Source organism: Myiozetetes cayanensis, unplaced genomic scaffold (assembly GCF_022539395.1).
Source record: "Myiozetetes cayanensis isolate MyiCay16 unplaced genomic scaffold, myiCay2020 scf20-37, whole genome shotgun sequence".
NCBI classification, from domain to species: Eukaryota; Metazoa; Chordata; class Aves; order Passeriformes; family Tyrannidae; genus Myiozetetes; species Myiozetetes cayanensis.
Genome location: NW_026087412.1, coordinates 14,814,625 through 14,934,914, shown reverse-complemented (window position 1 = coordinate 14,934,914; position 120,290 = coordinate 14,814,625). Strand labels below are relative to the sequence as shown.

The 120,290-nt window shown below is 54.2% G+C and overlaps 4 protein-coding genes across 14 annotated transcripts; 1 reads left to right on the top strand and 3 right to left on the bottom strand.

Annotated features, from left to right (window-relative positions):
• Nucleotides 1-756: 756 nt before the first annotated feature.
• Nucleotides 757-48,373, bottom strand: LOC126641199 (syntaxin-binding protein 4-like). 5 transcript variants are annotated; one of them, XM_050317649.1, is made up of 22 exons: nucleotides 48,235-48,373; nucleotides 38,376-38,449; nucleotides 32,985-33,080; nucleotides 32,115-32,184; nucleotides 30,983-31,057; nucleotides 22,846-22,931; nucleotides 22,014-22,134; nucleotides 19,226-19,367; nucleotides 18,936-19,042; nucleotides 17,994-18,147; nucleotides 16,390-16,462; nucleotides 13,722-13,819; nucleotides 11,994-12,090; nucleotides 9,958-10,085; nucleotides 9,412-9,504; nucleotides 8,828-8,893; nucleotides 8,543-8,731; nucleotides 7,995-8,111; nucleotides 6,741-6,790; nucleotides 5,781-5,911; nucleotides 4,452-4,509; nucleotides 757-3,709 (listed from the first exon to the last, which is right to left on the bottom strand). In XM_050317649.1, exons 1-22 carry the CDS (start codon nucleotides 48,300-48,302, stop codon nucleotides 3,607-3,609), a joined length of 2,196 nt encoding a protein of 731 aa, XP_050173606.1. In that variant the 5' UTR covers nucleotides 48,303-48,373; the 3' UTR covers nucleotides 757-3,606. The 5 variants fall into 5 exon arrangements, with proteins under 5 accessions (XP_050173606.1, XP_050173609.1, XP_050173610.1 ...); XM_050317652.1 differs by having other exon boundaries at nucleotides 32,115-32,173; XM_050317653.1 differs by lacking the exon at nucleotides 48,235-48,373 and adding an exon at nucleotides 47,508-47,577 and having other exon boundaries at nucleotides 32,115-32,173.
• Nucleotides 48,374-56,287: 7,914 nt separating this feature from the next.
• Nucleotides 56,288-84,497, top strand: PPL (periplakin). The gene is made up of 22 exons (XM_050317602.1): nucleotides 56,288-56,418; nucleotides 66,394-66,493; nucleotides 67,142-67,296; nucleotides 67,759-67,879; nucleotides 68,378-68,503; nucleotides 68,798-68,839; nucleotides 68,969-69,130; nucleotides 69,568-69,675; nucleotides 70,138-70,233; nucleotides 71,220-71,342; nucleotides 72,147-72,293; nucleotides 73,019-73,170; nucleotides 73,649-73,746; nucleotides 74,008-74,165; nucleotides 74,993-75,171; nucleotides 75,621-75,759; nucleotides 77,077-77,270; nucleotides 77,605-77,755; nucleotides 78,053-78,136; nucleotides 79,070-79,186; nucleotides 79,819-79,911; nucleotides 80,918-84,497. Exons 1-22 carry the CDS (start codon nucleotides 56,357-56,359, stop codon nucleotides 83,600-83,602), a joined length of 5,292 nt encoding a protein of 1,763 aa, XP_050173559.1. The 5' UTR covers nucleotides 56,288-56,356; the 3' UTR covers nucleotides 83,603-84,497.
• A 687-nt stretch (nucleotides 84,498-85,184) lies between these two features.
• UBN1 (ubinuclein 1) lies at nucleotides 85,185-112,596 on the bottom strand. 7 transcript variants are annotated; one of them, XR_007629213.1, is made up of 19 exons: nucleotides 112,484-112,596; nucleotides 111,265-111,678; nucleotides 109,550-109,636; nucleotides 108,602-108,697; nucleotides 107,924-108,058; nucleotides 107,375-107,478; nucleotides 105,826-106,264; nucleotides 102,408-102,478; nucleotides 100,324-100,453; nucleotides 99,990-100,108; nucleotides 99,401-99,529; nucleotides 98,426-98,569; nucleotides 95,521-95,571; nucleotides 94,411-94,453; nucleotides 92,904-94,112; nucleotides 90,853-91,105; nucleotides 90,464-90,553; nucleotides 86,485-87,597; nucleotides 85,185-85,877 (listed from the first exon to the last, which is right to left on the bottom strand). XR_007629213.1 is itself a non-coding variant. In XM_050317624.1 (18 exons), the coding sequence occupies exons 2-18, from the start codon at nucleotides 111,502-111,504 to the stop codon at nucleotides 87,545-87,547; spliced, it is 3,393 nt and encodes a 1,130-aa protein (XP_050173581.1). In that variant the 5' UTR covers nucleotides 111,505-111,678; nucleotides 112,484-112,596; the 3' UTR covers nucleotides 85,185-87,544. The 7 variants fall into 7 exon arrangements, 6 of the variants coding, with proteins under 6 accessions (XP_050173581.1, XP_050173582.1, XP_050173584.1 ...); XM_050317624.1 differs by having other exon boundaries at nucleotides 85,185-87,597; XM_050317625.1 differs by lacking the exon at nucleotides 112,484-112,596 and adding an exon at nucleotides 112,088-112,148 and having other exon boundaries at nucleotides 85,185-87,597.
• Nucleotides 112,597-114,156: 1,560 nt separating this feature from the next.
• Nucleotides 114,157-118,603, bottom strand: NME3 (NME/NM23 nucleoside diphosphate kinase 3). The gene is made up of 5 exons (XM_050317761.1): nucleotides 118,509-118,603; nucleotides 117,905-118,035; nucleotides 117,451-117,552; nucleotides 116,869-116,981; nucleotides 114,157-116,129 (listed from the first exon to the last, which is right to left on the bottom strand). The coding sequence occupies exons 1-5, from the start codon at nucleotides 118,552-118,554 to the stop codon at nucleotides 116,012-116,014; spliced, it is 510 nt and encodes a 169-aa protein (XP_050173718.1). The 5' UTR covers nucleotides 118,555-118,603; the 3' UTR covers nucleotides 114,157-116,011.
• Nucleotides 118,604-120,290: the final 1,687 nt, after the last annotated feature.

Below are 120,290 nucleotides of genomic sequence, written 5' to 3'. Positions count from 1 at the left end.
CACAGTGAGATGGCAGAGATCACTGGCAGGGACGAAACTGGAGACCTAATGAGCTCAAGCCCAGCACATTTAGAGCAGATCGGGTTACCTGGCCCACGGGACTGCAGATAAACAGCGTGTTAATGGCTCTCTGCTACATTCACCTTTCAACACGATGCTGAGGTGACTGCCTGCCCCTCCTGCACTGCTTTTGCAGCTGTTAAAACAGATACTCAAATCTTGTTTTGGTTTATTTTGCGAGGAAAAGAGGTTCCTCCAACCTGGGACTCACCAATAGTTAAGAACTGAATTTCTCTTTGCATAAGAAAAATACAAAATAAACCCATCACACCACTGATGGTTAACCCCCAAGTCTTCCAGCTCAACAGCTGACCCTGCTGATGCTCTTTAAATGCATCTTTATGAGTTTATCACTTGCAGTGTGTTATTTCCATTTACGGGGACTCTGCATTTTCTCACGTGGATCATAAAATATTTGCCATTTTCCATCTTACCATAGAATCCCAGAATTGTTGGGGTTGGAAGAGACCTTAAAGATCATCCAGTTCCACCCCCTGCCATGGGCAGGGACACCTTCCACCAGCCCAGGTTGCTCCAAGCCCCGTCCAACCTGGCCTTGGACACTTCCAGGGATCCAGGGGCAGCCACAGCTTCTCTGGGCAACCTGTGCCAGGGCCTCCCCACCCTCACAGGGAACAATTCCTTCCCAATATCCCATCTAACCCTCCTCTTTTTCAGTTTGAATCCATTCCCCCTTGTCCTATCACTACATATTCTTGTGAAAAATCCCTCTGCATCTTTCTTGTAGGCTCCCTTCAGGCACTGGGAGCCACTCAGGATGATCTGACACCGTGCAGGACTCATTTTTATCACAAACACTCCTCATTTCTGTGCAGTCACGCTGGGACCCTCAGAGACAGATACTCCGAGACAACCACAGCACACTGCCACAGCAGCACATCTCCCCAGCCTTACAAGCAAGCTAAAACATTGCAAATGAATTCAGAATTCAGCTGCCTTGCAGTGCCAGACAGGCCCTGTGTAAATAAAACCCATCCTGTTCAGTGACGTTCTCCGTGACTTCTCCTCGAGTGCTCTTTGTTCCTTCAGCGCTTCCCCTTTTTGCCTCTCGGTCGCTCCGTGAGGAGACGTCAGTCTTGAGTTCTGCCTAATCCCACTTGCCTGGGAGTAAAGCATGACACAGGTTTGTTATTCTGGGTCACTGGAATCAGCAGCACCTCCAGGAGCTCAGCAGAGCTTAGCTCTGAGCGTTGCCCTGAGAAGGGAGTGGTTGGTAACGACGCTATTAATAGAGAGCAGAAAGTTTTCTGTGCTCGAAGCAAAGGCAAAAGGAACGTGATAAATTCAAAGAAAATGTTGGAAACCAGAAAAGAAATATGAGAGCTTTGGAAAGCACACAGTGTGCTTGATCCTTGCTCCACACGAGGGTCTCCAGTGGCTGATGGGAACATGGAGGATTTCTTTTCCAGAGAGCACAGAACTGTCAGGGCTTTTTAAAAGGTTCGTTTCTTGCCAACTCCTCTGCTGACAGACAGCTCAGGAGACCCCAAAGCCAGCGGCCCTGGGGCAGCACCCTGTTGTTTCCACCCCTTACCAGGTGCCAGCACCAACTGCAGGGTGCTTGTCTCATCCAGGCCCTCACCCACCGGGATGCTTTGATACAAAGGGACATCCAAATGCAGATCACTTGACCATGGAAGCAGCATCAAGGATATTCTCTTTTAGACCATGTAACTGGTCCCTGCTGGGACAGGACTGGGCTGTGCCTCTCCAGCACTCAGGGTGGTGGAGTTCAACACTTGTATTTTGAGAAAATTCCGTGATTCTCACAGTTGGAATTAAAACTTCTGTTGATTCCCACAAGATTTAAGTTCAGCCTAAACAGTTCTGTTTCCCTCATGACTCCTCCCTTTTCTACCAAGGGTCTCAAGTGCCATTGGGTGGATGGAATGACACAGCACAGCCCAAAACCTGCCACTTCCCAAAATCTTGTTGGTGCTGTTGCCTGCCAAGGGCGAGCAGTGGCCACAGACATCTCCCAGGATGCAGCTCCGGGCCAAAAGCTTCTGAAGACACTGCCAGGAGCACCCTGGGATCCTCCCCAGGGGAACTGGAGGTGTTTTTCCAGAGTCAGGGGACACCAAACTGGTGGGACTAGATTTTGCTCTGTGCACCTCTTCCCTGTCTGTATAACACAGGGGCTGAGAACAAAGCCATAGGGCCAAACCCACAGGTAACACCAGTATTTACTATCATTCCATCGAAGCAGAGAGCACTGGGAAATGAGTTATTAACCATAAGCTATCCCAAGATGAATATCTTTTGAAAGTATCTTCTCCCTGGGAATATTCCTTGTGAGTGGTCCAAAGAATTATGTTTCCTTTTGAAGGAAGTCCTTTAAATTATATTTGAAGGCATGGACTCACAAAAGTTATTTGCTTCAAGCTATGAAATTATGTTTAACCAACATTTCAGAGTGGTAATTTATATGATATATTCCATCACACACTTACTGGTTTAGCAGTGTAGTGATATCCCCAAGTGCAGTAGATGCTGGTGAGGGTCACGATTTTTCCTAAGCCTTTAATTTGGGCTATAAAGGATCCACATGCTTTGAACCCCCACAAAGGAGATTTGAAGTAATCTTAACAAATTATTTGTAAAAGCCAGATTGCACCCCATTTCCCTGCAGCTTCTCAGTGCATCTCACTGGGAGCTGCCCAAATCAGGGGCAGGGAAAATGGACTCAGGCTGTGCCTTTGTCTCAGGGATGCTGAGCACAACCCCTGCAATCACAGCCCAGAGAGCAAACGCTCGTGAGAAGCGTTTCCATTTTATTTTCCAGACCTTCTGCTCATCTCAGCTCTGTGCCCCATTCGTTGCCCTCTCACAGTACAGTCTTGCACTGGGTGTATCTCATTTCCCAGTGACACCACGGACCTTTACTGAGCTATGTCCACTATGTCCACTATGTCCCCTCTCACATCCCGGGAAGAGGTGTCCGTTGTCACAGGAGTGTCCCCTGGATATCTCTGCACTCTTGGTCCAACAAACTGGCTGCTGGGATGCTGCTTTCCACTTCAAGCATTGCAGCTGGGATAAGCTATACAAAAAGAATAAAAAGAGCAGTACCTATCCCAAGACAGCTAGGATGCTACAGACTAAGCTGCTTTGATTACAGTCGCTAAAATAGACTTTGGTTTTCCATCTGAAATACCAAAAGGAGTCTGTTGGAGACCCCTGAGTCCCTCAGGGGAGTTCACGCTCCTCTTACTACCCAGAATACAAGCTCTAAAAAGGCTGCCACTGAAATCCAGGCCCCTGGAGCCTCTTGAGAATACTTTTCCTATAAAGCTGCAGAACCGTGAGCAAGTAGCCTTGTGTGGTAACTCGGAGGTAGACGCGCAGGGGAGGTCGCTGAAAAAGTCTGGGAGGGTGAGGAAGAGTCAGTCTTGTGTCAGGAAGCTTGTTCTCAGTCTGCTTTGCCTGGAGAGGTGCCCATGGGGTGTCCTTCCCCTCTCCCAGCACAGCAGCCCCGGTGGTGTGGGCGGTCGTGGTGCAGAGCACGGCCAAGCCACGGGACATTTATGTCGGCTTCTTGGGCAGCTCCGTTGGACTCGGTGGCTGTGGTTGGTCACTCTTGCTCTGGCTGGCAGGGGGGGGCCACGTGGTCTTCTGATGGAGATGGCTGAAGAGGAGAAATAGGGGTTAGGTGGTTTGGGAGGAGGACACAGCGTGAAGACAGCACTGGTTACTTGGGAAAGAAGAGGAGGCCACGGATTTGCCTGGCTAGTGGTCTGTACTGGCCATCTGTCTTGCCTGAAAATGCTTTTTATAACCTTGAAATCGTGGTTTTCAAATGCCTTGTTTTGTACCTAACTGAAGAACTGTGCTGGCAAGTCTTCAGTTTGAGCTAAGGAGATCAGCTCAGACATTAGTAGGAGACATTTAGGTCTTAAAGTGCCCTTTCAGCAGATAACTTTAGGATACAGCTGTGTTAAATATAAGCCATTTAAGAGGTCTTAGGGAAATTTAAGGCTCAAACAAAACCACACCATCCTGCTCTCCTTGGCCAGGGCTTCACAGCATCCTGATACCACAGCATAAAAGATTAACACATTCAGTGATGCTTTTTCCCTTATGCACCATAAAAATGCCACAGAGCCACAAATCCCCATCTGGCCCGAAGGAAAACCAACATTTTAGAAAGCAAAAGAGAGATCCAGGAATTCACAGCATCCTTCACTGTGCAGGACAGGAAGGCTCTTGCTGTCTAGAAAGGGATGCATTTCTCTGACATGGCCATCTGGAGGCCTCTATCTGATTAAAAGTTGTCAAGCAACAGTTTTGATTAAAAAACCCCAACAAACCAAACAGGAATTTTTAGTATGTGTGTTGTCAAAATTACAGACCAGGGTTCTGACACCTACTCCTTGTAATTTGGGATTCCTTCAGCAGGCAGGCACTGGTCCCTGTCCCATGGCAGAGCTGCAAATGGAAGCACACAGCCAAGTGTAAGTGCAGGCTTAGAAAACATGCCCGACGTGCTGCTACATTATTACAATTCCCCTGTAAATGAGGCAGGAACTTGGAAAATGCTGACACCCTCATATATCAGAGGTGCTCCCAAAAGGCTGCAATTATTTCCCTGAGACAAACCCAGTGCTGGGCCATGGCCATGGTGAGTTGGTGAAGAGCATCCAAGAGCAAAGCCTGGGCAGCTGTTCGGGGCTGTTTGCTCACCTGGCCGTGACACGGAGGAGGTCAGGAACTCATTTTGTGTGCAAGGAGAAAAGTGGGGCCAAATAACAGCTGCCAAAAATTGTTTGTGGCTCAGGGACTAGCTCAGAGTCCCAGGCTAGGGAAGTTAATCCAGACTCCCACGGAGCTGGATGCCTTTTCTCTGATTTTCTCATCACTGAGGCTGCTTTGCACACCAAGGAAACGGGGAGCTGACTGTTCCCTCTGCTCAGCATCGCTGCAGCCCTACCTGGATGGTGCAAGGAAGGGCTGGATCCCTGGTTCCAAGCTATTTGGAAACTGGATGGGGTCCAGCAAGGGGAGCCCCAGGGCTCATAACCTGCAAGGAGAGGCTGTGGGGAGGGCTGAGGGAGCTGGGTGTGTTTAACCTGGCAAGAGGAGAGGCCACGGCGCTGCTGCTGCAGGGGCAGTGAGGAGGATACTGGAGCCCAGCTGTTCTTGGCAGTGCAGACACTCTAACTGGGGGCAGTGGCCACATCCTGCCCTGGGGCAGGTCAGGCTGGGTGCTGGGAAAGCCTTCCTCAGTGAGGGAACACGTCATCCTGGGAGGCTGTGGATCAGCATCCTGGGAGGCTGAACTACAGCTGGCTAAAGCCACCACGGATCCCATCTAGTGGGGTGGTCCTGCCTGGGGCAGAAGATTTGACTCTTGATCTCCAGCAGTCCCTTTCAACCAGCATTTCTACCATTCTGTGAAACCACCCTCCTGCCTGATAGGTGTGTTTTTGGGTTTTTTTCACTGAATAAATGTCTTTCCTGTGGGCTTGAGCACAAGTGGCACCTCTGACTCCTTACCCTTCCAGTCTGCATTTCAGATTCCAGGATGAGTCACATGGATAGGGGGAGGGCAATTCCATCTCTGTTTGCATGAGACAATCAGGTACATGTATGGCAGGGATGGCAAAAGTGATGGAAGGTCGTGGAAACTGTCACTGGCACTGACAGACATCCCTGAGACCTGCCTGGATTCAGGTTTCTCCAGTGAATTCAGTGCTTACCATCCTTGCTGGAGAGGATTGGTGCTAACAGTTCTTTAGCTTCTGATAGCAAGAGGTCAACAAGATCTGAAGATGGAAGAGATGTGTCTGAGACTGCATCTGTTTTATCCTCTTCTGCTGCGTTGTCGACGCTTATAAACACGGAAAGTGCCATCAATACTTCTGTCATGGAAGGGTCATTGAAAATCCCAGCCAGCCTCTCGTGAGGGAGGTGCTACATAAATTCTGGCTGCTCAGGGGGGATTGCATCTCAATCATCCCCTCAGCAGCACGGGACACTCTCTGTTAGACTTGCACTGTTTTGTTACAGACAGATATCAAAGTATTCTTTAGAATTTCTCTAAAGTGTTCCCCCCTCATTACATTAGAAATAACCATCCTGGACACTTCAAAATTGTTTTCCATCCTTCCTAAAACATGGGTTTTTTTAAAGGGGCTGGTCATTATCCATGGGATAATGAGCTTTCAATGATTTAATCAGTTAAAACCACAGAGATATATTTATTCCCACATGGTAGGACATAAGTTCAGGCTGGGGGGGGAGTCCAGGAGCCTGAGCTCTATTTCTGCAGCCATTCATGCAGTTGAGAGCCATGTGAAGCTCTTTGCTTCCACTCATCTACTCTAACTGCTGCTAAATAAGGATGTGCTCCTGGAGCCAAAACCTGGTTTCTGTGTGGAAAAGCAGGTGGGTCAAAATTCTGAAATGACCTTCTTAAGGTCCCTGCTAACTGAGCAACTTAACCAGAGCAGTGTTTCAGCAACTCACTGCCCAAAAAGGCCTGAACTCCCCCCAGCACCAACCCACCCAGATCATCTTTCTCACATGGTTTCACTTCCAAAGCAACAAGGCATGTTTAGAAACTCTGGGTAGGTTATGTGTGAAGCACCTTCCCCTGAGAAAGGTCAGAAAAGGACATTTCATGTTGCTGTTCACCATTCCCAGGAGCCATCTCCTACCTTTTCTCATCTGGTAAATGACTGGGTGTGCTCAGGACCTTGTGAACATTCTGCCATGCAACAAAAAGAAAAAAAAAGAAAAAAAGAAGGAAAAAAGAAAAAAAAGATATTTCAAACTTGTAGGAATGAATAATTCCTGAGAACAAACCCCATGGGTTTTTCCTGATGATCAGATTTAATATGACAGTAATCAGCTTCTGCTTATTCATTGCCCTTGAAGGGAATATCTCAAGGCCTTTCTCAGCTCAGGCAGCATTGGCAGCCTATGCAAATCCACAGACACATCTGAATCCTGCATTTTAATGCCAAGGCTAAAATACATGAAACGCAACACAAAAATCCTCTGCCAAAGAACACTTTGGCAGGCTGTGTGTCAGCAAGCCTTGATCACTGCTGCCAGCAATCCCTGGATCCTGGCTTGTACCTGCACGTGGAAGCTCTCATTGCATTCACGGGTCATGACTTCTCAGACACTACTGAGGGGAGGATAAAAAAGGAAGATATTTTGCTCCAGTGCTCAAAATCCTGTGATGTTTGACCTGGGGTCAAGCTGAATGCATTCCCAAAGTCTGACCCCAAAAACTGCCCAGGCTCCAGCACGTACTGCTGCAGTCTGGAGGCATTTTCATTCTTCCTTCTCTGGAGCAGAGGACGCAGCATCCACATTTCCTCTTGTCCCACTGTTTCCTCTTCATTTGAGGAGCTCTTGGGACAGGCCACCAGAAGCCACAACACTGAGGATTAGCGCCTCTCATACTGGCCAGTTTGCTGATTACACTCACTGGTATTGCCAGTACAGAGAGTGAAGTGGAAGAACAGCCAATTAAAAGACTAAACCAGTTACGTGTGAGATTCTTCAGGGAATCTGGGGGGTCGGGGGGGAAGCACTGGGAGAACAAAACCACTCTTCAGGTTTCTAGAGAAGCAAAACCTACCAAGGGAAGGTTTGCAGGGATGATTTGGACAGCAGAGCTCCTGGAACAGCCTCAACCAGAACATCCTGGTGAGCCAGGGAGAGCAGAGCCACCAGCACAACCTGCCCCACAGAGCTGACATCGCTCGTAGGGATATGAAGATATATGAGTTCATCCCCTGGTTCCTCCCAACCAACAGACAGTGTCTTTTTGAGGGTGAGAGAGGAAAATAAAAACACCCTCTTGCTTATGGAGCAGGAAGTTCATCGGACTTGCAAAGTGCCCCTGAAGGTGAGAGGCTGCAGTGATGGCCCAGCACCGAGGTGGCTCCTCACCTCACCTGCACAAACAGGAGCAGTTTCCTGTTGCAGATCTCCAGGCGCTTCCGTGAGACTTCTGATTTCCGTAACTGGCCATCAGCCAGGGACAGCTGCCTCTTCAGCTCCAGGACGTCCTCCTGACACAGGGACACAGAGGGAAGAGAAAGCTGGTGGTGATGCTGCAGCCTTGGTTTCTGGAAGCACCAGTTTGTGACATTTGTTACACACACAACAGCAGCGTCCTTTGGAAAGGGACGGTGGAAATTATGCAAATTATAACACGGACCCAGAGAGCACGTTGGTCACACACAACAAATGATCTCTGTGCTATTTCATTTTCTCCTGTACAAAAAGATGGAGGGGAACCTCAGTTGTGGCTGCCCCGTCCCTGGAAGTGTTCAGCACCAGGCTGGATGGGGGTGCTGAGCAACCTGGTCTTGTGGAAGGTGTTCCTGCCCACGGCAGGGTGGAATGAGAGGAGCTTCAAGGCCCCTTCCAGCCCAAACATGCCATGACTGGAAGGGTCTGTAAGGTTGGGGGGCTTTCCCAGGCTGGGGGTTTGTGTTACCTCTATTTCAGAGACGTGTTTTGCTTTCTTCCCCGCCAGCTGCATCTTCAGTTCTGCAATTTCAGCCTCCAGCAAGTGGATCACTTCCTCGTAGTCCTGCTCGGCGCTGTGGGCCTGTCTCTGCACCACCTCGGCCATCTGCAGCTTGTTGTGCAGCGTCCGGTTCTCGGAGAGGAACCCCAGGGCTTTCTGGAAGCAGCGAGAAGTTCTGGTGAACTCACCACATCCCTCTCAGTTGCCAACCACCAAACCCACCCTGAGGGCCCCAGAAACCCCTTCACTAACCTGGTTCAGCCTCTGAAGCTCATCCTCCATTGACTTCTTGCTGTTCTCCACCTCTTTCAGGAGAGACTACGGAAAATATTTTCACCGTGTTAGAAGCAACAAGTGACAGGACATCCTCTAGAAAATGCCCTGCTCTTGTAGCCCCTATCCAGCAGAATATTATTTTACAAGTGGAGCTCTGTGCACTGTCCACCCCACAGGGAGAGCTTTTTTGGGCTGTGAACTGCTGGTCTGCAGAAATCCCCTTGGACACAGCCATGGTGCTGACGGCCCCGCCAAGGATCTGCAGCCAGGAGAGGGTGGGAGCCCAGGTGGTTCCTTCTGTTTGATTCCTGAGACACTCTTTGGTATTCCTAAATACATTAACTCTTCTAAGAAGGGACTGCAGGCTTTGAGTACAAACAAGTTCTTGTTTGAAGTTGAGAGCGAGAAAGAGGCAATTAAGGAGAGCGGAGGGTGAGAGGCTCCTTCGTGACGAGGAATGCCCAGAATGCACACTGGCAGCTTCTCAAGAGGAACAGGCCACACCATTTACCCCCATGGACAACCTCAGCAGAAGGCCCCAGCCAAGAAATCTGCTGCACCTTTAGCCTTCGGACTTCGTGCCGTAGATCCGTCATCTCCAGCTGCAGCTGCTCCAGGTCCTCGCTGCCGTTGCAGTTGAGAGAGTCAAAGGCCTGCAAGGAGAGGGACAGACTCATCACACATCCAATCCAAACCCCTTCAAGAAGGAGTCAGTGTTTTTATGCAAAGGATCAACTAATTCAACACCAGGTGTTTTTTTTTTCACCCCACAGGATTTCACTCTCTGATCCCTGTCATTGCTGAATAGCTCTCTTACAGTGAATTTTCAATTAGTTAATAATGATTAATTATGGCTGGTTTTCCTTCTGCATCACTGCCAGGCTGCTTCCTCATATTATCCCATAGATGTTATTATTTCCTTATTAAAAATGAGTAGTTTGAGGTCTCTTATAGAATTTCCTATAATCAAAATGATTAATGCATAGTTCTGCCTTCTCTTTATAGCTCTAGGACAATCAGAAAATGGTAATTTAGCTTTTCCCATCTCAGAATTCCATGGATTTCACAAAGAAGATTCCATGTAGAAGAGCTTTGGACTGACTGACCGGGGAGTGAAAAGCCGATGTATCCAGCAAATTGGCCACTTCGTGCTGTGTGAAGAGCATGGAGCTGGAATCCAGACCAGCCTCTTCCAGCTCCTCCTGCATCAGATCCCTGAGTGCTTGGAGAACATCTGTGAGAAACAAGCAGTTTTTACCAGGTTAAAAGAGAAAAGTGTTTTGTGTTAGGAGAAAATGTCACCGATTTTGGGGCACCACTGATGCCAATCAGAGAGAGTTTGCAGATACCAAAGAGTCCTCTCTAACACTTCTGGCTTCCTCAGCAATCCCATCAGGCTTAAATGAGGGGTTGGCAATTTTTATCAGACTCTTGTTTTTTATCCAATTGAAAAAACCCCCTACTTTTAAAACCCCAAGCCCCCAGATATTTTCAGAGAGGAATTTTCATGATTGTGACCTGCACCTGCCTCCTGCTGCAATTTCTCATGTTGCTGATTTAAACATAAGGACAACTCAGTGAGTTCAGTGCTCAGAAAAGGTGTTAAATTGACAAGTCTGAAAATCCAGATTCATTTTGCTTTCAGACATGAAAGAAAGCACAAGAGGGGCTGTGTGGGACAGATGGGAGCCCTGGATCCCAGAGCCTCCAGTCACAGAATCACAGAATCATGGAATGGTTTGGGTTAGAAGGGACCTTAAAATTCATCCCATTCCACCCCTTGCCCTGGGCAGGGACACCTTCCACCAGCCCAGGTTGCTCCAAGCCCTGTCCAACCTGGCCTTGGACACTTCCAGGGATCCAGGGCAGCCACAGCTTCTCTGGGCAACCTGTGCCAGGGCCTCCCCATCCTCACAGGGAGGAATTCTTTCCCAATATCCCATCTAACCCTGCCCTCTGGCAGTGGGAAGCCATCCCCCCTTGTCCTGTCCCTCCATCCCTTGTCCCCAGTCCCTCTCCAGCTCTCCTGGAGCCCCTTTAGGCCCTGGCAGGGGCTCTCAGGTCTCCCTGGAGCCTTCTCTTCTCCAGGTGAACCCCCCAGCTCTCCCAGCCTGGCTCCAGAGCAGAGGGGCTCCAGCCCTGGGAGCATCCCCATGGCCTCCTCTGGACTCTCTCCAGCAGCTCCACATCCTTCCTGTGTTGGTTCCCCCATATCTGGAGCAGCTCTGCAGGAGGGTCTCACCTGAGGGGGCAGAGGCCCACGCTGTGGCATCAGCCCAGGGCAGGGGGGTTTCTGGGTCCCAGCACTGGGGCATGTCCAGCCCCTCACCCACCAACACCCCCAGATCCTTCTCCCAGGGGTGCTCCCCATCCATTCTCTGCCCAGCCTGGATCCATGCTCTGGACTGCTCTCACCCAGGGCAGGACCTTGCACTTGGCCTCATGAGGTTTGCACAGGCCTCGTGTGGTTCTGTGTCCCCTCCCTCGCTCTGCACAGAAACTTGGTCCAAGTTGCCTTGTGCCTGTTCTGTCTGAGGTGGGGACAGGCTGATGGCTTTGGATTTTTGATAAGAACCTTCTGGGGAGCAGACTCTGTGGGTCAGGCACGCTCTGGCAGGTCACAGAAAGCAGAGCTCGCTTTTATTTTTTGTGTGTCCTCTGGTCAGCTCCTGCTAGGAAAGATGGGATTTTAGGTGAACCCTTGCACCAATTTTATTTTAGTCTGATTTTACATCTGATAGGACAAGGGGAATGGCTTTAAACTGCCAGAGATGAGGTTTAGATAAGATGTTAAGAAGAAATTCTTCCCTGTGATGGGGGTAAGGCCCTGGCACAGGTTGCCCAGAGAAGCTGTGGCTGCCCCTGGACCCTGGAAGTGTCCAAGGTCGGGTTGGATGGGTTTGAAGCAACCTGGGCTAGTGGAAGGTGTCCCTGCCCATGGCAGGGGTTGGACTGAGGTGAGCCTTATGGTCTCTTCCAACCCAAACCATTCTGTGATTCGACCAAATGCCTTTTTTTGTGTTTGTGACTTTCCTGAACTGTTTTGAGGCTCCATCAATGCCCAGGCAGGGTTTCACCTGCCACCTCTCTCCTTCCTTATCTGCCAGCAAAGCTCCCCAAACCCAGCCAAGCTCCCCCTCACCTCCATAGGCCACCGTCCCCTGCGAGTCCGTGGTCAGGCTCTGCCGCAACTGCCTCTTCTTCTCCTCGGTCACATCCAGACCAAGATACCTCAGAACCTTGAGAAGAAAGAAGGAGCCTTTAAAAAGAAAATTACTGGAAAAACAACTCTTTGGAGTAAGCACTAGGAAGACACTTGGTGTTGGGTTTTTCCTGGAAGTGGCTCTCCAGGAAGCATCTCCCAAAGGAACAGGTTTGGGCTGGGTCTCCAGTCTCTCCTTTCCTACATGTGTGCAGAAATGGCTGTTCCTGAAGGCAGGGACACGTTCACATCCTTCCAAGAACATTCTCTACGGACTGCAGTCAGATTTGCAGCTCTGATGAGCTGTTAGGACTTTTATTCATAGCCAGTGGAGTTTAACAAGGCTCATCTGCCAAGAGCTTGGCCTCTCCTCTCCTTTCTCTTGTTGCCTGGGAATTGTGTTTAGGACCAAGAAGATAAAAGCTGTTCCCATGGTGAGAGGAGACATTCAAACATGTTGCTTCTCTGCTTCATCCTTTGCTCTCTCATTACTCCTGATGCCCTGACTTCTACTGATATTTATCAGTTGAACCCCAGGGCAGCACAGAGAGCAGATAAACCTGTGCAAGCCCCACTTCACTGCGGGCAGCAGCAACTAAAAGCTTTTAAAGGACAAAGTGGAGCTCAGCAGACTCTGGGAAAGAGCCTGGATGAAACACTTGCCTGTCTCGGGCTGCACACACAGCTCCTGCTCCCAAATCCTCCCACGAGGTCCCCTGGGAACGTTCCCATCACGGGTCCCTGGGACCCCTCTGCTCTCTCCTTCGAGCCCCACCTGCTGCTCCTCTGCCCCCTGTGCAAGGCAGCGCTGCAGGATCCCACACTGGCTCCCACACTTTGGGGTGCTGGGTGGGTTGGCCACCCCAAAACCACCTCAGGTTGTGCCTGTCGGTGCCACACCCGACCCCGTCACCGCTGCAGCTGCCCGTGTGTAACACGGGCTCTTAAAAGGGGAAACCCAGCGTCACTCTCCTCCTACCCAGAGGAGATGCTCTGTACCCACGACGAGCAGAGGTCGCTGCAAAACGCGGGCCTAAATCCCGCTGTAGGAGAACTAGGCAGAGTTAGAAGAGTCCCTGCCCTCCCGGGAGGCGGGAGCAGCCAAGGGCGAGCCCTCGGCTGCCGTCGGGTGGCAGCAGATGTTCGTCACATCGGAGCCACCGCCGTGTCCCCCGGCCCGGCACGAGGGACCCTCTTCCCTCTCCCCCTCAAACGCCAGCAGAACCCGGGGGGAGGGACACATGCACCCCAAAGCCAGGCAGGGACGTGGCTCCCCGGAAAAAACCTATGGAACAGGTTTTCCATAAAATGCTGGAAGAATTAGCGGTTCTAGCTGGATCCTCGGTGATGGATCTCCCATCTCAGCCCCTCCCCACACCAGGCTGCCCGTGGTCACCCCAGCAGCAACAGCAGCACCAAATAGCTGTAGTCCAAGGGAGGCGTGAATGCCAGGAGAAGACTTCCGGAGCCCTCCAGAGCACGAGAAATAGCCAAGAGGAGCCAAGGTGTGTTCAAATTCCCCTTCAGACACAGGATATTCCACTATTCCTTCTCCCTTTTTACCTTCAGAGGTTGGACTCCACCTGCAGCACTCTCAGCTGAAGAGAGGAAGGGCTGTTTTCCTGCACAGCTCACCTTGCTTTGGGAAGAGGGACCCATTCCACTCACCAGTTCCAGTTTCCCATCCTTGAGCCGGATGTGGGGATCCAGTGCTACTTTTGGTTTGGTGCCTGAAGCTGCTTTGTGATTGGATGCTGAAGCAGGTGCTGAAAAAGCAAAAATAAATGCTAACTGGGGAGCATTTGGTAGAGGAAAGAGGTGTCTGCAAAGCAAACTTAGAACTCTAATTATATGAAATATTATGTGTGTGCAGCAGGACAAAAATCAAAGTTCAGGATTGATTAAATCCAGTTCTGGAAGGCTGAACTAGGCCACTCTTGGGAAGATAGGATACTGGGGCAAACCCTTCTGAAACTGGGCTTCTGCACGGTTTAAAATGGGATGTTTCATCCAAGGACCTAGGACTGCAAAAATAGCACTTTGGAAATTTCCAGTCACAGAGTTTTGTGGAGTCTTGGGGCCTGCAGTTGTGGTGAGCTGCAAAAAAGAAAAGAATTAAACCAAATCTGCCTGGTTCTCATCTACTCTAACTGATTAAGCAAAACTGAAACAATTCATAAAACCCATGGGAATGGACGGATTAAAAGCCATGTGGAAAAGCACCAGACTCCAGAAAGGTGCAGGATTGCTGTGCCTGCCCCTGCCCACCCTCAAACCCTCAGCCCAGGTGATAAAATGCCCTCTTATGCCAGTGGCCCGAGATTTGCCCAGGAAACAATTAAACAATTGCTTTTGTCAGCCTGGGATCTGATTAACACCACGGGAAGCCACTCTTGGCCGAGTAGCTCCACTCCTCTGGAATCTCTGGAGCATTTCTCCCCACACCCTCCTGACCATCAGGGCAAGGGGGAGGCAGTGAGGAGCAGCAGAGGTGCTGCACAGGCATAATCCTCCTGATCCAGGGATCCATCCACTCTGCCAGAGCTGGGAGCAGCAGCAGGGAACAACTGGGTTTGCTGGATTGGCCACCAACACTTTGCTCTCCAAGTTCAAGGGCAGAGCCGTCGCCTTCCCAGGCTTGGCTAATCGGGATTAGCTCTGGGTGGCTTTGCTGTCAGCCCTGGACACTGAGATATGCAGGGCACCCACCAGGCACCCAGAGACAGGCAGGCTCTGGCCCAGGCTCCAAGCAAGTTGCCTGTTTTCAGGGGTGCCAACACTGACACAAAGCCTCCTCAGCATTTCACAGTAAAAACCTGCTGGGATAAATTCCCCAGCGAAGTCAGGCAGTGATTAGGTCACTGCCATTGCTGGATTGCTCTGTTCCCATCCCTGGGAGTGCTGGCTCTCCTGGTGGCCACCTGAGAGCCCACCTGACACCTGCAGGATCCTCTGGGCAGGGAGGGCAGAGCAAATCCCTGTCCCAGGGCCTCTCCAGAGGAGCATGGAAGACAGAGCTGGAGCCTGCTGAGCTTGCCCAAGGTGGCACAGGCACCCCTGGAAGCAGGGCTGGCACACACCCAGCCCAGACACCGATCCCAGGTGTGGACTGAACACCATTTACCTCCAGTGCTTGCTCTCAGCCTTCCAGGTGGGAATCGCAACAAGGCACAAGGATTTGTGAGCAGAGCCACTGCCCTAGCAGCGTGTGGGGAAGGATTTGAGGCTGCAAGAAGGATGGGCAGCACTTGCTGGAGGCTCGGTGGGAAAGCCCATCTTTTGCTCAGGGCAGGAGAACATTCCTGTCACGGGGATAGGGGGGATCCCGGTGGAGGTTGTCTCCCTGGGCTCTGGGTCACAGAGGTTCTGGAGGTTTCCTGCCATTCCCAAGGGATCTGGGAAGCTGCAAGGGTGATTTGAGCCCACCCCCGGTGCTGCCACCCTGCTGGGTGAACAGAGTGGGTCTCTCCAGAAAAGGTAAGAACTCAGTAGACTCAGAGCAGGGAGAAAAAACACAGCATGGAAAACGAGCAAAAAGTGACGTTTGGATGTAGAGAGAAGTCGGATTTAGTCACGTCTAGAAGCCTTTTCCCAGTTTGGCCAACCGAGGGCGTCCTTGCTGCCTGTTCAGCGCCAGGGCTGGTGTGTCACGACTGTCACCGACCACCCGGTGCTGCACTGGGTGTTGAGGAACCCCCATTCCTGTCAGAGGGAATGTGGTGAGACCTCCTGAATGCCAGGGCAAAGGCGCTGCTGCAAATGAACCAAAGGCTGAGAGGAGGGGAAGAATTTGTGTCCTGTGAACACCTCAGCCCTGGAGTGCCTTAGTAAAGAGTTCTGCTACTTTGGGCAAACACGGACATAGTTACTGCTCGTTGAGTAAGCCAAGCTGCTGCCTTCCCCCTCTCTGAGCAGGCTGAGTCTCGTTATCACCCCATTAAATTCCACTAGAGCAGTATAAACACTGATAAAAACATGTAGTGATAGGACAAGGGGCAATGGCTTTGAACTGCCAGAGGGCAGGGTTAGATGGGATATTGGGAAGGAATTCTTCCCTGTGAGGGTGGGGAGGCCCTGGCACAGGTTGCCCAGAGAAGCTGTGGCTGCCCCTGGATCCCTGGAAGTGTTCAAGGCCAGGTTGGATGGGGCTTGGAGCAACCTGGGCTAGTGGAAGGTGTCCCTGCCCATGGTAGGGGGTGGAACTGGATGAGCTTTAAGGTCCCTTCCAACCCAACCAGTCTGAGATTCTGTGATTTTATAATTTCATCATGCTCAGCTTGAGGAGCCCCAGCTGTTTGTCCCCCACACAAGGAGAAGGGTTGAGCAGGACTCTTACCTGAGACCGTAAGCTCTGGAGGGCAAATGTCCGGTGACAAAGAAGGCACAGGAAAAGGATTTTCACGTCTATTCTAGAAAAACAAGACAAAATAGCACAGACAGTCGCTAAGAAGAATCTGCTGGTGTTAATAAAGAGCAGAAGATGGAAGTGTTCAAGAGAGAGCCACCCAGCTGGCCCTTGAAGGCACCACATGTGCAGATGGGCCAAAAGAGACTCCGGGGGTTTCTCTGGGAGCACCTGGTATAGGAATGTTCCTGGGCCATCCCCAGACTTCTGGTCACTCACAAACGAGTCTGTCCTTAATGTAACTGTGATTGAGAGCTGATGCTGAATGTGGCCTTGTCTGGTTTCTGCACAGAGGTTGTCCCTAAAGCTCTGCATCCAACCCACCGGTGAGGCCCCGAGTAGTCCGACCACAGCAGGTGGAATATTTACCCCAAACACAACATTACCATGGTGAGCTGTGGGTAGAGGATCCAACCACACCACTCAGCTACAGCTCTAGGGGCTGCTGCTGCTTTTCATAAGCCCTTTCCAGCCTGGCACACCCAGAAGAAACACGCAGATGACATCTGTGCGAGTCTGTGTCCCCACAGGGCTGGAAAGAGATGTTTTGTGAAGGATCTTGTATGAAAGGAACATCCAGCTGGCCTCTTCCTTTTGCCAAAAAAACCCACAACCCTCTTTCCTCACTGTTTGCCTGCTTTTGCATTCAGACTGTACTTGTGAGCAAGAATTGTGTCTCAGATCTATCGAGGCTACAAGAAAATGAAATAAAATCAGACTTTCCAAAGGAAATGTGTGGTTGCCACTTATGTCCACGGGTAGAAAATATTCTGGATGGCTGGAAAACAGGGGATTAAGGAGTTTGGTCGCAGAACTTTAAAACTTTTTTCTTTAAAGGGGTTTTGTTGTTTTGCTCACACATGAGGGGAAGGAAGTTCTAAAGGAAGCTTGTGAGGAAGAGGGCAGAGGATACACCCGGCACAGCACCAGTCCAGGAGAGGAGCAACAAGTGCAGAGAATCCAGACCTAGAGAATCATGAGGGCTGTGTGTCCTCACACGCAGCTGGAGCACTTGTCTCTGCCCACACAACGTGGAGCTCAGTCTCCCAGGAGGAACGAGCCTGGCTGCTCATCAGAGCCAGCAGAGCAGCAATGGGCTGTGCAGGAATGCTCGGGATTCATCCTCATCACAGGGCTCCAAGAAGAAAGGGTTGTTCCTGCCTTCGGGGAGGAGACCAGATCAAACTGACTCCAGAGATCCCTTCCAGCTCTGTGACTGGAAGTGGAATGAGATGCAGGTTGCTATCCACAGGAGGGTTTTGTTTTTGAAAACCTGAGACTCCTGAAACAGATCTGAATGCAGGCCCTGGAGATGAAATTCCTCTCATTACCTCCACACATCCTTCTCTGTCTCAAACTCAAGAGAGGAGAAATTATTTCAGATTTAAAATACCTGCCTGCAAAACAGGGCCACGTGTATCAGCATTACAGCCTTCCCACTGTCCCAAAATATTGCCAGGGAGTCCCTAAAGAGGAGTTCTCTGATCAAAGAAAGATCACAGGATCTGTGCTGTGAGATATGAACTCCAACCTACCTCTGGGGACCTCACGTGGACCTTGAGCCTGCAGGAGCTCAGGCCATTTCCCACAGCCTTCAGAGGTGGTGATGGGATGTTGTTGTGCACTGACAGTCCAGGGTGTAACCGTCCCCTTCCAGGAATAAAGGCCACTTCTGTGCTTCCCTCGTGTCTTAAACAAACAGCAAATACAGGAGATTTATTTACAAAACAAAAGGTACAAAGTTGCAGAACTTCCATGCTCTGGTTCTGTCTCCAGGGTAATCTCACTTAAGGCCGTGCAGCAGTGCAGCTGGATCTCCACCAGCTGTGTTCCATAGGTTCATGGAATCATGGAATCATTAAGGAAAACACCTCTGAGATTGTTGAGTCCAACCCTTAACCCAGCACTGCCAAGGCCACCCCTAAACCATGTCCCCAAGCACCACATTTACATATTTCTTGAACACTGATGGTGTTTCCAGGGATGGTGATTCCATCACTGCCCTGGGCAGCCCGTGCCAGGGCTTTACAACCCCTTCCATGAAGAAATTTTTCCTAATATCCAATCTAAACCTCTCCTGGCACAACTTGAGGCCTTTGTCTCTTGTTCCATCAGTTGTTACTTGGGAGAAGGCACCAACACCCACCTGGCTCTCCCCTCCCTTACAGATCAACAAGGTCTCTCCTGAGCCTCCTTTTTCATGGTTCTTTGAACTTCAGTTCTGTTGCAGAACTCTGCTGGGCAGTGACAGGAGATATTCACGAGGTCCAGAACATTGGGAAGCTCTGGATTACACTTCAGCTCTGGATTACACCCCATGCCTTCAAGATTTCCTTATGTGACCACCTATCAGGACTGTCTCAAAGCATCATTTAAGATTAATGATGTTCTTGAAGACAAATATGAACATAAAGGGTTTCTACCTGAGACTCAACAGCACCCTGATGATGACAGCAGGAAATATGTTTGATGCCTACCTGAATTTGGCTTTTTCAATTATTTTTCTGGCCTCTTCATGTGTGCTGCCCACCAAAGAGTCTCTGTTGATGGCGATTAGTTGGTCACCGGGTCGGAGCCGACCATCCTAAACAAACAGGGAGAAAGACACAGCATTGGGAAGGAATGTCAATGCCCAAAGCCTTCTCCTGCAACACAGATCCTCATTAGCCTGTGCATTGTCCATTTACTCTTAGAAAAGCTGTTTCAGAACAGCTCCAGCCTCCAGGAGAGGTCCCCAGAGGCCACCAAGGGTCTCCACCCGACTTACCTTGTAACAGTCCCCATCTGGCAAAAGCTCCTGGACATAAACCATGGGCCCATCAGGCCTGTTAGATCCACCACTGATGGTCAGCCCTAGGCCCGAGGAGTTTGCTACAGAAATGCTCTGGATTCCTGAGTCAATGGAGCAGCTGCAAGGGAGAGACATTAGCAGGTGACTCGAGGTGAGCCAGGTTATTTTCCCACGTCACTGAACGACCTCTGCCTGGATTTCTTCCCGAGCATGATCCTTCCACCTTCTCCCACCCTTTTCCCTGCATCCTTTCTTCCACCCAGTCTTGGGAAGAGGAGGTGAAGGCTCCTGTTCCTTGGCAGACACTGTTCAGTGTTATGAAGGTGACTGGCTCACATAATTCCAAGTACCAGGGAATACTCACAGAACCACGGAATATTCCAAGTTGGAAGGGACCCACAAGGATCATCAAGTCCAACTTTTCAATGAATGGCCCATACAGGGGTCAAACCCACGACCTTGGTTTTATCAGCACCATGTTCTGACCTGAGCTCATCTCAGGGTTAAAATAGAGAACAAACCAAAGGTTTAACCAGAACAGATTTGGCACTCCTGGTTTTTATAGCTAAAAGCACATGAAGGATCGACATGGTTGTTGCTTGAATCCAGCTGAAGCACCAGACAGCAATTTACAGATTGGTCAGGAATTAAGCAGCTCTCAGGAATCATCCAAGGAAAGCTTGGGATACACAGCTGAGTGTGTCTAAACTGAGGTTTGGAACTTGAAATGTTGGAAGATTCCCTAAGAAATGGGCGTCCTTTGCAGCAACACCCACTGCACTGTGAGTGCTGCTGGGGCAGGGGGAGAGATGGCTCTCCCAGTGAAGGATGTAAATGGAGCAGCAACCACCTTGGACCTTTCTCTCCAAGAGTGACTAGACAGGACCCAACAGGCCACCAAGACCTGGCCACAGCAGGTAAGGGTTTGGGGCAGCAGAGATTTCACTGACCTCCCACGGGCTGGAGGGCAGCACTGCAGCAGGGAGGTTTGGGGAAGGGTTTGGTGGGGTCTGAGCATCAGCAAACAGTTTTCTCCAGATGGGATGGATGCAGCTGGCTTTTCACCTTTTCCATGTATTTCCATAGCAGCCAATCCCCAAACAATCTGAACTTTCTGGTCCTCCTGATGTTGTCTCATAACTTAAGACACAATGACAGGCTGTGCCCCACGGTGACACCAGCTTGTCACCACCCTGAGCTCCCCAGTGATGCCATTCCTGGAGGTCAGACACTTCACTGAAAGGGGTGCATGTGCCTTATTCTTATGGAAAAGTGCTTTAAGGTAAATGATCTTACGAAAATGATGTCATGAAATAACAGCCTTAAAGCCTCCACTCAAATCAAAATGTCAGACCCTGTCTGTGGTGACTCTGAACTGCATCTGAGTCCTGCTGCTCAGGGGGGTGGCAGGGCCTCAGGTGACACCACGATGAGAGGTCACAGCACTGGGACAGCCTGGGCAGAAGGGATGGCAGCCACATGCATGAAAAGACCCAAATTACATCTCTCAGCTGACCACCAACACTCAGCTGCAATCAGTGGTCTGTGATTCCAGGAGAAGACCACTGGGGCCTGACACTGGCATGGAGACAAGCAGAGCATGGCACAGCAGGGCAGCTGTGAGGAGGCCACCAAACCAGGCCCTCTCCACCCTGTGTACCCATTTCCCTGCTCACTGCAGGGGGGGTGGAATGAGATGATCATTCATGAGTTGGTGCCTTCCAACCCAAGCCATTCTGGGATTCTGTATCTCAGCCTGGGGGGGGGTTAACAGCACAGGAAGGATGTTTTGTCCAAACCAACTGCCAAGTAGATAATCTGGCCTCTCCTCTGTGTGGGTCTCTCACTCCACGCAAGCAGCTTAAACCTCTGGTGCCAAATATTTGTCCTCTACAAATCCCTAATAAGCTGGTATTTAGCAAGAGGATTTACTGGTTCTGCAGTGAGGGCTGATTCTCTTTACCAGCAATTTGGCTTGTTTACGCTGGCAGAAGGAGGGAAGCTGCAAGCCCTGGGGACAAGTGGTCCCCATTCCACGACTGCTGAACACCCTCCGAGCTGTCCCTCTGGAGAAGGACAACCCCGAGCGCCCCGGAGATGGAGCTCTGCAGAAAAACAAGCTCTGCCTGTCCAAACCTCTGAGCTGTGCAGTGTGAAAGGGACAGAGGACCACATGAAAACACACGCTCCAGGAGATGCTCTGGAGGCCAAAGCATGTGGTGACTCCTGGCGACCGCTGTTGACCCCACAGCAAAGGGCGTCAGGAATGTTTGCAGGGAGAGGTGCTGGTGCTCTTGGTGCACGGGGTCAGCGTGCCAGAAGCAGGGCAATAGGGAAACAAGATCCCAAAACACCTCCTGAAAAGCAGCGCTGGCTTTGCAGGAACGCTCTGCTCACGGCATGTTTTGTGAAGGTGATGTGCAGGGTCCTCTCAGCTGGCTGTAAACCAGCACCTTTCCCTGGGATCTGGAGGGGAGGAAGAGGAGCTGTTGCATAGTTAACCACAGTGCAGATGTACTGAATGCCTCAGCTGGGAAGCTTTTCACCTCTTGGGCCCAAACTTCCCAGGAACAGCCAAGATGCCACCACGACATCTGGGAGGTGCTGTGGTCATTGGGTGACAGATCAGTGGAGGGGACAAAAGGATGAACAAAGCCATTCTCCAAGCACTGGAATGATGTTCTGGCTCTAGGACAGTGTCAGACATTCCGTGATGTCTCCCCATGGCCCGGCAGGGGCCAGGCTGGGTGGGGTCTGTACGTACTGTGCGTGAGGGGCGTGCGCCGCGGTGCCGATGCAGGGCCCGTGGGAGTTGGCGGGGCTCAGCAGCAGCGGGCTCTGGGAGCGCGAGGAGGAGCCCGAGGATGTGCTCTCCAGGTATCGACCTGAACAGCAAAGCCAGAGTCAAGGCCAGGGCACACAGACCCAGCATCACCCTCCTCCCCTGCTCTGTCTTTTTTAGGAAAATCACGTTTGTTAAAATCATCGGGATACGGTTTATGGAGAGGAAACATTCAGTCCTCTCAGCACAATTCCAGAATGTCACCCCTCTGGCAGCCCCACATACCCCTGCCATAGGGGAAGGCTTGGCAGCTGGCTGGTGGGATGCCAAGCCAGAGGGGACAGCTGCCTTCCCCATGCACACACGGATTTGTGTGCTGGCACCTCGCTTACGTCAACCTTCTTGCATCTCGTGGAACATCTCCCATTTGCAAATAAAAAACAGTGCTCGTTGAATGAATTCCCGCTGAGATGCTTTGAAATGCAGAGCAGAAAGCTAAAGCTGTCCCTGCAGAGGTGGGTACTGATGGAGTCACCTGCACAACACATCAGTTGAGCAGAGTCTGGGGATCTGGGGAGTGATTACAATCCCAGCCCAAGCATCCCTCGTTCCCCCCAAGGAGGTGGCTCGCTGTCTCACTTCATGCCTGCCCTGTGCTGACCACGCTGCTCTGCACCTGGGCTTGGAATAAGGATGAGCTTCCTTCAAACCTCCACCCAAACACCTGCCCAAATCCCATCCCAGCTCCTTCAGAATTGCACTGGGACAAAGGAAGCTCTCTTTGGTCCCCCCCGAGACACGCTGGGTCACTCACTGCCGCCGTGCAGGACCGGCGAGCTCCGCGCCGAGCCCGTGTTGCTCTGGGAGCCGAACTTCTCCAGCAGCTCAGAGAACTCCCTCCTGGAAACAAAAACACGGGCAAGTCAGCTGCTGCTCAAGACTATCCCCCACCTGATTACCTGGCAACGGTGCCTCTGGTGGCAGTGACTTAGTACCGAGTCTGCGGGGCCGACGCCCTCCAGCAGTGGGGAGCAGACAGGGCTTCCTCCTGCACAAGGGAAACACCCTGGTTTCAGGAGCTTGTGCAAGGCTTCAGCTCTGTAATCAATCTCATGGCACAGCAACTTCAGTGTGCTCCTTCCCCGTCCTGGAATGTGTTCGGGTGAACTTGGGCAAGAGGAGCTGGGAAGGGATTTATTCTTAAAGGTCTTTTCCAACCTGACTGATTCTGTCATTCCACGGACGGGCTCTGGTGTTGAGGACTGTCATTCCTGAGAGAGGGCAGGTAGGTGGACATTGGAGCCCTGCCTTGCACCCAGGCTCATGGACCCTCCCAGGAATCAGGAGAAATATTTTCACCCCCAACTACAGGGCTCAAAATTTTGGAAACACACCACACAAATTAAGCAGACCGTCAGAAGGAGCTGTAACTGTGCAAACGTAGAACAGGAAGGCTTGGCTTGCTTGTGACTCTTTCTAGAGCAGTTAAATAAAGATTAATCTCTGTTTGTTACTCCTCCTTCCTGGACAGAAGGCAGATCCTTCTAGCTCTTGCTGGAGTGAGGATAGGATGTGGCTTTCTGCAGCACATGCAGAAGCAGCTGCCATCTCTCAGAATCCATCCCTGGTGATGCCTTCCATGAACATCTCTGGTGAAGCTCTTGGAGCATAACACCTTAACAGAGACCTGCACGAGATCTCATCCAGAAAATCCCCTGGAGAGCTGGCTCCATGCTCAGGCACCTTCCTTAGTGATCCTTGTTCCCGGTGGAGTTTGACCACCAGGTGAAACAACCCCAGCCCTTGATGAGCTGTAACGACCTGTACACCACGGGTGAATTGCTTTGTGGCCTCCCCTTCGCCAAGTGTGACATCTGGGGTTTATAAACCCCGCTAAGAACCACCATTATCCATGTTTACCAGTGTCTGCCTCATTCTGAAACCTTTCTTTGAGCTGCCGTGAGCCTCTCACACCCTTTTGGATGAGGGGACATGGAAAGGGATGACATCGTCATGTTCATCTTCATCAGCCTCCTGATCCACGTTGGCTCTTTGCTCCCAGGAACATCTGTCCCTCTGCAACTGAGAGGGTCCCCTCCCTTCATAACCCAACCTTTCTAACCCCACCCTACCTGATCAGTCCGACCTTTGGCAGAGAGAAGAGCCTCAAGCATGACTAATTTCTTACACATGCCAATAAATAAGCAGCCAGGCAGTGGAAGAGACCCTGAAAGTGTTTCTGTGGCCACAGCAACACCATTAGATGTCCTCTTTGAAGGCATGAGGGAATCCCCATGGGAAGGTGCCTTCCTGATGCCATAGCCCCAGGAAAAGCCTGGCTATGAGTGGCTCGCTCTCAGGCTTGACAGTCAGACAAGCTCAAGTCATAAACCTGCAGGAGAGCAGCCACAGCAAAGTTCCCTGAGCGAGGAGACAGCTCTCACACACACACAGACGCTGTGTCATCTGCGTTCCTCACCGGCACACAGCTTATATATTATTGGCTAGATTAGAGCCAACAATATTAAATGATGAATGAATCATCAGCTCCTCAGGTTCCTGCTGGAAATGCTCTCCGTAATTTACATCTTCCCAGTAACAACCAGCTCATTAACAAACTTCAAAGACCAGCGCATGCCTTATCTAATATTGCCATCAAATTTATGCCTTATTCATTCCATCCAATGCTAATTTAAAACCCAAGTGTCACACAATACTCGATGACATGCCTTGGTGAATCCCAATATTTGCATCAACACTATTGTCTTTATCAATTAAACCCATGACCTTAGAAAAACACAATGACTTTGTTCAGAAACCCCACCTCCCACAAAGCTGTTTTAGTTTTCACCTCTCGGGCACAAACTTCCTAGGAACAAACAGTCAGGATGGCACCACAGCATCTCCCAGACGCTGTGGTCTCCAGCCATTGTTGTGATCGAACAGTATAAAGGATATAAGGATGATCAAAGCCATTCTCTAAGCACTGTAATTACCCCTTAGAAAGTGTTAGACATATGGTGATGTTTTCACGACCCACCACATGCTGGGCCAGCCCTGTGTGACCTGTGCCTACTGTGCATGTGGGGAGTCAAGTTTCATAAAGTTGGACACCAAAATGTATGTAAAATATTAGGAAAAAAATTCTTCACTGCGAGGGTGGCACTGGAACAGCCCAGGGAAATGGTGGAGTCACCATCCCTGGAAATGTTCAAAAAACGTGTGGATGTGGCACTTGGGGATGTGGTTTAGTGGTGGCCTGGGCAGTGCTGGGGGAATGGTTGGTCTGGAAGACCTCAGAGAGCTTTTCCAACCTGAATGATTCCACAAGCACTGGGAAAGTGGAAGGACGACTCAGCTCCTGCAGCAGTTGGACAGCGGTTGCTGTTCTGTGGTTCCCTGGGCTGAGCCTTGGGTGGGTCTTACCCTAGCAGAATTTTTCCACTTTCCAGCAAAGCTGTTGTGTTTCTACAGGTGATTCAGCCCAGTTTCACTGGTCACTCGCTCAGCCATGACCTTACCCCTCCCTGACCCAGTGCAGGGGCAGGTCAAACACTCTGGAATCTGGTGTGTTATTTCCAGTGCCTCCCAAGCCTTCAGCAGCTGGGTTGTGTTTTGGGCTGGGTGTTTCTGTGGTCACCTATTGTTACATTTTCCTCAGATAATAATCCATCAGAGCACAGAACAGGTTATGAGCCTAAAACAATGGCTAAAACAGTCTTAGTCAATGCAAATGTGACCTGTTGGGCAGCTCTTGTGCTCCTCCGACCCTGCGAGCCCGGTCACGGATCCGAGCTGTCCAGCGCTCTTCTGAGCGAGGACACGCACGGTCCGAGCACCCTTTGTTGTTGTTTATTCTGTGTTGTTCGGTTCCTCCACAAAGGGGTGTTTAGCATTATTGGCTCAGAAGCCTGAACAACGAGCTGGGAGCCCAGGGCTGCCCCTTGAGCCCGGCTCCAGCCCAGGGACGATGTGACTCAACGCTACGTCATGCGCCGCCGTCCCAGCTCCGGCTTTGTTGGGCAGTGCTGCAGGTCTGGGTTCCAGCAGGGACATAAACACATGACTAACTGGAGGTACACGCTTATCCCAGCAGGAAGCAACACAGTTTCTGGTGTCAATCTCCTGGGAATTAATTTTGTGCTCGGTGCTGTGTTTGGAGGAGTTTGCAAACAGGCAGACGGTGCCCAAACATTGCCGAGTGATGAACACGCACACCGAGGGAATGCCAGCTCTGTGCTTTCAGACACCAAGACACTTCAGAAGATGTCTTTAATATTTAAAATTTGACCCTTGCTAAAACATTGTGAATTGTCAGGTGCCTGCAGGACTAAAATGCCCAGCTTTATTAAAAAACAACAACCAAGGCGTTCTATTAGGTGGAAAGTTCATTCTAACAAGCCTTCTCCAGCTTTTTTTCATTAGGATGCAAACATTAGAGGTCTGGAGGATGCCTGTAAAATGTAAAAGAGCTCGGTCCCACACAGCCTTCAGGATGGCAGGGTCTGCCAGCACAGCCAGCTGGAGGATGACTTTGCTATAGATTAAGCAGCAGGAGGTCAATCTTTCTGCAGAAGATATTGTTGTTTTATCTCATAATGCCTCTTTGTCCTGCCCTTTTGTTCTTGGGAGAACAAAGGGGGAATCCTACATCAAAGGTTATGAGCGCACAGCGTCTGGAAACCTCAGCTGGGAGAGGAGGTGGAGCCTGTGACATCAGAAATGAATAGTTTGCCTCAAAAGAACCAAACCTGCAGGTGAGTGGGAGCCATGAACCCAAAGCTCAGCAAAAGCGTCACAAAAGCAGATTTTCTCACATGCAGATGACAGCAACAATGGGATCAAGGGCAGCCTCAGCCAGTTTGGAGCTGACAGAGCTGTGTGTTGAGCTCACACTCTACAGGGAAGGGATGGGGCATCCCGAGGCACCTGAGCAGGTCAGAGAGGTGGGACTGTGTGAACCTGATGCAGATCCACAAGGCCAAGTGCAAGATCCTGCAGCTGGGTCAGGGCAGTGCCAAGCACAGATCCAGGTTGGGCAGAGAATGGGTGGAGAGCAGCCCTGGGAGAAGGATCTGGGGGTGTTGGTGCCTAAGGGGCTGGACATGCCCTGGCTGTGTGTGCTGGGACCCAGAAACCCTCCCTGCCCTGGGCTGATCCCACAGCAGGAGCAGCAGGGGAGGGGGAGATTCTGCTCCTCTGTCCCCCCAGACGAGACCCCCCTGCAGAGCTGCCTCCAGATATGGAAGCCCAGCACAGAAAGGATGTGGAGCTGCTGGAAAGAGTCCAGAGGAGGCCATGGGGATGCTCCAAGGGCTGGAGCCCCTCTGCTCTGGAGCCAGGCTGGGAGAGCTGGGGGGGTTCACCTGGAGAAGAGAAAGCTCCAGGGAGACCTGAGAGCCCCTGCCAGGGTCTAAAGGGGCTCCAGGAGAGCTGGAGAGGGACTGGGGACAAGGGATGGAGGGACAGGACAAGGGGCAATGGATTCCCTCTGCCAGAGGGCAGGGTTAGATGGGATATTGGAAAGGAATTCTTGTCTGTGAGGGTGATCAGGCCCTGGCACAGGTTGCCCAGAGAAGCTGTGGCTGCCCCATCCCTGGAAGTGTCCAAGGCCAGGTTGGACAGGGCTTGGAGCAACCTGGGCTGGTGGAAGGTGTCCCTGCCCATGGCAGGGGATGGAACAGGATGGTCTTGAAGTCCCTTCCCACCCAAACCATTCCATCATTTCCACCACTGGCAAGGGTGGGATGGAAGCAGTGACATGCACAGGTGCATCTCAGCTGCTCTGGGAAAGGATATGTGTTTTTCCCAAAGCACATCCAGGCTTGCTGGAGTCAGTCCCAGCCCTCCCTACCAGTTTAGCCCCAAGTGGTGCAACCAACAACACAAGGGCCACACCTCAACTCTTGTGTCCAGTTCTGGGCTCCTCACAACAAGAAGGACACTGAGGGGCTGGAGTGTGTGCAGGGAAGGGAACAGAGCTGGGAAGGGGCTGAAGCAGCAGGAGCAGCTGAGGGAGCTGGGGGGGCTCAGCCTGGAGAAAAGGAGGCTCAGGGGGGACCTTCTGGCTCTGCAACTCCCTGACAGGAGGAGGGAGCTGGGGGGGTCGGGCTCTGCTCCCAGGGAACAAGGGACAGGAGGAGAGGGAACGGCCTCAGGCTGTGCCAGGGGAGGCTCAGGTTGGACATCAGGAAGAATTTCTTGACTGAAAGGGTGGCCAAGTGTTGGAAGGGGCTGCCCAGGGGCATGGTGGAGTCAAGAAACAACTGGCTATGGCACTCAGGGCTCTGGTCCTGTTGACAAGATGGAGATACTCAAAGGTTGGATTTGATGATCTTGGAGGTCTTTTCCAACCTAAATGATTCTGTGATTCTGTTCCTGCCTGTTGCTTGGGCACTTGCAGAGAAGCTGCCCACTGTCCTTGCTGCTCTCTGTGGGAACCCTGTCAGTGCCCAGCCCGTGTTGCCCGAGCTGACGCTGCAGAGACACGACGTGTTTAGCATTTTATCATGCGAGGACGAGGAGGTGCAGCTCAGACTGGCTTTCTCACAGTGATAAACCTGAAAGACCAGGATGATATCTGTGCAGTGCAGAGAAACAGGGACCTATTGTAACTCCCAGGCTGAGAATGAATAAACAATAATTACGTGTGTGCAATAAAATGATCCTCGTCAGCCGAAGGTGAGCAGAGGTAAAAATGGGAGATAACCATCCCCCAAACCCAGCATGTCCAGCTCCAGATCTGAATGTTCTGCTTTAAGCTCTGGCACTGCTGCCCCTCTGTGCAGCAGGGCTGATGTGACAGGCTGAAAACATGCATCTGATACATGCCAGGCCTGAGTTCCATGAAAAGCACAGGTAATTTGGGCCTATAATTAACTCCAGGGACAAATAATAGCATTTATGAGTCAAATTCACCCGAGGGCAACCACAACAAAATGCTATTCAGCTGAGTCACTGGGAAAATTGGCAAGCTGGTTGGATCATCGTCCAAACCCAGAGCCATGATGTTCCCTCCTCTGTGCACTCTGTGTTTCTGAAGGATCTGAAAATACACTGATTTATGGCCCTCCCTGTGTCCTTCTCAGCTCTCAGGCCTCGTGAACTGCTCTGCTGGGCAGTGGGAAGGTTTAAGTTTGCCCACAACTCGTGGTGTGGCACCTGCAGGGACATCACCTCCAGAGCTGAGCCCATTTCAAGCCGGCTGTCTGCTCACCCCCACTCAAGGATAGACTTAAAAGATAAGAGGGCATCAACAAAAGACAAAACTAAGGGGGAAGAAAGAGAAAATAAAAAGTAAAGAGCAGAAAAATCCTTCCCCTGTTCCCTTAATCCTGGAGATATGTATTCGTGTATTAAACAGTTTGCGAGATGATTACGTAAGTGAAATCTCCGCAAATCTTTTAAAATAAATAAATAAATAAACTGATTGCTTCCCCCCTCTCCCTCCGGCTAACCTTTTGCAGATTTAACAGATAACCCACAGCGAACGGAGGCCAAATAAATTGCTTAAAGTTTCCTTGCCCCGCCGGCCTCCCCCGGCTGCGGGCGGGGCGATTGGGGACTGCCGGCAGCTGCGGGGGGAGCCGGAGCCGGCAAAGCCACCCGTGCGTGTGCTCGGAGAAACATCTGCTGCAGTTTAGCATATTTAGCGAGATGCCCGAACAGCTGGGAACAGATCAGGGTGAAGGCAGAAAACCTGCTCTGGGGGCCCTGGCTGAGAATTAAAGTGTTTGCTGGAACAAGCGCTGCTGCCGATGGATGGGCGGTGGATGCTCCTGCTGGGAGGGACGGGATCCTGTCCCCCAGAGGTGCCCACTGTCACTTCCCAGGGAACTGCTGTGGTGCAGAACTGCATCCTGAGCGTCCTTACTGAGACCAAAGGTGACCTGCTTGCTTCACCCCGTGCTTCCTCAGCAGCTGCTGAAGGACTTGCACTTAATAGAATAATTGGAGATGTTATTTCCAGTGGAAGAGGGTGGGTAAAAAGCAGCCTGTCATTAATAGCAAATAATTCTTCCACCAGTGTATTGCTGTGTCAGAATTAGTCTCACCTCTGTCATTACAGCACTCTCACTCTCCTGTCGAGGCAGGAACTCTCCACAGCCACTGATGGATAAGGAATGAATCCATCACCTCCCCACTAATGGGATGTGGGTGCATTGAGCAGGTGCCTCTGTAACCTTCAGCCACCCACAGCCTGTGCCAAGCCCTGGTCCTGCAGCCTGTGGGCCCACGGCCACGCTCTGCTGAAACCCACCCTCATTTCTGTGGCTCCTGGTGCACCTCAGCTTCCAGACCTGTGTTTCTATTCCAGGGAGAGGATGTGGCACCACATTGTGCCAGATCTTCTGGGCAATGCAAGGAAAGACCCTGCTACTCCTGTGTGTTGGTTCCCACAGCCCTGCCCTCTCTCTTGTTGTCCCACACAGCCTCATCCAGCCAAGACAAGACTGAACTCTTTCCTTCTCTTTATGAATCTTCCAAGCCTCTCCAGAAGAAGTAAGGTTTTCCAGGGGGCACCAAGGGGAGAGGTTTCAGGGAGAGGAATCCTCTGGACAAAGGAAGACTTTAACATGTCCAACTGGAACGGAAAAGGAAGATCCTGCTGTCCCTGCATATCTTCATCTGAAGCTCATCACCACACAGCAGAGCTGAGGGAGCTGTTCCACCCTCCAGCCAAGGCTGGAGCTGCCCTGGTCCTGCCTGGGAAAAGGCCTGTGGAAATCTGCTCAGGTTTGGAATGTCCCACAGAGCCGGTACAGCCAGGGCTGGAGCTGGGAGCCACCAGCTTGGCTTCCCTTCCCATTTCAGCTCCGTTGTGTTCCCACCAGAACAGAGTTACCAAAACCCCTGGGCCACCTCAGTGGCCCCCTCAGCGCTCCCCACTGCCAGGCACTGTGGCCAGCGAGTGCCACGGTGCCCTCCCCGGTGTGACAGGACCCCCTCACCTGGCGTCGTCGTCGCGGGCTATGAGAAGGCGCATGTGGCTGGTGGCTGACGCCGTCCTCAGGATGTCCACGGCCCTGGAAAACATGGACATGTCGCTGGCTCCCAGCGCTGCCCCACTCAGCTCACCCAGCCAAACATCACAGCTCCTGTAAACTGGGCAAGCCCCGTCAGCGACTGAGGGGCCAATCCCAGGGGGGTGCCCGTGGAACAGACACGCTCCCTGTTCCGGCTGAGGGGCCGGAGAGCGGCCAAGTCACATCCTGATTTTCCCACTTCTGCAGTAAATGAGAAGTCCCTGACAACAAAACTCAGGAGATGCCCGTGGTGATGAGTAAATACCTCCCAGCACACCTGTGGCAGGGGCTTGGAATGGGATGGTCTTTAAGGTCCCTTCCAACTCAAACCATTCCATGATTCCATAATCCCCTGCCTGTGGAAGTTTCCATCTCAGGGAGGGCCACTTTCTGGTTCAAAAATACAGATATTCCCATGGGAGCCAGAGCAGTTTGCCAGGGCCAGGCATAGCCAGAGAGGTGTCCTCAGGGACTTCCATCATCAAACTCAGCTGCTCTGGGGCTCTGGGAGCAGGACAATTAGGATAAGGACAATCCTTGTGCTGCTTCCCAAGCATCCATCCAGCACACCATGCAGGAATTAAAGGCAGACAGCAGCCTAGCCCCATCTTTAATGGGAAAGGGGAGCCCCAAGAGTGTTGTTGCTCCTCTGGAGCAGTGAATTATTTTCTTGGTGGGGAGCTGAGGGGTTGGATTGTGGCTCCACAGGGAATCCCCCACACAGAGCAGCGCTGTCAGGCTTAGGCTCCAGCAAATCTCCTGTGCTGGGAGCTGCAGGGCTGGCTGGGAAGCTGGAGCAGATGGAGTGGGGGTGCCAGGAGCTGTGTAAAACCCCGGTATTTGGGGGGAAATGTCTGAATATCTCACAAATACTGTTTGGGTTCACCGGTCTATTTTTACATCAAATCTTTTTGGTCTGAGAATTCCCAGCTGGGCTGTTGGGAACAGCACAGACAGAGTGATTCCCTGGTGCCCTCCATGCAACCCGCAACCCGAGCCACTTCCCAGAATGACACAAAAGCAACAGGAAAGCCAAATTTCCATTTGGATGTGGTACCTCTCACTTGTAACCCCAATTAGGGAATCTCCATTGACCTCCAGGATCAGGTCTCCTGGCTGCAGGCGCCCTGGAAAAGAAAACTAATGGATAGAAAGTGCAGAAAGTACAGCTTGGAGGGACTGGGAGAGGCTGGGCAGTCGCTGCCTTTGCCCAGAGACAGGATGAGAAATGCTTTGGTCCTTCCAGAGATGCTCGTCCAACCTGCTTTTCAAGATGTCCAGAGATGAAGTTTCTGCAACCTCCCCAGAGCAACCTGTGCCAGTGTCCCAGCACTTCCTCTGCTCCGGGAAGTTACGAAAGTAAATACCAAAAAATGCAATAAAGCTTTTGCTTAATTCACTCTGAGGTCACAAAGTTCAGCTGGAGGTCAGGTGGAAAACCATGACTGGCACTTCCACCTGTTCTGGATTTATTTTCCTTTATTGGATGGGAAAATGATGTAACATTTGGAGAAAAGTATCTTTTTTTGGCTTAAGTTCTAACAGGTGAACTCTGCAGACCCCTCTAATACCTACTTATCTGAACATATTCAGAATTAAATCAGTGACCCAGAGCAGAGCTGAACCTGCAAAAGGATCTCAGGTCATTTTGGGACTACAGGCAATGAGTGGCAGGTGGGGAAGCACAGGCAGCCAAGTGCAGTTGTGATGTGGCAGAGATGGGAAAAGCTTTAGAGACATGAAGCAATTGAACATGCGCTGAGAAACCAATCCAAGGCTGCCACTGAATGTCAGAACAACTGCCACGCTAAAAAAATACCCCCACCACTGGAAAATCTCTGGGGAAGCACCTAAAACATCTAAGATGACAATGTATAAAATAAATGGGCTGGACTGGGGCTGTTCCCAGACTCTGTGTTGAACTCACCGTCTGCATAAGCAACACCCCCTGGAAGGATCCGCTTGACATAAACTCCGTATTCTTCTCCAGTGAGTTCCTTGATGCCACCGATGACCTTGATACCTGCAGGAGAAGCAGAGCCCATGACACAAAGGGAGGAGAATCAGTTTCCACGGGCAATCCCAAAGGGATGCAGCCCCAACCCCAAGTTCATGGAATCATGGAATGGTTTGGGTTGGAAGGGGCCTTAAAGATCATCCAGTGCTACCCCCTGCCATGGGCAGGGATACCTTCCACTGTCCCAGGTTGCTCCAACTTGGCCTTGGACACTTCCAGGAATCCAGGGGCAGCCACAGCTTCTCTGGGCAACCTGTGCCAGGGCCTGCCCACCCTCATAGGGAACAATTCCTTCTCAATATCCCATCTAACCCTGCCCTCTGGCAGTGGGAAGCCATTCCCCCTTGTCCTGTCCCTCCATCCCTTGTCCAAAGTCCCTCTCCAGCTCTCCTGGAGCCCCTTTAGGCCCTGGCAGGGGCTCTCAGGTCTCCCTGGAGCCTTCTCTTCTCCAGGTGAACCCCCCCAGCTCTCCCAGCCTGGCTCCAGAGCAGAGGGGCTCCAGCCCTGGGAGCATCTCCATGGCCTCCTCTGGACTCTCTCCAGGAGCTCCAGGTCCATCAGTGACAGGAAAGGCTCTGCTTCTGCCTGTGCTCACTTCTCTGATAAGAACTGTCCTACAAAACACTCCTGGTGACAAGGATTTCCTACAGGAGACCCACTTCCAGGTGCAACATCTGGACAAGCCCCAGGTTCACTGCAGTGGTGGGGACACCCCAGTGCCCACCCTCCTGCCAGGCCCCAGCAGCATCTACACCACAGCCTTTGATGCTGCCACCGATGGCAGAGCTGAGCATCAGGAGCAGCCATTTTTATCAGTGTTTGGATCCAGAAGGAGCACCAGAGGCCCAGAGATGACCCTGGTGCAGCTCTGAATCCCTTCATTGCAGCAGCACAGCTCAGCTGCCCTGTGGCACTTGGGCAAAGGGCTCCTGCTCCCCACAGCCACCGCTCCAGCCACGGGACCTTTCCCTGCTGGAGAGCATAAGCTGGCTGGCAGGAAAAGGTCCAAGAGACTTATTTACCCAGGGCTCATTAAGTCCTACTTCGAAGATCCAGGCTGTGGACAGAAGGATTAAAAAGCCTGGCTTTAATTAACAAATCTCCCCCCAGAGCCGCCGGTCAGGCACTTTGCTGCTCTGCTGGGAGGGCAGGCTGGGGACAGGCTGTGCCACGGAGAGAGGCACTGCCAGTGCCAGCCCAGTGTCCCCCTCCAGCTGCTGATGGGCTGATGGGCTGCCCTGAGCCTTGGTGAGGTCCTGGGTGCCCAGAGTGACCCCGTGCAGGACACTCCAACCCCCCAGGGGAGTAGAGCACGGCTGTGCCCCAAACACGAGACCCCTTTCTGGAACAAGCAGGAAGGAAGAGGAGCAAACCCTGGATCGGGATTACTCAGGACACAGAACTATTTCCATCCCTTTTTCCCTTCCTTTTGCAACCCAAGCTCTGCTTTAAGGCCCCTCACAGTTTTCATCTGTCCCTAGGGAGAGCCTGTCTCTTAAATCACCTTTATATTAGAATTAGATTGTTACAATTTTCCACTTCATTCCTACGTGCACCAATTGCTGCTCTTCCCAAGCTAAAAATCCCAGCTCTGTCTGAGTGCTGAGTTTATTCTCTGGGCTTCATGCATTCACCAGGCACCTGTGAGGAGCTGTTTTACTGGTGGAACAGGGAACTCACAGCAGAACCCCTCAGGAATAGGCACTAATGTTGTTCTTCACTGCATTTTAAACGAAATTCACTCAAATTGGAAATATTGCCCAAAAGGAGTATCCCCAGCAACACAAGGCTCCCCAGGGCACGGGAGCAGGTAAACCAAAACAGAGAGGAGATGCTGCAGCCCCAAAGCTCAAGGACAGAAGGCAAGACTTGCTTATTGCCTGGGATGCTCAGCTGGAAAACTTCTCCGTTCCCAGTGGGAGCAGGGTGGCTGCTGCTGGGCTTTGCAGGGACACCCTGGGAGCAGGGTCACACTCGGAATGGGTTTGGGAAACCCTTTGGCATTGGGGGTCTTGCAGAGGCAAAGTCCCATCAGTCTCCCTGGATGGGGAGAACGCTGGAAGTCCAGCCCAAGCCAAGGTGGTGACTCAAGAAGTCATCCTCTGTCTTTCTTCACATCAGAACACGAAGTAACTGGGAATGATGAGGCCCGTTGACAAATGGTGTCAAAATGTGCACCTGCAGAGGCTCAGCCTCAGCATTCCCAGCGGGACCTGCGTGTGAGCGGCGCCTCCGCCGAGGTATCAAACCAATAATGACTCATTCCCCTTTTGTGGCTGCAAATCAATTGTAATAATGCCTTAATATAGCTGAAGTATCTCCAAATCCTCCTTTATCCCCAACGATGTCATGAGAAAATCCGATCTTGTTATTAAAATCGGCGATTACTCACAGTATTGCTCCAGACACACTCAAACTTCCAGGGGGGGAGGGAAAAATCCCAGATTTTTGCCTCCCTCGTTGGGCAAGCAGCTGGGTGGTGCCAAGCTCTGCCCACACTGCCCTCCCCCCCATCTCCTGGCCAAGGAGGTGCTGTGGGTGCCAGTCCTGCCCCCTAAAATGCACTGGAGAGTCCCCACCAGGGCAGGAGGTCTCACCCCTTCCAGGGCTCAGGCCAAGCCATGGGACAGCCCAGGACTGATGGCAGCAAACCCGAATCATCAAGGAATTTGGTGGCAGCACCCTGGGAGTATATTTTCTTATCCATTTTATTAACACTTACTTCAATCAAATTTCTCTTTGGGACCCAGTGTAGGTAAATAATGGCTCTCTCATTGTCAAAGCATCAAAGTCCCGGTATAATGCTTATTAAGTCATACTTAGGGCCAGATAATCTAGCCTATTTTGGATCCCTCTATTTAATCTTTCCTTTCTGGCAAAGGTCCTGGAGCTGGTGGCCACGTCCCCGGTATTTTCTCTTTTGCAGAATAAAGTTTGACAGGAAAAACTCCAGATGAACTTACTGACCAAGGCGGGGTTTTCTTTAGACTCTTAAGGATCCTATAAATTTCCTAAAGACCCTCAAGCTCCTCTGGTGCCTCTAATCCCGCTCCCACTAATGCCATAGTCGCAGTTCTCAGGCTATAATCTCACCTGCTCCAGGCTCCCTGTTCCACAGGTCAGGGGGTGTCCTGGCTAATCTGGTTGTTTAGCCCAACTGGGATCATCTCTGGAGCATCCTGACCCCACCGGCTGCCGCCCGGAGAGGCTGCCCTGGCCTAAGCCAGCAATGTTCAATTACATTTCCCTTAATCCCTCTGTTGATCTTGTGGCCCTGGCCAGCTTTTTCTGTCTGGAGGAAGGGACAGATTGGAGGTGAATCACTCACTGCCCTGTCCTAAGAAGATGAAGGTCAAGATAATGGGATCTCTCTCAGTGTTTCTGAGAAATGCTTCTTAATCAGCACTTCCCTTTGATGGCTATTCTGTAATTCCAGGTGCAGGTTTTAGGAGCTGCCAGTAACCCCTTTGAACTTCTGCTGAAGTTCACTTGTGGGTTTCTACCTAAAGCCACAGAGCAACAGACCCGGGGCCAAACGCTGACCTGCCACGCCAGCACCGAGCGGGTGGTGCTGCTCCAGAGGAACTCTGCTGGAAGAACACCTGCAGCTAACCAGGAAACTCAGGAAGGAGCTTTTTTTCCCCAAAACCCCATACTCTGAGCAGCTACACCTACAGCAGACACGGGGATCCTGCACATCCTCAGCAGACATTGATGGTCAAGCTACCCGAGGGCAGGGTTAGACGGGATATTGGGGAGAAATTCTTCCCTGTGAGGGTGGGGAGGCCCTGGCACAGGTTGCCCAGAGAAGCTATGGCTTCCACATCTCTGGAAGTGTCCAAGGCCAGGTTGGATGGGGCTTGGAGCAACGTGGGACAATGGAAGGTGTCCCTGCCCATGGTAGGGGGTTGGAATGAGATGAGCTCTAAGATCCCTTCCAGCCAAACCAGTCTGTGATTTCTGGAGGAGGATCCCTGTCTTGGGTGTTTCAAACCTCACAGAAGAGGATGAAGACAGGTGATGATGGCATTAGAAAATCCACATTGTTACACCTTCCTGCAGCACATCACAAGATGCTGTAGAGGGTCTGCAAGAGCCTGCAAAGACCCTCTGGCCACAAACTGGGGGAAAGGAGAGCAGTTGGAGCATGTGAAGGGGCTCACAGCTTTCTTGGGTCTTCTCCTTTAACAAGCTAATCTAACCCAGCAGCTAAAATCTCATCAACTCAACCAAATCCACCTCTGGAGATTAAAATATCATATTCACCGAGAAAAGACATTTTCCTGAGCTCCTGTGAACCTCCTGAACCTCCTGACCAAGGGAAGAGTCAGCAAAGCCATTTCTCCATGGCAGAAAGTCCCGTTAGCCCAGAGCTGGAAACAGCCAATAATTAATCTATCGTTAATCTCAGGTCTCAGGAAACCTGAAGTTGTTTCTCTGGTGAGTCTGACTTCTCAGCAAGGGTCCCCAAATGGTCACAGAGACCTCACTGAAGGGCCAGCAGCTGCTCTGCAGGAGGATGGGCTGCACTCACAATTGAGTTATGGGGGAGTCTGCAAGGTGGACCCCAAGAAATTCTGATGCAGAACAAGAGATTTTTATAAAGTCCGTGGCAAAGCACCAGTATTTATGCTGCTGGATATATAGAAATCAGATGAGATGCTCTGCTGGATTCCTTTGGGCTGAGTGTCATGAACCTGGGACTTTCTGCTGGACAGAACCCTCTCTTTTCCTTTCTCTTACACGCTTTGATGTTCAGAGCACTGTGCAAGGACACCTGACTCACTGGGTGCTCATACTCTTCACCTCTGGGTGAAACTTTCCTGAAACAACTCATACATCCCAGTCCCCAGGAGAGCTGCAGCACCTTGCATTGTCCATCAGGGTGATTTCTGGGGGGGGGAAGTCTGCAGCAGGACAGGGGCAGGTGACTGGGAAGTGATGGGGATTCTATTTATTTATTTAATTGATATAATTTTTAAGTTTTTTTAATTCAGGAAATCCTGTAAAGCCTTTCCCCCCATCCTGCTCAAGGCAGGGGCTCTGGCCCTGGGCTCCTGCACAGCTCTCAGCACTTGAGCTGCTCACCCTAACATGAAACTAATTGGGATTTTGCTATGGTTTTAACATCCCAGCTGCCAAAGGTGCTCTCAGATGCTTGGCACAGGCAGGCCCAGCAACCAGTGCTTTGGTGAGAGGTCAGACTGTCACATGGGGAGGCACATCACAGCACAGGGACCGAGGGGATGCTGGAGCTGCCCCAGCCCACCCTGCTGTCCCTCGTGGAGGGTCTGCACTCACCCAGCCCGTTTGCACAGTCGTAGAAGTCGAAGCAGTGCACGGTTCGGTCCATCCCATACGGTCCCATGAGTGTCCTGGGAGAGAGAAGAGGAGCATCTTTCTGTCACAGGCTACAGGCACCCAACCAACACACACAAGCACATCCTCCCTGCCCCCCCAGGCCTGCTCCACACACCACTGCACACACACAGTGTGAGGGCCACGGCCCCACACGTTACACCCACACTGTGGCAGAAATCACCCACCCCCTCCCAGCCCCCCCCCGAAGTTTACACAGATAAATGAGAGAATCTGTGCAGGGCTGGGCATCATCCTCCCCACCCAGCAAATCTACTGGACCTGTCTGTGATTCATTACCTCAGATTATCGGGGCTGGACAGCTGTCCAGCTCCCGGGAAATGAGATCAGAGCTCGGACCAGTGTTCTGGGAATAAACCAGTTTCACAAATACAGGCAGCCTGGAACGAAGACAGCCAGGCTCAATCTGCTCCTCAGGGTTTGTAATGTGGGCAGGGGGTCTGGAAAAGGGGGATGCAAGATCTGCTGAGCCGCTTCAAGACCCTGCCTGGCCGAGTGGAGGGTGGGAGCTCTTCTCATCACAAGCCAGAAATTACACCTGAGATTCCCCCGAGGCAAGAAAGTCTCCCAAACACTCCACAGTCTCCCCCTAAACGCCCTCAGGCGAGGGGGGTGTCCCAAATGAATGACCCCAAAAACAATCAGTCCCACTCTACCCCAACTGGGGGTGTCAGACTCCAAACCCTGGACCGCTGGTGCTTCTCCTCCTCGGGTGGCCCGTGGTGGTCACCCCCATGAGGATGGTGAGCCTTCATCTGAGAAACCCAGAGCCAGGCAAGCCACAAGAGTGGCTCCCAAAACACTCCCCAGGATTTAAGTTGCAAGAGAAAAGGTGTTTCCAAATGAATATGAGGTCCCAGGTCTGAACACAGCTGAGGAGGAACAACGCCATGGGAAACAACTGGATCCTCCGAGTCCAGCAGGACTCGGGATAAGAATAAACTGTGAGGACTTTTCTTCTCAGGAATCCAAAATAAGACCCAAAACATCAAGCTACTCTGCAAAGCCAGCAACACCCCCCTCTAAGATTCGGACTGGAAGCTTTTTCTCCATGTTAGAAAAATGCTCCTCCTTGATATTCTCGCACTGTTTCACTTATCCAGCACCAAACAAACCACTGGCCACGTCTGGCTGTCAGAAAACGGAGCTTGAAGACATCCCAGGAAGCCAGAGCAGCCCTGGGCCCAGGCTGGTTCAAGTAACCACCCAGGATTTTCAGAGTATTTGGAGTAAATCACCGAGGAAATTCCACCGGGGGTGAACAGGAGCAGCGCGAACCGGGCTGGGACGCGACAGACGGGCGGCGGTTCGGCGGAGCAGATGCCTCCTTGATACAATCAGCTCTTATCCCGGACAGATGCACGGACAGGGAGCAGCAGCAGCAGCTTTGCTAATGCCAGAGACGCGCAGACCCAACCCCAGGGGCTGGGGAAAGTGTCCTTGGCTCCTTGTGCTGCACACACGGCCCCCCTGCCACCCCACCCTGCTCCCGGAGAGCCGCGGCACAGCAACCTTGGCTAGAGGTGGCCACGGGCCCCCCAGGGCTGCCATTCCCTCCCCATTCCTGCCCCAGCCAGGGGGGATTACCTGCTGATGATGATGGCTCCCTTGTAAAGGATAGAGACTGCGGGCATCTTGCTGGCGGTGGCAGCCCGGCCCTGCCAGGCACCAGCCCCTGGGATTTGGCAGGAATCCGTTAAAGTGATGGGAAAAAAAAAAAAAAAAAACGGGAAAAAAAAGAGGGAGGTCGGAGGGGGTCACGTGGTCTCCCTGTATGCATGTTAATTCCACCCAACACTAACACAGATCAGCTGGAAACATCCCCAACTTTAGATTAAAGCTTACGCAAGCCAAAGCCAGGGTGGCCCATCGTGAGCGCCTTCCCACAGCGGGGCAGGGGCTCGGCCACCACCCCCCCCAAGCAGGGCTGGCCCCTTCCTCGTTAGCACAACGGGCTAATTATTTGGGTGCATCGGATGGAACACACCCCCCAGGGATGGAAGGGCAGCGTTCCGTGCAGGACTTGTGTGCTCTGCATCCCTAAAGGATTAAAATCCGCAGCAAAGCTTTGGAAGTAATAACAGACTGTAGCACTTAGGGGTTTAGGGTTGTTGTTGTTGGGTTTTTTTTTCCTTTCAGCATCTTTTCCAGCCCACAGCATTTCTTTCTTACTGCAAAGCAAGTTCAGCTGTTCCACTGTCTGCTGGGAGGCTGGAATCGGGATTTGCCCTTGAACAGCCTCTTCTACCCCCATCTCGATGCACATCATCCAGGGAGAGATGCAGGACCCCCACTTTGTGGGATGTGGGGATGGAGGGATGATAAAAGACTATTCAAGGTTGGCCAGCGAGCAGGGACAGACCTACAACAACCTCAGGGCTTGGCAGGAGCTGGGCTGTGATCTTGGTGGCAAAGGTCTGGTTATCTTCCCTGAGAAGACAAATCATCTGGAAACACATTCCCCTGGAGCTGCAGGAGGACACAGATCCTGCATCCCAACCAGCTCCTGAGGACATCTAAGGTCACAGGAAAGCTCTCGGCCCTGACTCCATCAACACTGTCCTCCTTGTGCTGTTCCCACACCATCTCCACAGGCTCCTGGCCAGGCCCCATTAGTGGCACTTGACCTCGTTAGCTGAGCATCATCAGATGTGGACGTGCTTGCTTGGGACTGCAGACCCTTTGCCAAATAATTCCTTGAGTGTGATGCTGTTGGATGGTACTTTTCCCGTGTGTGAACAACCAGTTTTATCAGCAGGAGCTCCCCTGATGGCCGTGTGAAGCCTCACAAGTGCTTCAAAAGAACGATAAATGGGAAAAACTCTCCTCCATTTTAATTACTTTTTTCTTTTTTAATGGCTTCCATTGAAGGCATTCAGATGAAATATTAAAAATCTGAACTAAATACTAAACCTTTAGGTGACCAAAACTTACCTAAAAAATGATGCCACCCAGACATCAGACATAGACGTGTCTGGTGATGCATTTACAGCCCCCCACAGCAAGACGTGACCACACCTAGGCCATGCCTGAGTCAAGGCTTTGGCCAAGCCAGGCCAAGCACGAGGGCTGCAGGTGGGACCGTGTCCCAGACTCTTGGTTCAGCCTTCACTGCACCAAGAGCCTCAAAACCTGCTCGTCCTCACAGCGACCCGAGGTCAGGGTGATAGATGTTCTTTCTCCTGCCATCCTGTAGACAATGACCAGGGCACAGAGAGCCAAAAATTAAGGCAGGAGGGTCCAACACCTGCTGACCTCTAGTTCTGGAGAAAGTGACTCGTTCAAGGCTCACCAGGAGGTTTTGAGACAGAGCACAGACATGAATTCAACCCTGGGGTGTGGTGACCTTCCATCTGTGCCTGTTCTGTAGGAGCTGCTCCACACCAGGGCACAGCTCCTCGAGGGGCAGGAGTGTCCTGGCACCACACTCAGCGTGGGGTGACATTTTTGGGCAGCTAAGCTATGAATGGATGCCCAAGAAGCCCTCACCCACCAGCCTCCAGCCACTTACACTAATGATCACACCCCAGGTCCTCTAATGAACCAACACAGAAAGAGACAATTTCCATCCCACCACCAAAATACAACGTGCAGCCTTCTGAGGTCCTTGGAGGCTCTCCTGATGCATGGTCACATAATTACACCTTTGATTCATGGGACAGAGCCTTGGCTGGAATAAATCAGGGCTGCTGAAGGGAAGGGATAACACAAGCCCTGGCACAGGCTGGCCAGAGAAGCTGTGGCTACCCCATCCCTGGAAGTGTCCAAGGCCAGGTTGGACGGGGCTTGGAGCAACCTGGGAAGGTGGAAGGTGTCCCTGCCCATGGCAGGGGTGGGACTGAATGGGCTTTAAGGTCCCTCTCAACCAAACTGTTCTGTGATTCTATGAGGTGACCTCTTTGACCAGCTTCAGAGGGACTGCAGGAGAGCTGATGGAGCCAGGCCAGCCCAACCCAAAACATGCAGGAAAATGGGAAAATTTCCCTGCCTGGCAATTCAGTAATTCACCCACCATGGTTTCTGCATCTCAGGGAACATCAAGCAGATATGTCTGACTGGGGTCTGGGTGCTCAGCACCTTCCACATCAAGTCCCTCAGCAGACCAACCACGGGCTTCCTCATCCTTCCCATGTCTGGACGGGATGTTCCAATAAACCACTCGTTTGACCACGAGGTGGTAAAAGTAAATGGAAATGGAATGCAAGAGGCCCTCAGGGAAGAGGAGCAGCACTCAGCTTATCTCCAAACACACAGATCCTCGATTCCTTCCTCCAGAACACAGTCTGACCCCAAAAGCATCAGATGTTCGTGCTGCTCCTGCTGATTAATATCTGTCCTACTGGAGAAAGTTTCAGCAAAAATGTTTCAGAAGACTTGCAGAGTTTTAAAACCCGGAATCACATTCAGAAAGGGTTTATAACCTGCCCAAGGGTCCCAGCCCTGCTCTGTATAGCCAGTGTTGAAGGCAAACGTCCCGCTGGCAAAGGGGATGTGTCATGGGCTCAAGCTCTTTACAGAGCTGGGACCCAGCTGAGCAACTCAGTCAATCCAGGATTCTTACTCAGGGAACCACCAACGTGAGACTTTGAATTTCTGAATTAATGAGAGAATGGAAGGACTATGAATTAAGTACAAACTCACCCTATGGGGCTGGACAGCAAATAAACACGTACTTCACTCGTATGTCCACTTTTTCATTGACTGCTAGAAAAATTAGGAAAACTCACTAAACTCACTGAAAAATGGATTTTTTTTTCAATGGAAAAGTTATTTTTGCTTGAAAAATGTATTTGTAATAGACAAAACTGAGAGAACTTAACACTACCATGTGTAGTGTTAAGTGTTTCCCAAGCAGGGCTGGGAAATGGTAAGTGGAATCAAAACAAGGCTCAGAGCAGAAGCAGATTTTAAAAATGCTGACATAGCACAAGTCAGGTGCATTTCCAATACGTTTTTCTGAGAGATCATAAAGGGGAAAGTGTGGGAGAGTGAAACTGGGAGCGCTGGGGAGAGGCACAGGAACCACTGCCAAGAGGAAGCAGGTGGAGAAGGTGGTGGTGATGTATTTGGCTTTTAGAGAGAGAAGAGTTGAAGAGGATGGCTGAAACGAGCACATCCAATGGTAAAGTTGTTTCTTCTCATAATTCAAGTCCCTTTGTCCTTCCTACACAGATGACAAGCAAACAGTGCTGGGAACAGCTGGACTGTGAGGGGAGGTGATGGGTTTAAAGTCACTGGGAGTGTTGGCATCGCATGATCAGCGTGTCCAGCAGAAAATGCAACATTGCGTGGGAAGATGTCACTCAAGGCTCATCTCTTGTGAAACACACTTATATTTGAAACTGAGGGGTTCCCTGAGTGCTCTCCCCAGCCAAACAGCCCTTTGCATCCTGCCTGCTCGGGTGGGGTCATCTCTAGGTCATGTTAAGTCCACACAAGCAATGAGTAGAGCCACGAGTGTCCTCAATTATTCCAGCCCCAACATCGAGGCTGAAACCCAGGAATCAGGTGTAGGGCAACAGCAGAGCCCAGGCATGGCCAGACCCCGTGGGGATGCCCAGCCTGGCCAGGTCCCACAGGGAGCATCCCTGAGTGAACCAGGTGATTAGGCCAGGACTAAATCACCCCAAATAGAGGGTGGATCCCAGGCAGGATCCTGAGCTGGATGAAGCAGCAGCACGAGGGTGGCAGGGCTGGGGTGGGCAGGATGTGCTGACAGCAGCATCACCGAGCCCACAGGGAGCCTCAGTGCATGGCTGAGCAGGGGAAAAGGACCCGAGCAGGTTTGCGTGGGTGGGCATTAGAGGTGGGAAGATATCCTGCAGTGGCAGTGAGATCTGTCTGAGGGCTCTCGGCTCCGGCATTAAGAAGGGTGGGGTGGGAGGGTTCACCTCGGCAGGGCACTGTGTCACGGGCTCTGCCCACGTCCCACCAGGAGCTGCAGTGGGAGCCGAGGGCTGCCCGGGCAGCACCGGGAACATTGGATCGTTAGTCAGTAAGCTCATTTCCCGACAGCACGAAATTAGCGTAGGCTGCAGAGGCATTTCCATCTGATTAGAAGAGAGAAAAACGCAACTGTGCTGCTTGCAGGATCAGCTACAGAGCATTGGGAATAAATCAAAAAAATACATCAGCTGCTCTGGAGCTGGGAAGGAGCTGCCCACAGTCACAGTGCACCCACAGAGTGTTTGCATAATTCTGCCCGTGGAGTCACTTCAGATGAGCTCTTGAGATCAGGGACGCTCACAAACGAGTCTGAACAGAAGAGAGACCAAACAGTGAGGTTGGAAGGAACCTCAGGGATCATCTGGTCCAACCTTTCTTGTCAAAAGCATGGTCCAGATAAGACAGCCCAGCACCTGCCCAGCTAAATCTTGAAAGTATCTGGAGGATCCACCACTTCCCTGGGGAGATGATTCCAATGGCTTATTGTTCACATTGTGACAGGCTTTCCTCTTGTGTCCAACTGGAATCTCCTCAGGAGCAACCTGTACCCAAACAAAGCCATGCTGCTGAAATTCCTGGTGAAGGCAGCAGGCAGGTCCTGTGGGGAGCACCCAAGGACAGGCAGCTCCACGGTCCCATCCCTGCCCTCAGCATCAGCATCTCCCTGGGAACCACCTCCAGGTGGGCAGAGGGGTGGCAGCAGGTGAAGTGATGCTGCCAGCCCTGGGTAGGTGACACTGCTCCTCCAAGCCTGGGACATTTGCCCCATGAACCAGCACCACCAGGCCACCACGACCATGGGCAGGTGGAGATGCCACCTCTCACTGCTGACCAGGCTTTTCCGTTCTTCCACCCCTTTTATCATCCTCCTCTAAACTTCATCCCCATTTTCCAATATCCTCCTCAGACAATGGATTTATTCAGCCTGAGGGATTCATCCCTTTGCTGTCTGAAAGTCAGGTCTCTGCTGCCTGTCACCTCCACCCTGCTGGGGACAGGGGTTGATCCCACCTGAAAATTACGTATCAAGTCAACAGAGGTGGAGCACTTTCCGGAGGTGCTTCTTGTCCAGGATGAAGACAGTCAGTCCATGAGCACCTGCCTGGCAGAGGTGCTCTCCAAGACCTCTGGGGCTTGGAAAGGTTAAACCACAGCAAGGGGTTTCAACTATTTTCCAATGGACGTCAACGTGCAGCTCTTCCTGTGCTGCTCCAAAAGGTTTTTGTTGAGGAAAAGGCAAAAAGGGCCTCTTCAATCAGCCTGTCTTACAGTAACCAGGAAAAGAGGCTGTTTCAAGTGGAAGAGAGGTCAGGCTTGGTCTGCCAGAGGTGTTTGGCAAAGGGGTTTATTCCAGAGCCCCGTACCTGGCTAAGATAAGTTTCCCCCATCCAGCCCAGCCCTTGAATGTACCCACTTGAGATGGGGATTAACACAATTTAAATACAATCACGTGGGAAAGCTCAAACAGGGTCCTTCATTTTGACCCCAGGAAGACCAAGATGTAGTCACATCTCTCACAGGAGGAAGCCTTCCTCCCTCCTCCTCCTCCTCCTTCTCCTCCTTCTCCTCCTCCTCACCCTCACATGAGAGAGTCAATCTGCTGCTCTGCTTGGGGCTGGTGCTGTGACCCCAGCTGAGGTGTCAACTGCAGTGAAGGGTTAACAGGATTATAAACCTCCCTGCCTTCCTAAATCCCCTGGGCTGTGGGATTGGACTGGTTATAAACTTATTAACGGGGGATGGTGGCTGGTGGGGGCTGTGGAACCTGCTCTGCCAGGTGGGCCACTGGTCTGTCCACCCCAGATTGATTGGGGAAAACATGGGAATGATGGCAGGAAACTCATCCAAGTTAATCCATAAAAATAAAGATGGAAACAACATAATTTGGGGAAAGATTTCAGAACATGCTGCCAAGGTGGGAGCACAGCTCTTGAGAAGAGCTTTGACCCATCCCCGTGCAAACATCCCCATGCTCAAATCCAGACCCTGGCACAAGCCATAAACATGCAGCAATAACAATGCCAAGAGGACTGGGAGAAGTGCCAGGCCAGTCTTGCACACCAGGCCATGCCTGGTGAGGAGCTGGCACCAGATCCACACCCGCCTGGGGCACACACAGCGTGGCGCAGCCGTGAGACCTGCCCAGCAGCGATGGGCACTTTTGGGGCTCTCTTACTTCCTGCTGGGTCTGGCAAAGCTCCTGCACAAAAGCCACCGGTGCAAAAACTTGCTTAGAGCCTCCAGCTCCTCCTCTCTGAAGGAGAGAAGCTGTACAGGAAAGCCCTGTGGGGACACACCGGCATCACCACTGGAGGAAACTGGGGATGAGGGATGAGCTGCTAGTCCAGCCGTGCGCTGATGCTGCCGGGTGAGGTCCTGCTGAAGGTTCATGTTTATTTATTAAATTCCTATTTCAAACTCCAAAATTAATCTTTTAATCAGCGGCAGAGTGGGGTTGTGCTTATCGGAGTGCTGGGAGGTGTTATCTCCCCTCCATCTGCTCACCACCCTGCGCCGTGTCCCAACGGACACCAGCCAGTGCATCTGGCAGCCACCACGTGTGGGGGCTGGTCCCCCGGCACAAAGCTGACCCTCTCCCTCCACCCTCACAGAGCACACCCCAGCAGACAAAGCTGAGGGAGGGTTCAAGCCAAAACTCCAATGTATGAGCAGATTTTTGAGGTAGAAAATAGGTTTTGAGCGTTTTTGCCCTGTAAGGGCAGGGCAGTGGGGTTTAGCAGCCCCGTGGAGCCAGGGATGCCCAGGGGACCCCAACGAGGTGACAGTGCTACCAGGCAGGGGTGTAGCTCTGTCTGCTGCCATATACACACCACAACCCCATAACAGCAGCACCCACGTGGCAGCGCTCCCCAGGACACGGCCCACGAGGTCGCGCCTGTCCTGCACTACCTCCTTCTGACCAGCAACACATTCTGCCTTTTCTGCACCCGAAAGCAGCTGGGAAGCATCAGCACTGCAACTCAAACCACCCTCTCTGTGACACCAGGGCAGGTGTCGCCCTGGGGTGCTGCCCTCACCAGCCTTCCTGCACCCCCCGTGGGGTGCTGCCGCCCCGCAGCCCCCACCGCCCTCGCTCCATTGACCTACTTCAGCCTGAGGCGGATCATGTCCCAGCAGCATCCACGGTCCCTGGTGTCTGGACGGTGCTCTGGCTTCTTGGTCTCCGCTGAGGAGAAGCCCAGGCTCGCCAGCCCAAGAGAGCCTCTGCCAAACCTCAGGGTGGTCCCCAAATCCCGCGGGGGCCTACGCTGGATCCGGCCCACTGACCCCCAGTTAATCGGCTAAAGCCGCACGCTCTGAACCCTGGCCCGGGCACAGCCGTGCTCCCGCCGCTCTCCCTGCCCTACATAGACATCTGCAGCCGCCCAGCACCCGCCGTCACCTCCCGTCCCCTCCGCCGTGCCCGCCGCCCTCCCCGCACCCAGCCGGGGCCCTGCTCCGCACCCACCCGCGCCCTGGGCGCTGCCGTGGGGTGGACACGGTCCCTCTGGGGGGGTTTCATCAAACGGGAGAGTCCAGCACTGGGGCTGCAGCAGGAGCACCCACGACTGCTCCCAGAGGCTGTGGGTGCTTCCCCAGCTGCTGCCTGCGAAATAAACCCCCTTCCCCACACCTGGCTGGTACCGGCCTCACCGGGGGGGGCTGCGGGAACCCCCCTCAGACCCTGCCCTCCGGAGAAAGGGCCATCAAAACAAACCGAATTAAACCCCACAAAAAGCCACCGAACGCCTCCTCCCTAACACCCTCCCTGGAGAGCGGATCCGAGCCCCGAGCGATGTCCGTTCCCGGTGCGGCAGCGTCCCGCCCCGCTCACCAGTAAATGAGGGAAAGCCCATCGAAGCGCTCCAGGGGGCGGCCAGGGGGCTGGAGGTAGGACATCATCCGGGGGCAGCGGTCCCGGCCGAGCCCTCAGGGCCGGCTCCTGCTGCCCGGGGCCGCGGGCTCGGAGTGCCAGCGGCTGGCAGGGCTCCCCGGCACGGCTCCCTGGCACGGCTCCCCGCAGCAGCCGGCTACACCTAATCCCGGGCGGGCAAGCATGTGATCGCCCCTCTGCCGGCTCCCCCCAGCTAAACCCTGCCGGTGGCTCCGCTTCCGCGGGGACGGCGGGCCCGCCGCGCTCCGGTGTGGCGAATTCCAGCCACCAGGTCTGAGCCATCCGGGATCGGAGCCGCGGTGAGAGCCTTCCCCACGGGACCCCCCACGGCACCCCGAGTCCCGTCCCCCGTGTGCCACCCTCAGTGGGGCACATCCCACCCTCCCCATCCACCACGTGCCCTGGTTTGATAAACTGAGCGGCACGATGACCCCTTCACCCCCCTAGCAGTGATCCCCCCCACACTCTGCATTTGCAGTGACTGTTAATGATGGTTGTAATCATTAACAATGGTTATAATCCATGGTTAACCTACCACCACAAACCATTTAAAGCCAATTGTAGGTGTCTCTGACCTGCACTAATCCCAGGCTGCACTGCCACACACAGTTCCCTTCCTCTCTGGCCACTGCCAGGATAATATTGCGTATTTATAGAATATATATTGTTACTAGAATATGTATAAAAATACATTATTTATTTAATTTGAAGCACATTTCTTGCATTTGGGTATTTTTCCCCCCAATTGAAGGTTGTCTGGTCATGCCCCAGCATCCAAATGATCCTTTATATTACCAGGAAAGCCCTGGGAGCGAGCGCTGGTGGACAGATGGAAACTGTTTGAAGTGAATGTGAATTATCCCAGAGCAGTGAGGCCCTGTCACACTTGTCCACATGCAGCTGTGGGTGGGATGGACAGCAGGACAGACAGACCTGATTCAGGGCAATGGAAAAGTCACGAATGAGCACCAACTCACTGCATGATGAGTGTTTTATTTCTGCTCTCCCCATCACACACAATCCCAGGGCAGCAGCCCGGGGTGGCCGGGACCTGGGGATTAGGTGAGTCCTGGGGATTATGAAATGCATCTGTCTGTCTCCATCCTGCATGGCCTGGGAAAGCCTCCGGCCCCACCAGGGCCAAGTCCTGTGCTCAAAGCTCCCCCCAGCTCCAGATAATGCTGGGACATAGAATCATGGAATATCCTGAGTGGGAAGGGACCCACAAAGATGTCCAACTCCTGGCCCTGCCCAGGACACCTCAACAATCCCACCCTGTCCCTGAGAGCGTTGTCCAAACGTCCCTTCAGCTCTGGCAGCCTTGGGGCTGTGCCCACTGCCCTGGGGAGCCTGTTCAGTGCCAGCCACCCTCTGGGGGAAGAACCTTTCCCTGAGATCCAACCTGACCCTCCCTTGAGACAGTTTGCTCAGGATGGGACACTTGGGGACAAGCTGAGGAAAACACAGGATGGCAGAGATGGTGGCAATCTGTCTGTCCAGCCCCAAGACAAGGCCTCCCATGGGTGTTGGGCATGGCAGGGCTTTGGGGACTTGGTGGTGGCTGGTGACACATCCAGCCAGGGCACGGAACATGAATCGGGAGACCTCGATGTCTGGGGTGAGTGAGCCACCCCGGCCCGCGCCACACACGCTGTGACAAAGAGGAGGGAGGGCCCGGGGCGAGGAGCCCCGCGGCACCGGCAGCCGCCCAGGAGGATGTGCCCGTGCCCGGGGTGACAGGCTGCGGGCGCTCCTGCGAGAGAAGGGGGTGAATTAAGGCTGATCCCGCTCGGCATCCTTTCCGAGTGACTGTGCGGGAGGCGCCGGTGCCAAAATCCTTTTCACCTGTCGCCTCCCAGCCCGGTGACACGTCCCCTGAAAGAGGCACAGTCCTCCACCCGGAACAGCCACCACTTTGTCCCTACCCCCCTTCAGGGTGGAGCTCTGCTTTACACCCTGCCCCAGGCCTGCAATGCACCCCTGGCCAGGACCCCCATCCACCGGAGAATCCCGTGGGGCGTTTGGGGTGCACGACCACCCACCCAGTGACCCCCCTACCGAGGAGGGCTGGAGGGGGACAAGCCTGCAGCTCCCAGGACTGTCGCAACCCGGGCCGGGCGGTGCCGGGTGTGAGCCCCGGGACTGGTTTGTGCCGCCGGGGGAGGACGGGCAGCTGGGTTTGCCGAAACCGCCGGGAGCGGGCGGGCACGGGGTGCCGGTGCCGCGGCCGGAGCAGGGCTGGGCCGGCCTCTCCCAGTCTCACCGGTCGGGATTGTCAAAGGCAGTGTCACCCCGCTCCGGGGCAGGACAGCACCCAGCAGCCGCGGGGACGGCGAGGCCACCCCGAGCCTGCCCTGGTGCCAGCGGTCCAGCTCTGCCGAGGCACCACGTGCACCGGGGGCATCATTCCCAGCGCCCTCCTTGCATCTGCCGGGAGCCCGCAGAACACCCCGCGGATGTGTGTCCCCCTTGGCCACAGCCCCGGGGGTCACAGCATCCCCCAGGCGGCTCGGGGAGGGTGAATCACGGCGACGCGCTGCGGAGCCAGGCCCTGCCTTGCCCTTTCCCCCGAGAGTTCCGTGCCGGCGGAAGCAGGGCATTATCTCCCTCGCCCATCAGAGGCAGCTGCCCCTGGGTGCGCTCCAGCTGCATATTTATACCGATGCAAACATTACACCCTGGAAATTCCCCATCTTTACATCACGGGCCAAAGCCTGCACTGAAGCCCTGACCTTTTTCTCGCTCTCGATGTGTTCTGGGGAGCCGGTGACAGTGGTCCTGGCCATGGGTCAGTCCAGCCAGGATCAGTGTTCCTGCATGGGTGCCCAGGGCTGCAGCACTGTGCCACTGTGGAGGTAGACGGGACACTAGAGATGCTGTGGATGCTCCTGGAGGTGTTCAAGGCCAGGCTGGACAGGGCTTGGAGCAACCTCAGCTAGTGGAAGGCAGCTAGTTGCTGCCCATGGGAGGGGGTACTAGATGAGCTTTAAGTCCCTTCCTACCCAAACCGCTCTATGATGATTTGATGACGATTTGATGATGATGATGATGACGATGATGACATCCCCACTGGGGATCCAGGACCCCCACACACCTTCCCCATCCCTTCATAAGACAGGAGAATAAGGACCAGGAGCAGCTGCTGCTGCCTCAGGTGCAGAGAGCACACTGTGATCTTAAAATCCTGGCACCACCAGCACCAGCTCAGTGCCTTTCCAAAAGCCATGGCTGGGGACACAGGACAGGGACCTTCTGTCTGTACCCCTCCAGTTTGGCTCCCCTACCCCTCCTCGATGCCTGCTGTGTGCACCAGCTCCCCAAAGCCACCACAGCGCCGGTGACAACAGGGCCCTTCTGCTCCGCATCGTGCCCAGAGGATGAGGAAGAGCCAAAGTTAATTTATTCCATGCTGCATTTTCATGCCAAATGAGTCAGAGCACCGGCCTCTCTCAGCCTTTGTTTTGCTTGGCTGCCTGCACCCGCTTTCGCTTGGTGTTTGTTCAATATTTAACTCCCTTGATGGCACTTGGGCTCAAACCAGCAAGTGCAGCAGAAAAAGCCACTTCCCTGCCGGGACAGGAGCTCTCCCATCCTTCAGCTCCACTTGGGAGTGATGCACTTGCTTTATTCTGTTTATCTCTCACAGCTTGAGGAACCCTGAGCTTGGTCTTTCAAGCCACCACATCCCACAGGACTCGTCTAAAGCCAAGGAGGGCTCTGGGGGACTGTGGGATGGGGCCAGGCTGGCTGCTGATTTCAGAGCACAGCCGGCCCCAAACGGAGCTGAGGGAGGTTTCGCCCGGCACAGGAGCAGCCAGGAACGAGCAGAGCCACATTCCTGCACACGTGGGAGCCGCGAGGAGGAAGCGGCAGCGCGGAGGTGTTTCGGTGCCCTGCTTTCCTGCGCTGCCTGGAAGCGGGAACTCCCTTCCCACCCCAAACCCCTGCCGTGGGGATGAGCAGCTCAGCTGGGCCCTCCGAGGGCTGTCAAAGAGTCCCACCCAGAAAATAAATGAGGTTTTGGCTAATCTGCTGTTGTTTGTGTTCCGCTGAGCTCTTGGAAGAAATTTCCAAACTGTTGTGCCGCTTTTCCCCCTCCCATCCTCCAGCCAAAGCTTAATCCAAAATTTCTTCATTGAGAAACACCTCTGAATAGCCATCAGGGCTTGGCTTGGCTTCTCTGCTGTGATGGGTCCCCAAAGCCCCTCAGCACTGCCATGGTGCCTTTTGGGGCATGCAGGGAGGGGGATGCTCCTGCTTCACCCACCAAGCCTTCATCTATCCCAAATTAGGATGGGCTGTGTGGGTGGGACAGTGGGATGCAGTGGGATGGCCAAGCCCATGGCACAGGAGCAAGACCCCAGCAGTTGGTGCCCATCCTGCCCCCTCAGCAGTGGGGTTGGCCTCGGCCGGGGTGGTGGGGCTAGTGCAGGGTGGAGCAGGGTGTGGGATGCCTGAGAAGGGCTTGCCAGGAAAATGTCATCTCATTGCACAAAACATGCTCCTCTCCTGTTCCCCTCCTGCAGCAGCAGCAGCTCAAGAGCTTCTTACCCAGGTTAAGTCAATATTGCCACATCTGTCGAGGTGCTCAGCCCCGTGGAAGGAGATCAATGGGTGTTTTAAGGGCTGGAAAGGAGCCGAGGGAACACACCTGGGGTCCCTGTTGTTTGCAGCACCCTGGGGTGCAGCATCTTCCCAGGAGCCCCGTGCTGCCCCACAGCGGGGTCCAGCCCTGCTGGCAGCTCCCCGGCCACAATGGGACCAAAGCCCTCCCCAGCACGGGCTCCTGGCTGGCAGGACACCCCTACTTCTCCGTGCTCAAGAGGCTTCAGAGGAGCTGGTGGCACCAGGTCTGGATACCAACACGGGGTGCAGCAGCAGCAGGAGCTGGGGGGGCAGGCACAGAGCACAGGAGGGACCGACCGCATCAGTAAAGCCACCAAAAGGTGCATTTGCAAAATAAATACTGCAAAACCAACCCCTGCAGACCCCAAGCGAGGGGGGAAACCTCAGCACGGGGTGTGTGGTGCTCTGGGCAGGCGCTGGAGCTCACAGCTGCCAGCACCCCCAAACCACAGGCCCCCAGGTCCCCAAAAGCACCCTGTGGTACAGTGGCTTTGCACGGTGCCTCTGATCCTGAGCCAAGGCAGAGGTGAAATACCTGGGCAGTTTACATAAGACATAGTTTTCCACTACGCCGGAGTTTCTCTCTGCCTGCTGCTTCACCCAGCAGCTGCAATTTTGCTGCTCTCAAGGGCATTTGAACACAAAAATGAGCCACGCCAGAGATGTGGGCAGATTAGGAGGATTAAGGCTGCAGAGCTGGAGCAGGAGGAGATGTAACAGAAACCCCTCCGGTAGGCAAAGGCATCTCATCCCTAAACCTCTGCTCAGCTCCACACAGGGCTTGAAAGGAGGGGGGCTCTGGGATGTGTACAGGGTTCTGGAAGCTGGAAAAGCAGCAACCACTCCTCTATGCATCCAGAAAGTGTTGCTGCTGGAGATACGGGGTGTAAAAAAGCATGAAAACCAAAAAGTGTTTCTGGAGAACACTCAGAACTTCATGCAGTGAAATAAAAGTGGTTGGGCTGGGTTTCTCCCTCCTCACCAGCCCTTGTGTTGGGATTGGACCGGGTGTGGGGAGGATGGGGGATGCAGGTGCTGCCCCAGCAGGTTGCATGGGGATGCTCACAGCCTCTGAACAAACCACAGCACCCAAAAATCCTCCTCCCAAAAAAACAGGGGAAGCCTTGTCCGCTCCTCGGCATGGGCATGGATGCGTGGCCATGGCAGGGAGCGTGCCAGCCTCCTGGCACTGCCAGCCCACAGGGATCAATGGGTACTGGGGATCAGGTTAATGGTTCCTACCAAGGGAATTCTCACAATCTATTTGGAAGCAAACATGGAAGCTGGGTGCCCTGAAGACAAAGCCATAACCTCAGTTAAACAGAGTTGCCGTGGCCAGTAACTGATAGAGCCCAGAAACTGAGTCCCAGCCAGGGCAGGGTCAGGCCCCAGCCCCAATTCAAGCTGTTTGGGGGCTGTGTGGAAGTGCTGTCCTGTCAGGCTGCTCCAGCCTCACCCCATCACCCCCTGGCAGCGGATGGGATCCAAGTCTCCTTGCAGTTACATCCCATGGGACTTGCTATCCTGGCAGGACCCTGCCACCCCACCAGCACCAGATCCACCCTCGGCACAGCCTTTTGCTCCTGAGAGTGTGAAATGTGTCCCTGCTCGCCAAAGGTTCCAAAGTGCTCGACTGGATGAGGCCACAGACACCCAGAGTGCTGCTCTGGGTGAGTCTGGCCCCTCCACCTGTGGGTTTCAGCATCAATAGCTGAGCTTGTTCCTGATCCCTAATTCACCACGAGAGGGGAATGGCAGAGCTGTTCAGCATGGCCGGGCCACCCCAGCGCCACAGAACCTTCAGCTCGCCCAAAAGCAGCCCAGGAGGACAACCCATGCCAAGATGGGGTGGAGGAGACTCTGCCACAAACACACAAGCACACGGACACGGACACGGACACAGACACGGACATGGACACAGACATGGACACGGACACACACACGGACATGGACACAGGCATGGATACAGACACAGACACAGGGACACGGACACAGACATGGACATGGACACACACAGAGACACACAGACACGGACACAGAGACACAGACACGGACACAGACACAGACATGGACACAGAGACACAGACACAGACACACACACAGACACAGACACACACGCTTGCCTTGTGCTGTCACTGCCAAGACCCGAAGCCTCCCAGCACCCTGGGCAGGAGCAGCCGGAGCCAGCGGGAATGCCCGGCTGGCCGGAGGGCTCTGCCCTCTTTAAGGGCTCCCCGGAGCAGAGAGATCCGACACACGCAGGGGATCGGGATCAATAGGTCACGGCGTGCACTGACTTGCCCCCAGAATGAAAATCAGCAGAGGATTTGGGGCTGGTGGGGAAGCTACAATCAGGGCTTTAATCCCACATGGGCACAAAATCCCAGGATAAAAAGGCCAGAGCTGGTCCTAATTGCTGACTGCTGTGTGCATGTGTGAGCAAAACCTCTTAGGCTGCGGGGGGTCTGGGGGAGGCATCTCATTGCCTTATGGAGTCATTCAGGTTAGAACAGACATCTAAGATCATCAAATCCAACTTTTAAACCAGCACTGGTTTAAAAGGCCACCACTAAACTGTGTCCCCCAAGTGCCACATCCACATTTCAGGGATGGTGACTCCATACCTGGCCCTGGGCAGCTGTGCCAGGGCCTGACCCCTCTTTCAGGAAAGAAATTTTCCAAATATCCATCTAAACCTTTCCTGGCATAGTTTGATGCTGTTCTCTCTTGTCCTGTCCCTTGTTCCCTGGGAGCAGAGCCCGACCCCCCCGGTTCCCCCCTCCTGTCAGGGAGTTGGAGAGCCAGAAGGTCCCCCCTGAGCCTCCTTTTCTCCAGGCTGAGCCCCCCCAGCTCCCTCAGCTGCTCCTGCTGCTCCAGCCCCTTCCCAGCTCCATTCCCTTCTCTGGACACGCTCCAGCCCCTCAATGTCTTTCTTGCCACCAGGGGCCCAGCACTGCTCCAGGATCCGAGCTGCCCCAGCAGAGCCGATGCACCGGGAAGGACGCTGGGGGCACTGGCCATTTCTAAAGCCAGAGACCACCCGGCAGGAGCCGCAGCCTCGCCCGTGACTGCCCCTCTGTGCCCATCATCCCTCAAGCTGCTCCCCAGCTACGCCCCGACTCCGGGAGGTATCAGATTGACTTTGCACATCTGGGGGGGTCCAACCCTGCCGGGACCCCTTTGGAGCGGGGCTGGAACCGGGAGCGCGGGGCTCCACCAAGGCAGGGGGAGGAGGATGCTGCGGGGCGGGGGGACCGCGGCAGGCAGGAGGTAGGAAGCAGGAGGAGGCAGGAGGCAGGAGGAGGAGGCAGGAGGAGGCAGAGGCGGTGCAGCCCCGTCCCGCCTCCCGCGGGGCCCGGCCCGGTGGCGGCGCAGAGGCTGCGGGCGGCGGCGGGGACGGGCAGGCGGAGCGCGGCGGGCGCCGTGCGGGGACGAGATGCACTCGCTCTTCAGGAAACGCAACAAAGGGAAATACAGCCCCTCCGTGCAGAAGAAGAGGTGAGTGACCCGGCCCCGGGAAGCTCCGGGTAGCTCCGAGCACCCCGAGACGAGCTTGGCCGACATCGCGGGGATCCCGCGCCGGGACTTGGCGGAGCCGGGCCCCCTCAGGTGTGGGAACCCTCAGGGGAGGGCACCCACAGGTGTGGGAACCCTCCCGAGGTGTGGGAAACCCTCAAGTGTGGGAAACCGTCGAGGTGTGGAACCCCGAAGTGTGGGCACCCCCGAGCTATGGGCACCCCTGGAGGTGTGGACTCACCTAAGGACTGGAAACCCTGGGGTGTGGGAACCCTGCTGCGGTGTGGACACCCGCGAATGAGGGCACCCTCCCAGGTGTGGGAACCCCCCGAGGAGTGGGCATTCCCGAGGTATGGGAACCCCGATGTTTGCCCCCCTCCCGAAGTGTCAGCTCCTCTCCAAGATGGGTCCATATCTCCTGTGCCAGGTGGGGGCACAGGGATGGTTTCCCCCCATTTCCCTTTCCATCGCAGAGCAGCAGCTCCAGGGAGCAGGTTCCTTCGCTTCCCAGATGTGTGCTGGGTCTTAGGGAAAAGTATTCTGGTTGTCCAGCGCCTTCATCCCCCTGTTCCCTCGGGAGCAAGCATTCAGTCCATCGGTCCATCGTTGTTTCCTTGCTCTCTCTGATGGGGTGGGGGCGCATTTCGGTTGTATTGGTTGTAAAAAAAAAACCAGGAGTAGCTCGTTGAATGTGCCCTGTGAGAGGTCGCTGATAAAAGGGAAAAGGTGTTAAAATCCCTCCCCGGGAAGGCTCGACCCCGCTCTGGGCTGGATGGTGGGCAGTCCCCAGCCCCTGCCTGCATTAAGGACGTTTTTCCCAAGAGGTGGATGTTGGGATTAATTCAGAAGCTTGTCCTGTGTTTCCCAGAGGAGCTGCAGGGGCTCTGGGGCATGTGGAGTGTTCCAGGACTGGGAACGATTCAAGGATTCATGATTCAAGCCCATGGCTTGTTCACCTCTTTCCATCCCTGTCCATCGGCACCTGTCCTGGCTGGTGGGCTCAGAGCAGCCGCCCTGCTCCCAAAAATCCTCCTTCAGGAAGCAAGCTGGGGAACTGGTACAGGAGCTGAGGTGCCTTCGAGGACCCAGACAGGGATCAGTCAGCCCAGAAGGCGCCGACATCTTCCAAGCTGGGGAGCCCCTGGCTGCTCCCTGCCCACGGGAGTGGGGCTGTGGCGCGTAGGAGGGTGTTCCCCGCGAGGGGAGGGTGCTGCCCTGCACAGGGGATTTGCTGAGCTGCCTCTGGTCGGGCTGAAGCTCCTGCTCCAGCCCCGGGGACGGGCTCCCCCGGCAGCCTGGCTGGCTCAGCAGGGCCGCCCAGGCTCCAGCTCCCAAAGCCCGGGGCGCACTCTGCTGCCAGCTCTGCCCTGGGGAGCGCAGGCAGGAGACGGGGGTGGCGCAGAGTCCTCTGAGCCCTGATGGTCCCGGCGTTCCCAGGAGTGAAGGATGGTGTAAATACCCAGTCGCATACCTGGTCTTCAGGGTTTTAGTGGGTGGCTGGAAAATGAGAAACCCTCGGGTGGGTTTGGCACCTGGGCAGCTCGGCATTCTGAGAGCATCAGGATGCTGCGAGACAGGAGGGGACAGACCTGCTCTGTGCTGGTTGGTTACTCAGCACAGTACTGGGACTGGGAACAGGGTCTGCTGCACTCTGAGCCCCGCCAGTGCTGGGTACCTCGTGCTCACATCATCAGACCCTGGGGTGCCCACCCTGGGGCTGGGGCTGGGGTCCCCATGCTGTGCTCTGAGCCCTGTCAGCACTGGGTATCCCGATGGATGGGCTCAGGAAGGAAGACAGTCTTCTCTCCATCGCCCTGCCTGGAGCCCAGCAGCCCTGGGCAGGTGCCAAAGCACCTCTGAAGTTCTGCGGGCCAGGCTGAAATCTCTGCTTTTCTGGCTGGTGGTGGCTGCGGAAGCAGCGCGGGGCTGTGGCCCGGGGCCACCATCCCTCCCCGGGCCCCGGCTGTCCCTGCGCACCTCGGGGACAGCTGTGCTTATTAGCCCCAATTTGTTAATTCCTGCCTTGGAGTTTACAAACATCTGGGAATCCAAGGAACACTCCCACCGTGTGGAAACAGCCCCACCATCAAGACGGGGAAGCCGGTGCCTGACCGGTTAAACAACTCGCTGCAGGAGGATTGCGAAGAAGTGAGGAGCTGCTGCGCCCCGGCCCCTGCTCCAGGCACTGCCAGGCTCCCGCCCAGCCCTGTGCCAGAAAAACAGAGCAACGCTCCTAAAATCAACCGACCGCCCCCGCCGCCAACGGGGACCGCGATTTCGACACCGACTCAGCCCGGCCTCGTCCTGCGCCTCTCGGGGCTGCGCTGCGGGACACGGGGGCAGCTCCTCGGGGTGGGCTCGGTGCCACAGGGGCTGCCGGTGACGGAGCCGTCACAGCGCAGTGACAGGGCAGTAACCCAGCACCGGTTTGGCGACTGTGCGGGGCGCTGGAGCGTGTCCTGCCGGCGCGGGGGAGCCGGGGCTGCGAGCTCAGCTAAGTCAGGCAGGGACTGCCCGGGAAACATCGACCTGCAGAGGGTCAGGGCCTAATGAGGAGCCATGGGAGTCTCGGTGGCTTCCTTAGCCTTGGGATGAGCCCTTCCCATGCTGGGAACATCTTGATGAGCAGCACTGGCAAGTCCAGGTCCCCGTGAGTCTGTGCAGCCCACATTGCAATCTCTCTGTGAACAACACACTTTGTCCCCCTGGATGTGACAGCCACCCTGCCCCAACCCCAAACTGGCCCTCAGCCTCCCATCCAGCAGGACCTGGGTCCAAGTCTCTCCTTAGGATATCTGCTGCAGCTCTGGCCTGGGTGTGTGGTCTCCAGACTCAGTCAGTGGCCGTCCCCATCCAACCCTGGGCACCTCAGTGGGTGTGTGAGCATCTCCCTGCCTTGGCTGGGGAACCCCAATGACGGTGACACTTCTGGGTGTCTTTATGGTCTTCTGGGTGTCTTTATGGTCTTCTTGCTCCCCCCATCCCAGTATCATAAGGCCCTGGGGATGCAGTGGGGACTGGCCATGACCACTGCATTGTTGCACAGATGTGTGTCCCTGGAAGGGAAGGCAGAGGCCTTGGATAGGGATGTGGTGTGGGGGAAATTCATCAGCCTCTTTCCACATTATCTCCCCCAAACTCTTGCCATGCTTAGGAAACACGGACATTGGCTTCTCTCTTGGAAAGGCCAGGCTTGGGAGGGAGAAAACAGTGAGGGTGGGCAGGCCGTGGCACAGGTTGCCCAGAGAAGCTGTGGCTGCCCCAGCCCTGGAAGTGTCCAAGGCCAGGCTGGACGGGGCTTGGAGCAACCTGGGCTGGTGGAAGGTGTCCCTGCCCATGGCAGGGGGGTGGGACGACATAATCTTTAAGGTCCCTTCCAATCCAAACTGTTCTGTGATCCTGGTGGAAGGGGTGAGCTCTGCCCCGCTCCCATATGGAAGAGAAAGAGTGTTTAAAGGTCCCTTCTAACTCAAACCATTTGATAATTTTATAATAAGAAACAGTTCAGCCTTCAGAGCTGGTGCTGAAACTCTCCCTCCTGCAGCAGGAAAGATGTTTACCCTTGGGGTCCCCTGGTGAAAGCATCCACCCAGGAGGGCTCCCAGCCCTGGAGACCCTTACCAGTGCGAGGAGACTCACTCCCCATCTAAGAGGGGGTGCTGGCAGCTGGGACAGCTCTGCCTGCAGGGCTGGCACCCATTTCCAGAGGCTGTTTGGAAGGGCTGGAGTGAGCACAGAGCCCAGACAGCAGGTGAGTCAGGAGCTGCTCTGTACTTAGGGCAGAGTGAGCCCTGCCATCGCCCGCCCTACTCCTGCTCTCATTTCCATGCCCATTACAATAAAATATCACCATTCCTGCGAGGGAAGATAAATGTGATTGAAGCAAGCTGGGCTAAGCACAGCAGCCCTGCTGTCCAGCTACGCCCTGCCGTGGGCAGCCTGACAGCACACACTGCTCCCGAGTTTTCAGCCAGATCTTAATCTCTCCCAAACCTGAACTGCCATAGCCAGAGCCCAGCCCTCGTGTCCTCTGCTCTGCCACAGTTTCACTTCCCAGCACAAGGGAATTCCATGCACTGGGAGCTTTAAGGACATTTCCAGCTCTGTGCTGTGGCCTTCTGGAGTTTTAGTCCTTCCTAAAGTCTGGCCTCCAGCAGCGGTGCTGATGTGGGGGTGTTTTTTTAATGAAGTCTGGATAAAAGGACATTAAAGGGGGGATGGAACTGACAGAGCAGCAGTGGGTGGTCACTGCCTGATGCACCAACTCTCCACCCCAGTGGTGGGATGCAGGAAACAGGAGCAGGATCCGTGTTCAGACCCCAACCTCAACCTGTCCCTGGCTGAGCTGCCCCTCGAAGCTTCTGTTGTGGGAAGAGCAGGGGCATGATCAGCATCACTGAGCAGGACAGAGCCCTTCCCATGAACCATCTCAGATTCATAGGGCAATGCTCCCAGCAGGAGCATTCCCAGCTGGAGTGGTCAAAACTCCAGGAGTATCTATTTGAACGTCCTGCCTTGATGAGGATTAGGGAAATAACCTCCTTGTTTGGAAAAAATGGAAACTGAGTAATCAAAGGGGTTTTCTACCACCTGCCAGCGAGCACAAAACCTTTGGACACCCTGGAGATACTGATATTAGGGAGGTTTGCTCCAAAAAGTGCTCTTGTCAGTGAGGGTGCAACCTAGTGAGAAAGAAAAAAACCCCAGGAATAGAGGAAAGAAAAAAAACACCCAGGAATAGAGGAAAGAAAGAAATCCCAGGAATAGATTTTGGCAGCAAAGTTTCCATATCACAATAATAATCATCATATTTGTCTGTTGAGAAATTCTCTTAATCAAAAACAAACCCAACAAATCACAGCTAAAACACTAAGAAAAACACCAAAAAAATAAGAAAACCCAAGAAAAAAAAAAAAAAGCACTTAACTCTAAGAAAACCCCCTAAACCCTCAGAAATACCCAAACCTCTCTAAAATGGAGCATCACCTGAGGTCAGAACTGTGGTACATGGATGGAATGGTGTCTATCATGCAGCAGCTGCCTCTTCCCGCCCCCCCAGCTGGGAGAAATCCAAAAAACCCCTCCCATTCCTCACAGGAATGACCTGGGATCCTTCACCCCAGTCAGGCAATGCACCAGTTGCTCAAGGCAGCATTGACAAGAAACTCTTCTGCCGAGCCCAGCTTTCCATGAGAGAGATCATTTTTTCCCTTTAAAGTTTTCCAGAAATGGCAAAGCCAGTTTTTCCAGGCCTTTTTTTTTTTTTTCTTTCACTGTTTTCATCTCTCAAACAAAGCCTTATCTATTTCAGCAGAGCAGCTTTGCATTTCCCTTCCCTCTGCTTCAGCCTCGCAGGGGCCATGCCCTGGGCACCTTTGATCCTGGCTCTGCTCAGTCCCCCTTGCGCTGCCCTTCCCAGCTGGGCTGGGGCCAAATCCTGCCCTTTTCCCTCCCCAGCTCTGCTCCATGCTCTGACCAGCCCCTCCTGCCTGTTTTTTGGCTTCCCTTTGCCTTAACCTTGCCAGCAGCTCTGCTCCAAAGCCTGGATGCATCCCCTGCTCTTCCCAGCGGCTTCCCAAAAGGGCCATGTCCTGCAAATCCCATCTACCCACCTGTCCCAGGATGGCTGAGGCTTCCTGACTGATTTGCCCATCACCTTGTGCTTCTCCTGCATGGAATTCTGGAATGGTTTGGTTTGGAAGGGACCTTAAAGATCATCTCATTCCACCCCCTTTCCACTAGCCTAGTTTGCTCCAAGCCCCATCCAACCTTGAGCACTCCCAGGGATGGGGCAGCCACAGCTTCTCTGGACAACCTGTGCCAGGGGCTCACCACCCTCACAGCCAAAAATTCCTTCCCAGTATCCCATCTAACCCTCTGGCACTGGGAAGCCATTCCCCCTCGTCCTGGCACTCCAGCATCTTCCCCCCTCACAGCAGAGGAAGGGCACAGGCAAGGCAACCCCTTCCTTCCCCTGGCATGGAGATTTCAGCCAGGCTTCATCTTTCCCTGCTTGGCATCCAGATGGATGCAGGGACCACACTCACCCTTGTGATTTGTCACCACAGACCCAGCTGTGGAGGGGACAGGCAGGTTACTAACAGGGCTGATGTTCTCACATCAGCAATGTCTAAGCTGGGTGATGAAGTGGCACAGAAGTGAAAAACGTGGAGAAATAAATACAGAAATAAGAGAGATTTTACAAGAGAGGTTCCCATTCTCTCCTATTTCTGTATTTGTTCCTGCACTCTTGTTGTTCCTGCATTTCCAGCAGCAGTGGGATGAGTGGGAGCTCACACCGACCTCCCTGCTCAGGGCTCAGCACAGGCTGGGGGCAGAGGAGCAGCTCCCCAGTGCTGCAGTTTGAGATCCAGCTCCCAGGGGAGGTTTCATGAGAGTTCCCTGTCCCACAAGCTCAGCTGGTGACTCTCACATAAAGCTCAGGTGGAGGGAGCAAACAGCTCCTCTGTTGTGCGTCAGGAGGGCCGAGCCCACATCCCGGCATGTCCTTGCTTGCTCCAAGCGAGCTCTGCCTTCTCTTCTCCCCGGTCACCTGGGTACTGCCCAGGAGAGCAGCAGTTTCTGGGTTACCAGGCACACCATCCCCCCCATCACAGCAAATGCCACCCTCTGCCCTCTCTGTTCCCCCAGCCCAACACCAGCTCCCACTCCCTGTGGTGATGGAGAAGGGATGTCACCCTGTCACCCACCCCGGGGCCACGGGGCTGGAGCGTGGCTCTGCCCTGGCACGGGGAGGGTGGCAGGGCTGGCAGGGCACAGGCAGCCCCAGGGCTGAGTAACAGGGGTGAGGAGAGCTCATGGCTCAGACCCAGGGAAAGAGCAGGGACAAGGGGATGGGATGGGGGGACATCCCTGCCTGGACACATCATCCCCACCCCAGACCGGCCTGGCAAAGCCAGACCTGAGGGAGAGGATTGGGGTCTGGGTGCTGCACTTGCTGGTTCCTGGCACCTGAGATCAGTTTTGCTGATGGAAAGCAAGCACAAAGGCCAGGCCAAGGCTCCAGGCTCAGCTCTGCCAGACCAGATCAGCAGCAGCAGCTTGGGAAGCTGGGGCTGAACCACAGCATTGCCACGGATCCTGAAAAGTCCCTGGCTTAGTGTTATTTCCTCCCTACAATTTAGAAGCTTCAGTCAAAGCCAGAACTAGAAAAGCCCCAGCCCTCTTCTGATTTTTGGGATGGTTTTTCCATCCATACTGTAGATAAACTGATAGATCCATCCTTGAGCTTGCCAGAAACAAGGAGACCAAGGTAGGGAATGTGGAGAGGAGCTGGCAGGTGCTTCCAGCTCTTCCCCAGCCCCACTCAGGGCTGGTCCAGCTCCCAGCAATCACAGCAAAGTATCCCAAGCTCCCACCTGGACAATGAGCCTCTCCCAGCGCCAGTCCAGCTCCTGGCTCTTGCAGTGAAGCATCCCAAGCTCCCACCTGGATAACAAACCTCTCCCACCCTCAAAGCTCAGGTGGCCTCCAGTTCATCAGTGGGAGATGAGGAAGGCTCCTTGGTGGCTTCAGGCTTCAAGCTCTCCTGGGATGCAGGAGGTGCCAGGTCTGAGCAACCATCACCTGGAGACACCCAAACACGTGCAGCACGTTTCAGTCACCCACTTCAAACCACTTTCTCTCCACTGATTTCATCTGACGTTTTCCCTGGTTTACGTGGGATGATGAGGGTTGGAAGAAACCCCAAAATGGGTTTTGAGGAGCTGTTTCTGCCACTGCAGCAGGATCCAGCTGCTCACATCCTGGTGCAGCCCCGCAACCCTCCAGCTGGGATTGCTGACCAGAGAATGAGAATCACCCCTTGGAATCGTTGCAACCACAACTTCCAACGACCCCTTCCTTGGCTCCTTTGCTCAGGAATGCCCACAGGATTCAGTGCTGATGCAAGGCACTCCCTGGGCTCCTCAGGAGGTGCCAGGCAGGCAGCAGCCACAGTGACAGGCACAAACCTCCGAGTACCATCCTGATGATGCAGCTTCTATAAAAAGAAAAAATCAGTGTAAACCCTGCCCATGCCAGAACTTCCCAGGGAAACGTGAACTTTCCTGGAGCTGTCAGATGCTACGAGGCTCCTGCAGCCTGGGCAGGGTTTGAGGTGGGGAGAAACAAGCCCAGAGCTGGGTTTTGGTTTGTTCTGCTGAACTGAAGCACCAGAACATGGGGCAGGTGGGAACGTGTCCTGGAGCTCGGCACCAGAGCCCCTTGGGAGGTGCATCTGCAATCCAGCACAGACACTGAGGGGCTGGAGCGTGTGCTGGGAAGGGAACGGAGCTGGGAAGGGGCTGGAGCAGCAGGAGCAGCTGAGGGAGCTGGGGGGGCTCAGCCTGGAGAAAAGGAGGCTCAGGGGGGACCTTCTGGCTCTGCAACTCCCTGACAGGAGCGGGGAGCTGGGGGGGTCGGGCTCTGCTCCCAGGGAACAGGGACAGAAGGAGAGGGAACGGCCTCAAGTTGTGCCAGGGGAGGTTTAGGTTGGATATTGGAGAAATTCCTTCATGGAAAGGGCTGTCCAGCCCCGACATAGCTGCCCAGGGCAGTGGTGGAGTCCCCATCCCTGGAGGGGCTCAAAAGCCACGTGGAAGTGGCACTTGGGGACATGGGTCAGTGGTGGCCTTGGCAGTGCTGGGGGGAATGGCTGGACTTGATAATTTTCTAGGGCAACCAAAGTGATTCCATGACTGTACCTGGGGATGCAGGAGCCTTCCCTGCCACCAGCCAGCTGTGCTGGGGTGCTGGTGCTCCATCAGCCAGCCCTGCTCTGCCCAGCCTGCCCCACTGCCCTCGGCTCCCATAACAGCAGTTAACACTTCCCAGCCCCGTATAAAATTAATTCTGCCACCACATAACGAGGTCATTAATGCTCATTATCTCCACTCTATAGGTGGTTGGGATTGGACTGAGCCAAGCCTTGGCTTGAGCCCACATGGCAAAGCAGCACAGCTGGGACACAGGTGCCAGCCTTGCCACCAGCCTCAGCTCTGTGCCCCCTCCAGCTGCAGGGATTTGGGGAGCACCCCCTGCTCTCTGCCTGGTCTGTGGGCAGTGCCTGGCACAGGGTCCCTGGAGCTGGCCCTGCTGTGCTGCAGCCTCTCCTTGCAGCCAAAGCAACAGCAAGGAGCTGAAATGTTTAAAATAACCCCAGCAATGCAAAAGCTGCGTCACGGGTTGTTCTGCCTCTGCTCCAGCTCAGCCCTCCCTGCTCTCAGAGGGGAATATTTGGGCTGGCCCTGCTCTCTGCCAGCCCGGCTGTGAACAGAGAGGCTCAGCCCAGGGTCACTCTGGGAGAAAAAACAGTGCCCAGCAAGGGAGAAAGCACTGAAAGAGGTGCAGGGTGTGGGATCCCTTCTCTTTATTTGGTTTGAATTGTGAGTAACTCCTTGCAGAGGAGGAAGCCTTGGCCATGGCAGGGAGTGGCACAGCAGGGCTATGGGCAGGGGTGCCCAGGGGACGGGCATCAGCCCCAAAAGAGCCACCTCACCTGTCTGCCTCCCTACTGCTCAGGCCCCATCATCTCCTTCTCACGTGGTGGGACTGTTGGGCTGTCCTGTGCAGGGCCAGGAGATGGGCTGGATGATCCCGTGGGTCCCTTCCAGCTGAGGATATTCCATGATTCTCTCCCTGACCCCTGCAAACAGCTCTTCTCTTTCTAGCCCCGAAGCCCAGGGAGGCTCAGGCTCACCTACAGCATCGCTCCCATTCCCACCTGTGGGAGTCACCACATCCCCCACCCGCCCCCCCCTCCCGGCACAGCAGCCGAGTATTTTGGGAAGTGCTGGAGAGGCAGCAGTGAGTCACTCACAGCTGCACGGCCTGGCTGGGCAGGCTGGGCTGGCCCCCGGCCACCCCTGGGGTCACAGCACCCTGCGGGCACCCCCGGGAGCAGCTCAGGGCTGGGGCCGGCTGTGTGGGGTGACAGAACCCCCTTTTTCTCCCCAGCATCTCCAGCAAAGAGCTGACCGAGCTCATAGAGCGCCTGCAGAAAAATGCTGACCAGGTGGAGAAAAACATCGTGGAGACCGACTCCCGAATGCAAAATGTGAGCCAGCCACGGTCCCGCACACGGGGCCTCCTCTGAGCAGCCCCCACTGCCCTCCCCCTCCTGCCCCAGCCCCTCCCATGTCCTGGGCTCTCATCTCCTCTCCCGTGGCACGTGTGGGTGGCTCCCCATCCCTGCCGCGGGTACCCGGGGTGTGATGCTCTGGAACCGAGGGGTGCGTGGGGCTCATGGAAGGAGAGTGGAAGGGTGTCACAGGCAACTGGGCCCCAAAATTCCCTCCTCCCTGGGGCTGGGTAGCACTGGGCAGAGTGGGGATGTGCAACCCTGGCTGTGCATGCCAGCAGGCAGGATGGAGGCGGAGGGGCCTGAACCATCCTCCTTTTCCCAAAGGTGTGATGCAGCCCCCAGCCCTTCCTCAGGAGCCCACGTTGGATGGGGCTTGGAGCAACCTGGTCTAGTGGGAGGTGTGCCTGTGGCAGGGAGTAGAACTGGATGGTCTTTAATGTCCCTTCCAAGCCAAACCGTTCCATGATGTCTGCGATAGATGAGGGGAAAGCAAAACACGTCACGGGAGGATGGGAGGCAGCAGAGGCCCTGCCCATCTCCACTGCCCAGGGACAGCAGGGTGGGATGACCTCTTGGATACCGCTTGTTTGCCCCTGGTGACCCTTCCTGTGCCCTCCCCAGGACCTGCACAAGATCAAGGCGGGGCAGCTGGCGCAGTACAAGGAGCTGACGGCGCAGAGGCTCTCCGAGTCCGACAAGCTGCTCTACGTGCTGGACGGGGACGCGGCCGTCGCCCGCCACATGAAACATCCCCAGGGGGACATGATCACTGAGGAGTGAGTACAGCAGGGACACCTGTGCCCAGAGCCCTTCAGGGGAGCACACACTTCTCCAGGGGCTCTGCTCTGCCCCTGCCAGCAGCGGTGGGGTCACTACGGGCTCCTCTGCATCCCAGTTCCCGCTGAAGTGCGTATCCCACAGCCATCCTTGGGCACGTGTAAAGTGAGGAGGCTGCCCCTGCTGATGGTGGGGTGATACCTGTGCACTGTGCCCCACACTGTCCCCCAGGCCCAGCCTGCCCTGAGCCCACACCATGTGAGGAGAGGATGGGAGCACAGGAATCTCTGCCCTCTCCTCCCCAGCCATTGCACAGCGTGGCTGCTGCCAGCCAGCCTGGGCTCTCTGGGGTTCCCTAAGGAGAGCCTCCCCTCCACGGAGGCCTGGGAGAGGATACACCAACACTAATAGCAGCCCATGCCCACATCCTGCATCCCACCCTCATCTTTCCCTTCCCACAGCATCCGGCAGCTGAAGGAACGAGTGGTAAACCTGCGTGTGAAACATGACCAAATCTACAACTTCCCCCTGCAGCACATTGAGCCCCAGGTCAACTGGTCAACAGTGATCGAGGAGAAACAGGTACCAGAGGGACCACCAGTGCCACTGCATGGCCAGTGGCACCAGCTGGGCAGGACCTGGCACAGCTCCCCATGGAGAAATGGGCTCTTGGAAAACTTCTGGGCAGCTTTTATACTGGGAGCAGCAAACAGCATGGGAAGGAAGCAGGGGAGGGGCAGAGGTGATGGGACAAGGCCAGGTGCTGTGGCACCAGGAATCAGTGCTCGAGGTGGCCTTGCCTCAGTGTCCCCAGTCACCACCTGCTTTGGGCTCTACCCCTCAGCCCTTATTTTTCATTTTATCCCACTCCCCACATTCTTGCAGCCAGAACAGGGTTAAACTCCCAGACTGGCTTTGCCATGGCTGCTCTCCAGCACAGCTGATTTCACCCCTGTGCTCCTGGGCACCCACCCTGGAGCCCATCCAAGCCCAGCTCCATGGCCACCTCCAAGAGGAGTTTCCAGGCCTTGGCCCCCTCACCCCATCCCCGTGGCTGACCCCAACTCCTCTGTGCCACAGGTCCTGTTAAGCAGCAAAGGCTTTGGGACCGACCTGCCGCTGGTCAACAGCCAAGTCGAGGAGCACAACATCTTCCACAATGAGGTCATGGCCATCGGGCCACACATGGCCAAGGACGGCAGCAAGGTCAGCTCTCCTGCCCCTCTCCCTGCTCCCCCACGGGGCCGTCCCTTTCCTGAGCCGTGGATGAAGGGGGTGCATCCCACCATCTGAGCAGGTCCAGATCCAACCTCCCAGCCCAGCATCAGACACTGGCTCGAGCTTTACAGTGGGACAAACCCCATAAACTCATGTCCTGCTCCATCACAAAGCCACATTCCCCTCCACCCTCGAGCCCCTGCCAGACCACCTCTCTCCAGAGACTGCTCCTAACCCCTTGCCTAACTCCTAAACCTTGCCTTGCTTCTCCTCTGTTACCAGGAATACATGAATGATTTCCAAGCCAAATACCAGAAGTTGCTGGTAAGAGACTCTGAGGTCCTGGGGGCAGATCCCATCTTGCAGGGGTCCCTTGCTGGGGGTGTCCAGGCAGCCCTGGGGGACCCTCGGAGAGGAGCTTTGTGCTGAGCTCTCCCCTCTGCCCTGTCCCAGGCTGGCTCCCAGCAGCGGCAGCAGGATCTGACCTCGCTGCAGGATTACATGCAGCGCTGCACCAACAAGCTCTACTGGCTGGATCAGCAGGCCAAGGACAGGACCCACTACGACTGGAGTGACCACAACCTGGACTATCCCAGCCGGCGCCGCCAGTACGAGGTCCGTGAGCTCTCTGGCTGCACGGGGACCGGCTGGGGGCTGTGAGCAAGGGAAGAGGGCACGGTGCCAGGGGACAGGGCAGGCTTGGATGGGGGCAGGAATTGTCCCTTCCCCCCGCCTCGGTTTCCCCCAGTGCATTGTGAAGCGCTTTGAGGTGTCCAGCTGATAGTATGTGGATGGTAAGGTTAATCCTCACCTCTGCCAAAGATAGCATGATGAGGAAGCACAGCAGCTTCCTCATCCTCCTCTGCCTTATCTCAGCTCTGGCTTGGCAACAGTCACATCTTTAGCAACATCTGCAAGGCAGGGAAAAGCGAAAGCTGCAGTGGGGGAACATCACACTTTGCTTTGTGGAGCTGCCTGAGCCCTTTCAGAGTCACAGCCACGGTCCCCTCTTTGCATCTTTGGGGATCAATATTTCACTTCTCCCCACCCAGAACTTCATCCACCGGAAGCTGGAGGAGAAGGAGGAGGCCATCAACAAGCTGCACGCGGATGGAGATCAGCTGCTCGCCCAGAATCACCCCGGCAAGAATGCCATCGAGGTGAGCACCAGGAGGGGGCCCAGCTCCCACCCAGCCAGACTCACCCAGCCCTTCTCCAGAGAGGGACTTGCTGCCAACGCCACTCGTGACTTTAGTTCCTGAGATGCCAAGTGGGAAAAAGCCTCCTTCACCTGCAAGTGTGTCAACAGCACTGGAGGAGCAAAGATAAAGCTAAGGAGCTCTTCCCATCTTCCTCATTCCCGTGGCAATTACCCTGTGCCCACCCACAAAAGATAAATTATTCTTTACTTGATGGGAAGATGGACACAAGGATTTGCCTCCTTCCCCCTGCTCCACATTCCCATTGGAGCATCCCAGCTTTGACCTGAGAGCATCTGAGTGGCTCCAGAGGCAGCCAAGGGGTTGTTCACTCAGGATAGCAACTGGTACTTTCAGGTGGGCAGCTGAGGCTCTCCCCTGCCACGGGGGTCCCCTGACATCCCCTCCCACCCTGTGTTGCAGGCTCACATCGAGGCCGTGCACGCCGACTGGAAGGAGTACCTCAACCTGCTGATCTGCGAGGAGAGCCACCTGAAGTTCATGGAGGACTTCCACAAGGTACCAGCTGCTGGGAGGGGGGCACAGCGAGTTGTTGGAGCCTGGAGAGCAAGTGCTGGGTTGCAGGAGATCACAGGAAACAAAAACTCCTGCTGTTCTGGAAACACGGTAGAAGAGCCAGAGTCCTCCACAAACAGGGCTTTTAAGGACAGGAGAGCACCTTGAGCTGATAGAACACAAGTCATAATCGCTCAGGCACCACAGGTCAGTGATTTCTCAGCCAAGAAAGTTTCCACTCCAACACTGAGGTTCACCAGCCACAGTCTGGTGTTGGCATCTGTCTCTGCAGCACAGCTGAGGTACCTCACCCCCAAAACTAGGCAAGGGGAGACCTTGCGTGCTCCACTCGGAAGCAGAACAGGCCCATGAGAGGAAATGACACCTGCCAGAGGCAGAGCTGCCCCCGGCGAGCCCGGCACAAGGGCTGAGCGCCCCGGCTGAGCTGGGCAGACAGATGTCTGCTGGATAAATGGCATCTGACAGCCAGGGAGGCTCGGCAGGGGAGCAGGTCGGGCTGGATTCCTCTCCCACAGCCTGGGCGTGTTCACGACGTGAGGAGTCTCTTGCCAAAGCTGAACCCTGGTGCCCAGCCCAGGCAGCGCCTTTTGTGGGTATCTGCCAGGATAACTGCCCCAGGGGGTGGTTTGTGTGTGGAAGGGCTTGGCTCTGCCTTCTCCTGCGCTGGCAGTGGAGACACCGCACACCGTTGTGATGCTGTCCCAGTGAGACAAACTGAGGCCAGGGAAAGGTGGGACTTCACAGCTCTGCCGGAGAGGACCCTGGAATAAAATGCTCCTTGTTGTCTTTTCCCTCACTCTGATGCCCTGAGCACGGGAAATAGTGATTCCTTGCCTTTCTGGAGGTATTCTGGGTGTCCAGATGCCCAGCAGAGCTCCTGGTGGCTGTGTGAGGACCGTGGTGCTGGGGTGGGTCTGCTCCACCTTCCAGCAGGACCCTCCCTCACAAGACACTTTCCCTTTGTGCAGTTTCATAAGGACAGTAAGGATGCCCAGGAGCTCTTGAAGAAGGTGGACACAGACTTGGACCAAAAATTCAGCCCGGAGTTCAAGGACAGATACCAGCTGGAGTCCCTCCTCCGGGAGCTGGATGTGAGTGTTGGTGCAGGCAGGACTGCAGGGGAGGCAGGAGCAGGAGCCAGTGTCCCCATGGCACCGGGGGAGGGACATCCCTGCCCGTGTGGGCACCTGGCCCAGCTTTCTCCATGGACCTGCTGCTGCTCCCTCTTCCCGGCCTTCCCCCGGCTCTTCCTTCCCCTCTGGCTAGAGATTGCCTCTCCCCTGGCAACGTAATTGCTCACTGGGCTGGTTTTTATTTGTTCTTTCATGGAGTTACTGCTCGTTAAGGGCAGGAGCATAATTAGACCTGCTGCCAGAGGAGGTTGTGGAACTTGCTGTGCTGCCGGGAGCCGGGCTGGAGATCCACCCACTTGGGAAGGGCTGTGCAGAGCCCAAGCCTAAGCATGCTGCAGCAGGCCCAGCTGATGCACGTGTCCTGGCACAGCTGATAGCTCTTCCCTGAGAGCTGTCCCTCTCCTCCTGCGTGCTCCATCCCACTCAACATTTTGGGATACATCCACAGCTAGGAATAGAGCAAGCGCTGGAGAGCCTTGACCCAGGGCTGTGATCAGGGCTAGGAATGGGGCTATCCACCAGCATGGGCCATGCACCAGGGAACCCTGACACTGCCTGCTGGGTAGTGCCCAGGCGTGGCAACTCATGGGCACAAGTCCCAATGCTCAGCCTGGCTGCAGGAGAGTGCAGGAGCACTCGGGGCAGCACCTGAAGCTGCCGTCTCTGTCCTGAGTGGATTGGTCAGAGCTCCTCCCTGGCTGGGAGAGCCCAGGCGTTCATTCCCATGTTTCCTTACTGGTTTTGGTCGTTGCCCTGTGCCAGGACCAGGAGAAGGCCCTGGAGAAGTACGAGGCCGTGGTGCAGTCCCTGCAGGAGCGCAGCCAGCAGGTCCTGCCCCTGCGGTACCGCCGTGAGGCGCCGCTCCAGCCCGTCCCGGTGGAGGCTCTGTGCGAGTACGAGGGCGAGCAGGTAACTCCACCCTCACCCTCCCGGCTGCTGGGGACCCCCGGGGGCACTGGGGATGGAAGAGGCACCGGGAAGGAAGCAGGGATGTCTCCCACAGTGGGAGCAAAGGCAAGGGTCGTGCTCACCCCGGTGGGAGAGCAGGTTTCGCAGCTGAGGAGCAGGGGTCGGGAGGAAACGAAACCGCTGTGCCTATCGCACACCCCGAGGAGGTTGCAACAGCCCAGCTCTGTCACATTCCCACGCTCCCCGTGCCGGGGCAGTGCAGATGTCCTGGCCTGTTTCTGATCAAAGAAACACCCACCACCGGCAGCCATTCCCAGTCCACATCCCCCCAACCCACCATCACGGAGTAGCTGGCCAAAGGGATGGGACAGTGGAGCCAGCAGACACCACGGGAGTGGCAGGGGCTGGGACAGGAGCCAGCAGCTCCAGCTGACTCAGCTCCCGGCCTCGCGGAAAGGGAAAGCCGGAGCGCTGCCTTGGAAACGCCTCCTCATCTCTGCCCGAGTGGGAATTTGCTCGCCGTGGCTGTTGCAAGAGCCGTGGCCTCGTGCCTGGAGGCTCCGGGGAGGGAGGAGAAGGCACATGAGCTTCTGGCAAGCGGCAGACTCTGGGAGAAGCCGGGAGAAGGGCCTGGGGTTTGCGGCGGTCCTGCCCCCCGGCAGCGCTGCCGGCGCGGGGCAGAGCGGGGCTGGCACTTCCCGCTGTGACCGGTTCGTGTCCCCCAGGGCCAGATCAGCCGAGGAGCCCAGTACACCCTGCACAGCAACAGCGGAGACGTTTGGGAGGTGGCCGACAGCGCGGGAGACAGGATCAGCGCCCCGGGGGTCTGCTTCATGATCCCCCCGCCCGACCCCGAGGCCATAGCACTGGCAGACCAGTACGTGCCCCCCGGCCTGTGTGCTGGACCCCCCAGCCTTTGCCCTTGCCTTCACCGGCCCCAGGCCATGCCACGAGTGCTGCACCCCCCGTCTGGCACCCCCAGGGGCTCTGCCCCAATTCCCACAGCGAGGCTGTGCCGTCTCAAAGCCTCGGGCTTCTTCCAGGAGGGATTCCTGCCCCTTCCTGCTTGTTCACAAGATCCCACCTAGCAAAGCAGGATCAGCTCAAAGCCACCCAGGTCCCCCTGCCCTGGGGGGCCATTATGGCAGGGAGAGCTGCCCACCCCTCCCTCAGCAGGCAGGTACCTGCCTTTGCTGCCTCTCCCCTGCTCTGATGAAGACACCACTCTACACTTTCCCAGCATGGGGTGAAGGTGCCCCTTCTGCACTTGCTCCTTCCTGGAGCAGCACTGGGATGGGTGGTGGGTGATGAAGGGGCTGAGGACCTGTCTGACCTCCCCCTGCCATGTTTTGCAGAATTGCCAAGCACTACGTGGCCGTGAAGGAGAAGACAAACAACTGCAAGAACATCCTCCAGCAGCGCTACGAGGGGCTGAAGGCCGACAGCATCGGAGGTGTGGATCAGGGGGCAGCTTGGGGCTTGTTCCTTCTGGGCACAGGAAGGCTGGTGGAACATCTTAGGTCCATGTTCCCATCTCCTTACTGTCCTTGGGAACAAGAGTGCTGGGATGGGTGCAGGGACAGGGTGGGAGGTTGTGGGCACAGCAGCCCTGGCTCAGGGAGTGCAGTCAGACGTGGGTTTGGCACTCACCGGTGGGACTGAGCCCAGAAGCAGCTTCCAGCCAGCTCTAACCTGGTCTCCCCTCGTGATCCAGATGCTGCTTCGGTTCGGGGCCGCCAGCTCCTGGCAGGGCTGGAGAAAGTCAACAGTGACCTGGACAAGCAGGAGAAAGCGATAACAGCAAACCTCCGCCCGCCGCTGGAGCAGAGCCGGGCGGTGCAGGACAGCACCGAGCGCTCCAAGGACCTGAAGGTACGGGATGAGGAGGCAGAGGGATGGTGCCATAGAGGGACTGTGCTCCAAAGGGTCTCCAGAGTAGGGATGGAGTGATGCTCACAGCTGGCTGCTTCCTCCAGTGGAGATGGGGAGCAGCCCTTTGAGGAGCCTCAGAAGCCAAAAATCTCGGCCCTGCTCCTGGTCCAGCTCAGTTGAATGGGACAAAGGTGATGGCTGTGAGGAAGAAGGGAGCCCTCAGGCTTTGCCACCACCACCACCAGCTCAGAGAGGAGCTGGAAAACACCTCTGGTCCAGGGCACTGTTTCTCCTTGTGGACCTGCTCCTCTAGGCTCTGGTGCCATAGCATCCAGCCTCTTTCCTCTCCTCCAGACCCCTAATTAAGCCAGGCTCTGTGCCACAAACCTCCCTTGGTTTAGGAGGAAGTTCAGGTGCTGGTTACATCACCTGCCAAGGGCTGTGGCAAAATCCAAGTGCCACCGCAAGTGAAAGCAAATTGCTCCAACTGCCTGCAGCACTTCACTGTCCAGGCAAGGATTCATCCATCAGAGACCTGCAGTCCAGGTGGATCCAGCTCATCTCTGGCAGAGCTGGAGCTGTTGGGAACCACTCCCCCAGCCAGGAGTTACCTTGCTAAGGCAGTTTCCTTGCCCCAGGAGAAACAAGTCACCAGAAAGTCAACAAAAAAATATCCTTCTGTGCCTTGCAGGGCTGGAAAGGCACCTTCCATCTAACACAAGCCCTCAGCCCTGACCTTCCTCTTCACCCTGGACAGCCAAGGGCCAGCTCCTTTGTAGCCATCAGGTCCTAGTTCAGCTGCTCTAAAGGCTTTGTTCCTCCTGCAGAACATCACCAATGAGGTCCGGCGCATTGAACCCGAGAAAACCAGGAAGATCCAGGAGTGTGAGGCCTTCATCGAGTCCGTGCCCAACACTGGCAGCGCTACCCTGGTCAGGAACAAGGTGGAGAACACCAACAAGAAGTACGACCGCGTGGTGCAGCTGCTCAGCGCTGCCCAGGAGAAGTGAGTCGTGGCTTAAATCATGGCTTGAGCCAGGGGTAATGTAGGATCCTGCAGGAGACCTCACTGGGATCTTCAGCATCCTCATGAGGGGAAGCAGAGGGGCAGCTCTGAGCTCTTCACTCTTGGGACCCAAGTGACAGCCCCCAGGGAACGGCTGGAGCTGTGTCAGGGCAGGGTCAGGTTGTTCAGATCTCAGGAAAGGTTCTTCCCCCAGAGGGTGGTTGGCACTGAACAGGCTCCCCAGGGCAGGGGCACAGCCCCAAGGCTGCCAGAGCTCCAGGAGGGTTTGGACAACGCTCTGAGGGACAGGGTGGGATTGTTGGGGTGTCTGTGCAGGGCCAGGAGTTGGACTGGATGGTCCTTGTCAGTCCCTTCCAGCTCAGGACATTCCATGATTCTATGAGACAGGTGCAGATGTGCTAAAACACCTTCCTCTCATGTCTGCACAGAGTTGAGGTGGCCACAAACCTCGAGAGGAGCCTCCAGCAAGGCCGAGACCTGCTGTCCACCTACGAGAACAAACTGGTCACGGACGACACGGTCCCGGAGGACCTGCGGGTGGTGGACCGGAAGAAAGAGGAGCTGCTGGTGAGTGTTCTGCTCTGTGGACACGCTCCACATACAGAACCAATTCCCAAAATCTGGGGAAATTGCTGCTCAGATTGCATGCTTGAATCAGTTGGTAAAAGTGTGGCCTCCCCCAGTGCTCACCTTGACTCCAGGGGTCCCAACTGCTTCAAATGCAAACCCTTCCCATCCCCAAATCAAATCAAATGCCAGTTGAATTCTTGTGACTTGACAAAAGGACTAATGGAGAGTCTCTCTCTACTCTGCCCTCATGAGAGCCCACCCACAGTGCTGTGTCCAGCTCTGGGGTCCTCAGCAAAGAAAGGCTGGGATTTGTTTGAGCTGGTCCAGAGGAGCCCATGGAGATGCTCCAAGGCCTGGAGCCCCTCTGCTCTGGAGCCAGGCTGGGAGAGCTGGGAATGTTCAGCCTGGACAAGAGATGGCTCCAGGGAGACCTGAGAGCCCCTTCCAGTGCCTAAAGGTGGAATTTAAAAAGAGAGACTTTTTACACAGGCAGACAGCGATAGGACAACAGGTAATGGTTTTAAATTAAGGAAGGAGAGATTTAGATAAGATATTGGGAAGACATTCTTGGCTGTGAGGGTGGGGAGGCCCTGGCACAGGTTGCCCAGAGAAGCTGTGGCTGCCCCAGATCCCTGGAAGAGTCCAAGGCCAGGTTGGACGGGGCTTGGAGCAACCTGGGCTGGTGGAAGGTGTCCCTGCCTATGGCAGGGGGTGGAATGAGATGGGCTTTAAGGTCCCTTCCAACCTAAAACCTTCTGTGATTCTTTGAGAAGTGAAGGATAAAATGGTCTGGGAAAAGCAATGCAGTGGCTGGAAAGAGATGGACGTGGCAAGGCTTTGAGAACACTTATTGCTAGGAAAAGCTACCAACCCAAACTGGAATTTACTTCTGCTATAGAAAGGCCAAGAATTGGCTAGACCAGAATTTTCTCTGCTCCTGCAGCTTTTCTGTGAATTCTGTGACATCAGACTAGTGTGCTAAAGCTGCCAGAGCTCCTGCTGGAGTTGCTGCACTGGCAGGAGCAGTGTTTAGTCCTTGCTTGAGGAGCAGCAGGTATTTTGCACATAGTATGGCTGATTTTGAAGGTTAGCAGGCAGAGAAGAGAGCAGGAGGCAGCCTCTCCCCTCAGGTTTACAAGATAATTCTGGTTACCATGCAAGCCTTCAGCTTGCTTTTCTCCACACCTGGGAGCAGCACCACAGCTCAGTCATTCCTCATCCTCTGCAGAGGACATTCCAGTGGAGGTGGAACAGTGACAAAAGCCTGGCATTTGTGCAACCCAAGAGAATCCCCCTCTCCTGCTTTTTCCACAGGCCATGGGCACCGAGCTCCAGTCCAAAAAGTTCCTGCTCAACGAAGCCGAGCAGAACCTGCAGAGGACCAAGACGTGCTCCAACACCCTGGCCAGCAAGTTCCAGGAGCACTGCCCGGACATCGAGCGGCAGGAGGCCGAGCTCTACAAACTCAACCAGCGCTTCAACAACCTCAGCAAGCAGATCGACCACAGGTGAGATCCAGGGCCGGCCTGGAGAGCCGGGATAGCGTGCTGGAACCACACTGAACCTGGGAGAGCCACCACAGCATCCTGGGAAGGAGGAGTTGCAGAAGGGCTTCCAGGGAGGTCTGAGGAGGGAGTGGTTGCACCCGTGCACTGGCTGGGTGGCTCTGGGAAAGCTCTAGGATTAAGTGCTCTTGCAGCAGAGATGGGGGCTTTGCCAAGAGAATAACTGGCTCAAATCCACGTCTCGAGGGAGCAGGGGAAGCGGGGATGGGTTAGGAGGTGTTGGCAGAAGGCACAGGAGTTGTGGCGGGACCGAAGCTGGGCTGTTCTCCCCCCACAGAACACAGACCCTGCAGAAAGCAAAGAGTGCCTATTCCAACTACCGCACCAACTACGACAAGGTGAACCAGTTCCTGTCCAGCATCCCCAACTACGAGCCCCAGGAGACAGACAACATCCAGCAAGTGGAGATGAAGCTGAAGAACCAAGCGGTAATGCCGAGAGCACCCTGGGCTCCACGGGGAGAGGAGAGGGAGCAATGTTAAAGCAACAGAGCTTAGATAACTCCTGAACATAGAATAGGGAAATATAAATATTAGCTTTATTTTTATAATGATTTGTATATTTTTATAAAGCTCTAAGCTCCCACTGTCCTCCTGTGCCTTGTTTAACACAGAGCAGAGTAGCTTGAGGAGGTTGTGATTCTCAGTGTTGTGATTTGAGTGACAACCCTCAAAAAGGCTGAACGATGCATTTGTGTCCACTTTGTGTGTCCCTGTTCCTGCCAGGCTCTCCTCAGTGACATTGCCAGCAAGGAACAGGAGGTGCAGAAGGTCTCTGCCACAGCTCAGCAGTACCAGCAGGCAGTGAAGGTAAGGACTGCAGTTCTGCCCGTGGGAGAACATAGAAACAGAGCAGTTTGGGTTAGAAGGGACCTTGTAGACCACCTCATTCCACCCTCCTGCCACGGGCAGGGACCCCTTCCACTAGCCCAGGTTGCTCCAAGCCCCATCCAACCTGGCCTTGGACACTTCCAGGGATCCAGGGGCAGCCACAGCTTCTCTGGGCAACCTGTGCCAGGGCCTGCCCATCCTCACAGACGAATTCCTTCCCAATATCCCATCTATCCCTGCCCTCTGGCAGTGGGAAGCCAGTCCCCTTGTCCTGTCCCTCCATGCCTTGTCCCCAGTCCCTCTCCAGCTCTCCTGGAGCCCCTTTAGGCCCTGGCAGGGGCTCTCAGGTCTCCCTGGAGCCTTCTCTTCTCCAGGTGAACCCCCCCAGCTCTCCCAGCCTGGCTCCAGAGCAGAGGTTGGGGTTTTGTGGCCCCCTCTGGACCAGCTCTAACAGGTCCCAGTCTTTCTTGTGCTGAGGACCCCAGAGCTGGATGCAATACCCCAGCTGGGCTCTCACCAGAATGTCACAGAGGGGCAGAACCAACTCCATCCTACAAGGAGCCACCTAAAGAAAGCCAGTGCCCTTTGCTCAATCAGCTGATGAGCTTAAACCATGTTGTATCTACCCCAACATTGACATCACGTGGCCATGAGCCTGGCAACTGGCTTTTACTGCCTGTGAGAGGAGAGTTTGCACCCCAAACCCAGCAGGACAGGTCAGGACACACCTGCAGCTGGGCTGTTGCAGTGACCCAGCTCAGAACCTGCCAACCGCTCTGGGTCCCACCGACCTCAGCAGCTCCCCAAAAAATGGGTCAAGGGAAGAAGCTGTTAAAGCCAGGGGTTAGGAGGAGCCTGTGCATGAAGGGGACCCAGTAATCTCACACTCTTCCCGGGAATGTCTTCCCACAGGACTATGAGCTGGAAGCTGAGAAGCTGCGGTCCATCCTGGACCTGGAGAACAACCGGAACGGGTACACGAGCAAGAAACCCAGGCTGCAGAGTCCAGCTGCCAAAGTGAAAGAGGAGGTAAGGGGCAGCCAACAGAGGGCTAGAGCAGCTCATGGGACCTGGGGGGGGTTGCAAATACTTATATTGACTGTCAGGGGGACCTTTGGTCCCAGAGAGGGACTGCAAGGAAGGGCAGGGAATCAGGAGGAAGGGATTCTTCCTTGTTCTTAGCCCATCAAATTTTGGGGCTGGTCTGGCCAGAATTAGAGAGGTGAAATGCTGGATTTAACACTTCTTGAAAGGGGGGAAGGGAGAAAGGGGGAGAAAAGCCAAAAACCTGAAAGTTTTTCCCCCTCTCCAGACTTTCAAACAGAAAGTGAGATTTCACCACCAGCAATAGAAATACTTGGAGTGAGATCAGGCCCCAAGCTAATTATTTATGCAGGATAGGTTTGCTACCTGCCTGAAACTCCTCCTGCCTGTGGAGGCAGCCAGAAGGGACCACCTGATTCTTCCTCAGCTGCACCTCTTTTTGCTTATCTTGGCTGAGAAACTCACAGTCCGACCATGACCGTGCAGGAGAATCGCTCTATCTGCCCCCAGGCTTGGCAGCTTCACCACTGGTTTTTAGAGGAGCACCCAGGTCACCTCTTTAGGGCCTGTTATTTCTATTGTGTTCATCCTCTTCCCAACGTGTTTTTGTTCCGTAGGAAGCTGTTCTGGCAGCCAAATACACCGAAGTAAGCGCTGTGAACAAGCAGAGGCTGCAGAACCTGGAGTTTGCTCAGAGCCTCCTGCGCCAGGTAAGGGCTCAGCTGGAGCAGCGGGACATGAAGGGCAGTGCTGGGAGTAACACACACAGGGGGCTCTGCTGTCACAGGCTGAGCTGGGAGCAAGCCTAGCTGCTGTTTTGTCATTAATCAGCAGACACATCAGACAGACCATCCCTCTGTGTCCCCCAATCCCATTTCCCACTCACCCTCAGAAGCTCCACATCATTTTTAACACTTTTTGCCGTTCCATGCCAGAATTAGTGTCCCTTGTGGGCAAAAGCTTTGTTCTGACAGCAGCAGGTGTTGCAGAAAGCATTTCTCAGGTTGAGAACCTGCAGAGAAGTCTGTTTGCAAATACTCCCTGCTGAGAGTTTGCCATAGCTCAACACCCTCCTGGTGCTATGTCACAGGAGGCACCGATATCTGTGGCAGCAGGACCAGGGCAGTGATTGTCCCCTGTGCTGGCACTGCTGGGGCACCTCAGGTGCTGTGTCCAGCTCTGGGCCCCTCAGACGAGAGACACTGAGGGGCTGGAGCATGTGCAGAGAAGGGAATGGAGCTGGGAAGGGGCTGGAGCAGCAGGAGCAGCTGAGGGAGCTGGGGGGGCTCAGCCTGGAGAAAAGGAGGCTCAGGGGGGACCTTCTGGCTCTGCAATCCCTGACAGGAGGGGGGAGCCGGGGAGGGGTCGGGCTCTGCTCCCAGGGAACAGGGACAGGAGGAGAGGAAACAGTCTCAAGCTGTGCCAGGAAAGGTTTAGATGGATATTGGGAAAATTTCTTCACTGAAGGGGTGGTCAGACATGGGAAGGGGCTGCCCAGGAAGGTGGTGGAGTCCCCATCCCTGGAGGTTTCCAAGGAATGACTGGACGTGGCACTCAGTGCTCTGGGCTGGGTGACAAGGTGGGGGTCGGGGCACAGGTTGGACTTGGCATTCTTGGAGGACTTTTCCAACCTAAATGGTTCTGTGATTGTATGGGAAGCACCAAAAGTATGATTGATTGGGGGGTTTTAACTACACATTCTTTTTCCACCAACAGCAACCAGAGGTTCAGGCGACACAAGACTTTGCCCAGACCAAATCATCCGTGAGGCCCGTGGAAGAAGTCTGGAAGTTGAAGAAAGAGCTCGAGGACGAGACCCAGCGTCGGCAACAGCTCGAAGCAGAGATCCAAGCCATTCAGAACAACATCGTCCACCTGCAGAACCAGAAGCCTCAAGAAACTGTGGTTAAGAAAGAGCTGGTGAAGAAGGTGCCCGACCCTCAGCTGGAGGAGAGCTTCCACAGGCTGCAGCAAAACCTGGCAGAGGAGCAGCGCAAGAACCAGGTGCTTCAGGACGAGCTGGAGGCTCTTAAAATCCGGCTGCGTGTTCTGGAGCACGAGAAGAGGGAGGGAGGGCAGGAGTACATAGTGAAAGAGGTGCTGAGGATTGAACAAGATAAGGCTCAAGCTGATGAAATACTGAAGCTCAAAGAAGAGTTGGAAGAGCTCAGGAGGCAGGAAGGGACGAGGGAGAACGAAGTCATCCTCTTACGCCAACAAATTGCTGTGCTGTCCAGCGAGAAGAGCAAACAGCAGGAGAAGGTGACGGAGAAGGAGGTGCTGAAGCTGCAGAACGACCCCCAGCTGGAGATGGAATTCCGGATGTTGCAAGAGAACAAGGAGAGGGAGAGTGCCCTTCGGCAGAAGCACGAGGAAGAGCTCAGCTTCCTGCAGGACAAGCTCAAGCGCCTTGAGAAGGAACGGGCCATCGCCGAGGGCAAAATCACCGTCAAGGAGGTGCTGAAGGTAGAGAAGGACTTGGTCATTGAGAGGGAGGTGAACGAGCTCCGGCGCCAGTACGAGGATGAGAAGTCCAAGGGCCGTTCCAACGAGCGGGAAAAGGCTGAGCTGCTCAGGAAGATCCAGCTGCTGGAGGAAGAGAACTCCAAGGTGGTTGTTCAGGAGAAAGTGCGTGAGATTGTGCGCCCAGATCCCAAGGCTGAAAATGAAGTTGCCAACCTTCGCTTGGAGCTGGTGGAGCAGGAGAGGAGATACCGCGGTGGCGACGAACAGCTGAAGACCTGCCAGAATGAGCTGGCTGCTCTGAAGAACAGAGGGCCACTGGTGGAAGTCAAAGAAGTCATTAAGGAGGTCATTAAGTACAAAAATGATCCAGAAACCGAAAAGGAGCTCCAGCGGCTCCGTGAGGAAATCATAGAGAGAACCGGAGCTATCGAAAGAGCTGACCTGGAGATCTACCAGCTGAAACAAGAGATACAAGCTTTGAAAGATACCAAACCTCAAGTGCAAATGAAGGAAGTTGTTCAAGAAATTCTGCAGTTTCGAGAAGACCCCAAGACCAGGGAGGAGGTCGAGTCGCTGAGAGCGCAACTGGCAGATGAACAGATGAAACATATCGACCTGGAGAGGGAGCGGCTTCTCCAAGAAGAAAAAGTGAGACAGAAAGAGGAAGAACTTTCCCAGGTGAAGGAGAAAGTGGTCCAGCAGGAAGTCGTGAAGTACGAGCAAGATCCCGCCTTGAAAGCCGAAGTCAACTCGTTCTCCCAGAGCATCGAGAGCGAGCTGAAGCAGATCGACGGCCTGCGCGAGGAGCTGCGCAAGCTGCAGAGGAGACGCTCCGAGCTGGAGCGGCAGCTCGAGGAGCTGGAGAAGGAGAGACAGGCCCGCAGGGAGGCCGAGCTGGAGGTGCAGAGGCTGAGGATCCGCTTGAACGAGCTGGAGGAACAGGAGAGGGAGACAACGGAACGAGTGACGGTGAAACAGAAGGTGATCCTTCAGCAAGATCCCCAGCAGGAGAAGGAGCACTCCCTCCTCAAGCTGGAGTTAGAAGAAGAGAAGCACCGCAGACAAGTCTTGCAAACAGAGCTAGAAGCCCTGCGAAAGAAGCTCCTTTCTTTGGAAAAGATGGAGGTCAAAGAGAAAGTGGTCTTTTCAGAGAGTGTCCAAGTGGACAAAGGAGACACGGAGTACGAGATTCAAAAGCTGAAGAACAATCTGGAGGAAGAAAGTAGGCGCAAGAGGGAGCTGGATGCAGATATCAACCGCCTGGAAACCAGGCTGTCCGAGGTAGAATTCAACAACTCCAAGTCATCAAAGGAACTAGACTTATTAAGGGAGGAAAACCACAGATTACACCTCGAGAAGCAGAACCTGCTGATGGAAACAAGGAGACTGCAGTCAGAGATTGAACTCACAGCTACAGAAGCTCAGGATTTAAGAAACATGACCCACGTGGACAGTGGGATAAACCTGGACTCCAGGTTCCAGGCTTTGGAAAGAGAGTTAGAGGATCTGAAACAGCTGTCCAGAGAAAAAGATGCAGAGATCGAGCAACTCCAGAATCGCCTCAAGACGGTGGCTATCAAGAGGGAGCAAAGGGAGAACCACCTGAGGCGTTCCATCGTGGTCATCGACCCTGACACGGGCAAAGAGATGTCTCCAGAGGAAGCCCACGTGTTCGGCCTCATTGAATGGAGCCTGTTTGTCAAACTGAAGAGTCAGGAATGTGACTGGGAGGAGATCTCAATAAAGGGTCCCAACGGGGAATCCTCCGTGATCCTGGACAGGAAGTCTGGGAGGGAGTTCTCAATTGAGGACGCCCTGAAGAGCGGGAGGCTCACCATGGCCCAGTACGACAGTTACCTCAACAAGGAGATGTCCATCCAGGAGCTGGCAGTCCTGGTGTCCGGAAGTAACTACACAGCGCTCCCTCCACTTTAGAAACTTTACTTAAGAGCAGCCAAGTCAGAGCTGCAGCAACTTGTTAGACAACCAGATCACTGCAAATCCTCGCCCTCCTTCGCCTCTTCCAAAATGCTTCCAAAACGCCTCTGCCCCAGCCATGCTGCGAAGCCACACTGCTTGCTGTCAAACACCGCAGAAAAGCACCACCGGTAGTGGAAAACACACCTGTCGGGACTACAGCAAAACCTTCTCCCCCTCTTCAGCCCTGCCCAACAGAAAACAAGACAGAAAGCCTTAGGACAGTGAAGCGCCTGAAGTCCAGAACTCAGTAGAACCTGCAGTTTCCTCAACATATCCTCACGTAGTCGCGCCTGAAACTGCGTCCGGCTGTCAGGAGAGAGACTGAAGGTCCAGGCGACTCCAAGGTGACCAGCAGGAGCTGGTTACATCAGCTGCATGTTGATAAGCCAGACAGTTCCACCGTGGACAACTGATCAATGATGGGCTCGTCCTCTGAGAAAACCAGCTCGGTAAAAAGCAAGGTGTGCTGCACATCTCAGTCCAGAATCACCACGTGGATGCCCTGCACCATCCCTTGCTCACCTGCATGCTTGTGCTGCTGGAGAAGAGTGAAGATGTGCTTGGATGGCTCCAGCCATCGATCCAGGAGGACCATTCACGTATCAGAGGTCAAGGAAAGGATGTGAAGAGACGGCAGAGTGAGCCAACACAAAGGGCAGTGCTCAGCATGCAATGGAACCCACCACAGAGTGCCTTCCACACACAGCTCCCCTACCTCGTGGGTACAAGCTGTTTGGGCTGGTGTTTTCCTGGATGGAGTTACATGCAGCTACATGTTTTATTTACCTGTGTAAGGGAATGGGAAATAGAGGGGAATTCTATTTATAGTACAAAATAAAAACGCAGTGGTTCCAATCAGAGGGTGGTTGGTCTTTATTAATTCCGGCAGCCTCTTGATCTTTGGCTTTACAAGAAGTTGCCATTTGAGAGTCAGAATTAAAACACTGAGATTATTAAATTTAGCTGTTGACTCTTTTCCAAGGTGGAAATTGCTGGAGCAGCATTAAAGCCGGGACTAATTAGCAGCATTAGATGGGAGTGAAGTGCACTAATGAATGGCTCTGCAGCTGCAGGAAAACACCAGACTACCCTGGGATGGGATCAGGGCCTTCCACATTTAGAGCACATTCGCTTCCTTCTTCCCAAATTTCAGCTAATACCCCAACCCCAGTAAACTCTGATGTCAATATTGTAACCATTCACTCCTGGCTGTGGACACCACAATTTTACCTTTGTGAATGAAAGGATCAGGCAGGATCACATCACTGCTCCAGGGTCTGACCTCCACACGTCCTTTCCAGCAGACATCCACTTCAGGCACCAACAGGAGCACATGGAATCAGATGCATTTCCACGCCCACGACAGCTACTCCAGAGCTGCAACTCACTCACCACACAGGAGAGCTTAGTTCAAACAGTCAGTAATTCATTACTCACTCAACAGACAAATAATGAGCCAAGCTGCAACACAAACTCTTGAAAACAAAGTCAGGAAGCTAGAGGTAAGGAGATGGGGGGGAAAAAAAAAAAAAAGGCATTTTGGAAAGTTTGAAACAATTTATTCAGTTGTTCTGTACAAGATTAACAGTTTTCATACCACCCCCACCATCTTCAGCAAGACAGTCCCAACTCACACACAAAAAAAAAAAATAGAATAGTAAACTGCAGCTCTTACACCCAAAAGGAACTGCCATTCCCAGTAAGTGCCATGGGAGCCTTTCCTCCCCATCCCATCACGGAAGCACTGCAAGGCCTCGCCCAGGCAGAGGTGCCAGCCCGGCTCCCCCTCAGCTGGCCGGGTCTCTGCGTGGTCCTGCCTTGCTGCCACTCTGCTCCACACCACTCACTCACTCACTACAGCACGTAAATTAAAAATATCCCACGGAATTTCCACCCAATAAACATTTCCCTGAGGCAAGAGGCTTTGCTAAATTCCTAGAAGGAGGGCGTTCTGCTCCGGCCACGCTTCCCAGCTGGAGCGTTCAAGTGAGAGCAAAGAGAGGGAGGAGAACCAGTACCTCGAGTCACTCGCTGAGCCCCCAGTCCTGCCCAGTGCCCCAAGGCTCTCTCAGCTCCCGGGGAAGCTGAAGGTGCAAAGTTACCTCTCAGGATTGGGCCTTCAACGGGAACCATGTGACATCCACTGCTCAGAGTCCAGCAGCAACCGCTGGGCTTCCTTGGAACAACACGAGTTCTGTCTTTGGCTCTTTTGCTACAACCCAGGTATTTGCTGTGAACAGACTGGAAATCAGAGCTGAAGTAATTTTTTTAAAATATAATTCACTGATCTTGGGAAATTGGGTATCAGCTCAAACTGCAAACAGTGTCTCTTGGATCTTCATAAAACAGGGAAAACTAAAGTAGGGATTTGCTGGTATACTCAGGGTCAGCATCCTTCCCCAAAACTCAAGGAGGAAGCTGCGAGCTTTTGCCTGAAATACCAGTAAATTCCCCATGGATCAGCACGATTCCAGCATGGCTGTGGGGGCCTGAGAGAAGGCAGAGCAGGGGAGAGCAAGAAATCAAACCTCAGGAAGCTCAGGTGGAACCACAACCTGCATGGCCTGAAAGCGGAGGCTCAGGGGAAGTATTTAGGTCTAAAAATTAAAAATATAACAAGAAAAGATACCCCCCAATTGTAGCTGGTCCCTGTTCCTGCAGCTGTGCTGGGCACATGATCCTAGTGCAGAAATCATCGAGGAGAGCAATCTTTTCCTCTGGAATTCCTCTGATTAGTAGTGACCTTGGTTCATCTCCATCATTCCCTCTGCCCACCACAGAGATCCCAACTCATGACCCTAGGAAAGAATGGCTTTAGGGGAGGGCCTGGAACCCACCTGCACATACTGGGATGAGAACTGGTGCTCTTGCTGGATGTGGGACTGTGCTCAGTCACCAGGACACCACTGAAGTCCAGACAGTGCAGCTTTTTTTCTTTTTTTTCTTTTTTTTTTTCTGATGTGCAACCATAAAAAGCTCTATTAAATAAACCAGAATACATTTTAAATACAGAATGATTAAAAAAGGGTTGAGGAGCACACAAAATAGGGCTGAAATGTGTGTCACTAGTCCATTCTTGCTCCACCATAAAAGGCACTGGAATTATGTCTTCCGATCCGTGTGACATGCCGAGAAGTGTCCCATCCGATCCAATGCATTCGATGGTAAATGAGGATAAAACTGAGCAGGAAAAAAGCATCCCTTCAGAGGGAAAAAAAAATCCAGAAACTCAAAAGAAGTACAGTTCTCAAAGTCCATGATGGCATCTAAAAGCGTCTCTCTAAAGAGAGTCTTCCTTCTCCTCGAGGGGAACATCAGGTGGTTCCTTGGATTCACCACACAGGAAAATGTTCAGTCCTCCAATTAAGTGTAGCACAGTTTTATAGTACAATTGGGAAGTTCCTCAAATGTCTTCAGGAGAGCACTGGCAGTGCCAGAATTACCCAAGTAAATCCAAAGCAGAAGAAAGAAGCACCTTTCATACCCTCCACGGGGAGACCAAGGAGGTAACTGGACTTGGAGGTTACTTGGCAGCTGCAGACACAGGCGGGTGGGAATCCCGGGAAACACCTGAGTGTCCCTGCGAGTTCCAGCCCCTGCCAGTGCCAGGGAATGAGTGAAGGGCAGCAGCAATAAAACAGTGCTACAAAATGCTCCTCTCATCAGGGCATGGCTCAAGGTGGCCCCTCGTGCGGGGCTCAGCTCCGGAAGCCTCCAAGCAGACGCACCAACGAGCTCCTCATCGCACTTCAGTCTCTCCAGTTGTCGTGAGAAAAAAAAGAAATAGAAGACCAAAAAAACCAAAAGAAATGAAAAGACACAGCTGGTATCCAAAGTCCATGACCTGTCCCTCTTGGTTTTATCCCGTGGGTGCTCTCGCTCCCCTCCTGGCAGGCGTCACAACTTGCGCTGCTGTGCATTGGACCCTTTGCCGTGAAGCTGAGAAGCATCTGAAAAAAAGTAAATCCAAATGGGAGGAGGGTTTGGCATCACCCCCATGGAGCTGGGACAGCCAGGCCTCCCTGCAAAGACAGAGAGGCCTGCTCTGCCCTTCCAGCACCAAGGAGTGGGAGGGAAGAGGATATGCTTGGAGACATCTCCCGACTGGGAGCAGCCCAGGCTCTGAGGGAGGGACATGGGAAGCACTCAGGGTCCCCTGTGGCCTCCCCCAAAAAGCACCACGGCCCAGATCCCAATTGCTGGGGGACTTGTCAGCCCATGTCCTTTTCTAATGCCACCCTGGCACATCTCCCCACCCAGGAAAAAGTAAGTACATGGTAGGGCTGCCTTGCACCTAAAGGTGGTTGTGAATAACCCATTAGTGCATCTTTGCTATTGGAATCATGGAACCGTTAAGGTCAGGAAAGGCCTTCAAGATCATCAAGTCCAACCTCATCCCCACCTTGTCACCCAGCCCAGAGCACTGAATGTCATGTCCTGGTGATTCCTTGAACACCTCCAGGGGTGGGGACTCCACTACCTCCCTGGGCAGCCCCTGCCAATGCCTGACCACCCTTTCAGTGAAGAAATTCCTCCTGATGTCCAACCTGAACCTCCCCTGGCACAGCTTGAGGCCCTTTCCTCTTCCTAGCAACCCCCACCTTGCTACAACCTCCTGTCAGGTAGGGCTTTAGGTTCTTTATTAAGGAACTAATCATTTAATTGGGTGCTTTTTTAATGAATGCTTTAGGTGCCCACTGATAGCAACAGGAACCACTAATGGAACAGATGGGAGCGGGTGTGGAGGGAAAAGAGTAAAAACACTGAAGAGAGAAAAAAAGAAGGAACTCGAGGAAGCAAAAGTCTTCCCGGAGCAATTAGAACTCCAATCAGCCCAGGATGAATGAGTGGCAGTACTGAGATGTGCAGTTAAGCAGCAGAGGCACCGAGCAGCACAGCAACAGCCCCTTCTCCAGGACAAGGAGAAGCTCATTCCATGCAAGAGCTCAGCCCAACACGTCCCGTTTGTGCAGCACCAGAACAGCACAGAGGCACCTCCAGCAGCAACAGCAGCACTGACCACACACAAGCAAGCACTGGATGCTCCCTGCTCAGAGGTTTTTGGGTGAACACTGGTATAAAAGCACTTTCATTAAGACATCAGCATTTGCAGCAAACTCCCCCACACCGGAGTCCTCTCAGCTTTCACACACAGCAATACAGCTGTGGCCAGATGTTCATGCAGCCAACCACAGCTGCAGATGTGCCACAGCACACATCAATTCTCTTTAAGGTTCTGGGGGTCACTTAAATATCTACTGTGTTCTGCAGAACACCAAGATTGGGAATATTCTCAGAGATGGCAGCAAGGGCTCAGCCTCTAATCTTCATGTGAAAACACCAAGTGAGAAAGCCAAGCCCTTGCTGAAGGTGGTCAGTTTTCCTTCACTTATTCCCAGTGACCTTTTGTCTGCTCACAGCTCCTGGCACTGCATCCTGATGAAGAGTTCATCAAAAATCCTTCTGTTATAAGCCCTATGAGCAACAGTGAAGGAACCACTCTAAATTCCCTCAACTAACAGGGCAAGGAACTCCTCCTCAGTGACACAGAACTCATTCCACAGCCCATGTTCAAATCCCACACACTCATCTCACTCTCACTAATGTGAATTTACGAACAGGAAGGAAGGCTTGTCACACCAGTGATCACCACTAGGACCTTCTTCAGCCCTACCACATTGGAGTGGCACAACAACCCACCTCAAACTTCAGGAAAAGAAGCAAAGACAACCAATTCTTTGCATTTTCAGTGCACAACACGCTCTTCTTTTCTTCAGCAAACACACACCCTGCTCAGCAGTCAAGGGCATTTTATTCCATGACTGCTCCAAGAGGCCACAGGTGGCCTGAGAGCCACAGGATTAGGAAAACACCTACTCCTAAATCAGGCTCAGGTGCCCAGGAAGACAATCCCAGCAGGAGCAGGTAGTAAGAGACTGCACTGCACTGAGGTGCTAAAGAACACGACTGGGAGAGCAGAAATAGCAATTACCAGTAGGATAAGCAACTCCTCAGAGCAGGTAAGCCCGACCTGCTGGCCCTGACTTTCAATTTTCCTCACTTCTCTCCTTCTTTGGCAAACTCTCGTTTTACCTGCATCACTTCTGCAGGCATCAGCTGGGGCAGGAACAGGCTCAGCTGCCAGATCAGCAGGTTGTCACCAGCAAGTCTCTGCATTTACACTACAGACTTGTCATGAGGGAGATGCCAATTAGCTCAGAGCACAGACACAAGACATTCTGGTCTGACACATCCTATGTAGGTCACCAGGAACAAAACTCCACAGAGCCGGAATATTCATTCCAGGGCAGTCCTGGCAGGCTGTGCACAAACAGGCACAGCTTTTATCCTGGCAGGATAATTCTGAGTATCTCCAGGAACCAACACTTGCTATAAACACTAAGGGCTCATCATTCCAGAAATCACAGAATCATGGAATGGTTTGGGGTGGGAGGGACTCTAAAGCTCATTTTGTTCCATCCCCTGCCATGGGCAGGGACACCTTCCACCTTCCCAGGTTGCTCCAAGCCCCGTCCAACCTGGCCTTGGACACTTCCAGGGCTGGGGCAGCCACAGCTTCTCTGGGCAACCTGTGCCAGGGCCTCCCCACCCTCACAGGGAAGAATTTCTCCCTAATCATAGAGTCATGGAATGGTTTGGGTTGGAAGGGACATTAAAGATCATCTCGTCATTTAGGGCTTTAGCAACGACCCCACCAGCTGGAAAACATGGACAGGTTTGGTTTGAGCCCTAAAGGAAGGAGCTGCTGAGATAGAGGATGACTCACGAGGCAGAAGACAAACACTGAGAAGTTACCTGGCAAACTCTGTGGTAAATGAGTGGACAGGGCAGAGTGTGGGAGTGGCGCTGCATGGTGGGGGCTGGAGTGCAACCCAGCCAGAAGACCTAGAGAGAAAAACAAAGAAAGGAGAGGGAAAAAGGAACAAATACACATCGAAGGCAGAAACGAGCAGAGGAGCTGCAGCAATTAGCTTAGAGCTCAGTTTCCAGCTATTGGCACTTCTGGGCTAGCTCTAGGGACATGCTCAAGGTTCTCCAGATGCAACCGCTGGAGATGGAAAAGCAGGGGCTACAGCACGAAGCGACAGCCAGAGAGATGGGTCGGTGTGCAATGGGTCAGCAGGGCAGTTCTCATCTGCCAGCACGGGCAGGGGGAACACCAAGTGTGCCCAGGGGATACTCACTGTGCCCAAGGCCGTGGTGGAACGTCCCTGGAGCAGGTCCCGTGACTATGGCATCCTTTGACACTCCTGCTTTTGGGGAGGAGTCGGAGCTGAAGGAGATGACATGGAGAGGGAAGGAATGAATAGGAGAGATAATACCTAACGGGGTGGAGCTCAGGGCAGCTGGCAGCTTTGGGTTGCTTGACTTGTAGGATGGAGCCAGTACACTTAGGGAGGAAGAACTGGTTAGCAGCACAGCTCCACTAGTTCCTTTCTGAAAAGCAATGGGAAAAGGTCAGTCAGGAGTGGGAAAACCAAAGGCAGAGCATCATTCATACTTATAAATCTGCAAAAAAATGGAGTGCTCAAGAATTCCTCCTGGCAAGAAGTGCCCTCCCAGTCAGGCCCTATCAGGACAGGCCCAGGACACTGGCAATCCAGCTCTTCTAGGTGTGGCCATGCTGGATTTGCCTCCATTATTCCCTTGCTCTGGAACTGTGCCTCAATTAGGCAGAGAAAAAGCTTCCACACTGCCTGTGGGTTCCAGGGAGGATGATTCCTACTCAATCTTGGCAGCATATCACTCCTGACAACTCAAGGCACCAAGGTTTGGCACCCAAGGCACCCAGGAGTGTTATTTGGGATCACTCCCTTGGAGACAGCAACCATGGGAATGCTTCCCAGTAATAGAAGAGGCACAGGGAATGAGCAGGACACGGTTTCCAGGCCCATTTAAATATACTTATTGGATTGTCCAGCTCTTCCCACGTGCCCAAAGGAAGGCAGGGATGAGCAACCAACTGCAAATGAATACAACAGCATTAGGAAACTATTAATTTTTTGCTAAAGATAAAAATTAAGGCCCTTATACCATCAAGTAATACCATATAATCATTAAAGTCTGCATAGGTATCCTGGGAGTCCTTTATGAGATACTCTATCCCAACAAACTCAGACCCTGAATTCCACAGTGTGCCATGAGCTCCATTCCAAAAACATCAGCAGCTTATAGGAATAACTGGGAAGCAACAGAAAGTGGGCAGAGAAAGGCACCAAAGCAAGTGGGGAGGCATTTGGGGCTTAGAGCCCAGAATCAGAGCCCACTACAAGACAGACACTGAGGGGCTGGAGCGTGTGCAGGGAAGGGAGCGGAGCTGGGAAGGGGCTGGAGCAGCAGGAGCAGCTGAGGGAGCTGGGGGGGCTCAGCCTGGAGAAAAGGAGGCTCAGGGGGGACCTTCTTGCTCTGCAACTCCCTGACAGGAGCGGGGAGCTGGGTGGGGGTCGGGCTCTGCTCACAGGGAACAGGGACAGGACAGGAGGAAACTGCCTGAAGTTGTGCCAGGGGAGGTTTAAATGAATACTGGAGAAATTCCTTCATGGAAAGGGCTGTCAGGCCCGGCCCAGCTGCCCAGGGCAGTGGTGGAGTCCCCATCCCTGGAGGGGTTTAAAAGCCATGTGGATGTGGCACCTGGGGACGTGGGTCAGTGGTGGCCTTGGCAGTGCTGGGGGAATGGTTGGACTCAACGATCTTGGAGGGCTTTTCCAACCTTAATGACTCCATGATCCTGTCACCACAGGTTATTTATTCTATGAGCCAGCTGTTAAAAAAGTGGCAATAATAACTAAAATTACTTGCAATAACTTAAGGGAGGCCAAGTTTGTAGATCTAAACAATAACAAATTGATGATTATACTTTTAGTTCATGCAATGACTTTTAGCTCTTGTGATAAATTACTTTACTGCACTTTCTCTTAATCCAAATGGGAGCCCTACTGTTCCTGTAACTCCCAAATCCAAGGCAGGAACACGACACAGCCTGTGCAAAAACTGCAGTTTGGAAGGTACCAAAGAATCCTTAGTTGTTCTTTTAAGCTGAAAATGAAAGCTTGAACCATGGAATGCAAGCCCCTGGCAAAGGCCACAACTTCCAAGCTTAGGAACCGAAATCCAGACAGTCATCCAAGAACTTCAGGGAATGCTTTGGAAGTCACCCCCACGGCAGGTGTGAACACAGCAGGAGCTTGGCCAGCCCCAGGCCGTGCTTCCTCCCGGGCTGGCACGGCCCCCTTACCGGCACAGAGGTAGAGGCTGTGCTGACCACAGCCGGCTTCAGGGACGAGGTCAGCAGCTTGGCCACCCCCTGGGTGCCCCCGCTGGAATCTCCGTTGGAGCCCCCCGGAGGTGCCACCAGAGTGAGCTTCTGGGGGACAGGAGGCTTCTTGAGCGAGGAGCTGGAGGCCGGGCGGGCGGACGCCCCCGGGGCAGGGGCTGGGCCGGGCAGCAGCGACCCAGAGGAGCTGCCCTGGTTGGCAGGAGCTCCGGAGGAGCTGCTGGAAGAAGCCCCGTGCTTGGAGAGGGACCCAGCAACGAAAGGCGATTTGTAGGATTGTCCTGAAGAGCTGGAGCCACTCGAGTGCTTCCCGCCGTAGCCCAGAGATGCCGAGGATGAGCCCTGGCTCTTGTGGGAGCCGCTGGAGTTGGGAGCACTGCCCGGTGACGTGGAGGAATGGAAGCTCTGAGCTTTGGTTGATGACTTGACCTGCTGGAGGAGGGAGCGCTGGGGCAGGGGGGAGGAGGACTTGGGGTTCTGCAGTTTGACAAAGGGAGCTGGGGAGGTGAAGGGTTTCTGGAGCTGAGTGCCAGGGTGAAACACCTTCACCTGAGAGCCGGGCACCGGCGCGGGGGCCTGGGCGCCGTGGCTGGGCCGCACCAGGCTGTGGTGCTTCTGCTTAGCCTGGTGGGCATCAGCGAGGATTTTGCTGGGGGAGGCTTGGCAGGAATGCTCTTTGTAATTAGAGTTCTCTGTCTTCTTGTCTTGAGAAGACTGGCCCAACGCCAGGGCCTGCTCAGCCAGGAAATTTAGAGGAGACTGGAGGGAACCAGAGGAAGATGTAGGGGAAGGGTTGGGCTTTGGAAATGTCCTCTTCTCCTCTGAAGATGCAAGAGTTGGGATCTTCTCTGGTGGAGCTTTTGGAGGTGCAGGAAGAGTAAAGTCAGGGCTCCCTCCGGCTCTGCTGTTCAGCACAGCCAGTTCCTTAGAGACTGCTTCCAGGGAGGAGGTGGGGTTGTGAATTAGGTCCTCATCCAAGGAGTCATCCTTGAAGGTGGCAGGGGTGCCACTGCTGGCTGCCTGGGCTGTCCCAAGGGACAAGAGTTCTCTGTTTTGGGCACTGATGCCCAGAGCTCCTCCCTGGGGCTCTGAAGACATGGCCGAGGTGCTGCTCGAGTGCGCTGAAGGAACGGACACCGACAGCTTTTTATCTGCCTTGCAGGAAGGTTCCTGGAACAAAATCCCAAGGGAAGGCACAGTCAGAACAGAGGGTTTACTGCTGGAAGGGGAAGGGAAGGTTCCAAATTTGGGGACAAAAGGCAGAATACACATTCTGTGCCGGTTGACCTCCCTCCCAACTGCAACAGTTTTAGCTGCTGTTCCACTTGTTTTTTCAACCCCCATACTGAGTAAAGCCATTTCACAGTACCTCATGTACAGGCACAAGGCTCAAACACAGGATTTAAGATGGCAGTCATTTGACTCCTGGCATATGCCAACTGTGAGAACCAGAAAGCACAGAACTCACCTTCACTTTCACCTTAGTAGGAGCCATAACTTTCTTCTTCGCCCTGTTTCGAGGGAGACAAAAGAAACACAACTCACTGAATGCCCCCAGGGAAGGATCCAGGGAGGGAGGACACCTGGGCCCTGTTAGTGATGATCCACTGAGCCTTTTGCCAAGACCCAAGGGAACAGAGGCAGCATCTCGGGTTGTTGAGATTCAAAACCACGTGAGATCATCTGGTTGCTGCTCTAGGAAGCCCCAACTCCCACAAAGAGGATGAATTAGGGAGCAGAGCAGAGTCTTGGAATGGCAGCAGAGCAGTGAAACACCCACAGGCACGTCCTGCACCGGCTGCAGGGCTACAGGACCCCACTGCTGCCCTCACTGCAGCAACACCCCGAGAGAGACTGGCACACACACTGTTGTGGAGAAGGTACACAGTTATTTTAGGTTCCCAGAAGAAGTCAAGGATGCAAAAGCATCTGCCAAATCCACAGAGAACAGACCACTTGACCTGGTCAGATGCAATCTCTGGTACAAGACACCCCTTGGCTGAGGAAAGGATGACTCTACAGTCCATTTCACACTCTTCCTCACACTTCCCCTCGCTCATCCAATGCCAAGAACAGGATTGTGCATCAAAAAGACATCAGCCTAAATCATGGCATCATCTGCTATCCACTGTCAGCAAGATCCATGAGACCCTTTGGCATTAAAGCCCCTGCCCAACTGGATATTTGGGTTTTGCCACCCACCTTCACTAGTTTGAGCTCCTTTAACCAGGCAACAAGAAAAGAGGGAATCCAGACTGCAGGAAGGACCAACTGAAAAGGCAACAATGATCCCAGTGCTACCATCACACTCCGTGTCACCTCCACCTGCCTCCCAGGGCCTGGCACAGAGGCTGTTGAAGAAGGCCAGGAGGCAGCCTGGCTTCAAAGGCTAAAGCACCTCAGGAAGGTGGAGCTGGGAGATGTCACACACACAAACTGCTCTCCCTGGACCTCCCCGAAGGAAGCAGCGCTGAACTTTCCTCAGGGAGCCACGCTCAGGTGCTCCTGCACGATCCACCCAGGCCCCAGGGAACGGACTCCCCCAGTTGTCACTCCAAAGGAATGCTGGGATACTCACAGGACTGATGTGAGGTGTCCGTGTACGCGCCTGCTCTCCTTAAACAGTGTCCTAAGAAGGGAAGAGAGCAATGAGAGGTGACATCCAGCCAGAGCCAGTAGAGCAGCTGGGATCCCTGGAGACAGAGCTGCTCAGGACAGCAGGGGGCTTAGTGAGAGTCACACCACAGAGAGCAAATATACTCATCCCTTTTCCAGGGAGATCCTCCTGACCTCCCAGCACAATTCCCTCTCGGGGGGAGCTATGCTTGTAGGCGCTGGAAGGGCCATGAAGGCAGTTGTTGGACAGTAACTAAGGAAAAAGCTCTGCCAGCTTAAAAATCCAACTGGAGAGGCAGAACCACCACTCAAGTGGGGTGTTACTGCTGCCACAGATCATCCAAGAGCTCTTCACCAGCTCCCAGGGAGAAAGGTTCCCTTCCCCTGCCTCACACAGCAAGAAGGGTGAGAAGCCTTCACCTTGTGTCTGTGTTGCCTTTGTGTCCCCAGCAAAGAGCTGAGTTCTGACATCAGCACAGAGCTCCCTGAGCAACTGACTGAGCACCACTGAGATTGAGCTTCATCCAAACCCTGCCCTGCTGAGGCTCAGGAAACCAGAATCTCACCCCAGTACCATTTCACCCAGCCCAGCTGCCACTCAGCTGCATTCTTACGTGTTGTGAGTTATAAACACACCTTCAGTACTGGAATGGAACACAATTCCTGTCTGATATTAACAGACTTCTGCCATCCTTTTTCTTCAAAAAAGCAAGCTTATTTTAACCTCACATTCTGTTAATCCTCTCGGAGTGTTAACAGAGGAAACAGATTCATGGCAGGGCCTCTGTAAACTCAGACACAAAATTGCTACTCTGTCCACCTTCAAGTTCCTCTTAAAGATGAGCTGCTGTGATCATGAAGACAGTGAATCAAGCTGACTTATTCATAAAATTGTTACAGTTCTAGAGTCACCAATCCCCCCCTTCTGTGTGGCTGGCACTCCATCCTTTGTCTTTAAACCACAAAGTCACAGAATATCTCAAGTTGAAAGGGACCCAGAAAGATCATCAAGTCCAACTCCAAGTCCCAGCAGGAGACACCATTGTCCTTGAGCTATTGGAAAGCAACCAGAAAACTCACTTTTATTGAGTCACTGTAGTTAACTCCACTGGAAGAGCCTCCTACACTGAGTTTTAGGTGCACACCTGAATGCCTGACAACAGTTTCACTGACAAACAAGGGGCGAAACATTTTATTTTCCTTTTATTCAATGAAAAGAGATTTTAAAACTTGGAAAACTAAGACCTTCAAGCTGGTAATATCTTCACTAACTAAGTAGGAATCTTCACCCACCTCCTAATGCCGTGTTCCAGCTCCTGTACCACCACACCACAACCATGCACAGTCCTGTGCTTCGTGTGCACAATCAGCTGCAATAACAGCTGTGGATTTTCCCAAGTGGATCTGTGCTGTGCTACTCACACTTACTGCTCTCAAGAGCTGGTACCTGCTTCCTTTATCCCCCAGGAACCCCAAAAAGCAAATGCAGCAGAGAGAAGACAGCACTGCCCAGCTCGTTAAATGCAAAGAGACAGAGATCATGGAGTGGCTTGGCTTGGGAGGAACCTTAAAGATTCCAGCAATAAAACTGTACAGCTCTCCTTTCTTTAAAAGTATTGAGCAAAACAGAGCAGGCCAGGAGATGATGACAGCACCAGAAAATGACTCTCTGCCATTTGTGTGGCTCTCTGCCACTGCCAGCTCAGTGGCAAGGATGGCAGAGGGTGGGAAAGAGCAGGAAACAGCAGTGAGGGCCTCAGAAAGGGTAAAGAAACCACACCAAGTTCCTACTTACACTGCTCTGATAAGCCCCTAAAACTTCCTGCTTTGCCTTCTTTTGGGAATACTCCAGGAAAGACTTCCCAAAATGCCTGAAAAATGTATCCTTTGTAATCCTTTGGAATACAGAGTCAAGAAACCACAGCCAGGCCAGTCAGCTTCATCTCAGTGCCAGCTCTACCTGCCAGTGGTGACATCCATCAGAGGTCAAAAGGGGGCCAGGGCTACTCAGTGTTGTAACTCAGAACCTGGACTGCACTCTCAGTAAGTTTGGGGTGATGTGAAAGGGGAGGAGGGGGGAGAATAAGCTGGAGGGCAGGGCTGCCATTCACAGGGCCTTTCCCAGGCTGGACAAAAGGGCCAACACAAACCTTGTGAAGTTCAAGGAAGACCAGCAGAAAGTCCTGCAGCTGGGATGGGACCACCCCAGGCAGCACCAGGGGGTACCCAGGAAAGGGTCTGGGGGTCCTGGTGGGCAAGTTGAACGTGAGCCACTGCTGCAAAGGTGTCCTGGCAAACTGCACCCTGGGGGTGTGAGCACTGCCCTTGTTCAGCCCCTGGGAGGGCACACCTGGGCACAGCACCCAGTTCCAGGGTCCCCACAGTACCAGAGAGATGTTGATAAACTGGAACCATCCCAAGGAACACGTGGTAGCCAAAGAGAGGTGGAGGGAACCGGGTTGGTTTAGCTTGGAAAAGGAGAAACCCAAGGGGGAATCTAACGGCACTTTCCCACTGCCTAAAGAGTGGTAGGGACAGGGAGACATGGAGGAGACAGAGCCAGACCTTTCTCAAAGGTGCACAGTAAAAAGCAAAGAGAGGGAGTATTCAGTTCAGTGCAAAAAGGGGAATTCTGACTGGAAAAAAGGAGAAAAGATTTCATGAAGAGTGATCAAGTACTGGAACAGGAGCCCAGAGACGCTGTGGTAATCTCCATCCTTGGAGATCCCCAAAACTCCACAAGCCAAGGCCCTGAGCACTCTGATCTAACTCTGAATCCAGCCATTCCTGAGCAGGGGCAGGACTAATGACCTTCCCAGGTCCCTTAGGACAAGGAATCCCTACAGCACAACTTGAGTCTTGCTCACCTGGCCTGCATCCAGCCTTTTGGCCAAAGGGGCTTCACCTCTCCTTCTAGGAAGGTCTTCACATAATCCTCTAGAGACTGAGCTTTATTCTTGTCAAGGTCATAACCATCCAACTTAATCTTCACCAAGTGGCAAAGCAGCTCCCTGAAGAACAGGAAGATTTCAAATACAGTTACTTGGAGCTCGTTCTCTTTATCCAGGGCTGGATAAATACACCAAGACACGCCTGGCCCTGCACAACACCTTCCTGAAACAACTGACCCTGCACTGCCTCCAGAAGAAAGGGGAAGGGAAAGGCTCCTTGTTCTGTGTATGCATACACATTGATCCACCAGGGAGAAAAGTCCTGTTCCCCCTTCCCATTTTATTCTTCTGAAACAGCTGAGGCAGCAAATCAGTGCCAGAGTCACTGGCACCATCACCAACCACAGAACTGAACCTCCCAGCAAGGAGAAGGCAGGAAGAGAAGCTGGCTTTGTCCTAAACCAATCAGCACCTGAATTTGTTCCAGAATAAGATGAAAAAGACAGCAGGATTGATTCTCCTTTTACCCTTGGTCACGTCCCTTCTCCAAACACTCCCTTCTCTGTCAGATCCCGGTGCCAGGCAGCAATCCCCTACAGCTTTAACTGCTTCCACAACCACAGTCTGCTTGCATTAAGAGTCTTGGCTGCAGGATTTCAGCAATTCAGCTGAGTTCCTTCTGTTCCCAAAGATCCCTCACTCTCTTTTGGACTCTGCACAGTCCTAGCACTTCTCTCAGACTTGGCCTGTGCCTGGAATCAGCAGCAGGGTGAGATTTATTAAATGCAACAGTGGGTTCCACAAATAGCACCGTGTGCCACGAACCTCCAGGCTGATTGTTCCTACAGGTGATCAGCTCTGTAAGCAAGATACAGATGCCAAAATGCTTCACTTCCAACTGCAAAGAGCAAGACAAGTCAAGGGTTTGCTTAACATCTAAACCACTCAAACCTGATCTCATCATTCCACTGGAATTTCTTCCGCGGCCCCGCCACGCGCTTCCCTCCCTTCTCTTCATCCTCCTCCTCGTCAGAGCAAACTCGGTCTCGCTGCTCCTTGTCCTTTTCCTCCTCCAGCATCCTAAAATGGAGACAGAAAACGTGGAAGTCAAGAGGCTCAAGGAGAGGATTAAACACGTCTGACCAGCACTGCTCAGAGGTGTCAGCAGGCAACGATCTCTGGCTTAGGGTGCAACTTGAGCTGAGGGCTCAAGGTGAGAAAATTTCCCAATGTTTTGTAAGGGAGACCATGGGACTAATCCAGCCTGGCTGTTCCCAGGCTGCCACGTTCCTAAAGACAGGCCTGCACACGTGGAACACTTCTGTCAAGCTCTGGTCCCATCAGAGCTGCTGTAGCTGGCAGCACCACAGACAGCACAGAGAACATACACAGCTTAATTAGGCCAACCCATGCCCATCAGCAATTTTCCCCTACAGAACAAAAAGAGGTGGTAAACAAACTTTCAGGAGAGCAGCCTCCAGGCCACAGGGAGCCTGCTGGAAAAAGCTACAGGTGCAGAAGGAGCAAACAAGGAGCTTACTTGGCAAACTTGGCCTGAGTGTGGGCTTGGCACTCCTCCTGGTACTTGGCCACCTGCTCTGGCATGGCCCTGCCAATGGCTTCCTTGAGCTTCTGCAGGGGCTCCCTCAACCGGCCGCCCTAGAGCAAGCACAGAGCACACTGAGCCTCCACTGGGCTGTCCCAGCCTTGGTCCCAAAACCCAGCAGGGCGAGCCCTGGACAGGCCTGAACACAGCCCAGTGCTCAGGGCAGGACACCAGCAGGTCAGGGGACACCAGCTGGGCCCTGGAGCTCAGGGATAACACAAACAAACACACACACACACGAGACAGGGCTGTGCTGCCCATCCCTCACCTGCTCATAGAGATAAAGCTTCCGGGCCCGCTTCAGCAGGGTGTCCTTGCTGCAGGGGAAGAAGGCAGCCAGGTGTGCATACACCCCTGACCTCACCTGGCTGCTCAGCTCCCGGGTCTGCAGCTCTATGCTGAGGGAAGAAACAAGCACAGTGTTCACCAGGAATCCGGCAGGGATTCTCTAAGCAGCACCCACCACGCTCTGAGGCAACCCACGGAGCTGGAGCAGGGAGAGAGGGACAGGGGACAAGCCAAACTGCATGGAGGCTCCTTCTGTTCTAGAATCAACCAGACTCAAGCATTTTATCCCAAGCCATGCCTTTCACTCTGCTCTCAGAGCAGCTGGCAAAGGAACACCAGGATGTCAGCATTCTCATTTGTCCTGCAGGTCTCCCTGGCAGCTGAAGAGAAGGAGTGTCAGGCAATGTGCAGGACTACACACTGGTTATGTCAGGTGCTATGGCAGTTTAATTCAGGACAATATGGAATCAAACCCCATCCCTTGGGCTTCAATTTACTTCCCAGAGAGTAGATTAGAGAGGTCAGTGTGTGCCAAATCCATCTACGCAACTTGAGAGACTGGCTTTTTAAACCACTTCTCAGTGTCAATAATAAATGTAAAAAAACCCCAGCTGATTCAAGATCATCATCATCACAGGATGGTTTGGGTTGGAACCACCTCATCTCAACCCCTGCCATGGGCAGGGACACCTTCCTCTAGCCCAGGTTGCTCCAAGCCCCAGCCAACCCAGCCTTGGACACTTCAGGGATGGAGCAGCCACAGCTTCTCTGGGCAACCTGTGCCAGGGCCTCTCCCCATTCACAGGGGAGAATTTCTAATCTAAATCTCTCCCCTTTTAGTTTAAAACCATTTCCCCTCGTCCTATCACTATCTGCCTGGGTAAAAAGTCATTCTGCCTCTCTTCTAAGCTCCCTTTAGATATTGTAAGGCCACAAGAAGTTCTCCCCAGAGCTCTTCTCCAGGTGAACCCCCCCAACTCTCCCAGCCTGGTTTCAGCCCTTGGAGCATCTCTGTGGCCTCCTCTGGACTCACTCCAGCAGCTCCACATCCTTTCTGTGCTGGGATCCCATATCTGGAGGCAGCTCTGCAGGAGGGTCTCATCTGAGAGGGACAGAATCTCCCCCTCCCCTGCTGCCCATGCTGTGGGATCAGCCCAGGGCAGGGAGGGTTTCTGGGTCCCAGCACTGGGGCATGTCCAGCCCCTCACCCACCAACACCCCCAGATCCTTCTCCCAGGGCTGCTCCCAATGAGTTCTCTCAGCTTATATTTATGTCTGGGATTGTCCTGACCCCAATTCTACAGCAAAGTCACACAAACCAATCTAATTCTCCTCTGAGTGTGGCTCAAGTGATCAGTTTGACATCAGAGCAGGACTGAGTGCAGCCAGCACTGGAATGCTGGAAGGTGGGAATCACCTCTCAAAATGAGAGGGCAGCACAGTCCCAAACCTCCCTCCAGCAGTTCACTGCAAGTGCCTTGATAACCCTTAAAGAAATTAAAGCCTGGGTGTCAGTATTATTACACTGATCACAAAGCCCTGTGCACTCAGCAGCCTTCTCCAGGCACCTGCAGAAGAATGAAGCCATTATCTACCAGCAGCTGCCTGAGCAACGCTGGCATTCTGTAATTTGGGGCCTCAAAAACGCAGGGCAGGAATGGAGCTCCTCCCAGTCTGCCCAGAGAGAGCCAGAACACGGAAAGCCTTATCCCAGTTATAAAATATTCCATATTGCCTCTAACTTACACAGCAAAGAACAGGCCTGATATTTCTGACAGGGAAAAATTTGCTGTTCTTGCATCAAGCTACACTCACAAGCCAAGTGAGCAAATTCAGGCACACAAATATCAAGCATCATCTTGAGAACAGGAAGCCTGGATATATCCCCTCCAACATTCTTCTGCCTCAGCATATTTCAGCTGAAAGCCATTTCCAAGCGACTTTCCTGTCTTCCTAAGCATGTTCTGCCTGGAAGACCTGTACAGGGACAGGCTCTCCTGCTAAACCTGCTCCTGAATTTACCACAATTCTCCTTTCCCACCCTTCCATGCTGGCAGCACTTACTCCAGTATGATGTTGTTGATATCCTGAGTGAAGAATCTCTGTTTGCCTTCTCCCTCGGCAGCCCTGGCAGCCTGCAAGGTGGGAAATGACACGAGTGAGCAGCAGTTCACAGATGGCACAAGCAACGGAGTGTTTTCTAAACCACCACAGAAATAATGCAAACCAAAGCACAGTTTTACTCCACACACTCTGCACCACCCAAAAGCTGCCACAATTGACAGGAGAAGGGAGACAGTGCCCTGTCCTCTTACAACTCCCCAGTTCAAGAACAACCCTGACCTGGTAACACCATGTCCTACCACAGACCTTCCCTTTCTGGATTCTCCCCTCCAGATGCACTGGATTTACTACTCTGGAAGTGAAGATTCCTCCTTTTAATGGGACAAAGGAGATGGCTTGGGAGCAACTGGCTGCTTTAGCAAACTTCCCATGGGAAGAAAAACAGTTTCAGGCCATGGCTTTAACTTCACAGCAGAGCTGCTGGATTGAGCAATGTGAGCACAGAGCTCGTCCCTGGAACAGGAAAAATCATCCCAAGCACATTTAATGAGGGTTGACGAGACTCATCACCAGGTTTTCTAGATCAATCTGAAAACTAAGCCAAGAAACCAACAGAAAGAGTCACAGCCACAGGGGATGTGTTATTCCCAGTTAACACCATGGAAACAACAAGAAAAAGTCCTGGTCAGGAAGCTTCCTGAGCTATGACTGCAGCTCACATAGTGCTGCCCAAAAAAATCACACCCATGAAAAATATGTCCAGCAGGAAAAGAATTCCAAGATATGAATGAGATAGTAGCAGATTGCCAAGAGATTTCAGTCTCTTCTGAGTGGGGATATAAACAAAACTGGGATTCATCACAAGGCAGCACCTGCAGAAAGTGAAAAGGAGACCAGGAGAGGGCACGATTTTGAAACCCCCTGATTTGCCATTCCAAGGTTGGCAAATAATTAATTTATGCCCAGAAGGTGCACATTCCTCTCTGCCAGCAGCAGGTCACAGACAGCTGGTGATGTCAAAGGAAAAGGCTCAATGCTAAGGAGAATCCTCAACAGGAAAACTATTTTAGGAAGAGAGGAGAGAGTTAAAGTGGACTCAGTTCAAACAGAAGAGGAAATGCCTGGAAGTTCCATTTAACTCAGGAGATGCCCCCACCTGCTGGGAAGAGACTTGGCTCTCAGACAGAGGTACAGCACCTCTCCATTCCCACCTGCCACAGAGCCCGTGTCCCAAAATCCTGACTGACACAGAGGTTGTTAAGTCTTGTCTCTTCCTTGGTTTCTTTTCCTAACATACACAGTTCAGCAACAAAAAGTCTAAGCAGGAAAATGTGTGGCTAATCTGCTATTATACTGTCTTGAAACACAGTAACAATTAACCTGATATCATGGGAGCCTCCAAAATATTCTCCTTTAACTCAGATATATTTAGAAACAGCTGTTTTGGTGCTTTCTGAAATAGAAACATCCAAGAAGAGCCCGTTCTTTTTATCAGCTGTGGCAATACTTTCTTCAATCCCTCCTTCCCCTCTATCTACTCACCCCCACTGTGTAATTTCTCAGCAGAACAGTTCTCTAACAGCAGTTTATCTTCAATAACAGCAGTTATTCAATATCTCTTACTTAGTAAGAGGTGCTCTAAACTGATGTGCCCCAGAGGGCAAAACACACACCACCACAGAGGTCCAAGAGCAACTTTATGACTTAAAATCAACGTTCAAAACCACACCAGGAACAGGAGCAAAACATTTCAGCACTTGTTGACAGGCTGGTGGGGTCAGCCCTCACACCAGAGAAGCCCCACAAATCTGAAAGCACACTCTGACATGCCAGGAGGGGGATCCCTGACCAGCACCCAACATTTTCCTTCTCCAAAACACACTGGAGAGCCCCAAAGCACAGCACATTTGGGAGATGAGTCCCACAGGAGTCCAGCTGCAGGAGGAACAACTGGTGAAAAGGCAGAGGATCACCTTTCTAGAAATTAATACATTCCACTCCCTAAATGGTGTCTCAACACTGAGCTGTTGAGGTGGGTAAAGGACTCCAAGTGCCAGGGGAGCAGCTCCAGTGTGGGAGATGTCAAATGTACCCTGTGAAGGCATCTGCCTGTGTGTGACATGGCAAACAGTTTCAGCAAACCCTCAAGCCCCATCTACAGGGCTTTCCAGGCCTTGTCACACTTGTAGAACTGATGATGCTTTCCAGCTGCATCCTCTTATTTTACCTACAGAGCACTTTGCTGTCCTGGGCAGCGCAGCACATTAAAGATGTTATGGTGGAATTTGTCCTTGTCGTGGTTTAACCCCAGCCTGCAACTCAGCCCCACAGAGCCACTCACTGCCCTTCTGAGGGATGGGGGAAAGAATCAGAAGGGCAGAAATGAGAAAACTCATGGGTTTAGATGAAGAGCTTATAGGGAAAGCAAAAGCCATGTAAGCAAAGCAAAATAAGGAATTCATTCCCCCTGCCCCTCAGCAGGCAGGTTTTCAGCCACCCCCATGAGAGCAGGGCTACATCACACGTAGCACTGACTTGGGAAAACAAACATCCCCCCTCTTCCTTCTTCTTTCCCCAGCTCTGTACACTGAGCATGACCTCGTGGTTCTGGGATATCCCTGTGCTCAGCTGGGATCAGCTGTCCTGGCTGTGTCCCCTCCCAGCCCCCTGGCTGGCAGTGTGGGGTGAGGAGCATTGTGTAAGCACTCACTGCTCAGCAATAATAAAAACATCCTGGGGTCAGCAAAACTGTTTTCAGCAAAAATCCAAACCAGCCCCATAAAGAATCACACAATGTGTGGAAGGGACCCACAAGGGTCATCAAGTCCTGTCCTGTTCCTGCTCAGAACTATCCCCAAGAGTCACACCCTGTGCCCCAGAGGATCATCCAAACACTCCTTGAGCTCTGGCAGCCTTGGGGCTGTGCCCACTGCCCTGGGGAGCCTGTTCAGTGCCAACCACCCTGTGGAGGGAGAACCCTTTTCTAAAATCCAGCCTAAAGCTCCCCCACACAATTCAGGCCATTCCCTCAAGTCCTGTCACTGGTCCCTACAGAGAAGAGATCAGTGCCTGCCCACCAGCTATTGTGGAGAAAATTAACTCCACCTCAGCCCAAAACAGCCCCACTAGTGCACATTTGGGTTCACTCATGTTAAACTGACTTTGGAAATTACCTCTTGCATCAGGTCCATACTTTGCCAAGAGAGGCAAGGAAGGAATCCTGACAGGTGTGGTACATTCAGTACACAGTAAGGCCCAGACTTTGACACCCCCTGACATCTGGGCCTTGAGAAAGTGCCTTAGAATGTGACACAAAGGGGTGACCCCAGTGCAATGTCCTCTGTCCCTGCCACACAAACCCAGCAGAGCTGTCCCCTCTCCAGTGACCAGCAGGGCCAGTGTCCCCTCCCTGCCATACCTGAGCCAGCTCTTTGATGCGTTTCTCCAGAGGGACTGGGAGGCCTTCAGGGAGAGACGGCGGCTGCTTGAAATCCTGCTCCAAGCCTGTGGCACCAGGATCGCTCCCATCCTCCACATCAGGGAAGGGGCTGCCCTCTGGGGACTCGCTGAGGAGCCTCTCCAGGTCCAGGTCACTGAGGGAGTCCATGGCTGTGGCTGCCTGGAGCAGGTCGGTGTCACTGGCGTGGCCGAAGAGCGAGAGCAGAGGGTCCGGCATCGCCTCCGCCTCCCTCGGGCCCGCAGGCTCTGCTGGGGAAGGAGCCACCACTTTCTGCTCTTCATCTTTCTTCTTCTGGGCATCCTTCTCCTTCTGAAACTTCTTCAGCATCTCCTTGACGCTGAGAGCTCCAGAGTATTTCTTCTTCTTCTTCTCCTTACTTGCATTTAATGCTGTGAAGCTGCAAACAAAGTATGGAGGAGGAAAGGGAACTGAACACAAGGAGCAGAACGATTCATTCACCCCACTTCACCAATTCCCTGGAAAGTCTTAGCCCCTTAACAAATTACACCAGGAAAAGTGTTCTACAGCCTCTTAAGGTCCTGCTGCCTGCTCAGCTCTGAGAAGGGAAGGCTGTCCTGCCTCACTGCAGAGAGGTGCTGAGGCTTAAACCACCTCCACCAAGCTATATTTTTATTTAGTTACATGTATTATTCCAGCAGGGAAGATTGGGAGATGCACAAGCCACTAGTGCAGAGGAACTGAAGCAAGAGAGAACTTCATGAAGCTTTTTGCCTATTAAAACCAGGAGAGCAAATTCCTTTTCCTTGCTCGCTACGAAGCAATCGCACCCTGGTTGGTACCGTGTCACACATGGTTTGGTGTTGCCCAAAAGCAGATCCATGCAGGGAAAAAGAAATCACAGAGAATATTTACAGGAAGAAGGATTAAAACCAGCAGGAAAATGTAGGGAAACAGTCAAAAGCAACAGACATAGACAATGAAACAGAAAGGCTGGGCAGACAAAAGCAAGGGCAGAGCAACAGCACAAGATGATCACTCAGAATAAAACAAAAACCCACTCATTTTACAGCCCAAAAGCTGCAAAAAGCTGAGCACTCATCCAAGAAACACTTTGGGCAGGGGTACAAATACCCAGCAAGAGCAGCAACACAGCCTTGTAACCTCTCCCTCCCTGCCAGCCTGACACTTGTATGGCCCCGAGTCGAAGCCCTTCCCACCTGCCCTTCCTCTCACAGCTTTTTCCCAACAGTTGTTATCTTTCTCTCCACTCTCAGTATCTGTTCCCAGTGCTGGTATCTAAACAGACTCCAGCAAACATCAACACTGCAGCCAGCTGTGCCTGTCTGTGCTTGGATACCCCTGCTGTGGAGCTGTGCTCCTTCCCTGACCATCACCTGCCTTTCTTTCCCACTTTGGAAGCAATGGGGCTTTTCCTGCCAGTGTTTATGCAAAGTGCATTCAGGCCACCCCACACTGCAACAGGTCCTCCTGAGCCCCCCTGAAGCAAGGTGTCAAGCAGCCAGAATTCCGTCCTCCGCCTCCTTACCCAGCTTTTGGAAACTTGGACTTTTTGGATTTCTTTTCCTTGTCGTAAGAATCGTCTTTTTTCTTCTTCTTCATTTTTTCACCTCCATCTTTCAACTTCCGCTTCTGCAGAGGGTTAAAGCCAAGTCACAGTCAGAGTCTCCCACAACACTACCAGCATTCCCAGAGACACTTTGGGACCTTTCCCAAGAATTTCAAAACACTGGACACGTTAACCCAACCCCCCTACATCTGTCACCACGGTTCTGGCACACGTTGCCTTTGACAGCACACCCAGCTTCTACTCTTCACCACCACCATGCCAAGTGACTTCCAGGGTGACAGGGAGCTGCTGCCACCTCTGCTCTAGGAACCAGGCAACTCCACCAGAGTTTCATCCACGCCAGACATGCTTCCTTTTACTATGAAATACAGGGACACAATGGGATTTCAAGTGCTTCTCCCTGTTCTGCATGCACCAAGTCACAAATCTCTTCCACTCTGAATGTCAAAACACTTTCATGCAGTGAGTTCTGACAGAGGAAATAACTGAGAAAGCTGCCCTGCTGACCTTGGGACACTTCTTCTTCTTCTCTTTGACATAGTCATCCTCAGACTCAGACGCCTGACGGAACTGCAGTGTCCCTGAGTTGATGTAAAAGCCTCCGTACTTCGTAGTAAGAGAAGCAGGAACGAGCTCATCGTACTGGAAACAACAGAGAACAGTTTATTGGCACTGTAAGTTTGGTTACTTTATTCCATAGCTGAACTGTTTGGAAAATGGAGTGGGATTCATGGAATCACAGAACATCCCGAGGTGGAATGGACCTACAAGGATCATCAAGTCCAACTCCTGGCCCTGCCCAGGACACTCCAGCAGTCCCACCCTGGCCCTGAGAGCGCTGTCCAAACCCTCCTGGAGCTCTGGCAGCCTTGGGGCTGTGCCCACTGCCCTGGGGAGCCTGTTCAGTGCCAACCACCCTCTGGGGGAAGAACCTTTCCCTGAGATCCAGCCCAACCCTCCCCTGACTCATCTTCATGCCGTTCCCTCAAGTCCTGTCACTGGTCACGAGAGTGAAGAGATGGTGCTCCCCCAGGAGCCGACAAGGCTGTGGAATGCAGAGCAGCATCCTCCTGCCCCAGAATCCCTCATTTCTCAGCGCTGGCACACTCCTGGCTGATCCTCAGGTGCCAGCTCAGCCCCCAGGCTGTCCCTTTTGCCCACCCTCACAGCCACCCCAGCACTCACGGCTTCAGAGTTATCGATGAAGGAGTCGGACTCGTCGTAGCCGTACCCCATATCAATCAGGTCCTGAATCCGGTCCTTCCTGCGTCTCTTTCCCCCCTAAAGAAGCAAAGACTGACACTGTGATCATCTCCCTTTGGCCCCTACCACTGCCCCAATACTGGACACAGGAAAGGACAGGGAAGAGGATGAGCTGCAGCAGAACCAAACCAGGGTTAACACATCCCACTGGACTCTCAGGATGTGGCAAATCCTTTTCATACAGAACCGAAACACTGCAGCCAAATTAAACAAATCACTGCCTGCCAAGCTGACCCAGTGCCAGCAGGCTTCGTGCTGAACTGGGTCTGCACCCCTTCAACATTGCTGCCAGGGCTCTTCCCTATGGATTGCTCTTCCATAACTGCTGCACAGTGAGTACACACTCGGCAGTCCAGGCACCACACACACATGGAGTGCATTAGGGTGACCCACGGGTCACATTTGTATCACATCACAACACACAACTCACTACCCAGAAGTGCCAGTTGTAAAACACAACGTGGTTTTATTGCAGAAGTGAGAGGAAGAACAGAAAGAAGTAGGTATGACAGCAGTGCCCTGAGGGCAGTGGATTCACCGCAGCCCTGTGCTCAGAGACTTGGCAGATTCCATCCTGCCACAGCAACAAGGCCTAGAAATGAAGCTTTGCTTAAGGAAATTAAATTTTATCAATTACAGTAAGTGATTTGCCACTCACTTTAATTCACGTCATTCGCTTTAATCAGGTACATCTGACTTAGGAACGAATCTGAACTATTTTTGCAGCCCTGAGACAGAAAAGGAACATAAAAACCAGCACGTGCCAGCCAGGATAAAGGCCTGGGGGGGAAGAGGAACCTGAGGGCCAGGGAACATGAAGCAGCACTGCCCACCCCCAGGAATAACAGCAGAGAAGGAACAAACACTTACATATTTTTCTTCAAACTTCCTTGCAAGGGCCTCCACTTTGTGCCTTTCCTTTTCCTCATCATTAAAAGGATCAGTTGGATCTTTCTTCTGTAAAAATAAAAGAGAGACAACCATCAGAGTCAATGCTGCCAACAAAACACCATGAATTAAACCCATCCTGGCTGGAGCACCAGACAAATCAGCCTCGCTTTGGGACAGGCTTTGGGACAGGCTTTGGGACAGGCTTTGGGACAGTTCTGTTCCACACCCTCCTCAGGGACATGGACAGGGGGACCACAACCCTCAGCGTGTTCGGAGATGGCACCAGGCTGGGTGGGGTGGTTGACTCACCTGAAGGGTGGGATGGGGCATGCAGAGGGACCTGGATAGGCTGGAGAAGTGGGACCATGGGAACCTCACGAGTCCCAGGAGAAGGATCTGGGGATGCTGGTGGGTGAGGGGCTGGACATGCCCCAGCCCTGTGCCCTGGGCTGATCCCACAGCATGGGCAGCAGGGGAGGGGGAGATTCTGCCCCTCTGCCCCCTCAGGTGAGACCCCCCTGCAGAGCTGCTCCAGATATGGGGAACCAACAGCACAAGGACCTGGAGCTGCTGGAGAGAGTCCAGAGGAGCCCACGGGGATGCTCCCAGGGCTGGAGCCCCTCTGCTCTGGAGCCAGGCTGGGAGAGCTGGGGGGGTTCCCCTGGAGAAGAGAAGGCTCCAGGGAGACCTGAGAGCCCCTGCCAGGGCCTAAAGGGGCTCCAGGAGAGCTGGAGAGGGACTGGGGACAAGGGATGGAGGGACAGGACAAGGGGGAATGGCTTCCCACTGTTAGAGGGCAGGGTTAGATGGGATATTGGGAAGGAATTGTTCCCTGTGAGGGTGGGGAGGCCCTGGCACAGGTTGCCCAGAGAAGCTGTGGCTGCCCCTGGATCCCTGGAAGTGTCCAAGGCCAGGTTGGACGGGGCTTGGAGCATCCTGGGCTGGTGGAAGGTGTCCCTGCCCAGGGCAGGTGGTGGAATGGGATGAACTTTAAGGTCCCTTCCAACCCAAACCACTCTAATTCTGAGAGTGTCTCTCTTTTGGATGCTCTCTCAACTAGTTCTGTACCTGTCTCTGCTTCTCCCAACTCCCAAAAAACCTCTAAAAATAAGCAGTATTAAACATTACCTGACTGCTAACAGTTCTGAAGAGCAACAGTAAAAATTAGTAGAATCCAGACAGTTTCTTTCCATAGAAAACCACTCATAATACAAAGTTTAGATTCTACAGGAGTGTGCATGTCATTGTATCCTGAGAAATGGCTTTTGACAGCAAAGAGAACTGTCAGGTAACACCTGAAAGCAACCACATCCCCCACACAGGAGGAGATACCAAGGACTGAAATGAAAATATTGATGTGCAGCAGAGCACAGTCCTCAAAAAGATACAGCCACATTGCACAGAAACACCCCTCCTTTGGTGCTCTCTGGAAAAGAGCAGGCCAGGGACCAAACCCCACCTCAGATCAGGCCACTCCAAACTGAACAGGCTTTACATCCCACAGCCTGCCAGCAACACACCACCTTTCCAGCCAAGGCAAAGCAGTGCCACAGTGTGGCCTGACACAGAGCCCTGCCTGGTGGGATGTTCCAGTGCCCTCCTCCCCCCTCCCAGCAAACACAGAACCAGCTCCCAGAGCAGCAACGCTGAGACAGGCACGGCACAGGCTCCCAGAGGCCAGGAGGGCAACTCACCTTGTCAGCCGAGGAGCTCCCTTTGACCCTCCCCCGGCAGCTCTTGAGCAGGTCTGGGTAGAAGAACTCGGGGCAGCGCTTGTGGTCGGGCTCGAAGAGGGTCAGAGTGATCCGCACGGCCGTGGCCGCCGGCTCGGGCTCCGGGGGCTGCTCCCCGTCCTCCCTGCGGGACCTCTTGAGGAAGCTGCTGCTCAGGGGGCCGTGCAGGGTGGTGAACGACACCCTGTGGGGCTCTGTCATGGCTCTGGCCAGGGCTCAGCAGCGCTCACGGCATCGTTCCCTCCGCATCGGGGAAGGGATGACGGAGGGATGGCACCGCCGGCTGACGAGGGTGGTGGGTGCTGGCAGCCGGACAAGCCCTTCGGTTTGGGAGTTTTCCTGGGAAATGACAGAGGGCTGTGCTGCCAGCGCCTGCTGCAATTGTTGGAGAGAAAGAAAGAGTCAGTCAGTCCTCGCAGCAGAATCCCCTCCAGCGCTGGCAGCCCCCCACTGCCCCTCCTGTCCATCCCCGGCTCTCGCTCCTCACACCGCGCCGCTCCGTGCGTACGGGCTGCAGGAAATCCCTCTGCCAGGGAACCGAAACGGCCCCTCCGGGCGGTCTGCGACAGGGCCCGGCACCCCCGGGCACGAACACCGGCCTGGGGCTGCACCTCCCGGGGCCGCGGCTGCGCTCGGGCCGCCCGTTGTCCCGCGGCACGGAGGGCCGGACAGCCTGGGGAGCGGGGCGGGGGCGCCGAGCGGGCCCCGAGGCGGCGGTGCCGGTGCCGGTGGCGGTGGCGGTACCGGAGCCCCCTCCCCTGCCCCCCCCCCTCCCCTCACTCACCCTCCGCTCCCGGCCCCGCTCCGGCCCCGCGCCCGCGTCACGTGGGCGGCGCTGCCCTCGCGCCGGGGCCGCGCGCGCCGCGGCCAATCACGGGGCGCCGCCGCGGCCGCGCCTCGCGCCGAGGGCCCGCCCCGCGGCACGTGATCAGGGCGGGCCAATCCCGTCCCGCCGGCACCGCCCCGTCCCGGCGGCCCCCGCGGCGCGGGAGGGAGGGGCGGCAGCATGGCGGCCATGGCGGCCCCGGGGAGCCCTCAGCGAGCGGCACCGCCGGCGCTGAGCGGGGCCGGGCCGCCGGGCACCCGCGACCGGCGCCGAATCGGGAGGGCTGTGAGGCGGCGGCAGCGGCGGTGGATGTTCGGGGCTCTCGGAGCGGCTGCCCGCGTCGCCATCACTCACCGAGCACCGGTAGAAGCCTCTGGGAAGCAGCGTCCGTCCTCAGGGCTCCTCACGTCCCAGGAGCGTTTAAACAAGCTCAGGTTTATTCCGCAGGATGAAATACAACTTGGGGAATGTGTAACTATAAGGGGAAACAGTTATACAATACAGCCAAAGAGATGGGTGTTGTGGACGAGGCTGGACCCCCGGAGGGCTGTGCTGGCAGACCCCGACTACAGGATGACAAACTGCCAGCGGACCCTGAGCCACTCTGGACTGGCTCCTCCAGCTGGGTGTGCTGGGAGACGATAGGATCCATCCCAGGGATCCATCCATAGAGCTGCTGATGCCGTCGTGGGACTGCTCTGCTATTTTTCAGCGGTTTGGGGAGTCTGGAGAGATCTCTGTTGACTGGTAAATGTCCCAGTTTTCAAGCAGGAAAGAAGAAAGGTCCTGGAACCTCCAGGCCTGTCAGTCTCCACTCAGTGCTTGGTAAAATTATGGAGAAGGTCATTCAGGGAGTTACTGAAAAACACTTAGAGACAAGGCAGTCATCAGTCACAGCTGGGGGTGCTCACAGGGGAAGGTCCTGCTTTACCTGCTTCATATCCATTTGGGACAAGCTCAGGCATCAGTGGCATAGAGTCACAGGGTGGGTGATCTGTTCTCAGCCCCCTGCTCCAGCAGGGTTATCCCAGAGCACACGGCACAGGATTGTGTCCAGGAGGTTCTGGAATATCCCCAGTGAGAGACACTCCACCCCCTCCCTGGGCAGCCTGTCCAGTGCTCGGTCACTGCACAGCAAAGTTCTTCCTCCTGTCCAGGTGGAGCTTCCTGGGCAGCAGTTCCTGCCCGTTCCTCTTGTGCCATTGCTGGGCCCCCTGAGCGGAGCCTGGGCCATCCTCTGCCCCCTCTGACACACCCTGGGGAGATCCCCACCCTTGTGTGCTCTGGAGGCTGAACAGCCCCAGCTCCCTCAGCCTTTCCTGCTCCCAGAGATGCTCCAGCCCTTGGGCATCTCTGCAGCCTCCACTGGACCCTCTCCAGGAGCTCCCTGTCCCTGCTGGGCTGAGGAGCCAGGGCTGGACCCAGCACTCCAGATGTGCCTCCCAGGGCTGAGGACAGAGGCAGGATCCCCTCCCTGACCTGCTGGAAATGCTCTTCCTCACACACCCCAGGATCCCACTGTCCCCTGTCCCCCCCAAAAGGGCCAAGTGTGTCCTGGGGTTCAGTGGTCGAGGGAGGGGATTGTCCTGCTCCACCCTGCACCTGGAGCTTTGTGTTCCACCAACAGTGCTGGGAGGAAACCACAGAGGGAACAACTTAAAAGCCATTTCCCATCCCGTAATTTCAGCCTTCTTCCACTTTCCAGTACCCTGTATTGCTTGGCTGATGGCACCAGCTCAGGCCCAACTCCTCAGCAAAGGCACTGCTCAAAATCCAGGGCAAAGCCCCAGGAGCAGGAGCCAGGGGCTGATCACAGGCCCTGCAGGGACTGGCAGGGGGTTGGCATCCAGTCAAGAGGCTGGTACACAACTCTTTGATGGTGCCCAGAGACAGGCCTTCACCTCCTCCAGCTCTGACACACCACTGGTGCACCCAAAACCTCCCTCCAGCTGCTGCCTGGGCTGGCCTGGCTATTTCTGCCAAGCACCTGCAGGCTCCTGCCCTCAAGAGCCCCGAGAGGAAGCACAGACAGTTTCTACTTTTATTCTTACAGTTTAACAGAGCCTTGGACAGAGGAGAAGCAGCAGGAACCAACATGCAAAGCAATTAAAGTCATGGGGGCTGGAGGAAGCCCCAGCCCAGCCTGTCCCCCCTCACCCAGCGGCGCCTCTGGGGCCCTTTCCCTGCACTGGGGCTGCTCCCTCGGGCCCCAGAGAGGGACGAGTTCATGGCAGACACCAAACTGCACCCAGGGAGGAGGAGAGGACTGGCCTGGACTGTGCCTTGAGGAGTCAGGGCTGTTACTTGACTGGAGTCCACTGTGCTTTGAAACTGGGAGAGCACCTCAAATCTCATCTGTGCCAACAAAAGAGGGATCCCTCACGAAAAAGCAGTGGCAAGAAATGATGCTCAGGGATTTGGCCACAGTTCACCTGTGTCACAGAGCTGGCACCTCCTGGAGCCAACAGCTCTTTTCAGTGCCTCTATTAAACAACAAATGAAACCTTCCTCCCGCTCTCTTCACACCTCAGTTCTTTACTTTGCCAGTGTCTCCTGCAGCCCTGCTGCAGCCACAGGCTGGGCTCAGCCAAGTGGAGGAGTTCCAGGAACAAATGGGATCTGTCAGGTATTCAGAGCTGTAGGCAGGCTCCTGGAAAAGGCCAAGGCAGGAGCAGCCAGGCTGAGGCAGTCGGGCCAGCTGAGGGAAGGCAAGGGAGGCCCCACTGGAGGGAGACCCCCAGCCCAGAGTGGGAGTGAGGCGAGTTCTCTCTGCCCCCTGCAGCTACAGAGCTGGGGAGCCAGACAGAGTGGGACAGGCCCTGAAGGCACAGGTAAAGCTCACCCTACACAGAGGAAAGCCCCAGGGGATCTCATTCCCCAGGTTTAACCAGGTCCCTGTTCCATGGCAGGATGCCATGTCCCTGTCCCTGTCCTTACACTCCAGAGCCAGCACAGCCCTGAGGAGCTGGGGGGCCCACTGAGAGCTCACAGGGGGTGTCCAGCCCATCACAAACTGGGTCTCCAGGTACCCTCCCAGCAGGGAAGCTCTACTGTCAGACAAAGATCTCAGGCTCTCCCAGAGCTCAGTGACAGGACTCCACAGCCTGCACTGTGCACAAGAGAGGACTAAATAATCCTCCTAGTCCTTCCTGAGCCCCAGATCCACAAATCCTTCCCTGCCTCACTCTCCCCCTTCTATCCCTTGGCTGCCCCAGTGCTGCAGCTTCCCCAGCCTGTGTCAGTCCCCACACAGGGACAGTGTGGGACCGAGGGTGCAGGGTCAGGCCAGGGCTGTGCAGCCCCAGAGAACCAGAGCACAGCTGGAGAAGCTGCTTCCCTGCTCCCAGTCCAGGAACTGGAGCCAGAGAAACTGCATTTAACAGCCCTTGGAGAATCTTCTTTCCATGGACTCGCTGATCGCGTCTGGAGCTGGGTGGGGTTGTGAATCTTCCCCCATACCCCACAGCAGCCTCGTTCTTTAAAAGCCTTTGGTGAAAAGCCTTCTAGAAATGCAGGTAAATTCTATCAATCCCACCACCTTGTCATGACCAGCACCTCTCCCAGCAGCAAGGAACACACATTGTCCTGCACCAGGCAGGGCTGGGAACACCCAGGGACTGGCCCAGAGTGGAGGACGTACTTCAATAAATCAGCTTGAGCTACTTGGGATTTAAGATACTGCAGCAAACAGAGCAACAATGCTACTTACTAGGGCAGAGAGGAAAAAAAGAAACAGTTATTCTTGGCAGGAGCTGAAGCACATTGTTCCAGACACAGCCCAGCTCCCAGGACCTCACAGGCAGAGCAGGAATCCCACAGCAGGATCCCCAGCCATGAAACGGATGGCAATGTCCTGTGTCCCCTCAGGAAGGTGTCCCTCCCTCACTCGTAGATCCAGTGCTGGGCCGTGTCCTCCCAGCACATGAGCTCCTCCGGGCGGAACCACAGGGAGATCTCCTGCTGGGCACTCTCCACTGAGTCACTGCCATGGATCACATTCCTGGGGGGAGGAGACAGGGATCAGCTGGCACTCAGCACGGGAAGGTGGAACAGGATGCTGGAAAATTTCCCCTTGACCAGTTTAATTAAAGCAATGGAGCCAGTCCCATCCCACAATATTCTTTCCCACCACACACGCCCCCCTTCTTCCAGCTCAGGGTGTGGGACATGGATGTGCAGGAGCTGCCCGTGCCCAGAACTCCTTCCTCCTATGATGAGGAGCCATTTGTTTGCTCCAGGAGGAGCTGCAAGTGGTTTGTTTGTTTTCATGTCAGTAGTTCCAGCTGTGCCTCCAGATTTTCCCCCTCCCTTCTGCCAAAGGTGGTTTGGTATCAGACACCCAGGAACAGAAACCTCAGCCAGGAGGGTTCAATGTGAGCCATCTCTACCACAGGCCAGGCTGTGGCCACCTGAGGTCACCACCCACGGACCTTCACCTGCTCCCAGGAAAGGGCTGAGAGGGCTCCTCCCTTGCTCTTCACAACCAGATTGCCAGAGGAAAACACAGGCAAACCCCATCTGCTTTCAACAGAGGCCTCTGGAAGAGGGAAGCAAACAAACCCAGGCTCCTCCTCTTGCCAAAGCCAGGCCTGGGAGGCAGAGCTCAGCTCTGGTGCGAGCACAGAAGGGAGCAGCTCTGCTCAGGGGTGCAGGCTCTCATGGCTCAGGCAGGCCTGGCACAGGAGTGTCTGCACAGGATGCCCTGAAACACTGAGGGAAGAAGAAGCCAGAGCTCTCACTTGCTGACTTCGACACAGAAGTCCCCTCGGATGGTGCCAGGCCTGGACTCGGCCGGGTTCGTCTCCCCGATCATCGCACGAACCGTCCTCACCACGTCCAGGCCCTGCCACACCTACGGGAGAGCAGAACCAGGATCAGCCCCCACAGCTGCCCCAGCACATCACATCTGTCCTCTGAATTCCCTCTGACCCACCTGGGGGAGAGACAGGAAAGGATCTCTCCAAATAGCCTTCAAAATTAGATTTTGGAAAATAGTCAGAATTGTCTGTGGATTTCTCCAAATCCCTAGAAGTGCTCAAGGCCAGGCTGGACAGGCCTTGGAGCAACCTGGGATAGTGGAAGGTGTCCCTGCCCATGGCAGGGGGTGGAATGAGATGGGCTTTAAGGTCCTTCCCGTCCCAAACCAGGCAGTGATACTACAATTTAAATTTACCACAGAGAACATCCCTGCAGGTCAGCACAGCTTCAAGAGACCCTCTGAGGAGAGAAGTCACCTTGTTTCCATCATGCCAACAGCCAGTGCTGCTGTAACCTTGCCCTTCCACCCTGTCCCCCGGTGCAGAGGACAGGGCCACACTCACCATGGCCACCACTGGCCCGGAGCTCATGTACTTCACCAGGCGGCCGTAGAAGGGCCGGTCCCGCAGGGCCACGTAGTGCTCCCTCAGCAGCTCCTCCGAGGCCTGCAGAGAGCACAGAGCTTGGCTTAGCTACCTGAGGGATGCAGGGAAAGCTGGGTGCTGTGTGTTACAATCCAGCTCCTGCACAGATCCTCAGTGCCAGGAGGGAACCAGCAGCAGCCTGACACAGAGAGGAGTTTCCACGTGCCAGCTCAGTGCCAGCCCTGGAGCACGGACACAGCCAGGGACAGCCGTGCTCCCCACAGCTGGGAGGCAGTTCAGGCACCTGGGTGCCAACACCCCTGTGCCCTGTGAGGGTTTGGTGCTGGTGCTGTACAAGCCTGATGACAGCAGAACCCCCGCAGTTACCAGCACAGCCAGGGCCTGGAGGGGCTCCTTGGCTCCAGGGACCCACCTGAATCAGCTTCATCCCCACGAGCTGCAGCCCCTTCCTCTCGAAGCGCCGGATGATCTCCCCCACCAGGTGCCGCTGGACCCCGTCGGGTTTGATGGCCACGAAGGTGCGTTCATTGATCCCGCCGAGGGCTGCGGGGACAGGGCACAGGGGTGAGGGGGGGAAGGAGACCCCCCGGGCCTGCGGGGGCACGGGGAGGTCCCGGGATCTCAGTGCTGGGGCACGGGGACAAGGGGAGGTCCTGGGCTCTCAGGTGCGGGGGCGCAAGGGCAGGGGGTGTCCCACGACCCCGGGGGGGAAGGGAAAGGCTCCTGGTCCTCGGGCACAGGGGAACAGGGGCAGGAGGGGGGCACAGGGACAAAGGGTCACAGGGCGGGTCCCAGGACTTTCGGACGCTGAAGGACACGGGCAGGGGGTCCCAGGCCCGCGGGGGCACAAGGGCAAGGGTGGGGATCCCGGTCCCTGAGCCGCGGGGGCAGAGGACAAGGAAGGTCCCGGGCCCTCAGGCAAGCGGGCAGAGGGGATCCCGGGCCCGCGAGATCGGGGGAGTCCCGGGCCAGCGGGGGCGCGGGGTCGGGGGGTGCCGGTGCCGCCCGTCCCGCACCGCTGTGGAAGAGGCCGGCGAAGAGCCCCAGCACCAGGCAGATCATGGCGGCGCCGCTCTTAAAGGGGCCGCGCTCCCCCCGCGCCGCCGCCGCCCCCCGCGGAACCATCGCGGCCGGCACGCGGAGCGGCGGGGCCGAGACACGGGCACACCGGGACCGGGCCGCTCCCATGGCAACGGGCGGGGCCGAGACACGGGGACACCGGGACCGGGCCGCTCCCATGGCAACGGGCGAGGCCTGGGCCTGGGCCGCCCGAGCCCCGCGGGGCCGGGGGTCCCGGGGAGGCCGATGGAGGCCAAGGGGCCCAGCTTCACTGTGCGAGGTGTCCCACCCGCGCCCTCCCGGCCCCGCAGGGCTCGGGGAGCTCGGCTGTGCAGGGCACGTGGTGCTGGTTTAGCTTTGGGTGCAGGATCCCAGCTGTCAGTGTGCTCTCATGCTCAGGGGTCGTTATGAAGACACACGAAGAGCCCCCCAGTCCAGGGCTCCGTTACCGGCTGTCAGGAACACTCACCTCTTGGTTCAGCTCCGGGATCAGCCTCTGGAAATACCTGCACCTGAAATACCTTCTCCGGGTGCCTCACGGAGGCTGAATCCGCTTCCAGACCCGCTTCCAGTCTGTTGGTCTCGTTCAGAGACAGAGTCTGCTCGCTCTGCCCTGGTCAGGTCACGGCTGGGTTCTCTCGGTTCTCCGGCCTGCAGGGACCCCGCTGCTTTACCCAGCACGGCTTTGAGCGAAGAATTCCCGCATTTGCACCAATAAAATAACCAGAGGTTGTATCCTGGGGACCCATCGCATGGCTTTGCCTCAGGAAGGCTGTCTCCGTCTGCTCCAGGACAGTTCGCTTGTGGAATTTGCTGCCGAGTCGTGGAGGTGGGGGCGGTTCCAGAGGCTTTCCCTTCTCTCGCTGGGAGCTCGGTGCCGGCAGAGGGAGCGCCCTGCCTTCATTCACCAGCTCTCAGCACCTTCCTGCCTTCATTCACCCAGCCCTTCTCACCTTCCTGCCTTCATTCACCCAGCCCTCGGCACCTTCCTGCCTTCATTCACCAGCTCTCAGCACCTTCCTGCCTTCATTCACCCAGCCCTTCTCACCTTCCTGCCTTCATTCACCCAGCCCTCGGCACCCCGAGGTCCATCCCGCTGCCGACACGCCCTCCTAAACCGATGCGTTGATGTTTTTAAGGTGCACAAGCAGAAGGTCGTCAGCACTCCCTTATGTTCTCCGAGACGGCTGGGCTGTTGTGTTGGAAAATCTCAAACAAATCCCACCCGGAGCAGGTGTCTGGGAAAGGAAACAGCCCCCACGTGCTTTGCAAAGGTTATTCCAGATTATTCCAAAGCCACGTCTTTTAGGCTCAGTTTTAGGCAGGTGTGCCTTTAGGCTGAGCTCAGGAACCTGCAATAATCAAGAACGAGACCACAAGTCCTTCATACAGAGGTCTCCCTTGGGTACTCAGCATTCCCAGCCCAGATGTGTGCATGGAATGCTGCCACGGGCAACAGCTGCACATCTGGAGAAGGGTGGACAGCTTTGCTGCCTGGTTTGGGAAGCCCAGTGATCACTTCCTAAAGCCCTCCCTGGGAACCTGAAAGGGCAGGTGGCCCCTTCTGGTCCCCAAAACCCTCCCAATTCAATTTGGTTCCGTGGCAGGGGAGGCTGAGGGGGCTGTTCCTGTGCCCGTCCCTGCTGCAGGAATTCCAGACAGAGGCACAACTCTATTTTTGCTCTTGCTGGATAAAACATTGCAGATACTGTGGTTATATAAGGGACTCCAGATCGTGT

Excerpts from the sequence above, each read along its gene's own strand:
- LOC126641199 (XM_050317649.1), bottom strand. The coding sequence starts at position 48,302 with ATGATGTCCTACCTCCAGCCCCCTGGCCGCCCCCTGGAGCGCTTCGAT. Across the intron at positions 19,368-22,013 it reads GCGCACGCCCCTCACGCACA|CTGCTCCATTGACTCAGGAA; the intron begins GTACGTACAGAC and ends TCTCCCTTGCAG. Across the intron at positions 10,086-11,993 it reads GGGGACGGTGGCCTATGGAG|ATGTTCTCCAAGCACTCAGG; the intron begins GTGAGGGGGAGC and ends TGTTTCTCACAG.
- PPL (XM_050317602.1), top strand. The coding sequence starts at position 56,357 with ATGCACTCGCTCTTCAGGAAACGCAACAAAGGGAAATACAGCCCCTCC. Across the intron at positions 70,234-71,219 it reads TCATGGAGGACTTCCACAAG|TTTCATAAGGACAGTAAGGA; the intron begins GTACCAGCTGCT and ends CCCTTTGTGCAG. Across the intron at positions 73,747-74,007 it reads GAAGGCCGACAGCATCGGAG|ATGCTGCTTCGGTTCGGGGC; the intron begins GTGTGGATCAGG and ends CTCGTGATCCAG.
- UBN1 (XM_050317624.1), bottom strand. The coding sequence starts at position 111,504 with ATGACAGAGCCCCACAGGGTGTCGTTCACCACCCTGCACGGCCCCCTG. Across the intron at positions 100,454-102,407 it reads ATCAACAACATCATACTGGA|CATAGAGCTGCAGACCCGGG; the intron begins GTAAGTGCTGCC and ends TTCTTCCCTCAG. Across the intron at positions 98,570-99,400 it reads CAGTGGAATGATGAGATCAG|GGAGCTGCTTTGCCACTTGG; the intron begins GTTTGAGTGGTT and ends CCTGTTCTTCAG.
- NME3 (XM_050317761.1), bottom strand. The coding sequence starts at position 118,554 with ATGATCTGCCTGGTGCTGGGGCTCTTCGCCGGCCTCTTCCACAGCG. Across the intron at positions 118,036-118,508 it reads CGCCGGCCTCTTCCACAGCG|CCCTCGGCGGGATCAATGAA; the intron begins GTGCGGGACGGG and ends CTGTCCCCGCAG. Across the intron at positions 116,982-117,450 it reads CCGGGCCAGTGGTGGCCATG|GTGTGGCAGGGCCTGGACGT; the intron begins GTGAGTGTGGCC and ends GCTCTCCCGTAG.